Source organism: Benincasa hispida, chromosome 4 (genome assembly GCF_027475165.1).
Source record: "Benincasa hispida cultivar pf3 chromosome 4, pf3_genome.v1.1, whole genome shotgun sequence".
NCBI lineage: Eukaryota > Viridiplantae > Streptophyta > Magnoliopsida > Cucurbitales > Cucurbitaceae > Benincasa > Benincasa hispida.
The window spans coordinates 13,214,173-13,358,351 of NC_143481.1; the positions used below are offsets into that span (position 1 = coordinate 13,214,173).

The 144,179-nt window shown below is 34.5% G+C and overlaps 5 protein-coding genes, 2 long non-coding RNA genes, 1 other non-coding gene and 1 pseudogene across 21 annotated transcripts; 4 read left to right on the plus strand and 5 right to left on the minus strand.

The window, feature by feature from the left end:
* Window positions 1-1,553: 1,553 nt before the first annotated feature.
* On the minus strand, window positions 1,554-2,026 carry LOC120075288 (uncharacterized). The gene is made up of 3 exons (XR_016529005.1): window positions 1,889-2,026; window positions 1,741-1,814; window positions 1,554-1,658 (listed from the first exon to the last, which is right to left on the minus strand). It is a non-coding gene; the product is annotated as an uncharacterized LOC120075288 (long non-coding RNA).
* Window positions 2,027-6,538: 4,512 nt separating this feature from the next.
* On the minus strand, window positions 6,539-7,376 carry LOC150036499 (uncharacterized; annotated as a pseudogene).
* A 14,496-nt stretch (window positions 7,377-21,872) lies between these two features.
* On the plus strand, window positions 21,873-24,773 carry LOC150036500 (uncharacterized). 2 transcript variants are annotated; one of them, XR_016529060.1, is made up of 4 exons: window positions 21,873-22,273; window positions 22,551-22,753; window positions 24,085-24,470; window positions 24,563-24,773. It is a non-coding gene; the product is annotated as an uncharacterized LOC150036500 (long non-coding RNA). The 2 variants fall into 2 exon arrangements; XR_016529059.1 differs by having other exon boundaries at window positions 22,551-24,470.
* Window positions 24,774-51,830: 27,057 nt separating this feature from the next.
* On the plus strand, window positions 51,831-57,384 carry LOC120075667 (U-box domain-containing protein 45-like). 7 transcript variants are annotated; one of them, XM_039029262.2, is made up of 7 exons: window positions 51,835-52,113; window positions 52,287-52,389; window positions 52,994-53,090; window positions 53,926-54,111; window positions 54,311-54,418; window positions 54,512-55,683; window positions 56,385-57,384. In XM_039029262.2, the coding sequence occupies exons 3-7, from the start codon at window positions 53,040-53,042 to the stop codon at window positions 57,193-57,195; spliced, it is 2,328 nt and encodes a 775-aa protein (XP_038885190.2). In that variant the 5' UTR covers window positions 51,835-52,113; window positions 52,287-52,389; window positions 52,994-53,039; the 3' UTR covers window positions 57,196-57,384. The 7 variants fall into 7 exon arrangements, with proteins under 7 accessions (XP_038885191.2, XP_038885190.2, XP_038885195.2 ...); XM_039029265.2 differs by lacking the exon at window positions 52,287-52,389 and adding an exon at window positions 52,244-52,286 and having other exon boundaries at window positions 52,008-52,113; XM_039029263.2 differs by lacking the exon at window positions 52,287-52,389 and having other exon boundaries at window positions 51,831-52,113.
* Window positions 57,385-57,667: 283 nt separating this feature from the next.
* Window positions 57,668-57,740, plus strand: TRNAK-CUU (transfer RNA lysine (anticodon CUU)). Its single transcript has one exon. It is a non-coding gene; the product is annotated as a tRNA-Lys (tRNA).
* A 510-nt stretch (window positions 57,741-58,250) lies between these two features.
* Window positions 58,251-60,721, minus strand: LOC120074981 (uncharacterized). 2 transcript variants are annotated; one of them, XM_039028107.2, is made up of 3 exons: window positions 60,312-60,721; window positions 60,132-60,174; window positions 58,251-59,548 (listed from the first exon to the last, which is right to left on the minus strand). In XM_039028107.2, the coding sequence occupies exon 3, from the start codon at window positions 59,545-59,547 to the stop codon at window positions 58,483-58,485; it is 1,065 nt and encodes a 354-aa protein (XP_038884035.1). In that variant the 5' UTR covers window position 59,548; window positions 60,132-60,174; window positions 60,312-60,721; the 3' UTR covers window positions 58,251-58,482. The 2 variants fall into 2 exon arrangements, with proteins under 2 accessions (XP_038884035.1, XP_038884034.1); XM_039028106.2 differs by having other exon boundaries at window positions 60,132-60,219.
* Window positions 60,722-62,532: 1,811 nt separating this feature from the next.
* On the minus strand, window positions 62,533-66,083 carry LOC120075624 (nucleolar GTP-binding protein 1-like). Of its 2 annotated transcripts, none has more exons than XM_039029190.2 (4): window positions 65,976-66,083; window positions 65,775-65,837; window positions 63,172-65,220; window positions 62,533-62,799 (listed from the first exon to the last, which is right to left on the minus strand). In XM_039029190.2, exon 3 carries the CDS (start codon window positions 65,210-65,212, stop codon window positions 63,182-63,184), a length of 2,031 nt encoding a protein of 676 aa, XP_038885118.1. In that variant the 5' UTR covers window positions 65,213-65,220; window positions 65,775-65,837; window positions 65,976-66,083; the 3' UTR covers window positions 62,533-62,799; window positions 63,172-63,181. The 2 variants fall into 2 exon arrangements, with proteins under 2 accessions (XP_038885118.1, XP_090169051.1); XM_090312925.1 differs by having other exon boundaries at window positions 65,775-65,866; window positions 65,976-66,022.
* A 6,760-nt stretch (window positions 66,084-72,843) lies between these two features.
* Window positions 72,844-73,697, minus strand: LOC120076085 (uncharacterized). Its single transcript, XM_039029864.2, has 2 exons — window positions 73,619-73,697; window positions 72,844-73,514 (listed from the first exon to the last, which is right to left on the minus strand). The coding sequence occupies exons 1-2, from the start codon at window positions 73,695-73,697 to the stop codon at window positions 72,844-72,846; spliced, it is 750 nt and encodes a 249-aa protein (XP_038885792.2).
* A 2,254-nt stretch (window positions 73,698-75,951) lies between these two features.
* On the plus strand, window positions 75,952-109,852 carry LOC120075294 (RNA helicase family protein). 5 transcript variants are annotated; one of them, XM_039028528.2, is made up of 17 exons: window positions 75,988-76,346; window positions 76,530-76,622; window positions 76,727-76,831; window positions 77,012-77,229; window positions 77,498-77,550; window positions 77,784-77,900; window positions 85,381-85,472; window positions 85,557-85,643; window positions 86,785-86,999; window positions 87,076-87,168; window positions 87,562-87,685; window positions 99,292-99,439; window positions 101,312-101,381; window positions 102,821-102,981; window positions 108,832-109,007; window positions 109,109-109,301; window positions 109,708-109,852. In XM_039028528.2, exons 1-16 carry the CDS (start codon window positions 76,147-76,149, stop codon window positions 109,263-109,265), a joined length of 2,109 nt encoding a protein of 702 aa, XP_038884456.1. In that variant the 5' UTR covers window positions 75,988-76,146; the 3' UTR covers window positions 109,266-109,301; window positions 109,708-109,852. The 5 variants fall into 5 exon arrangements, with proteins under 5 accessions (XP_038884458.1, XP_038884456.1, XP_038884455.1 ...); XM_039028527.2 differs by lacking the exon at window positions 109,708-109,852 and adding an exon at window positions 109,539-109,686; XM_039028530.2 differs by lacking the exon at window positions 109,708-109,852 and having other exon boundaries at window positions 75,952-76,346; window positions 76,710-76,831; window positions 109,109-109,686.
* The last annotated feature ends 34,327 nt before the right edge of the window (window positions 109,853-144,179 follow it).

Genomic DNA, 144,179 nt, shown 5'->3' on the forward strand with positions numbered 1-144,179 from the left:
ACAAAATAAATGACTGCCTTCGTAGGCAGAAGTTCCCAATTCACTCAGGATTTAGGTCATGTCATCTATATGGTAAAATGTAAGTCTCTATTATAAACGTCGTTATATAAGGCTAGTCATTTTGTGGTCCGGTCTTATACAAACTCGTTTGCATAAAATACCCCTGCTTACATGTCTCCACATGAATGATAAGGATCAAATCATTTGTAGCACTTTACAACAATTGTAACATCTACAAAACAGATTGTACTCGTAGTGTTACCAGGATAAGGTATCCAATATTATCAATCTACTACAGACTAATTAGGTTACACTTAAACATGATCCACCTGTATGTTTTCACATACATGTTTAAGCTACAAATGATAATCTTGGATGTTAGTTTATTAGTTTGTGGGTTTAATGCTATTAAATATCAAATAAAATATCTCATATTTTATTAAATAAATAAAATATTTGTACAATACAATTAGAAGCTACAGGACTCTACGAGATTAGGACATCAACCCCAACAATTTTGTACAATACAATTAAAATTTAATATTGACTATGGTCATATGACCATGGTTTATTGGATAGACCACAATTTTGTGACCATGTTCTACTCCAGCATAGTTTATATTATAGACTATGGTTAATGTTAACTGTAGTTTATATTATAGACCACGTATAATGTCAGCCATGGTTTATATGACCATAAACCACGACCGACGTTAGACATGGTCTATAATATAGACCACAGTTAATGTTAACCGTAGTCTATATTACATACCACGCTGAATGTCAACATTAACCTATTTGGACATAGACAACGACTGATGTTAGTCGTAGTCTAGTACATACCACGGCTGGCATTAGACATGGTCTATATTATAGACCGCAGTTAACGTTAGTCATGGTCTATATTGTCATAGACTACGAAAAACGTTAAATGAGGTTTATATTATAGACCATAGTTAACCTTAGTCATGGTTTATAGTTGTATACGCCACGATTCACATCACTCATTTAACCATGATTTTTATTGATAAACCACACTTATATCAACCAATACCAGTATTATTCACCATGGTTAATGTAGATCGATAACATATGACATTTCATGTGGCTTTTTAACAATAGGCTTCACTTGAAGTATACTGTAGTTTATACAATAATGGACCACGATCACATTGTGAATATTTTTTTTATAAAATTACAATTAATTAAAATATTAATTAATCTAAAGCTTCCACTCATTCAAATATAGATTTTATAAACTACAAATCATCCATAAAAGATACATAAAAACATTAACGTTCAAATGTAATACAAATTAATTTAGTCACAAATTAAAATTACTGGACATCATTTTTGTACAACTATATATTGTTGTAGATGTTGTCCCCATTCATTGCGAACTTTATCAACCTCTTCTTGGGAATATGTCTTCTTTCTAATAAATTATAAAAAAAAAAAAGGAAAAAAATTATTCGTGTGTATGCATGATATAAAATTATATTCGTGTGTGTATGCATTATATACATAAACAAATGAGTATTAAACAACTCGTATCATACCAGCTCCTTAAGAGAATTGATTTGATGATCCATCATAATATCCCTTATATATTTCATTACATAATATTCACATTCTACAAATCGAGGTTGACAAGGGCTCTATATAAATAATAAGCATTAAAATCAAATATAGATTTATGACTTAATTGTATCAATATAATGAAAAAATTTTACTACTTACTTTAATAGAAGAATTCCAAATAATTCCTTTTCCTTCCTTTCAATTTCACTTCTGATCTAAATATCTTTATGGCCCTATATTAAAAATCAAACTGATTCACACATTATGGACCTATGTATATATAATAACAAAAAGTTAAACTACTTACATGTTTACAAGACTTTTAACTTCATCACGAGTAGCCTTTGGAATTGAGTCTAAGAAATATGTAGCATCCCCCTATAAATCTATCACAACAAGTATCAAATGATACCTACAATCAACAATATATATATACAAACTAAAAAGTTATTTATTATTATATAATATAAATGAAATGAATAAAATGATCTACATACCCAACATTTATTGGAATCATGGCCCATTGCTTAGATTTTACATCAAGTAACCTAGATGCTAATACACGAGCATGATTTTCTAATGTTCCAATGCTGCTACCAAGTAAGCTCGGGTTTACAAATATACTTTATATAAATACCTGCAGAAAAACATTCATATTAGTTAAAAAAAACATAAACTAATCTTTTAATCATACATTCATATAAATATATTCTCATTAATTAAAAAAGTTAAATTTACCCCATATAAAGTATGATGTTGCTAACTGCAATTTCGACCATCATGCAGAAATGAAAGATATCGTCATCCATAATGAAAAAATCCAGTCTCACTCCAAATACATCTTTTGACAATTGCACCTTTATTGAACCACCAGGAATCTCTAATTTTGCATACTTAAATAATGGTCTTAATGATTTCGGTAAGGTTGATAATTCAATGTCAAAAGATACACTTTTCTCTTTGGGATGAGACAACTATCACACAAAAAAGAAAAAAAAATCATATACGTAAAGTTACTTCTTCTAACATCAAAATAATTAAGTTTAAATATTTACCTTAACAGCCTTTGCATAGATAACAAACTCACGAGGCCATGCAACTTCGTATCCAACTACATCTTCGACTCCTACAACCTTGTCATCAATTGGATATGGTAACAAATGGTTTTTTGTCGTTGCCAATTCTATTCTAACTTTGACAATATCTCCTTCAGTTGGCATGTCATGTAGTATTTCATTTGGATCGTTTGTCTCATACACAAAAGTCGATGCTACTATCATCATGTCACTATTTACAGCTAAGTCACGTGGTTTTCTCTATACATGAAAAACATTCATTAGAAATATACATATAATATATTAAAATAATAATTTATAAAATACCTTTATCAAATGTCTTTTTTCTTGTGTTGCTTCTTTCTTATTGGTTGTGGGGAAATACATTTTCCAGATAGGGGGGTTTGTGTTGGACTTTTGATTATCTTTAAACATCTTGAGCTGGTCCTCTGCTATTCTTAATTTTGTTTCAAGGATTAAGTTCACTTATTTCAAACGATGACATGTTTTGTCGGCTTCAATCTTCTAAAAAACTAGACGTTGGTGTTCATCAAAACTTACATTATTGGTAGGATTTTGAAAATAAGCACATGGAAAACGTACTCCCCCAAAGCTCTCACTCGTCCACTATGTTCATCTGTCCCTAAAGCTTGAGTTAACACATCATTTGATGATGGAATTGCATTGGTTTTTGTAGAGGATTGCGAAAGTGTTTCCTACAAAAGGAAATAATATATATATATATATATATACTCAATATCTAATTATATCATTACGAACACAATAATATCAATACTTACAATTTTTTTTACCATTTCTACAATTTTATTATTTAAAAATTCTACTTTCTTGTTCTTTCGAACTAATATCCAGAAATCTGATCTATCCATGTTTTCTATATTTACTCATTCTCTTTTCTACAATAAATAACTAGCATTAGCTTATGTATGAACATATTAAAGGTAAAAAAATTATATCACTCTTACCAATTCTTTAGTCATATTTGCATAACCTTTACGCGACAGTCGATGGCTATAATCATATTTTGATATTTCACATTGTTTTTCACGTTCATCCTACAAATTCTCATATACTTGATAATATAAATAAAATCATCATAACTGGATGAAGTAAAACTCTATATATTGTCAAAAGAAAGAAAATTATACCTGAAACTCTTTGCTTAATCTGGAATCAACAAAACTGTCTTAATCATTTTTACGGATGAAGGAATAAAGTTTTGGTGGATGTTTAAGACATTCCAAGCTATTGATATTTGAATACATATAATTTCATGACAATTTATATTTGAATTGACACCATTTTTTAGATGCTGAAGTCAATTTTTTTTCCTTGAGATGCCATCCAAAACAAAAATCGCCTGCAAAAGATGAAATATATATATATATATATATAATATATTATACGCTAATTAAATAACTAATATTTATTTACCTTAATATGAAACTATATTACCTGAATCAACTCAAAAACTTTATTCTTTAGTTTAAGCGGAATGCAATGTCAATCTTTAAATGTAATAAGGATGTGATTATGTACAAAAGACCCTATTTGGCTTTGCATTTTCTCCAATGGGTTGTCCTTTAGCATTAGGCTGAACAACTAAACGTTCATCGGTTGAACGAATATGAATCAACTTGCACATAACAGTTGGTCCTCTCGTTTTTCTTTTTGAAGGCACATCATTAGACTGAGTTGATAAGAGAACTTTATCACTATCATCATTAGTTTGCGCTATGATGAACTACGAAATTATAAACATAAAAAAATGAAAAAAAAAAATCCATTAGTACAAATGAAAAAAAAAAATCCATTAGTACATTATACAATAATGCACAAGATATAATAAAATCAAGAAACTAATAGTTAAGTACCTTCATTTAAATCATTACTCATAATCCATATTCCATTACAATCAGTTTAAAGATATGACATCTCATCATCATCAACATCATCAAATGAATCAATAACAAAAGGCATAGAATTTGAAATTCATCTATAAGTAGTATTGTATCTCCTAATTCATCATTATCGTCAAAATTAGCATATTCCTTTGAAGAAGTTCTAAGTACTACAGACCATTCTGAATCAATAGAGTCTTCTACATAAAAAAACTTGTTTAGCTTGGGTAGTCATAACAAAAATATCACACTTATGACCAATTCAATTTAGATTAACCAAGATAAATTCAAGATTGTCGACTTTTACACTCTTTTTACTCTCAACTCAATCACATAAAAACACTAGAATAGAAATCATATTATAATTTAACTCCCAAATCTCCTTTATAATCTCATAAAATGACATATTAGTAGTAATCAGATTCTTATCTTTAGCACTGGAGATTTGCATTGTTCTAGCCACTAACATAACTCCTCTATTTTGAATAGAGCGCATACTTCTTTACTCTTTGTATGATAGCGAACTCCATCAATTGTATAGCTTTCATATGTAGTTACTTCAACATGAGGACCATGTACAAGCCACCTTACAACATTTGAAATGTGATGTTTATTACTTTCTAACTCAAAAGTAACCTGAAAGAATTACATATATGCAATATATTTTTAGTAGTGATTTAATTTTTAAAGTACAAAGGAGTTTTTGTTGTAATATATGCACAAATATCATCTCGTTTAACCATGTGATGAATGTTTTATGATGTTCTTCTTGGAGCCATTTGGAATTTTTGGCCTTTAATGAATTTTTGGTCTTCAATGTGAGCATCGACTGCAATAAAGTGTACATATTATCAATTGCTAAAGAAAAAGTATAGAATATTTAAAGTATAATATAATTTACTTACTCGATATAAGGTAATAGTCAAATGTATTTTTCAATACATAACGACGAGTCTACTCTTTTTCAGGATTAAGAAACGATCTACATCCTATTAGTTTTCCAACATTTGACATTTTATTTTGTTTGTATTCTCCAAAACAAATCAGTTCTACTCCTAATAAAAAATCGGCACAAAAATCTATATCTTCTTCCACAATATAGCTTTCAGTCATACACCCTTCAGGTCGATGTGTGTTTCTAACATATCCTTCAATACTTTCATATGACGTTCAAAAGGATACATCTTCATAAGTACACAAGCCCACATAATTTAACTTCTCTAACAAGATGAACTGTGAGATGAACCATTATTGTAAAAAATGATAGTGGAAAATATTTCTCCAACAAACATAATGTATTAACAATATCATTTTATAATGCATCCAACTGAGGTGCTGAGAAGAATTTGTAGCATATTTTGTTAAAAATAAACACAACCGAGTGATTGCATATCTCACGTGCTTTGACAGAACTAAATATATAGCAACAGGTATTAATTATTGCATGAGTACATGACAATCATGAGTTTTAAATCCCACGAGCTTCAAGTCTTTAACTGATACAAGATTTCTGATATTAGAAGAGCAACTTTCTGGAACTTTAACTTCACTTAGTGTTTTGCACACTAGACGTTTTTCCTCTCTTGATAATGTGTAACATGCAGGAGGAATGCAAGTGCTCTTTTGTCCAACTTTAGTGCTAGTTTTGGCCGAATACCTAAATCTCATCTTGTTGCTAATCCATCTTTTATTTTTCCAGGCATATCAAGGAGTGTGCCTATAATATTCATACACACATTTTTTCTAATATGCATAACATCTAAACAATGTCTGACATAAAGTTTTTTTACAATATTCAAGGTCAAAGAATATTGACCTTTTATTCCAACATGTTTTAGACATCTTAATTGAATTTCGTGGGACATTTTTCTTTCCATTTTGATATAAAACATCATGTGTTTTGCTAAAAATTTCTTCTCCATTATTTGGTTGAGGTGCAACACTAAATTCTTGAAATCCATTGAATGCCTTTTTTTGTTTTCAGTATGGATGATATCGATCTAAGAATTGTCGATGTCCAAGATAGAACATTTTTTTTTCATGCTTTAAATAAATTGAACATGTATTTTTTGCACATATCAGACATGCACAATAACCTTTTGTGCTACAACCACTCAAATTTCTATAAGCGAAAAAATCATTAATTGTCCACAATATTATTGCGTTTAAGATAAATACTTCATCACGATAAGAATCATAACATTCAACTCATTTTTTCCAAAGCAATTTCAAATCATCGATTAGTGGAGCCAAAAAGATATCAATGTCATTACCTGATTGATTTGGTCCAGAAATCAACATAGTTAACATCATAAACTTTCTTCTCACACATAACCATGGTGGGAGAATATTGTATATTACCACTATCACTGGCCAACAACTATACTTACTACTCATGTCTCTATGTGAATTTATCTCATTTGTTGATAAAGCAAGACAGAGGTTTCGTGATTCCTTACCAAAGTCAGGCCATAAATAATCAACTAATTTCCATGAAGGTGAATTGATTGGATGACGTAACAAATCATCATTTTCTTTTTCATTAGCATGCCAAGTTAATCTCTTAGCATATTCATAATTTCTAAACATTCTTTTGAAACAAGGAATTGGATGAAAGTAACATAGAACTTTGGCAGAAACCCTAATTTTCTCTTCATTTGAATTTTTACGTAGTTTCCATCTTGACTCTCCACACACTGGACATTTATTCATGTTTATATATTCTTTTCTATATAGACAGACAACAATCATTAGGGCATGCATGAATCTTCTCATATTTCATTCCTAATATACATAATATCTTCTTTGCTTCATACATTAATCGAGGAAGTACATTCTTCTCTGGTAACATCTCATTTCAAGACTTAACAAATCTGAGAAACTTAAGTTGTTCTACTCATACTTAACTTTTAAGTTGTACAACTTCACTAATGCTGATAATTTAATAAAGTTTTTACAACCATCATTAGCTTCTCGACATTGTTAAATAAAGTTTCAAAACTTTATGTGAAATTAGAAAAATCTTCTTGCCCTACTTGTACCATTTCAATTGTCTCATTAATTATAAATTCTTCATCTTTTTTTTAATGAGTTGAGATTCTTTGTGCTATCCTCATATGACTTCTAAGGAAGCACTTCACTATGCCAAAATCATGTAGAATAACTCAAATCCATTCCATTAACAATCAAATGATTTCTAATTTCTTTTCCATCATGCATATCAATATTTCCACATTTTAGACATGGGTAACGAATTTTAGATGAACCATCCGTATTACTTAAAGCAAATTCTACAAACTTTTGGGCAATGAATTTTAGATGAACCATCCATATTACTTAAAGCAAATTCTACAAACTTTTTCACACCTAAATCATATTCTTTTACCAATCTATTTTTTCTCATACATGATTTATCCGTGTTGAAAAAAATATGCGGTATCTACCAAAAAGTTATTATAAAATAATTCAAATATTTACATTGTTATAATTCTATCAAAATGTATATTCTAGTCATATCAGTCATAACCAAAGCTAAATAAAGAATTGATCAAATCAAACAGAGTCTTCATAATAATATGTTGAATAATGACATGGATTGTATATATATTCAAACATCATAGGTAAGAAAAATAGTTATTCATAATAATACAAAACTAAAGAAAATTAATGCACATTGTACCTAAATAGCATTTAACTAAATCACTCTGCAAATGAAGAACTAAATACATACTACCATGAAATAAGAAAGATTTATTTTACTAAAATATTTTCATATACTTCCTAAACTTTAAGTATAAAACATGAAAACCCACCATATAGCTTGACAGTCCCTCCTCCTTCAAACCAATTATAATATCTACTTCACTCCATGTATGCCACATTATTTATTCAAAGATTATACGGTTACATACATATCAATCAATATAATCCATTGAAGAAAAATGTTAAATATGATATAGACACCCACTTCCAGAAAAAAACATAAATGTTAGTTATTTAACAAAAGAATTGTTGGATTATATCAGCAGGTAGCGGAAGCAACAAAGATCAATAAACATTCTAATTCATCAATTTTGACTATAAATAAAACATGCTCGTACAATAATAAGAGAGTTTCAAGTCATACCTTTGTAGAATCTCTTGAAACTCGAATTCAGCTGCAAATATTCTCCAAATCTTCTTGTGAACCACCTTAAGACTTTTCCTACTATTCTTTTGGAGCCTTAGATTGATTTGTGGGACTCAAAATAAGCTTGAATGAAGGGAATTTGGAGAAGAAGCTCACTAATGCAACTTGAAGAACACCATCTTCAACCTCTCAAGTTTTCAGCAAAACTCCAGCAAGTTCATACAGTTTGCATACTCGATTCTCAACTCAATCTTTCCTATTTATTGCAAGACCATCATGCAAACAAGAAGGTTGCATGAAAAGCATCTCATGCTTGGAAGATCGAATCAAGAATAAGGTGGAAAATGAGTGAGCTCTATGATTGTGAGAAAGTGGAGTTCTCCCACTTTTTCCATTTTGTGTTTTTCAATCCTTTTCAATTTTGTTTTTATAAATTGATTTCCAAAACCAATTTTGTTTTCAAAATTGAAGACTTTATAAAATTAATTTTTTAATAAAATTAATAATTAATTAATTTAATTAAATATCAAATATTAAATTAATTTTATACAATCCACCATCATGAATCTCTATTCATGAATTTAATATTTAAATATTAATCAATTCCCCAATTTCGTTTAGTTCTAATTTAAACACGTAATTATATCACATATAATTACTAATTCCCTTAATTCTAATTTGAACGTTTCAAATTAACTTATACTAATCCATTTACGAGTTAGTAGGGGGACCTCGTGGACCTACCGATCATGGACTTCAATGATCCGGATTAATTGGCTAAACTCTTTACACCGAATTAACCCCCATTCGTTAACTAATGAGTCACTCCACTAAAACCCATAGTTGCATTCCTCTCACTGTAGATATATTATGTCCACCCAATATAACCCTGATTAGTACCCTTCACATGTTGTTCATAATAACAGTTGGGTTAGAAACTACCTCTTGTTCCTTAAGTCCCACTGATCTTCTAATGAACAATTGGTTTGTGATCCAATCAATGAACCAAGTCCCTCCCGGGCCAATGTTCAAGACCTAGAGTCAGCACTTAAGGAAACAACCTCTCTACTATCCCTGAAACTGAGTAGGAGTGAATTTCATCTTGCACCCTATGTTCCCAGCTGTTTATTGAGTCGGCGCTATTGAGCCAACCCTCACCTATGCAAATATAAGGATAATCTCGATTAAATAAGACTACATAGTTAGCTCGGGATTAAAGTCAAGTTACCTAGGTCATCGCTTTGAAATAGTCAGTTTTATACAGTAAACAACCTTATAAAATAAGAGTGACTAATTTCGTGGTTCGATCTTGTACAAATTCATTGCACAGGACGCCCCCACTCCTCATGTCATAACATGTATGAATTTATCATCTGTAGCACTTTACAACTCCTTGTAACAACTCCAGAGTGAGCCGCATCCAATAGTGTTACCAGAATAAGGTACCCAACCTTATTCATATATTATAGATCATTTTGACTATTTACTCGAACCTGATCCACTTTTATGTGTCCACAATAGTCATGGATCATTTAGCTTATTGGATTTATTTCTAAAATAAAATAAACAATTCATATATTCAACAACAACTTATTGAATTTTCAGAATAAGTTTTCTTATTTACAAACCACGAGTTTTAGGACATAAAACGTAAAAGAATAAATACCTCTCATATGTTGGGCAAGACAATGGCTAAGGCTAATTTTAGACCAACACGAAGACCCTATATAACATAGAGAAACTTGGTTGGTGTCAGCAATATAAGAAATATGTCTCAAAAGAACCAAAAATGAATAAATCACCCATGTTTCAAATACACATCTCCACGAAACCTTCCCAGTAAAATAATATTATATATTATAAAGAAAATTGTGGAAACTAGACTGAAACAATATTTTTTCTTCACATCCCAAACAGTCATCTAAAAGGCTAGTTGGAAAAGGAGGTAATGCTCTCTAATATACTGCTGAATCTTAATCAAACAATCAAAGTAGATTTATAAAACTATCACGTTACTACAATACCAATTCAACGGAACATAGCTCATTTGACTAAAAACACTTCCATATCAAAAAACATTATTAAATACATGATTTATCAATCTAAAAACAAACTAATTTTTATATTATATTTTCTAAAAAACATATGAAGAAAAAAAAGCATAACTATTACAAAAATTTAGTACTGATATACAAAACAGAAGACATGAAATAAGATCTTACATTTACCTTTCTCTCATAAATAGCAAAACAAAAAATATAACAAGGTGAAAGAGAATATAGAATAAAACTTGAGAAAATATTGAACAGAACTTCAAACTTTTCTACTTAATTAAATGAAAATCTAAAAAAATAAGTTACCAAGACAAGACAATTCCACTTGACATTCTAAAATATAACAAAAATTAGGAATTTAGTTCCATAATTAAACTCGAATTCCTAACTATCATATGTATTAGTGTTTTGATATTGGCTATATTTTTTAGAGCAAATGTCATCACACTAGTTAAAATTTAAAGATATAAACAACATATTGGTGCAATTAAAAGATCATTATAAAGGTAAATCCAAAAAAAAAAAAAAAAAAAGAGAGAGAGGAGACCTACTTAACATATACTAAGGCAACAACTAACGGCAACAACAAAACAAAAAACAATGGTGATTGCTTTTCCAAGATGAATGCAAATGAGTGGCTACATTACATGGATTTGATTTTTAATTTAGTTTTTGAAATATCTATTAGCTTTAATTTAATAGGAAATTCATTAGTCCTCAGATCTAATATGTTCTATTAAAAATGTTTAATATTGAGAATATGATAATTAGTTATGTATAAATTTTAACTTTTTGTATTTAATCCATGCACTTTAAAGATGTGTAAAATGGTTTTTAAACTTTCAGTTTTAATTATAATTTCAAGGATTTTTACATTTTAGGTTTACATCTAAAAATATCATCCCTTGATATAATTAACAATTTTTTTAAAATTTATGAACTTTAATTATAAATAAACGGAGATAATTTAAAGTTCTATCGATACAAAATTCAATTATAAATGTAATATGTTCATTATTATATTTTGAAAATACTCATGTTGTATATATTAGAGAACTATTAAATATGGTTCAGTTAAATAATTGACAACTTGACTTCTCTATAAATAGCTTATATGATTGAAGGTACATTATAATTTTATAATTCTTTTCATCTTTATTGTACTTTATTTTCTTGTGTCAAAATACATTGAAAATCATTTTCAATTGTTGAACTTTTTTTACTTATGTGGACAATATTGGTAAGTCAAATAATTTTGAACATTGTTTTGCAGCATCAATTTTGTTATTCATGAATTTTAATTTCTCCATATACTACCATTTAGATTTTATACTAGTCAATTTAAGTTTTAATAATAGTGGAATTCGGTTGTTGAAAAAAAAAAATTTTCCTATTTTAAAAGTCACTTTTGATTCTTGATTTTTCATAGAAGTAACCATTTAGTTCCTAAATTTTGATTTATAAACGATTTAGCCATATACGTTCAAATTTGTAACAATTTCATCTTTATCGTGAAAATTTTCATTTTAAGTGTAATTTTAAATGTATTTGACTCTTAAATCGTTACAAATTCTAAAGTATAATGATACTTACTAAAGTTTCATGACTAGATTACAACAAATTATTAGGAAGTATATGGACCAATAGTTACAAATCAAAGTGTAGAGACTATATATCAAATTTTTATTAGTTTAAGGACAAAAAGTGGTTCGTAACTTGTATTCTATTTTAATTATTACTATAGATTCTCTTTAAATGTTCATGTAGGAGTTGTTTTTATTTTATCCTATAGTGCTTCAAACTTGAATTAAATTCAAATGATGAATTATAACTTTTTATATATATATATATATATATATATATATATACACGTGAAAGTTGTTTTTCATTTATCCTATAATGCTTCAAACTTTGAGGTATGTAACCATTTATTTTTATTGTGTTCACTATTTTTTTAAATTATTTTGCTTATATTATTGATTCATTGTTATTCTAACAATAACAATAAAATTAGAATACAATCTATGAAATTATAATATATATATATAATATATTATATATATATAACTATATATATATATAATAAAATCTATCATACACAAGTAATACACATGTTCAATTTTATCTTTCTAAAGGAATATATAGATTTGATTAAACTAATTAAAATTATTTAATAAAAACTAAGTTGGTTAAGTTAGATTAAAATAATTAAGTAATGAATTATTTATTTTATAAATTTATTAATTGAATATGATTTTTAAAGTCCACAAGCTCAATTCACATCCCAAGATTTTCTTCAAAGATTTTGTCTATAGTTAATTTGGAGGATATAAAAAGATTAAATTAAGAGCCCCTCTCTTTCTCAACTTTCTTTGCAAATTCACGGCAAAAATTTGCAATAGCTCCACCCAACAAATTTTGATACTTTCTCCGAGAGATGCCCAATTTTCCTGTAGAAACGGTTCTACGGGTCAGGGCAGGAATTCTCTGATTACGTGGAGAATGGGAGAAAAACGGGAAATGCATTTTCCATCCCTGGCCTCGCCCCACTCCGATTAGTTTTTACATGTTTTTTTTTAATATCACCATTGTTCTCTATGTATTAAAATATAAATAATTTTTTTTTTCTCCATACCCTCTCTTTCTTCTTCTATTTTAGAAGCAACCACAATTTACCTACCTTCACACTTAACTAATAAGTGGAATCTGATAAGTAATCAAAGTGGTGGTGAAGTTCCAAAAATAGATTTCATCATCATCAAAGCGATGATACAAATTATTTGTTTCCAATCACAAGATTAGTTTCTATTCATCAACAACAACAACCCATTGCTCCTCTTCCTAATATAAATCTTGACTATTCTACTAACTTTGACCTTCAAGATAATTCCAATTGTTTGGAATCTTTAACCCTTTCAATGGGCAGTGACAAACTCAAGTCCATCCCTAATAATAATAATACCTCCAATAATAGGAATACCACCTTTGATGTCACCTTTCAACGAACTTTTGGCACTTTTAGCCAAAGAACTTTCATTTATCGCGGTGTCATCAGGTAATATATATTTCATTTTTCATTATAATCGTGTATTATTGTAGGCATAGATGGATAGGAAGATATGAAGCACATTTGTAGGATAATAGTTGCAAAAGGGAAGGGCAGTCTAGGAAGGGTCGACAAGGTGTAAATTTATTTTAATTTTTAATTTTGATTTTCTAGGGCTAGCTAGGATTTTAAAAAATAAAAAAAATTCTTAATTGGTTTGATTAATTTCAAGTGTATAGTTTTATAATTATTTTAAAAGTTTTAAAGCTGTAGTTAATTGACTTTGTTCGACTTTCTTACATATCAAGTTTTTGTCTCTAATATGATCTCTTGAACCGTCTATTTGGATGAGCATTACTTTTCTTAATATTTGGATATATAAATATGAAGGTTTTTTAAATGGATCTTTTGTTTATAAATGAGGATTAATGAAATTATTTGTTTGAAATGATGGGTATGATAAAGAAGAGAAAGCCGCTATGGCTTATGATCTTGCTGCATTGAAGTATTAGGGAACATCCACCGCCACTAATTTTTCCCGTATCAATTTGGGGAACTTCCATTCTTTTTTCTTTTCTTCCTTGCATTCCAAATTTCAAAGTTCCTAATACTTCATTAACTAATTACCTCTTTTGTGTGCCATGCTAATCTGCTGTGCAAATATGAATATAAACATGAATATAAAGATAATAAATAAATGTTTTTTTTTACCAATCATGAATATATATATATATATATATATATATATTCATTCAAATCTCTATGTGAAATATGAATGTATCAATCATTTTAAAGTTTTGTGAATATTTATTAGAAAATTAGTTAAGATGTGATTGTAAACTTATATGGGACTTTGAAGAAATCTACCTAGTTTCAAGTAATTTAACTTACTATGTAATATAAAGATAAATCTTGTTTACCATCTTGATTTGAATTATTTTTTTTTTCTTGTTTTTGAAGAGTACTCTTCCAATTTTGTTTCAAATCCATCCCTTTAGTTTTTAAAATTATACTTTTTATTCATATTATTATTATTATTATGGTCAAGAATTTGACATATTGTTATAGAATAAACTATATCCATGTAAATATTAATTACAAAATTATTATAAACTATTATAATTATCCACAAAAATATTTATAAAAAAACAAAAAATTTGATTTTGGACATATTCATCAAAGCTTAAAAAATAAATCAACTATAGACCTTAGTTAATGTTGGCTATGGTATAAATTCTATTTTTGTATTGAGTCTATATAGTTGGCTTTTAGACTATAGTCTTAATGGGCGAGAATGTCAGTTAACTTTTTCACCTTGATGTTTTTATTGACTATAACATGCTTTTAGACCATGATATTTATTCACCATGGTGCAAAATTAATTGAAATTTGAATTATTCATCAAAGCTTAAACAATAAATCAATTATAGACCATAGTTAATGATAGTTGTGGTCTATAGTTGGCCTTCAAAATACAATGTTAGTGGACGCTAATGTAAATTTAACTTTTTGACAATGATGTTATATACCTGTTGACTATAGTATTCTTTTAGACCATTATATTTATTCACCATGGTGCAAAGTTAATTTTATATCACGATATCAAAACATTATAGTCTATAGCACCAATTTCATTTATTAAAATACACTCTTTTAACCAAGTTAAAAAAGCATGGTCTATTTTAAAATAATAATGAACATATAGACCACAATTAACATCAGTTGTGGTATAAATTTTAATTTGAAGACCACCTTTTTTAATACAATAGTCTGTAGTTGGATTTTAGACCATAATTTTAATTGGTTATGGTGTAAATTTCATTTTTAGATCATTGTAGTATGATATATGATCACAATTTTCATTAACTATGGTGTAACGTAAATTTTTTGACTTTCAATCATGGTGCAAACAGACCGTGGTCTATAGTAAAATGATAATGTAACAATAAATCATAGTTGACGTTAGCCATGGTGAGTTAATGTTTAGACCATGGTTTTATATACACATGGTTTTTCTTGGGATCTTGGACCGTAGGTTTAATGACCGCGGCAAAAAGAAAATGTTGATACCATGGTTTGAAAAACCCATAGTCCATACCATGCTCACTATGGTTTCATATACATATAGCCTATACAAGGATCTTGGTCCATGGATTTTAATGATAGTGGTGTACTGATAATATTGTTACCACAATTTTTAAAATCCCTAGTCCAATATGCTTTTAGACCATGGTTTTATATATATGTGGTTTGTACTAGGATCTTAGACCATGAGTTTTAGTGATCATGGTGTAAAGATAATATTGATACTATAGTTTTTAAAACCCATAGTCCATACTATGCTTTTAAACCATGGTTTTTAAAACACATAGTCCATAATATGCTTTGAAACCATGGTTTTATATACATATAGTCTGTACTAGAATCTTGGACCATGGGTTTTATTTAAGGTGGTGTAAAGATAAAAGTTATATAGTTTTTAAAACTCATATCTTTTAAACCACGGCTATTAAAACCCGTAGTCTATAATATGCTTTTAGAACATGGATTTATATACATGTGGTTTGTACTAGGATCTTGGACCATGGATTTTTTTTACCATGGTATAAAGATAACATTGATACTATAGTTTTTAAAACTCGTAGTCCATACTGTGCTTTTAAACCATGGTTTTTAAAACACATAGTCCATAATATGCTTTGAGATCATGGTTTTATAAACATATGGTCTGTACTAGAATCCTGGACCATGGGTTTTATTTAAGGTGGTGTATATAGTTTCTAAAACTTATATCTTTTAGACCAGGACTATTAAAATCCATAGTCCATAATATGCTTTTAGACCATGGTTTTATATACATGTGGTCTATACTAGGATCTTGGACCATGGATTTTGTTGACCATCGTATAATGATCATATTGATACTATAGTTTTTAAAACTTGTAGTCCATACTATGCTTTTAAACCATGGTTTTTAGAACTTGTAGTCCATAATATGCTTTAAGACCATAATTTTATATACAAGTGGTATGTACTAGAATCTTGAACCATGAGTTTTATTTAATGTGGAGTATAGATAAAAGGTATACTATAGTTTTTAAATCCCATAGTCAACACTGTGTTTTAGACCACAAGTTTTAAAACCCATATTTCATAATATGCTTTTAGATCATAATTTTATATACATGTGGTCTGTAATAGGATCTTGGACCATGAGTTTTAGTGACTATTGTATAAAGATAACATTGATATTGTAGTTTTTAAAACCCGTAGTCCATACTCTACTTTTAGACCATGGTTTTAAAACCTATAGTTCATACCATGCTTTTAGACCATGGTTTTTATTAAACGTAGTCTCAAAATGGTTGTATTTATTTTAGACTACGATTAGTTAAATATATACAACATTAGACTATGATTTTTTTAAAAAAAAAACATGGTCTTATCTCTAAACAAGCTACAGGACCCTACGAGATTTAGGGTATCAACCCCAACAATAATATGTGGCTATAGATAAGAGCATTTTTATAGACTTAAGCATAACAACAGGGGGGGAAATTCCCTTAAAGTCAACCTCTTCTCTCTGGGTATAACCCTTTGCTACAAGTCTAGCTTTCAGCTATATCTCTCTTTCTTTTATAGATCCATTTGTACTCTATAGGTTTTACCCCTTCAGGTAGATCTACATAGGCTCCATTTCAAGGTTCATGGCTTTCACCCTTTGGTCATTGTCTACGTCATTCATTATTTGTTTATAGGACAATGGATCCTCAATACCATCATCTGGTATGACAACCCGAGTTTCAGTTAAACCCAAGTAGTGGTGACATTGTATCACAACCCTCCCATTGTGTACTCTCAATGATTGAGAAGGACGAGACTGACCTGAAATGTTGGCTTCTTCATTAACTCTTGATAAAGGATCAACCGCATCAATAACCCTTGTCAATTCTTCAGTAGTTTCACTTAATACTATTTTTCTTCGCAGTTTATGATCTCTCATATGGTTTTCCTCTAAAAATGTAATGTTTGTCGATACAAATACTTTATTTTCTTGAGGGTCATAAAACAAACCACATCTCATTTACTTAAGGTAACCAACAAATTGGCATAATCTTGAATGAGGTTCTATCTTCTTTGGATTTGTCACTGACACATGTGCAGGACAACCCCAGATTGTGAAGTAACGTAAACTCGGTTTACGCCCCCTTCATAACTCGAAAGGTGTTTCAAAAACACTCTTCGAGGGAACATTGTTCAAGATGTGACTGCAGTCTCTACTACATACCCCCAAAACGAGTTAGGCAATTGAGCATAGTTCATCATAGAATGAACCATATCTAATAAGGTTTTATTTCTCCTTTCTGATACATTGTTCTGCTGAGGTGTACCAGGTGCTGAGAGTTATGTTTGAATTCCATGTTTTATCATATAGTCATAGAATTCTAAATATTTTACCTAATAGGTTTTTAACTTCAATCTTATACTCTTTGAACTTTTCAAATGCTTCAGACTTATGGTCCATTAGGTATAAGTAACCATACCTTGAGTAATCATCTATGAAAGAGATGAAGTATTCGTACCCTTCTCTAGCCTTTACATTTATTGGACCACAAAGATCTGAATATATAAGCTCTAAAGGTTCTTTGGCTTTATAACCTTTTCCACTAAAAGATCTTTTAGTCATTTTTCCTTTGAGATATGATTCACATGGAGGTAATAAATCATCTTCTACCTTTCTTAGAAATCCATTCTTTACCAACCTCTCAATCCTATCGAGATTTATATGGCTTAATCTCAAATGTCAAAGATACGTATCATTGTTATTTCTGTCAAAGATACGTATCATTGTTATTTAGAGAAATTCTTCACCTTTTTGTTTGAGTATTAGTAGTTTTGGACATCTCATGATTTAAAAGTGTTTTTGATTCTGTTGGTCTTAACACATATAAATTGTCTTATAGTTTAGCTAAACAAATAGTCACACAATTTTTCATAATGAACGCTTCATTTGAATTAAAAGAACCATAGAACAATTGTTCAATTAAACAGGAAATAGAAACAAGGTTCCTCCTCATTTTGGGAACAATGTATAAGTTTTCTAAAAACATAAATTTACTTAAAAAAAAAAAACTTAGTAACTCCCATTGAACAAGCTGAAATGGCGTCTCCTGTTCAAACCTCGAACATCATTTCACACTCTTCAAGTTGCTGGAAGGAACTAATCCCCTATAAAGAAGAATAAACGTGATTAATTGTTGGGATTGATGCCCTAGATCTCGTGAGTCCTGTAGTTTGTAATTGTAGTGTACAAACGATTTATTTATTTAATAAAATATGAGGTATTTTATTTGACATTTAGTAGCCTTAATTCACAAACCAGTAAACTAACATCTGAGGTTATCTTTTATAGCTTAAACATGTATGTAAAGACATACATGTGGATCATGTTTAAGTGATAACCTAAATGGTCTATAGTAGATGGACAAGGTTGGTACCTTATCCTGGTGACACTGACCTGATTTTTAGATGTTACGATTGTTGTAAAGTGCTATAAATTATATGATCCTCATCATTCATGTAGAGACATGTGAGTGGGGGTGTTCTATACAAAGGAGTTTGTATAAGATCGATCACAAAATGATCAGTCTCATTATATATCGTTGTTAATAATAGAGACTTACATTTCACCAGGATGACCATAGGTGACATGACCTGAATTCTGAGTGAGTTGTGAACTCTTGCCTTGTTGGGGTTGATGCTCTAAATCTCGTAGGGTCCTATAATTTGTAAACATGGTTGAAAAAACTCATTATGTATTTAATAAAATATTTGATATTTTATTCATTGTCTATAAAATATATGATATTTTAGTTGCATTGACCACAAACCAATAAACTAATATCCAAGGTTATTTTTGTAACTTAAACATATATATGGAGACATACAGATGGATCATGTTTAAGTTATAACCTAAATGGTCTGTAGTAGATGGATAAGACTGGATACTTTATCCTGGTAACACTACGAGTATGGTCCGCTTTGTACATGTTACAATTGTCATAAAAGTGCTACAAATAATTTGATCTTGATCATTCATGTATAGACATGGGAGCGGGAATATTTTATACAAAGGAGTTTGTATAAAACCAGACCACGAAATGTTTAATCTCATTATATAACGCTATTCACAATAGAGACTTACATTTCACAAGGATGACCATAGGTAACATGACCTGAATCCTGAGAGAGTTGTGAACTCCTGCCTATGAGGGCGGTCCTTTGATTTATATTGGTAAGAGTAGTCAAATCTCCGACTTAACAAGCCTACCATTTTGGGAATTCGTCTGATTGAGGAGTTGGGAACAAAGCTACACAAAATGGAATTTACTCCTTCCCTGAGGCAAGGGTAAGCAGATAAATTACTCCCTTAAAGGTTAATTTTAGGTCTTAAACAATGTGGCGTCACATCCTCTCCTAGCCTGAGAGGGGTTTAGTCATAGTTGGACTATGATCTATTGTTCATTAGAGGGATAAGTGCTACTTAAGGAGTTAGATGTAACTACAGGGGGAAAACGGTAATTTGGCCTAGTTGTACTTACTAGCAATTTGTGAAGGATCATCGTACTGTTGATGGTTATATCCAGTGGACACAGAAATATATCTGTAGTGCGAAGAGTACAACTATCGGTCTTTAGTGGAGTGCCCGACAGTGAACGGATGGTGAATAATGTAATTAAAGAGTTTAATTAATTATTCATGTATCGTTAGAGCTTTAAGCTCTAGGTCCATGAGGTCCCCTTGGTAATAGGATGTAGTTGAGAATCAATTTTTGGATTAATTTGAATTGTTCAAATTAATAGAGAGATTTAATTATATATGATATAATCAAATTATTTCAATTATATATGATATAATTGTGATAATGTATTTGATACATTATAGCTTAATGGGAGGAAATGAATATTTGAATGAGATTCAAATGTAGTTTCTATGAATTGGATTCATAGTCGTTAAGTTTAACATAAATAAGATTTATATTAAATGTCATATAATAGAGAAAAGAAACTATAGTTTATATTGTATGTGATACAATATTAAAACTATAGGTTATATGTTATATTTGATGTAACATGTAATTTAATATATATATATATATATAATATGATAAGTTAGTTATCATATTTATATTTATATTATTATTATTATTATTTTAGTAATAAGGAAGGGAGTTACAACTCCTTTCCCTATCTTTTCTCTCCACTCAGGTGGTGGCTATTTTGGCAAGTAGAAAAATAATTTTTTTTCTTCTTATTCTAAAAAAGGGGTTGTTAAATGATCAAGATTGAGAAAAAGAAAAATACAAAAGAGTTCTATTCTTCGTCTTGAGTTTTGAAAGTTCTCAATCTCCTCTCCTACACATTAAGTTTTCCCTTTTAACCAAAATAGTCAGAGCCCACCACTGCTGGGTTCTCACCCTGAGAATATCAAGGTAATTTTGTGGTAGTGTCTGGATTTTGTTCGACGTTATTCTCGAAGAAGTTTGTGATCTATTCGAGGGAAAACGCAAAGAAAAGTCTTCAAATGTGAGGTTTCTTGAAACCCTTTCTTTTAAAGCATGTTGTAATTTAGAATTAAATATATATCTTGTTATTTTTTTATTGTAAACTTTGTATTCAATAAAAAATGAAGTTTGGTCGATCTGCTTCTGCTCAAGGTTCTCCCAGTTACAGTTCCTTCAATTGGTATTAGAGCCAGGTTATAGGTTTCTGATTCTAAATTTCATTCTTGTATTGAATCGTTTAACAATAATTGTGGGTTTTATAATCAACATTCTATATTATTAGGGGCGAGCATGGTAGGCTGATAAACCGACACAACCGGTCGAAACCGGCTGAAATAGAGTCGATCGATCGAAAATCCATCAAAAATCGAGCGGGGGTTGGGTTGGAAGAGAACCGCTGACTGTAGCTATCGGTCAGACTCCCAACGGGTCAGGTTTTGACCCGACCCGACCGACTTTATGAATTAAAAAAAATTATTTAATATATAAGCAGTTCGTTCAAGCTTCAGCACTGCCGCCTTCTTCACCTGGGGTTTATTTTTTCGCTCCTTACCTTCAGTTCACACTCGCAGTCACCCATAAAAATCGTTCCTTGCTCAGTCCACAAAAATCGTTCCCTACTCGAATCGCACCACAAAAATCCTTCTTTGCCTCCAGTCCACGACTCCAAGTCTCCAAGTCTCCACAGGTCTTCCGTTCCTCTTCGCTGCTCAGTGCTCCGGACCGCTCGTCTTCTTCCGTTCCAATTCGCAATTGCATCCACAGGCACGCCGTCCAGTCCACGACTCCAAGTCTCCACAGCTCGTCTTCTTCAATCTTCCGGACCGCTCGTTTCAGTATATAGTAAACAGTACACACTGTTTTCAAAATAGTGTTTTGTGCCTTCCTTACTCAGTTCCTCGTTTTCGATTTTCAACCCGAGGTCCATTTTCAATTTACAACTGAAAAAATTGTCAAAATTATATATCAAATTAGTGGATGTCAACCTGAACAAATCTAAATGTATGTATGTGCATGTGTGTGCAAATACATATTGCACTTCAATGATTAATTGTCCAATTAGCGCATCAAGTGCAGTGAGAATGATGATAATATATATATATATATATCTGGCATAGAACTGAACTGATACTGAAATTCTTTGAATTTTTTTGAATTGTGTGATACTGACGAGTGACGTTTGTCATGTTGTGGTTCAGTTACATGGCTTCAACGGATATGGAGTTTGATGGAACTGCAACTGATGCATCAAAAAATGAACGAGATGCAGAAGGAACGGATGCCAATACAAATATCATTAACGTTGATTCAGCAAATGAGACATCAGACGTTCCAAATCCACCGAAAAGAAGGAAGACATTGAAAAAATCCATGGTTTAGGATCATTTTGAGAAGTTAAAAGGTGATCCTAATGACCCTCATGCTTAATGTAAGTATTGTGGAGTTATCTATGCATGTCATACCAAAAGTAATGGTACTGGGACTATGAAGAATCATTTGGAAAATTGTAAAAAATACCCTTACCAGAAAAAAAGAGATCCAACCCAAATGACAATGTTGGGGATAATACGTCACAACTTGTATGTGAATCATATAGTTTAGAGAGTTGTCGGGAAGCGTTGGTGGTAATGGTAATTGTTGACAAATTGCCATTCAAGTTTGTGGAGGATAAAGTATTTAAGAAATTTGTCGATAGATTAACATATGCAAGTCAACCTAGATTGTTGTTCCGTCTTGGTTTAATGTGGCTAGAGATGTGCTTAAGTTGTATGTTAATGAGAAAAAGTGTTTGAAAGACATGTTTGTGAATAGGAAGTACAGAGTTTCTCTCACTATGGATTGTTGGACATCGGGACAAAATATAAATTACATGGTCCTAATTGTCCATTTCATAGATTCTGATTAGAGATTACATAAAAGAATACTTAGTTTTTGTCCAATTGAGAATCATAAAGGTGATACTATTGGTAAAACCATTAAAAAGAATTTTAAGGATTGGGGCATTGAAAGGGTAATGACTTTGACTGTTGATAATGCAAGCTCAAATGATACTGCTATTGCTTATCTTTTGAAAAGATTCAATAAGGGATTAATATTTGGTGGAGAATTTATGCATGTTTTTTGTTGTGCTCATATATTAAATCTCAAAGTATGTGATGCTTTTAAGGAACATAATGATTGCATTGAAAGGATTCAATATGCTGTACGGCTTATAAGATCTTCTCCTGCACGTTTTTTGAAATTTAAAAAGTGCATTGAAATTGAAAAAAAATCTTGTAAGAGTTATGTGTGTCTTAATGTTCCCATTAGATGGAACTCTACATATTTGATGCTTGACGCAACTGTGAAGTTTGAAAAGGCTTTTGATAGATTATAAGATGAAGATGCTTCTTATAGACACGATTTGTCACCAAATAAGGAAGATTGGACAAATGCTAAGATGTTGATTAGGTTTTTAAAGGTCTTTTATGATGTGACATTGAAAATTTCAGGGTCTTTGTACACCACTTCGAATATGATTTTTCATCAGATTACAGTGGTTCAGAATTGTATACGTTTGAATGCTAGTAGTGCAAATGCAATCCTAGTTGGAATGGCCAATAGCATGAAGGCCAAATTTGAGAAGTATTGGGGGAAAAATGAAAAAAATAATTTGTTGTTGTATGTTTCTATTGTGCTAGATCCTCGAAAAAAGTTAAGGTTTGATTCTTTTTGTCTTAAAAATTTTTTTAGGCCCGAGGTTGCCAAATCTATGGGAAATGTAGTGGAACAATGTTGTAGACGTCTCTTTCATGAGTACAGTATTCATACTTAGAGTAAGAGTGGGAATGGTAGTACTTCTATAAATACACCAATTGTCCCAGCCTCAGAGACGGATACCATGATTGATTGTGATCCAACTGAAAAGGTGGGTGAAGACTTTGTCTATGATACAATTGATCTTGATTTTGAAAGCGATGAGACTACACCTTTCGAACAGGTGTTCGAGATTGATATTTATTTGTTCATTGGCTCCAAAAACAGAGGAGGCTCTCATTTGTAATCAAAATTGGCTAAATTATGATCCAATAGATCTTGAAATTTAGACGACATGGAAGAAGCTTCATTATTTGAAAAAGGTATTTATTCATCATTTGTATTTTGTAGTTGTAACTTGTTAGATTAAAATCTTAATGAGGTTGTCTTTCTCTTCTTGATCTTAATTATATAGGATTCAGAGCGATTATGGACAATGAAAAAGACATTCAAGACCTTCCATATTTTGCAAAGTTGTCTGTTAACGATTAAGCATTTATCATTTGATTTTATTATAATTGGGTTGTATTGGACAATTGACTTTATGTTTTATTGTAATTGGCTTGTATTTGACAATTGACTTTATGTTGTAATTTCTATTTTCTAGTTTAATTATATTGTATGTGTCATGTGAGTGTGACTATGTGTCATGTTACATTTCTATTTGTGACATATGTATTAAAGGTTTGTTTTCAATTATATTAGTTTTGTTTTGTTTTGTTTTCAATTATATTGTATGTGAGTGTGACTATGTGTCATGTGACTCTCGATTCTCATATTAGTTTTGTTTTCAAATATATATGAAATATGTATTAAAGGTTCTATAAGCAATTAAGCGAAGCGAGCAGTAACACAATCTCAAACAATGTACATGTTAATTGTTAAATATTAAGAGTTGACAAATCAAATCATTCGCTCATATCTTATTTTTAATACCTCTAGACTAGCTCTATTCCATAAGTATTAAAAAAATAAAATGTGAAATAGTATCTTGAATTTTGACTCACAATCACAAATTAAACGAGAAAACTAAACATGATTGATAAGGAAGAAAACTAAACATTATGAACGATTTATAATTTATAATTGTAATTTTCATGTATAACTTCTTTTAAAGGAAGAAAAAAGGCAAAACCAAAAAAACGAGAAAAAAATCTGACCCGACAAAAATCGATCAACCGACTGACGGTTCGGTCAGTCATTTTTTAGCTCATTCGCCAGTCGGGGCCGATTTGGATATATTCCAAACCGATCTTGGTCGATTCGGGGTCGGTCCGGTCGAAAAACCGACCCCGACCGGCCGATGATCACCCCTACTATTTATGCGATGAATGGTTATGGATGGATTTGTTGATGGATGTTTCGGGATAGAACTCTCTATTTAAGGCTTTCTTAAATTACAAATTTTGGTTTGTAAAGACCCCTACATTTTTTGGCATTAATCTTGCAATCGAATCTGTATTTTGTAAATTTGAGTCACTCGTACTGTTTCGGGGAGGCTTGAAAGAAGGGTTGCAGAAGACAAAATAGATGTTCCAGATTGTGTAGCTACAGCTAAATGATCGTGTAGCTCTTGGTATGCGATCAGGTAGGTCTTGCTACATGATCGTGTAGCATTTGCTAAACGATCGTATAACTAATGCTACGCGACCACACGGTCTTTAGATGCTCATTGAATAGTTGCTTGTTGAATGATCGCACGGTTTTTAGATGCTCATCGCATAGTTGCTTGCTGAACGATCACACGGTCTTTAGATTCTCATCACATAGTTGCTTGCTACACGATTGCGCGGTCTTTAGATGCTCATCGCATGGTGGCTTATTACATGATTGCGTAGTCTTTTATGCTTATTGCATAGTTGTCTGCTACGTGATAATGCAATCTTTCCTTCAAGATCGCATAGTTATTCGACGCATAGTTCATTTGCTATACAATCATCTACAAGGTGGTTCTTTGAAGAGCAGTTCAGTTCGAGCGGTTCAAGACCCGATTTACCTGTTTCGAACCAGTTGACTCAAATTTTGTAACAGTTAGCCTTCTATTTTTTTTTTCTTTTGAAAGGTTCTATCTCAGTCCATCAACTATTAAAATAAATATACATGTGTATGTTTTATATTATATGTCATAATGTATGTCATATAGTTTTAAAACCCACCATAAGTTATGCATTTATATTCATGCATCATTTTATATTATAAGTTTTATAATATATGAATATGCATGATTTAAATTACACAAAGCATGCTCATCCATCATATAGTATAAATGTTATAGTATATGTATGCATGCATTATAGCATATCCATGCATCATTTATATTATAAGTGTTATAAAATATGGTTGAATGGATGTATGGATTATATGCTATAGCATGATTCATTACTTAGTTATATAATTGTTATATATTATTAATGAATGAATATTCATGAAGCATGACATTACCTTAGGTTAATTTATAAACGTTATAATTAACTAAAGTATGTATAGCACACAATGGTTGGTTTTTAATTATTTCATTTATTTATAATTGTTATCATTAAATGAAATTAGAATTAAAATCAATAATAAAGAGTTGCATGCAAACTTTAGGCTATAATTTTTTTTTTTTAATTTTTTAAAAACAAGATTGAGATAGACCTAAGATTACATTTCTAATAAGATTAGAAATCTAAGTTTAATCTTTTAATCAGTTTAGTAGGATTAGATTCTTAATCAAATATTAAATATATAACAAACGTATCTATAAAGGACAAAACCTTTTGTCTAAGGCGGGTTCTGGCTAGGCTAGGGTACTTAAGTCGATGGAAAAGTCGCACCCCTACCTAAGAACCTACTTGAAAAGGTGAATTAGATAGATTTGTTACATACATGGAAGTTTGATTAAAGTCTATTAAAGAGTTTAATGAGATTTCAATCAAAATTATTTAATCATTAAAGACAAGAATTATTTTTTAGTAAATTAAACAAACACTTAGGTAAAATAAATAGCCGGATTTTCCTAAGTTAATTGATCCTAGGTAGAACACTAAGTGGGAGGAAGAAAAGGGTATATGATACTTCATTTTTGCCTCTACATGTTTCTCCCTAAAAGTTCACATCGTGAGATCTACTCTCGACCTCGAGGCACCATGGATGTCCCCCTACGGGTGGCAATTGTGTAGGTCAATATCAAGGTGAATGGAGAGAGTGTTTATAGTAAGTGGGAGCGAGACGTTTGATAGCACATCCTTCGATCTCTCTCATTAGGTTAAATAAAGTTTCATGCATCGCCTCAAGACATCGTGGGTGTCCCCCTAAATGATGGTTGTATTGCATGACGCTTTATTTGATCTCCATAAATGGATAGGGTTGCTTTAGTTTCATGTCTCAATCGACTTTTTCCTACAGTTGGCTCATTGGGGCGGAACCCTAAAACCTAAAATGAGGGGTTACGCTTACACAGAATTGTCAAGGATGTTAACAAATTCTAGACTGAACAATGGTGACTATTAGTTACAGTGACAAGAAGTCGTTTCTAACTAATGGTTGAGAATGTCTCATTTCCATGAAGGGGCACTTGATCACCCTACGGTGACTTTTGTCCTGCCTCATGGAATTATCATTGCAAAATATATGTCATTTAGGGTACACTAGACTGTTTTGTTAAAAAATTATTGGTTTTCTTAAAGTGGTTAAATGCAAGTAGACTAAAATAGTTTGTTCTTTTTTAGCAATTTCATTATAATGGCTACCACTACTTTAAGTTTATTAGCCGCCAATAAGTTAACGGGAGAAAAATACGCTACTTGGAAAAACATAATCAATACTATTAAGATCATCGACGACCTTTGATTTGTCCTGATGCAGGATTGTTATCCTATTCCACCTGTCAATGCTCCTCGAAATGTTCGGGAAGCATATAAGCATTGGACAAGGGCAAACGAAAAGGCCCGAGCGTATATCTTGGAAAGCCTTAATAAAGTCTTGGCCAAGAAGCATGAGCCCATGCTCACGGCTCATGAGATCATGGAGTCCCTGATGGGAATGTTTGGACAACCGTTTGCACAGCTCAGGCATGACGCTCTCAAGTACATCTTCTATGCCCGTATGCAAGAGGGGCATCTGTTCGAGAATACATTCTCAACATGATGATCTACTTCAACGTGGCAAAGATGAACGGGTCAAGCATTCATCAGACCGGCCAGGTTAGCATAATACAAAAAACTTTACCTGAAAGTTTTCCGCATTTCTGTAGCAATGTTGTTTTGAATAGGATTGACTACAACCTGGCTACCCTGCTCAACGATCTACAAACTTTAAATCCTTGTTAAAAAGCAAGGAGAAGAAGGGTGAAGCAAATGTTGCTTCATTTTCTAAAAAGTTCCACAAAGGTTCAGCCTCTGGAAAGAAGTATGTACCTTCTTCCTCTAGCACCAAAAAGTGGAAGAAGAAGGATGGAAAGGGGAAGGTTGCTAACCCAGTAGTTGTTGCAAATAGGGGTAGACAACCCGTCAAGGCTGACAAAGGAAAATGTTTCAATTGTAACTAAGATGGGCACTGGAAAAGGAACTGTCCCAAATATTTGGCAGAAAATAAGAAGGTCAAACAAGGTAAATATGATTTACTTGTATTGAAAACTTGTGTTAGTGGAGAATGAAATTTTTGCCTAGATTATTGACTCTGGGGCCACTAACCATGTTTATTCTTCATATTAGGGAATTAGTTCCTGGCGGTAACTAGATGCTGGTGAAATGACAATGCGAGTTGGAACCGGACACGTCGTTTCAGCGGTGGCAGTGGGAGGTCTCCGGTTGACTTTACAGAACAAATTTCTTGTTTTGAAAGATGTATTTGTAATTCCTGAATTAAAAAGAAACTTAGTTCTGTAAAGTACTTATTAGAATAATGTTATCATATCAAATTTTCTTTTAATAAAGTGTTTATTACAAATAATGGTGTTGATATTCATTCTGCAAAACTGAAAATAATTTGTATGTGCTAAGGTTGTTAGAAACAAATGCCCTCTATAACACATAGATGTTTAAAACTGTTGTAACTCAACATAAAAGACTTAAAATTTCTCCTAAGGAAAATGTCCAACTTTGGCACCTAAAACTAGAACATATCTATCTAAATAGGATTAGGAGATTGGTGAAGAATGGACATCTAAGTGAGTCGGAAGAAAATTCTTTACCTGTGTGTGAGTCATACCTTGAAGACAAGATGACTAAGAGACCTTTTACTGGAAATGTCATAGGGCCAAAAAATCTTTAGAGCTAATACATTCAGACCTTTGTGGTTCGATAAATATAAAAGCTAAGGAAGGTTATGAATACTTTATCACTTTTACTGATGATTATTCAAGATACAAGTATGTTTATTTAATGCAACATAAGTCTGAATCTTTTGAAAAGTTAAAAGAATTAAAGGCTGAAGTTGAGAATGCATTAAATAGAACGATTAAAATATTTCGATCTGATCAAGGTGGAGAATTTATGGATTTAACATTCCAGAAATATATGTTTGATCATGGAATTATATCCTAACCCTCAACACCTGGTACACTCAGCAAAATGGTGTATCAAAAAGGAGAAATCAAACCCTGTTGAACATGGTTCGGTCTATGATGAGTTACGCTTCCTTACCTGATTTGTTACAGCATACATCTTGAACTGCGTTCCCTCCAAGAGTGTCGTCAGAACACCTTTGGAATTATGGAATGGTCGTAAAGCTAGTTTATGTTATTTCAAAATCTAGGGTTGCCCAGCACATGTGCTTGAGGCTAATCCTAAAAAATTGAAATCACGTTCAAGGTTGTGCCTATTTGTAGGCTACTCAAAAGGAACGAAAGGTGGTTATTTCTTTGATCCTAAAAACAACAAAGTATTTGTATCGACAAATGCTTTCTTGAGGAAGATCACATAAGGAAGCATAAACCCAAAAGTAAGATTTTGTTGAATGAGATTTCCAAAGAAACTACTGAATCTTCAACAAGAGTTCTTGAAGAACTTAGTACCTTTATAAGAGTTGTTGAAGTAGGTTCATCTAGTAGGTTAAATCCACCTCAAGTGTTGAGGGAGCCTCGACGTAGTGGGAGGGTTGCAAACCCATCTATTCGCTTATGGATTTAACTGAAATCCTGACTATGGTAGCTGATGGCAAAATTGAGGAACCATGTCTTACAAGAAGGCAATGGAAGATATTGGCAGAGATGAATGGATCAAAGACATGGATCTCGAAATGGAGTCTATGTATTTCAATTCCGTATAGGATCTTGTAGAATAACCTAATGAGATTAAACCTATAGGTTGTAAATAGATCTACAAGAGGAAACGAGATGTGATGGAAAGGTGCAAACCTTCAAGGGTAGACTTGTGGCAAAGGGTTATACCTAAATTGAAGGAGTTGACTATGAGGATACTTTCTCACCTATTGCCATGTTTAAGTCTATCTGAACCCTCTTATTTGTTGTCTCATATTATGACTATGAGATATGCCAAATAGATGTCAAGACTACATTTTTAAATGGCAATCTTGAGAAGACCATTTACATGGTGCAGTCCGAGGGATTCATAACCCAAGGTCAAGAGCAAAACGTTTTCAAGCTTAATCGGTCCATTTATGGACTGAAACAAGCTTCTCGATCTTGGAACATAAGGTTTGATATTGCGATCAAATCTTATGGCTTTAATCAAAACGTTGATGAGCCTTATGTATACAAGAAGATCACCAACATTTCAGTAGTTTTTCTGGTGTTGTATGTAAATGATATCCTACTCATTGGGAATGATGTAGGTTTGCTGACTATAGTTAATAACTGGCCGGCAACCCAATTCCAAATGAAATATTTGGGAGAAGCTCAGTTTGTTTTGGGTATTCAGATCTTACGAGATCGAAAGAACAAAATGCTAGCTGTGTCTCAGGCATCATAGATTGACAAGATGCTTGTCAAATATTCGATGCAGAACTTTAAGAGGACTTATTGCCTTTCAGGCATGGAGTTATATTATCTAAGGAACAATGTCCTAAGACACCTTAAGAGGTTGAGAAGATGAGACAGATTCCCTGTGCATCTGTTGTAGGCAACTTGATGTATGCGATGTTATGTACTAAACTTGACATCAACTATGTAGTAAGGATAGTCAGTAGATATCAATCTAATCTAGGATTAGATTACTGGACAGCCGTTCAAAAACATCCTCAAGTATCTACGGAGAAAAATGGACTACATGCTTGTATATGGTTCTAAGGATTTGATCTTTATGGGATACACAGACTCTGATTTTCAAACTGATAAGGATTCTAGGAAATCCACATCAAGATCAATGTTTACTCTTAATGGAGAGGCAATAGTATGGCGAAGCACCAAGCAATGGTGCATCGTTGACTCTACCATGGAGGCTGAGTATGTAGCGACTTGTGAAGTTGTTAAGGAAGTTGTTTAGCTTAGGAAATTCATGACTGATCTAGAAGTTGTTCCAGACATGTCAAAGCCCATCACACTTTATTGTGATAATGGTGGTGTTATAGCTAATTCTCGAGAGCTTAGGAGCCACAAGCATCGTAAGCATATAAAGCGAAAGCATCATCTCATTCAAGAGATTGTACATCAAGGGGACGTGATTGTCACGCAGATAGCTTCAGAGCACAACGTTGTTGATCCGTTTACAAAGGCCCTCACGGCTACGGTGTTTGAAGGTCACCTACAGAGTATGGGTATATGGGATAGACCACATCTATACTAGGGCAAGTTGGAGATATTGTAATGGCCGCGTGTTATGCCCTAGTTTATTATTTGTGTACTTTGTATTTTTATTATATTGCACACCCAACTAGCTTTAGGTCAAGTGGGAGATTATTGGGATTGATACCTTAAATCTCGTAGGGTCTTATAGTTTGTAAACATGGTTGAACAAACTCATTATGTATTTAATAAAATATTTGATATTTTATTCATTGTCTATAAAATATATGATATTTTAGTTGCATTAACCACAAACCAATAAACTAACATCCAAGGTTATCTTTGTAACTTAAACATGTATGTAGTGACATATAGGTGAATCATGTTTAAGTGATAACCTAAATGGTCTATAATAGATGGTTAAGTCTAGGTACCTTATCTTGGTGACACTATGAGTATGGCCCGCTTTATAGGTGTTACAATTGTTGTAGAGTACTACAAATGATCTGATCATGATCATTCATGTATAGACATGCGAGCAGAGATATTCTATACAAAGGAGTTTATATAAGACCGGACCACAAAATCTTTAGTCTCATTATATAACGCCATTCGTAATAGAGGCTTACATTTCACCAAGATGACCATAGGTAACATGACTTGAATACTAAGTGAGTTATGAACTCCTACCTATGAGAGCGGTCCTTTGATTTGTATGGGTGCGAATGGCCAAATCGTCGACTCAACAGGCCTACCATTTTGGGGATTCGTCTGATTGGGGAGCTAAGAACACAGTTACACGAGATGGAATTCACTCCTTCCCCGAGGTAGGGGTAAGTAGATAAATTGCTCCCCTAAGGGCTAATTCCAGGTCCTGAACAATATGGTGTCACACTCTCTCCTGACCCGAGAGGGGTTTAATCATAGTTGGACTATGATCTATTGTTCATTAGAGGGATCAGTGGTACTTAAGAAGTTAGATGTAACTACAGGTGCAAAATGGTAATTTGGCCTAGTTGTACTTACGAGCAATTTATGAAAGGTCATCGTACTGTTGATTGGTTATATCCAATGGACACAAAAATATATCTGTAGTGCGAAGAGTACAACTGTCGTTCTTTAGTGGAGTGTCTGACAGTTAACGGATGATGAATAATTAATTAAGCTCTTTAATTACATTATTCATCATCCGTTAACTGTCGAGCATGATGAATAATGTAATTAAAGAGTTTAATTAATTATTCATGTCCCGTTGAAGTTTCATGCTACAGGTCCATGTGGTCCCCTTGGTAACTCAATAGGATTTAGTTGAGAATCAGTTTTTGGATTAATTTGAATTGTTCAAATTAATAGAGAGGTTTAATTATATATGATATGAATAAATTGTTTCAATTATATATGATATAATTGTCATAATATATTTGATACATTATAGCTTAATGGAAGGAAATGATTATTTGAATGAGATTTAGATATAGTTTCTATGAACTAGATTCATAGTTGTTAAGTTTAATATAAATAAGATTAATATTAAATGTCATATAATAAAGAAAAAAAAATATAGTTTATATTATATGTGATACAATATTAAAACTATAGGTTATATGTTATATTTAACATATAATTTAATGTATAAATAATATGATAAGTTAGTTATCATATTTATATTTATATTATTATTATTATTTTAATAATAAAGAAAGTAGTTACAACTCCCTTCCCCATCTTTTCTCTCCACCCACATTAGTGGGTGTGGTTAATTTATGGCAAGTAGAAAAAAAAAATTCTTCTTCTTCTAAAAAAGGGATTGTTAAACAATCAAGATTGAGAAAAAGAAAAATATATAAGAGTTTTGTGTTTTGTCTTGAGTTTTGAAAGTTCTCAGTCTTCTCTCTCTTATACATTAAGTTTTCCCTCTTAACAAAAATAGTGAGAGCCTACCACTCTTAGATTCTCACCCTGAGAATACCAAGGTAATTTTGTGGTAGTGTCCGAGTTATGTTCGAGGTTATTCTTGAAGAAGGTCTTCAAGAAGTTCGTGATTTGTTCGAGGAAAAACACGAAGAAATGTCTTCAAATGTGAGGTTTCTTGAAACCGTTTCTTTTAAAGCATGTTATAATTTAGAATTAAGTGCATATCTTGTTGTTTGTTTACTGTAAACTTTGTATTCAATAAAAATGGAATTTGATCAATCCGCTTCTGCTCAAGGTTCTCCCTGTTAGAGTTCCTTCATATCTAAGAAGGGTTCTTTGATTTGTATGGGTGAGGGTGGCCAAATCTTGACTCAATAAGCCATTTTGGGGATTCGTCTAATTGGGGAACTGGGAAGATAACTACAAGATGGAATTCACTTCTTCTTTAATGTCGGGATAAGTAAATAAATTGCTCCTTTAAGGGTTAATTCCGGTGCTTGAACAATGTGGCGCCACACCCTCTCTTTGCCCAAAAGGGGTTTGGTCATGGTTGGAATAACTTATTATTCATTCGAGAGATCAGTGGTACTTAAAGAGTTATATGTAGCTATAGGGGCAAAACAGTAATTTTGATTCAACTGTACTTACGAGTAATTTCTGAAGGATCATCACACTGTTGACAGGTTATATCCAATGAACACATAAATATATATGTAATGCGAAGAGTGCAGCTGTCGATTTTTAGTGGAATGACCAGTAGTTAATACAAGTTAAATAATTTAATTAAAGGAGATTAATTAATTATTAAAGTACCATTGGAGCTTCAATCTACAGATCCATAAGATCCCCTCTATAGCTTTACTGCGATTATTGAGAATTAATTTTGGATTAATTTGAATGGTTCAAATTAATTGAGGGAATTAATTATGTATGATATATCTAATATAATGTATTTGATGTATTATAATATAAAGTTTATTCTTAGAGAAGATAAATATTTGAATATGATTCAAATATTAATTATATGGATTAGATTCATATAATAAAATTTAACATAAATTTGATTTATATTAAATATCGTAAATGATTAAGAGAATTCAAACTATAGATTATATTGTATTTGATACAATATAAATCTATAGGTTATGTGTTATATTCGATATAACATATAGTCGAATATATAATATATGATAAGTTGGTTATGATATATAAATAAAATTAATTAATTTAGGAGGGATTTATAACTCATTCCCCTTTTTTCTCTCATGATTGGTCGTGTGGAATAGGAGTTTTTACGATGGCCTCTTGGTCTGTTTCATAGAAGGTCTGTGAGAATTTTCCAACACGTTTCTCCCATAAAGAAAAATTCCTCTATTATAAAGTTCTTCTTTCCCTCTCTTCCAAAATTAAAAACACAGAGCCACGCACTCTTGTGATTCTTAACCCATAAAGAGAATACATGAGACTCTCTTATGGTGGTGTCCAAAGTTGGGTTGCAGTTTTTGTTCGAGTTTATTTGGAGAGTTCGTGACTAGTCAAGGAGGGAATTTGTTAAAATTTTGGCTTCAAGGGTAAGTTAATCCAAATTCTTAATTCTTCCTTGTAAAGCATGTTGTAAAATAGTCTCTGAGATATGCATAATTTATATTCTCTATATTTTTTAGTTTTCTGTAAAATTGGGAATTGGGAAGATACCGTTTCCACTACAGACCTCACGGTTTCTTAATTTTTCACTAAATATTTTTCTAGAACAAGTAAATCATATTTACCTTCTTTCTCTTTCTTTTTCTCAGCAAGTACTTGCAGCAATTTCATTTCCAGTAACCATCCACATTACAGTGGAAGCATTTGCCCTTATCAGCCTTAGCTTTGCCCATGCCTTTCTCAACAGTGGGAGTCTTCCCCTTCCCTCATTTCTTTTTCTGAATCTTTTTAGAACCAGAGGTCGAAGGAATAGACTTAATTCCAGAAGATGAACCCTTTTGGTTATTTTTGGAATAGGCAACATTTGCCTCTTCTTCTACTGGTCACTTACCATTCATAAGGGACTCAAAAGTTTGTAACTCGCTTAGAAGGGTAGTCAGCTTGTATTGTATTTTGTTCATAACCGCATTGCTGTGAAATTGAAGAAAACTCTTCGAAAGAGATTCTAAAATAAAGAGCACCTAACTCTACTCATCAATGATAGCATCATTAATTTCGACGACATTAAACTAGATCGTCAAGTCGAGAACATGTTCTCTCACTGATTGGCTTTCTTTCATGCGCACATTGTAAATGTACTTGAGGGCCTCATGCTGGATCTGAATGGACGATTGTCTAAACATTTCCTAGAGAGACTCTATGATCTAACGTGCAAACATCGTGGCCTCATGCTTCCTGGTAAGAACGTTAGACAGACTTGCCAAGATGTAGACTCAGGTCTTATCATTAGCCTTCGTCCAGCGACCATAAGCATCCTTTCAAGGATTAGGATGCATTTCGAGCGGAGACTGGAGGACATTCCTTTATCAAGACAAACCGTAGATCATCAATAACCAGAATCGTATTTAGGTAAGATTTTCATGTCGCATAGTTTTCGCCGATTAATTTCTCATTTTTAAACAAAGATATGATTGTGGAAGACATGTTGAAACATACAACAATCAATTGACCGTATTACTTATATTTGTCATAAATCATTACTTGATAATCCAATCAATTTAGCAAAAACATATGTAATCATAGAGCCTTAATTAAGTTGTTGCTTTTTGTTTTTGCAACGATACTTTAGAGGTTCAGAGCAACATCCACCGAAGGGTGATCGACTACTCCTCCTCTAAATCGAGACAATCTCAGTCAATCACTAACACCAGAATAACTCTTATTCCTTTAGTATTTAGCTATTGTTGTTTCAGTCAAGGATTAGTTAACTAACTTAATTCATCTCGTAAGTATGACCCTCCCATTTTCGGATTCCAAATGTATGTTTCAACAGGCTACCGAAGAGAAAGACAATTGTTGAAGATTAATCTAAGAAACTCTATCCATTGTTGAAGTTTGTGTTGTTTTGACCCCCATGATCAGACCTTACGAAAGTATAGTCGCTCGAGGATGACACGCAGGCAGACCATAGGAATCTCATGGTGCAACCTAATGAAGAATACCATAGGATATGTTGACACGTGTCCCTCTCCCACTTACCACGAACATTTTCTCTATTCACCTTGTTATTGACCCATGCAAACATTTTTCGAAGGGAGGTCGCGTCTAGGGCAACAAGAAGCCAAGCATGGATCTCCTAGTGTGAATTATTTGGGACGTGAGAGTTGAATTTTGATATATCACATATACCAACATCCTCCCACTAAAATATTCTAATATTTTTAGGATTTTATTATACTTAGTAACCTAACTAATGAATTTATCTAAGTCCTTTTAAATTTGCTCAATATAACATTTATATTGAATAATTTAACAATACTTGATTTCATTTATTAAACTCTATTGATAAAATCAATTATTTACTACATGCTTATAAAATATTTTCCAAATTCACCTTCCAGGTTGGTTCCCAGATGGAGATGTTCCATTTCCTTCAGCTTAAATACCTCATCCTAGACATATTTTTTTAGACAAAGGTCCCTTATGAGCAATTATTTTATAAATTTAATCTTTTAATTACATTCGTTTTAGTCCTAAATTAAAAAGATTAACCTATTCTTCATCACATTGGAAATAACATAAGTCTAGGTTGATCGATTTTAAACTATTTAAAATTAATTTGGACCTATGTTTGCATATTATCCTTATTATAGATTTTAATCTATCTCATTAAAACTATAACTCTTATATTTTAATGCTTTATTAAAACCTATAGATTTGCATCTAATGACATCGATTAAATACAACAATTATATTTATCTAAGTAATGTCATGCTCAATATAAATTCAATTTTCATTTGATAAATATAACACTTATATAAACCATTCATGAAAAACAAGCATTCACATACATCATTCTACTATTTATTATAATAATTTTAATATACAGTATGATGCATGGACATGCTTAGGTTAATCATACATCACTAACATAACACTTATATCATGATGCATGAGCATGCTAATTTAATCGTGCATCTATAAAATATAACCCTTTATATTTATTTATGATACATGTACATATTTTTCCTAAGGTGGGTAATTTTGAATCTATATGATATACAATATGCAATATGGATTCAAATATTAATTTAAACATTCATCCAATACATAAATTAATTTAACCAGCAAAATTGAACCAATTTTGGCACCCTAATACAAAATTAATTGATTAAATTATTATAATTATTATATTAATTTAATTAATTAAAAAAATACATAGGAAATTGAGGTAAACAGCTTCAGTCGAAGGGTTTCGCGCGTTGCTGGCAGTGTCGCGACGCTAAGCGGCAAAACACTCCTGTTCTGCACATTTTCAGCTCCAAACTTACCCCGAACACCTCCGTTTCTTCCCCATCTCCTCGAAACTATTGCTCTTTTGATCGACACGAACTTACAGACTCGAAGCAAGAATTAAATTGCCCAAAAAATACAACAAACCCTTACAATTTAATCAAATTAAAAGTAATCTAGTGTCAAAATCGAAAACATCCAATTTTGCAAACTGAGATTCAAACATTCTAAATGAAGAATATTAAACTCACCTCTAAACTGATGTTGTTTCGAAAAATACAAAGAACATAGATGAAAGAAATTGTCTCTTATACCAATTGAAGGGATCAAATCCCACAGCTGAAGCGTTGTGAACGTCTTGCATCCCATAATTCGATTTTTACATAAACAAATTCAATATATTAAAAGATATATATAAACATGTAATATAACACGCTTTAAAGAAAAAAAAATCAGAATCATCCTTACGTTTGTAGATTCTTAAGCTTCACAAACAATCCTCTTTAAGTTCCAACGAACGACTCCTCCAACAATCTTGATTACGAATGGTTTCTTGAAATATCTCGAACACTACCATGAGAGTAATCTCGTTATTCTTTAGGATTTCAATAGAAGGATAGGTGGTATCCAACTACTAGGAGAGGGAGAGGAGAAAAGAGTTTTGGATAGTATAAATGATTCTCTTTGTGGCTTAGGAAAAATTTTGCACAATAACACTTATGTGTTGTATATTATCAATGTCAGTGTCTGTCAAGAGACCATAGGGAGGTCTTTATATATAGAAGAGCCAAAGCCTTTTCCTAATCATTTTCATTTTCCTTTTCCACGATTTATTAATTAAATAGCACTTATTTGATTAATTAGTCCAATTAATTAAATAACACTTAATTTAATTTGCACATTTATTAAATAACTATTAAATCTAATTTAATGTATATATATTTAATTATCATAAACATCGTATGTATATGTGCAATACCTCTTTATGAATTAATTATTTGTGAATATAATTCACTTAAATTAATTAATTGAATCTTATTCAAATATTACTTTCCAATTTAATTTGAATTATAGATCATAATCATAATCAATTATATATTAATCACATTAATATAAGGTTTTCTCAAATTAATTTGAACAATTCAAATCATCCCTCTTAAATATCCTCTAGTAGCTAATGAGGGGACCTGGTGGACTTATAGATCAAAAGCTTCAACGATATGAGATTAATTGGCTAAACTCATTAACCAAGTTAATCAATATTCGTTAACTGTGGGTACACTCCACTAAAGACCCGCAGTTACACTCTTCTTACTACGGACATATTTCTGTGTCCACGGATATAGACTAATAACGATAAGTTAGTCCTTCACGAGTGTTCGTAACTCCAACTGAGTCAAAATACCATTTTACCCTCGAGTTACCTCTGACTCCTTAAGTACCAATGCTCCTCTAAAGAATAACTTGTTTATGGTCCAACTAAGAAACAAAAACCTCTCTCGAGCCAATGAGAAGGTAGTGCTCTTTGTTCAAGTTCCAGAGACACCATTTAAGGGAATACTCATCTACTTATCCTTAAGGCGGGAAAGAGTAAATTTCATCTTGTATTGTTATGTTCCCTGCTCCCCACTTGGTCTTGTCCCCAAAATGGTATACACATTGGGTCGGCGAACTAACCACCCTCACCCATACAAATCAAAGAACAATCATTTGTGAGTAGGAGTTCATAATATACTTAGGATTAAGACTAAGTTGCCTAAGTCATCATGTTGACTAGTTAACGGTGTTACATCTAGTCGTTACTATTTTGCGGTCCAGTCTTATGCAAACTCATGCATATGACCACTCGCATGTCAACTACACGAACGCGTTGGATCATTGCGTTTGTATCAAATACAAAGTGAATCGTATCCATAGTGTCACCAGGATAAGGTACCAAGCCTTATCCCTATACCATAGACTCTTTATGTTGTATCTTGAACATTGATCCTTGTATGTCTCCACATACAGTTTAATACTTATAAGGCAACCTTGGATGTTAGTTTATTGGATTTAGGGTTTTTAAGACAAAATAGACAAACAATACAAACAATAATATTTATTGAATTAACATCTATAACTCTTTATCGATGACCGTTAATTAATAACATTTATTGTAACATCCCAAAGTTGTTTTAAAAAAAGAAAGAAAAGAAAAGAAAAAGAAAAAAAGAGGGGAAAGATTGGTTATTTTTAGGAAGAGAAATAAGGTTTTCAAAAGGATTTGGGATGCATGCAAAAAAACAAAAACAAAAAAAAGGTTTCTTTTTTCTCTTTTCCTTCTTCTTCTTCCTCCAGCCGCCCCCTGCCACAGTCACCATTTCTCTGTCGTTTGTCCGCACCAGCGTCAGCTTCTCGTCGGTCGGTCTCTGTTCGTTGACAGGTTCTACGTTGTGTCGTCCGTTTCCGTTCATCGATAGGTTTCTATGTCGTACCGTCCGTTTCCATTCGTCGACAGGGTAGTCCCACCTGCGCAAGTCCCACCCGCGCCGAGCGCCTTTTTCGCCTCTGCTCGTCTGCTTGCACACCAGAACAATGTCGGTTTCTGTCGATTCGCGGTTGGTTTTCGCCTAATCTTACTATTCGGGGCAAGTTCCAGTTCCCTTTTAGCAGCTCACTGTCTTTTAGGATTCTTGGGCCTAATTTGTGATTGGTTTCAGGAACGTGTATCGGTGAAGGGAGTTCTCGAGCGGAGTCAGGTCTTGTTTTGGGACAGTGCGTTACCCCGAGGTAAGTGGTTTACTGCCGGTTGCCCTAGGATGTTGTTAGGCCGGTGTGAAATATTTTTGTTTCATATGTGAAACTGTGATGAATTCTGCTATGGATTTTGTGTTGAATTTGATGTGTTGGATTTGAAGTATTCTTACTATGATGAATTGGATGTAAGGATTAAAGGGATACTGGGATAAGGTTAAAGCATGGATATAATATATTAAGGTCTGATGTTTGAGTACTGATGTATGAGTATGAGTTATGAGTGAGTACGGATGTATGAGTTATGAGTAAGTACTGATGTATGAGTTATGAGTAGTTTATGAAATAGTTGATTGAAGTATGGGTAACGGTATTAAAGTTTGATGCTGAGTCATGGCCTTGATTGTATGCTTATGTTTAATTATGTACTGGATGTTTGTAAGTTCATGTCCATATGAGATTTTAGTGACTGTTAGTGTACCATTGGGCCATGCACATCGCATGTGTGAGCCTTCAGGCCCATACCCTATATTTATGTACAGTGTCCTTTTTGGGATCACCACTTGTATTTATGCTGTGACCTTTGTGTCACTACTTACGAAAGCGTGCCTTCAAGTTCGCCCCTTATGCCTATGTCTATTTATGATGCTCTTGTGCATTTTGGGTCCAATGGATAGACTAATAGGTCACTGAGTGGGCCCAGTAGTGGGCCACTTACTGAGTATATTTTTATACTCACCATTTTCTCTCCCTATTTTCCAGGTAAGAGTAATAACAGACTGGTGCATGACAAGAGAGATCCGTGACCTGGCCATTAGGACGATTCACTGCTTCCGCAAATAGCATTATGTTTTGAAACTTGGGTTAGGAGTTAGGCGTCTTTCACTATTATGCAAAATATATCAAATTTATTATTTGACTATTTAAGTTTAAACATTTGTTTTAGAAGAAATTAGGGGTACCCCGACTGGTAAATTATTTTATTTTATTTTGCTTTAGTTTATTTGTTATTATTTAATTATGTTTTCCCATTCTTGCTCGTTTGAGCATTATTAAATAAAATTTTTGGCTCTTTAATTTGATGATTTAAAAGAAATTGTACGATTCAGTCCATGCGTGCATGAAGTAGCGTCCTAGAATGTTGTAGGAAACTAGGGTCGTTACATTTACCATCTACAAGTTTTAAGGCATAAAATCCAACAAAATCATGTAAAAAATAGGAGGAAATAGGTTTAATTTTCAAAAATAAAAAAATGAAAAACGAAATGATTACCAAACGGGACCAAAATTTTTAGTTTTCAAATTTTTGCTTGATTTTAAAAACGTGTGTATAAAGTAGTAACAAAGCAAGAAATCTGGAGGTGTAATCGGTGTTTGTAGGCTTGATTTTGAAAAACTAAAAATCAAATGATTATCGAATGAAGTCTTATAAAAAAATTTAACTTAAAAAAATTAATTCGTTCTTTGTCATGGAGAATTAAAACTTCACATGATTTTATTTATTTATTATAATAATTATCTTTTTATTTTTACAAAAGTAATATTCTATACAGCAAAAAGCAAAGAAAATTTCACGGCGCATAGCCAAAACAAGGCCAGAGATAAAGAGTCATAGGACAACTGAGTAACTAGCGCACCAAATTAAACATAAATGATTATTCAACTTTCTATTTTAATACCCCAAACAATATCCAAATTATTTATTTATTTATTTCAAATAAATCATTAAAAGGGTACAACCTTAATTAATAAATGACAATTATCAACAATTAAAAATTAAACGCATTATTTAAATTAAACTAGTTTTGTACACTCCTGAAATTAAAGGGAAACCAAACATCCACATAAGGCTGCAGGCTGATTATTGTGGAATATTAATTGCTATGATATCGACCATGATAGCGACCAAATAATTTAAAATAATAGTCAAAATGGCCGTTGGAGGAGGCCACGTAATCATGATAACGACATCATTATGGAGTTTCTCCAAAATTAATTGACTAATCATATTTTAATTACACTGTTTTGGCATTTAATTATTTGTCATTTAACCTTTTTGACTCTATGACGTGACCCCTTCCTTTGGGGTTTAGTGCTCCCCAAACTAAGCCCATATTATTGTTATTATTATTATTAGGGTAAATATTAATTTATACTTTTTAAATTTTAGAAATTATGTCAATTTAAACCTTGATTTAATAATTATATCAATTAAAATTTTAAATTTTGATAGTTGTATCAATTTAAATCTTAAATTTTGAAATTTATATCAATTTAAATCTTAAACTTATAATTATATCAATTTAAACTCTGACCTTTCATAAATGTATCAATTTAAATTTTGAATTTTCATAAATATATCAATTTAAACCATGAGCATTCATAAGTGTATCCAAATAAAGCACAATAGAGGATTTAAGTTGATATAATCATGAAAATTCAGGGTTTAAATTGATACACTTATAAACGTTCAGAGCGTAAATTTATACAATTATTAATTTGGGATTTAAATGGATACAATCCCAAAATTCAGGTTTAAATTAATAAAATTATTAGTTCATGATTTAAATTGATATAAATTGATATTTGCCCTTATTATTATTATGAAAAACTATCTTTTTAGTCCCAAAATTTGAGTAATAGGCCCATGTAGCCCCTGAAGATTTAATTTGGCTATTTTAATCCCACACTTTTAAATAATAGGTTTAATTTTTAAAAGATCGTATCTTCATTTTCTACGTTAGTTAGGCATTTAAAAATTTATTATTATTATTATTATTTGTAAGTATTTTGTTTTAAAATATAAAAACCACCCTCATTTTTTTTATAAAAAAAATCTGTTTAAGTGGGCCCCTATTTTATTTGTGGTTGGATTGTGTTCTCAAACACCGAACCCTTGTTAATAAATAAATAAATAAATAATGAAAAAAAAAAAAAAAAAAAAAAAGTTTCCAAGCATCATCATGCTCATGTCTTTTGTTAGTTATTTGTGGGTCGAATTTTATTGGTTTCATACATATTTTAGTTTAAATACTTTTAGAAAATATTTTTCTTCCTTTTTTTGAAAAATAAAATAATTTTCTTTCTTAGAACACATCTTTAGGAGGATGATTCTAATTAAAATTCTCAGGTATTTTGTTTAGTTCCATTTTCTTAAAAGTGGTTTTTATAGTCAATAATGTGTTTTGTTGCACTATTTAAATGTGAACTTACAATTGTAAAATTAGTATAAAATTATTCTCATTCAGATTTATAAATAGTATACGAAGTTTCAGATTTTTAAAAAATTTCAAGTCTATTACACACATTATTCAAAGTTTTAGATTCATTTTGATATAAAATTTGAATAAATTTAGTAGATTGATAGTTTTTTTTTTTTTAAAGAAATTGTCAGAAACTTTTAGAACTTATAATTTGAAAGTTTAGAGATTTATTTAACAAAATAGAAAGTTTAAAACCCAAATAGACACAAAAGCGTAAAAGTCCATAGACTAGGTACCCTCTAACTTAATCAAATTTATTTTTCAACTAACTTAATTGTTTTTAAAGTAATTTGTGTTTGTTATTATCTTTCAAAATTTAGTTGTACTTCAATATATAAATAAATATGAAATAGACCCATCAATTAACAGGCATTTGGTGTTTTTTTTTTAAAAAAAAAAAAAAAAACTAATCTTATATAATAAGACTATGGTTGATAATTATTTATGCTTGATAATTATTTATTTATTTATGAAAATTAAGTATAGAAACACTTATTTTACTTTTTTTTTTTTTTTTTTGCTTTATTATCATGCTTTATAAACATATTTCCAAAATTTAATACAAATTTTGACAATTTTGAAAAAATGGTTTTTGAAATTTTGATCTTGAGTTTTAAAATCTAGTTGAGAATTCAAATGTATTTTTAAATAAATGTGAAAAGTTTACCAACAATATAATGAGAAAATAAACAAAAAAATTTAAAAACAGAAAATAAAAAACATATTGGCCAAAATGTTAATTGATTCTTGTGTTTAAATATTTTGTTTTAATAATTTAAAATTAATTTTGTAAGGCATAAACTTGACATGTGTAGCATTTAATAATTGAACTATATATTAAAAGTCTAGATACAGACTTAGGCAGAGACAAGATAAATGCTCAGTAGATTAAAATACAATATTTTAAACCTACAAGATTTGATATGTTTGTTTTCTAAACAACTTACTAGGACTATCTTATTATAATGATTTATAGTATTTTTTATATTAAAGGATTCATTGTTTTAGAATTGTGCAAGTGGGCATAAGATAATTGTACACATTGATTGTTGTTTTAAAAGACAGTCATCATTTGAAGCTTTCAATAGTTAGACTTTTGATCAAGTATTTCAACACTCAAAAGTCTATTTCATAAAAATTTTCTACCCATTCACTAATTTTAGAGGACAATTTGTGTGATTTTGTAACATATGATTGTTAAAAAAAACTTTAACCTCTAGTTGAAAATTAAACTCGATGATATTTAAAATCTAATAATTTACTAAAATTCATCTACTATATTTTTTGATTTAATAGTCATTAAACGCATATTTACCTGAGCAGTTTATTAACTTTTACAGTGTGGATTACGAGACTAACTGCATTCCTCATCTCAAACACCTTACAATTAGTTTGTGGTTTTTTTTATCTATCATTAAAACTCTAATTCCATTTTGAATTGTATGTTTTTTTAGTGTGATGTTTTATTTTCTTCATTGTTTATAAGTGACTACATCCTTAAAAGAATGAAAAATAAAATATTAAATGCAGTTGTCACTTAAATCTTAATAACAGTTACGTATAGATTCCAAATTTTAAATGTCTTATAATAAATATAAATTTGACTTTTTTTTTTAATATCTATTACGGGTTGTTCCATGCAAGGAGCCAAAGTTCATGGGTGGACTCAAGTGGAACAGAAGACTTCGAAAGGGAAAAGTCAGCCCATCGAATTTCGATCAACCATCCGAGCTACTACTTAACACCACTAGCATTACATGTAAACCCTGGGTATGTTCCAGAGGTTGAGCCATATAAAAGCTCAATTTCGATAACAAAGCAAGTGACAAACTCTAAAGGAGAAACTATTTTCGAGGTATTAAATAATTTATTTTATACTATTTTGCAGCTTTAATCTCGGTTATTATTTTGCTATAGTTTGGCTTTTTACTATTGTGACACGTGTTAGGGTTTTTCTTTCCTCTACTATTTATGTTATACTTTCATCCTTTATTGAACACAGTGAAGAATGAGGAATTACCGCAGGTTTTCTGTGGCAACAATATCTAATGATATAAAATTGTATCTTACATGGTCTCTCTCTCTTTATATATATATATATATATATTCGAATACAACGATTATGAGGTGGGGGATTGAACCTCCGATCTCTTGGATTAAAGTGCATGACAATATCAGTGGACTAAGCTCACTCTGACATTTGAAAAATGGTATATTCCGTCAAGGGTTACATTTAATCATATATTCGACAAAATAAGTAAAATATTTCTAAAACACACACAAAAAAAATGTATTTTAGAAATTTTATATCACGATTGAAAGTAGTTTCTTAGTGTTGGCAACGGGAGGGGCGGGGTTGTATTCCACATCCCCATCCCCGTGAGAATTTTATAATCCCTATTCCCGTCTCATTCTCCATTTTGAGGAGTTGGGATCAGGGTCGAAAAATTCTTGTTTGGGGATCGGATCTTCACGAGGAAAAATTTTACATTTATATTTATATTTGTAATTAATTATTTATTTAAAATTAATTAAAATTTGATATTTATATTGAAATTGTAAATATTTTAGACAACAAATTAGTATTATGGTTGTTTTATGTATTTAAATTAATAATTAAAAATATTTTATATTTTTTATTATAAATTTGATATAAAGTTAAAATTAATTATATTATGAAAAAAATTATAAAAAAAAACAAAAAACAAAAGAAATTAATAAAACACTGCTGGTATATAAAAATTTCCAATAACAGTAGCTAGCTACTGTTGTTATATATATATATAAGAAAAATTATATATAAAAGAATTAAATAATAAAAATATATATATCTAAGATGGGACGGGATGGGATATCCTTCCCATTTTCAATCGATGATCTGTTTTGTATTCTAATTTAATCCATTTTCGACCAAATTGGGGATTTTCTATCATGATCGGGACGGATGCCCGTGGAAGTTTTGCCAGTGCCATAGTATCTCGGCTACTCGAGGAAGCCAAGTGGGAAACGCGTTGATGAAAATCCTCGGAAAGAGTCAAAAGAAAATCATTGACCACAATATTGGACTTACGAGCTGACGTGGCGCAATAGGAGACAAATATTATTTTTTCTATTTTTCTATTTTTTTTTTTCGCGGTAAAAAGGGAAAGTTAAGAGAGGAAGCCGGAAGTGGAAACCGGCCTTAGCCGGTTGAAGTCACAGGTTAAAACATGACCACGTGGCTAGTTGGGAGCCCACACTTTTTTTTAATCACACGTAAATCTGCCCGTCTGTTATTCCCCACTCGGTCCGATCGGAGACACCAACTTTACTATAATACCCCCTTCCCATTTTTATTTAAATAAATAACTATGACCTATTTAGTAGAAAATCTGTCTGTGAAAACTGTTTTTGTATTACGTGATTAATAGTGGAAATTCTAACCATAACTTTTTTTTTTTTATCTTTTTATTGTATTTAGATTCTGAATTTTAAATCTTATAATGCATGATTATTTAAAATAAAGATAAAAACGATTAGACATACAATATGTCATATTTCTTTTAAGAAAAACGATATGTCATACTATAAACTCAATTCATTTTTTTAAAAAAATATAATATGAATTATGTAATGTATTGTAAATTCTATAATACTACAAAATAATGATTATATATATATTCTTTTAACATAAATCATATTCATGAAAAAATTAATAATAATTTATTGTCAATTAGATATTGATCGATAATTACAACTAGTTTTGTGATTTATAATTTAATATCAAACACACTTTAAAATTTTGTTTAAATTATAATCCAATTTTTTAATCTACTACCAAGCACATATCTAAAAATATGAAATGAGACTATATTTTCATTAAATTATTTGTTTTCAAATTATCTACCTAACGAGTCCTTAGCATCTCAATAAAACTTTTTAAACATCCATGTATAACATTTTTTTTAAGCAAACTATAAAGTAATCTTTTAACATCTATATCATTCCATTTTTTCCTAATGTTATCCCAAATCTTAATAAGAAAAAAAAATCCCAATTAATTTATCAATTTTTTATAAGTTAATTATTGCCGCTAAAACTTAATCACCTAAGAGATCTTAATGCAACATATGAAGATGTTAGGAGTCCATAGCCAAATAACGAAAGTCTATCCCTAACGTTCAGAGAAACACTCCAAGAAACAAAATTATATATTTAAATGATATTCAATAACTTCATATTATGACCCTAAATTGGCTATATATATAACCTAATAAATGAAAATATCTAACTAAATACTAATTGATCTAAATTTTCAATTAAACGAACATTAACTAGAAGTATACTAATTATCATATCCAAATTCAACAATATGAAATTGAATATTAAAATTTTTAAACTCGATAAATTGTTTTTTTTTTTTTTATGATAATTAAGAGTAGAAAGATTCGAATCACATATCTCGTGGAGAATAGTACACTTAAATGCCAATTAAGCAAATATTGCTTTGACACCATCTCAATTAACTAAACTATAATCAAGTTGGGATGTATATTCATCCAATTAAAATGTGATATATTTTCAAGTCAAATAATAAAATATGATTTTCAAGTCAAGTTAACATATAATTTATTGTCCATGTACTCTGGGATCTATTCATTTTTAGTCCACTTATTTTCAAATGTCCACATTTAGTCAATGTATTTTTAATAGATCTTAAATTTAGGGTCCATTTAGATTGATTTGAGGAAAAATATATATTTTTTCAATAAAGTCATTTTTATTTAAATATTTGTTATACAAATGGATTAAAATACATTTAAAAAGCTATTTTGAATTGTTGCCAAACACTCTAATATTTTTCAAAATGACTTATTTTTTTAATCAAACACTTGAAAATGTATTATAAACACACTCTTAGTCTATCAAAGTTAATTTTTATCGAAATTAATTAGATAATCATAATTAGTGTTATTTTTATGCAATAAATTACACCATGTGAATGTGTTTTTAAGGTTAATGGTAAAAATTCTAGTAGATAATTAAAGTTTTTTTTTTCTTTTTTTATAAAAAAACATCAACATAATAGTAATATGAGCTAAATTCAAGATTAATTAAAACTACATAGACTAAAATTAGACATTCAAAATTATAAAAATTAAAATCGAACAAATTTCAAATATAAAAATCAAAATGGTACTTAAACCTAAAATATATCTTGACACCATGTTATCAGTTCATCACTAATTTTATTAATCGACAATTGTTGTATGAAGTAAATATTAATTGAACTAAATATATATTTAGTTGCATGAATATAAAATCAAAGCTCGATATAAATTGAAAAGCAACATCAACGTTATAAACTCAAAGGGATGATTTTTTTTTTTAAAATAAATTTAGATTTATAGAGTGGCTCAAATAATTAATACTCCATAAACCTCTCAACATCATTTTTATCTTGAAACACATGGGTAAGTTGTCTCCATCATTGTTATTTCAATAATTCTCAATTAATTTATCACTAATTGAAACTATTATTGAATTGTTGAACATTACTTGTTTGAGTATCTTCTACCTTCACTTTTTATTTCTAAATACAAATATAAATATTTACTTAATTGAATTTAAGAATATCGAAAGTTATAATATCATTTTTGTCTCAATAATTTAAATATTATTTAATTTCAATTCATATATTTTTAGTTATCTAATTTTAGTCTCCGTATTTTCAATAAATGTAATAAAAATAACAATTTTTTAACAAATTATTAATAACTAATGTCCAATATGGTAACCAATTGGTTTTTTGTTTTTGTAAATTAAGTATATCTCATCCACATTTCTTCTAATAATTTACATATTTCTTAAGTATAGTGGTTGAATTTTTAGCCAAATTATAAATTCAAAAAACAACTTTTTGAAGCTATTTTCTCAGTTTTCAAAATTTAACTTGATTTTTTAAATCACCAATAAAAAGTAGATAACAAAAGAAGAAGTTTGGAGGTGAAAATAATGTTTAGAGACTTAATTGAAATAAAAAAAAACAAAATAGTTACTAAATGAGGTATAAAAAGTCACTCAAAAGGGACTAAATTTAAGATTAATTGACAATATAAAAATTAAAATTAGACAATTAAAAATATATGGACTAAAGTTGAACAAACTTTCAAAACTGTTGTAAGGAACAGATTGGTCAATTCGCCTCATTTATTACAGATCTGCTAACCGACAAACCAGATGGTCGGCAACGCAACTGTCGGCCTGTGAACAAAGGGAGACACGGTGGAGAAAATTTTCGTCCCGCTCTTTTCTTTTCTTTTTATTTTTTTCAGGACAAAATTTTTGTACATTTCTTAAGGGCACCCGACTTTTTGAATAATTAAAAAAGCCGTCTCATAAAACAAAAGTCCCGCTCTACAGATATTTGTTAATTTATTTTTGGCATCGATTGCTTCACTTTTTTTGTGTTTGCTACATTTATTTTATTAAATTTATGTTCATTTTTTTGTCGAGATAATTACTTGGGTTAGAGTTTTAAATATTCAAACTTTAGAAAGGACGAGTTATATTTTCAAACGAGTCATTTCATTTCAGTTTTTATTTTTAAAGCCAATTTTAGTTTCTTAGTTTTAGTTTTATTTTTTTTCTTAAATAAAACTATTTTCATTGTCCAAACATAGAAAATGGACCTTCCTTCTTTCGTTGATTTCACTCTCGACTTGAATTATATATCCAAAAAGATCCGAGCGAGAAGCAGCCAGATATAAGAGAAGGAGCAAAGCAACTCGACCGAGAGGGAGAACTTTTCCTCTTGTTTCCTTTTTATGTCATATTGGGAAGAAACGCCCTTGATCAAACAAACTTTGAAAAAGATAACCATCTTAATTTTATTGACTAAAAGAGATGACATTTTAGTTATTGTTATTATTTTGTTACCTAAAATTCATTTACTCATATATATTTCAATAACATAGTTAAAGTGAGTATGACTCACTTGACGTACTAATATGTTGGCGACCAAGAGATTAGTAATTTGAATTCTCATATTCTTATTATAATATTTTGATACAAATATTTAAAACCGTATTATTCACTTATCATTTTTTGAATTAACGTTATTCGTCTATTAAATAATTAATAACATGATACCATTAAAAAATAAAATGATAACTTCTAAAGGTTTTTTTTAAAAAAATAAAAGAAAAATAGCACATGACTCATGGTCAAGTTCAAGATTAAAAAAAAAAATTGAAAGGTATTAAATTAAATACATAGGTGGAGGAATCGAATCTTTAATTTTGATGGTACAAATATTATGTGAGTTGTACTATACTCACTTTGACATGTTTTTATTTAAAACTGAAAATTCAAATATCTACTATAAATTCTACAAAATCATGAAAGAAAAAACGTTAATTCCATATAATTAAAAATAGTAAACATGATCCTAACTCAAGAACTCCTAAATTTGAGGTTAGATCCCTTTGAGGTCATCTAAAAATAGATAATTTGGATTTGCGCTCCACAAGTTTGAACTTATAAAATATAAAATAATAACTGAAAAAAAAAAAAACCAATGACAAAAGTACACGAACTACTATTATTTTAAGCCAGTTCATGAAGCAAAATAGGGTATAATTATAAATGAAAAATATTATATTTTATTATTTTATTGTTGTTTTTGTTTTTTCAACCGTGTTTTGCCATTGGGAAGTAAAAGGCATAAATCCTCTTTTCCTTTCTCTTTCTCTCTCCGTTCCGAGAAATCTGCTTACCTATTTTAAACATTTTTTTTAATTTAAAAAAAAAAAGAAAAAAAAGAAAAAAAGTATTTGCTTGTATGTGAGGATGCGTATGATTAATGAAACGAAAATGTTTCGATCATAGGGAGCCTCCGATTCTGTTTGTTTCCTGAGAAAATTTGTGATTAATACTATTTTATGAAAGCCTCCGTGGTTGGTTCTGTTTTTTCTGGTACGTTTTTTTCTGTTTCAAATCTAGTTTTCTTTACTCTCCATCCCCTGATTTTCCCATTCTCTTACCTTCGATTCTTTATTATTTTCCATTTTCCCTTTTCCAATTCGTTTCATTCATTTTCGTTAAGATTTCTGGCTGATCGTTCTTTTCTACCGGTTCCTGTAATCCAGGTTTGAATTGGATTGTCTACTTCTTCGTTATTTTGAATGATTTTGTGCGATGGTTGTTGTTTCTGCTAAGATCTTCGTCGAGGAAGTCGTTTTCGGAATTCTTGTATGTACATATTTTTTTTTTTCTGATTCTGAAACTTTTACTGTTTTGGAATACGTTTCTGTGTAGATACCGTTTGCGAACCTTCAATTCGAGATGATTGAAAATATGTCTAAATCAGAATCTGTTTCGTCTATTATCGCGGTCTCGAGTTGTTTGTTAATTTATGTTTAATGTTTCCCTCTCAATTTTTTGTCTCGTTTAGAGTTCGATGAAATGTCTAAATCAATCAGTGTTTCCCTAATTATTCGTCATTAGAGAGATAATTGAGTAGCTATTTTATTATCCTGTTTCTTTTTAATTATTTACGTTCCATCTTCAGATGATGTTCTGTGCGTTTCGTTCATGCAACTTAGATAAAAAAAAATTGAGGTGTAGGACAATTTTTATGCGCCTTAGTATTTTGTGGCGTCTCAGTTTCAATTATTAGAAGGGTTTAGGTTGACTCATAGGCTCTCTAATTTGCTTGTGAATAAAAGTAAAGGAGGATTTTGTTAGCTAAATCAATAATGGTGTGCTTTTATTATAACTTTTTCTTTTGTGTCTGTAATCGTTGAAGAATTTCATTTGCCTTCTAAAATTGTTTTATAATTATCTCGCAATGCAGATGACATAGGCGTTCAGTATTGATTTTAAAACGTTGAGCTTGTACCATGGATATTAGTGAGGTTGAAGAAAATTTATTTGCTGCAAGTGATGCCAAGGTATGTAGAACGGAATAAACTTTAAGGTTGTATTGTGTTAAAAAATCTTCATTTCATTCAGCAAGAGAAAATAAGTTAATACGTCGTTGATTTTCTCTTTGTTCCCTTTCGCCCATGGTATTTTACTTCTGATAAGGTTTGCCTACTTTTCTTAAGCTACCTTTAAACACTCGAACCCTTCTACGTTCTGACTAGCGTGATTTTATCTTCTCTTCTGTTTTCATGAACCATCTATATCCTTTTGTTGATCCTGCAATTGTGCAGTTTATTGTTTATTTACCCCTATATTGTTCTGTTAATCTATGGTGGTTTCGCAAATACTCTTTTAGAGTGTGTTTGACCCAAGGAGTTACGAACTAGGAGTAGTGAAGTAGGAGTTTGTGAACTCCACTCCTTGTTTGGCCCAAGGAGTTGGTGGGTTCTACTACTAAAAAAACATCAATTTTATAGTGGGCCCCAAGAGTTCACAACTCCTTACTCCTTACTATTCCACTCCTTACCCCAAACACCCCTTAAGGAATCAAGAGCTGGTTGGAGTTGGTTGTGGTTGAATACGTATTTACATGTATCATTTGTTGTATGTGTTGGGTTCATGATGACCTGAAATTTCTTACACTGTTTTCTATGTTAACAACAAATCTCGCCTTCAAAAAGTGTGGTTGGACAACTGAGGGGTAAACGTTCAGTTTATTGTAGAATGATTTTTTATGTTGTTCCATGTGAATTGCCTGTGCAGACTTTTTTTTTTTTTTGGGTTGTTTTATTAGAAGTTAATACTTCAAAATATTGATAATATGGCACGAGGTAAGTAATCTAGTCTTGTCCTTTATTGTAGCTACATGGAGGAATGTGCAAGACTCTTTCTGCCATATATTGTAAAGTACTATCAATTTTCCCTTCATTGGAAGCTGCACGACCTCGGAGCAAATCTGGTATCCAGGCATTATGTTCATTGCATGTAGCACTAGAAAAAGCCAAGAGTACTCTCCAACATTGTACAGAGAGTAGTAAACTTTACTTGGTACGATGATTGTATCCCTTAAGTTTTCCTAGTCAGGATTGCTGTCTCTATGGTTGTTTAGAGCCGCTAATCTCATACAAAGCACTAACTTTCAACCCTATTGATGATGAAGTTGTTATGGTGCTTTTCTGTTACTACTTTATGATGCTGTTTAGCGCCTTAAAATTCTGGTTCTTAACATATCTTTTGTATGTTGTAGGCCATAACTGGGGACTCTGTCCTGTCAAAGTTTGAAAAGGTAAAAAAAGCTCTACAAGATAGCCTTAAACGTGTTGAAGATATCGTTCCACAGTCAATTGGATACCAGGTACCATAGCCTCGAGTTTTTCTGAGTAAATCTTATTAGGGAATATTGCTTGAATATTGTGCTTTGTCAACATCCTTCTAATTCGTGTGTCAGGTTCAGGAGATTATGAAGGAACTGGCCAGTACTCAATTTTTCCTGGATCCTTTAGAGAAGCAAGTTGGTGATGACATTATTTTATTGCTCCAACAGGGACGAACATTTAACAACACTGTTGACAACAATGAACTTGAGGCTTTTCACCAGGCTGCTATTAGACTTGGAATAAACTCCTCAAGAGCAGCTCTTGCAGAAAGAAGAGCACTAAAGAAACTAATTGACCGGTCTCGCACTGAAGAGGACAAGAGGAAGGAATCAATTGTAGCATATCTTTTGCATCTCATGAGGAAGTACTCCAAGTTATTTAGAAGCGAGGTACCAGATGATAACGATTCACAGGGTTCTGGACCTTGTTCACCCACTGTTCAGAGCTCTCTTGAGGACAGTGGAGCTGGTGGAAATGGTCAAGCCTTTGAAAGGCAGCTAACAAAGATTGGTTCTTTTACTTCGAAGCCAAAAAATCGCAGATTGGAGCAGATTCCCCTTCCACCTGATGAGTTGAGGTGTCCTATATCATTGCAGCTTATGTATGATCCGGTCATAATTGCTTCCGGGCAAACATATGAAAGGATTTGCATTGAGAAGTGGTTAAGTGACGGCCATAACACCTGCCCAAAAACTCAACAAAAACTCTCTCATCTTTCATTGACACCGAATTACTGTGTTAAGGGCCTGATTGCAAACTGGTGTGAACAGTATGGAGTTCCTGTTCCTGATGGGCCTCCAGATAGTCTTGACCTCAATTACTGGAGGCTCGCGTTATCTGAAGAGTCTCTAAATGTGTCGCCTGTGGACTCTGTTGGTTCGTGTAAGTTGAAAGATGTTAAAGTTGTTCCACTAGATGAAAATTGTGTAACTGAGGAGATCAAAGGAAATTTAGTGGATGACAAGTCTGCTGAAGACCAAGAGTCCAATATAAATATGCTTGCTAGGTATGAACAGTATTTGAAAGTCTTAAATGAGGAATCTGACTTCAAGAAAAAGTCGGAGGTTGTGGAGCAAATTAGACTGTTGCTCAAGGATGATGAAGAGGCGAGGATATATATGGGAGCTAATGGATTTGTCCAGGGACTTCTACGCTACTTAGAGATAGCTGTGCAAGAACAAAATACCAAGGCTCAGGAAAGTGGAGCAATGGCTCTTTTCAACCTTGCTGTCAACAACGATAGGTATGTAGCCTTCTTAATCCTTTTGTCTCAATTCTAGAGACCATGGACAATTTTTCATTGCTATTTTTATATATACTACACCTAGCATATCAGTAGTTTGCATGTATTGGAGTAGTACAATGATTTTCACTTATGCTTCTTTTTATTAGGTAATTACCTTTACTTTTTGTGCAGTGAAAATTCTTAATTAAACTATGCAAGCTATTAAAAATCATGCAGTTCAATTATTAAAGAAGTACGCCATTTTTATAGTTTCTTCATGAGCATAATCCTATATTGTTCCAAAGCCTTCCTCCACTTAGAAAATGTGTAAGACTAGATATATTTAACAGCGTTAACCAGTAATGATTGGAATGAAAGGAAAAGGATGGGGAACACAGAAATGCTTCAGATGGTTTTGGTCTTTAACTGTTCAGTTTATTTTAGCTTGGCTCTGTACTTTTTTGTACTTCCACAGTTTCACTATTGCTATTCAATAAATAGATATTGTCTTTTAGCATAGAAGGTTGACTAAGGAAAAAAATCCCTTTAATTAATTCAACAAAAGTAATGCTAATTATTGAAGCTGACCATTGTGCATTTTTACATGGACTTACTTTTTTGTGTAATACCGTCCTTTTTCTTAGCGAATGCAGTCCTCTTGATCTAAAATGATATTATGATGTATTATATATGTGATGTTTGGAAGTATATTTTCTCAGGAACAAGGAAATAATGCTGGCAGAACGGTTGATTTCATTGTTGGAGGAAATGATTATGAACCCAAATTCCCATGGATATGCAACGGCCCTCTATCTCAATGTCTCCTGTCTGGAAGAAGCAAAATCTATTATCGGCTCAAGTTGTGCGGTCCCATTCTTGACTCAACTCCTCCATGCCAATACCGAAACGCTATGCAAGCTTGATGCACTTCACACACTTTACAATCTCTCAACTGTGCCCTCCAATATTCCCAACCTGGTTTCTTCTGGAATCATCAAGGGACTTCAATCCCTTCTTGCATCCCGTCTCGATCGAACATGGACCGAAAAGTGCATAGCCATCTTGATAAATTTGGCTTCAAGTGAATCAGGTAGAGATCAAATGTCATCTGCTCCAGAACTTATCGGTGGGTTGGCTGCAATATTAGACAATGGCGAACCCATTGAGCAGGAACAAGCAGTGGCTTGTCTCTTGATTCTGTGCAGTGGCAATGAGAGGTGCAGTGAGATGGTCCTTCAGGAAGGCGTAATTCCTGGGTTGGTGTCAATGTCTGTGAACGGGACAGCAAGAGGTAAGGAGAAGGCTCAAAAGCTTCTGATGTTGTTTAGGGAGCAACGACAACGGGAGTCACCGCCACCGACACCGACACCGACACCAATACCGACACTGATCGAGCGATCAGAGAGTAGTGGGACATCTATGCCTGTGGCGGAATCAAAGCCACTGTGCAAGTCAATCTCAAGAAGAAAAACAGGAAAGGCTCTTAGCTTTTTATGGAAAAGCAAAAGCTATTCAGTGTACCAATGCTAAAAAAGCTCATTGGTGTTGTAAATTTAATTTTATTTTTCTTCATTTTTTTTTTTTTTGGGGGGGGGGGGGGGGTTTCGTTTAATCTGAAAGATGAGATGTACAGGCCAGGTGTAATTAATTCGTGGAGTTTTGGCTTCTAATTTCCAGAGTCATTTGGTGATAGAAATACAAGCACCCATTTATCTCAAATTTCAGCCCTCAATTAATGATTCCAAAATGAGAACAAATATCAAACACCAATACATTCACAGATTGAAACTGAATTAACACCATTTTCTTCATATCATTCTATTACTTTTTAATTCCTATAAGTTCGAGTTCAAAATCGTGAAATTGGTTAAAATATCTTTCAGAAAAAGGAATCTGGGTACCTTTTTTCACTTCCAAATCTTTTAGCTTAATGGATTGGGTCGGGATATTGGTTTTTAGTGTATTAACATTTTATTAATTTAAGAGTGATTTATCCCAATAAGCCCGTCTAGCTCAGTCGGTAGAGCGCAAGGCTCTTAACCTTGTGGTCGTGGGTTCGAACCCCACGGTGGGCGCTCTTTTTTTTTTTTTTTTTTCCCTCTCTCTTCCAATCTCCCTTATTTTATTATTTTATTGCTAATTGTTTTGAAACATGATTATTATTGTTATTTTTATCAAGTTTGGTAAAAAAAATTGGAAAAAAAAAACTTGGGTTGTTAAACATGTTTAAAACCACTTTTGGGGTTTTTTTTTGGGTTACATAGTCCCTGAAAATTAATTTACAACTAATTTAGTCATAGTCCCTGACATATATCTTTATTTTCCTCGCGTTTCAATTCTAGTTTACAAAATAATAATAATAATAATAATATTGATTGGGTGTCAAATGAGAAATATTTGTATATGTTTTCCGCTATGGAAGTTAGGTTCGAGGACACCTTCGACTCAAAAAAGAAAACAATACAATAGTTTTTCCAATCTTGATCATTTAAAATTCTCGATCTCGAACTCAAAAATGTTTTTAGAAATACCTATTATTCTCGATGATAACAAATAGAGCTGAACTGAATTGATCTTCTTCCAAGTTTAGAAGTAAACAGAAGGGCATCAAATCCTATTATTCTCAATGATAATGATAATGAAACAAAGGAATTAATTAAAATCTGTTATGATTCACAAACCTCAAAACTTTTGTAAAATTAAAAAGACCAAAAACAATTCCATTTATACAGCATCAAGATTCTATATACAAAATATACAACCTCCTTACAAAAACCCAGTTTTGCAAAGAACACAAACCTTCAAATGTTGAGAGTTTCAGAGAAATGAAGCTGAACGAGGCATCATGTTTCCTTGCCCCCTTATTGTTGGTTTCATCAGCCAAGCAGTCTCAAACAACTCCAAAATCTCCATGCTTCCGTTGCTTCCCTTTTCACTTTCATAATCCATTAGCCCTTCTTCTTCTTCTTCTTCTTCTTCTTCTTCCTTCTCCTCCTTCACTCTTGAATTCCCTTCATCTGGAATTTCTTCATTTCCTTCTGTTTTTTCAACAGATTCTTCCATTCTAATCATCTTGTTCTCATTATTCTCATCCTTTTTGCAGCTTTCATTGTCTTCCACTACTTCTATTCCCTTCTCCACTTCCTTAGAATTGCCCTTCTCATTGTTTTTGCAGTCTTCTTTATCATCCATTTCATTTCTTGTTCCCTTCTCCACTCCGTTAGTGCTCTTTTCATTCTCTTTGGAATCTTCATCCATTTTCAGAACTTCTTTACAAGTCCCCTTCACGGAGTTAGATTTCATTTTCTCATCCATGGCAGCTTCAGCTTGTTGTGTTTCAGATACAGATGAAACAATTCCTTCTGAGCAGCATTCAGATTTATCAGTTGATTCAGATTTACGACCCTCTTTGTAGTTCATATCAACCAAAATTTCCTTCTCTCTTGTTCCATCTCTCCCCCAGTTCATTAGTATGGTTATCATGAACTTGAGCAAAGAGATGGCGTGGGTCACTGTCCAATCTAGTAACAGAACCTGGTTGAAGCAGGGAATCTCGTCAACAGCATCGTCAAATTTTGATGGAAAAGTTTCGATCAGATGAAGAAGATGGTCAATCTTATCAAAAACGAGTTTGAATGGAGGAAAAATCTTCTCCAGAATGTTAGCGATTGCTAGTAAACGATCATCAATGAAGGAGAGGACCAATAAGCACTGATATTGCAGGACAAATATCAAAGGCTTCATAAGCTTGGCTATCCGGACCATCTTTCTTGTTATTGAACCCAACCGTCCATCAAGATTCTGAGCTCTCGAGCAGGTGCTGTGGGCTACGGCCAGAAATGAAACCACACAGGTTTGCAGTGGACGTCGTCTAGAACTCATCCTGTAGATTAAAGAAAAACACAAACAAAAGTTTTCCAAGCTCAAGAGAATAAATAGATAGAAATTAATGCCAAGTACTTTGTTGGAAAGCTATTCTCAAACTAATTTCACTCTCATCTATTTTTTCTTCGAGCAATAACAATCTGTTTGCGATGCGAAAAGAAACATAATGCTTAAGAAAGCAAATTCGAAGATAATTCCTGTAATTTCCTACCATCAGTTCATCGATCATTAAGTTCTTGTACTTAATTAATTAGACCGTACATCTGAAAGGCAGCAAAAAAATGTTTGACAGAAGAAAATAAACATGCTAATTTTGCTAATAAAAATCACCGTATAAGATGATTCGTTAGGTCAGCCTCAAAGTAGAAGACAAAGGAATTTTGTCGATTTAACCGATTCCGCGAAATTAAGTCAAATAACTTCCAAATTGTACTTGAAAGAAAACAAAACCTATTTGAATGCTCAAACAGGAGACGAGACTTTTTAATCGATTCAGTCAATTCAATTCTTCTCTTCATCACTTCAAAATAATCGACGAACAAGATCATCACCATTCGCGTTAGAGTTTGAAGGTTTCTTACCTTGTAAAAATCTCCGCGGAAATCCTCAATCACCTCAGAGAATCTCCAAATCGCAAAAACAGACCCGATCAAGATTTGCTTGAAATCACTTCGCATCAAATGAAGAGAGAGGAATTGAAACTCGAATTCTCAGAGGATTCATGTGGTTACCAAAAGAGTGTTTAATGGCAGGAGAGTTACCTCGATGGCGCGCCAACAGAGGAGAATTCAACGGATGGGAATGCGAGTTCATGGAACATGAATTTGCAACCAAGAACACCAAGAAACGCTTACCGCGACCAAATGAAATGGCGGATTCACCATTTAAGCGGAACAAACCGTCTCTGACCGAAATTCTCTCTTCTTCGTTGTTACCATTTCCCTCGCACTCTTCCCTATTCAATGTTTTTCTCTCACTTTCACTCTCTCTCTCTCTCTACTTTGCACAAAAAATTTAGGAAAATTACACAAAATAGCCCAAAACAAAAGTCTTTTCTATCAACGACCTCTTTCCAAAAACGTTCAGATGAAGATGAGAGACGAGGAGAGAAAACGGAAAAAACCTGAGAGCAAAATCGCACAATAAAAAAGGTAAATGAAAAGTGTGAAACATCCTTCGTAAAGGTGTCCGAAGAGTTTTTAAAATTGGGGGTAAAATTGGTATTTCACATGGCAAAAAGTTAGTCATAAATAAGTTTTTAGGAAGAGGCTATTCATTGAAAAAAAATTTGTTTTTGGGCCATTTAGTGAATTTTACCAAGAATTTATGATTATTTTTGCACAATTCATTATATGAGTTTGAAAATTATTAATTTATATTCTAAACTTCCGAATTTTTATTGGATTTTTATCAAAATAATAATGGTCAAATCCGTAATTTTAAAAAACCAAAACCAAAAATCCAAATACATATATAAAATAAAATCTACTTTTTGCTAGTTTTCAAAACTTACATAATTTTAACAAAATTAATCGAGAAATGAAGAAACTCGCGATATTGTATTTATAAGCTCAATGTTTAAAAGTCAAAAAGTGATCTAAGAAGACGTTAACTTTTGACATTGTGCCTATATTCGGTTTGTTAATAGTTTCTAATCATTTAATGTAATATTTTGTGTCTAAATATGTAAAAGTGGCTAATCATCGGCTCTTATTTAAAAGTGATTTAATTATCTATGGATTTTTTTCATATTTTTATTGTAGTGAAAACTTATGGCTAGAAATACAACCGTTATGATCAAAATAAGCATAACTCAATCGACATATAATATGTATTCTCAAACAAGTAGACCTACATTGTGATGATTTTATATTTTTTTTGTAAAAAGAAAATAAAAATTATTCACTAAGATCCTATGAGTAAAAGTATAAAGATAAAGTCAGAGTAAACTAAATGTGTTGAATTTTTTAAATTTTTTTAAAAAATGAAGATGAATTGAGACTTGACTTGAGTGACATTGGCATTTTACTTGTATATAGAAAGAAAAAGAAAATATTCTCCTTTCTCTTTCATATCATCCAATTCTGTTATTTTCAAACTACTAAAACAAATTTGTCAATCATTACATTACAACATACTTTTGTATTTCTTCCCTTAGTGCCATTTTCTCTTAGATGTCATTTTCATATTTGATCAAATGAATGTATTGACTACTAGGATCTCAAAGAAGTGGCAATTTTAAACAAGTTAATTTCCCAAATAGGTATTTTTGAAGTTCCATGTGTATTCTTCTTCTTGTAAAATATTTAGCCATTATTAATAATGCATACAAGGAATTGTTCGTTAAATATTAAGCAATTATTTGGTTCATAAATCATACATGTATTATCCATATTTAAAAAGAGAAAATATCAAACTTAATACATAAGTTTATTTAAGAGTTGTTTTTAAATATATGACAAAATTTTATAATTATCGATGATAAACGAAGTCTATCATCGTCTATATCATTGATAATTTTACAATTTTGCTATATATTATAAATATTTTCAATAATTTTATCATTTGAAATAATTTCCCTTTATTCAAAGATTTGAAAAAACAAACTTAAATTATTATTTCTTTATTTATGTAGTAAATAAAAATTGCATAAATATTTATTATTTATATTATATTTTCTACTAGTAACATTTTGTAGTTTGTCTTTATACGTTTCATGAATTTTACCTATAATATATTGAGAAAGTCAAATCCATAAAAATATGAAAATATAGATCTACCAATTAAAAAGATAATACCAATACTAGCAAGGAGGTTGGAAAATGACGGAAAAGCTACCATTTAAATACGGTCACTCAAACTTTGGAGTTTTATAATCATTGCTTAACTACAAACGAAGTTGCTTTAAAAAGAGAGATGGAAAATCTTTATACGAATAAAATGGTGTATTATTTTTAATATAATTACCATGAAAAGAAGGCAGAAGAAAATAGAATTTTAATACTCTGCGGTCAAAAAATTTCTGGTATCATGTGAAATACCCCACTAACAGTTTTGTAGCAAGATACAAGACACCCAAGAGTAAAACATCTCAAAGATTTGAAATATAACCCATCATTCCAAATGGCGAAAAGAAAAAAAGACTACAAAATAAGATAAACTCTGTTTCCCAAGGCAATGCAGCAATCTACATCTTCATCAGACCTTTTACAACAAGAAAACACCTAAAAGGTTGCAAACAAATGTATCCTGCAAAAAGAAAACAGACACTGAACTTAAGACTATATGCATGATAATATATATATACACATATATATAAAAATAAAATAAAATTGAAGAAGATGTGCACTTAGTAACCAGTAAGATAAGAAGAAGAAGAAGAAATGTCATCTAGTGAAAGAATTCGCTTTAGGAGTCTACCCTAACCATGGAGGATTAGAAGATTTTCTTTAAAGTCATATCCATGAACAATCACGAAGTGAGTTAAGTTGTTGCGTGATATAAGAGAAAATCCAGAATAAGAGTGATTCATGATCCAAAAAACGCAAATAGACCAATGTTGAGTCTTCAGATTCTAACAAACGCATACCAAATTAAAGCAAGCAAAGCATAAGGATTTACCTCAAACATTTCAACGCCTGTCAGTTTTTCCAGTAGAACGCTTTCCTGAAAACAAGTGTTTTGGTTTCAATGTTGGGATTACCCTATCAGCCTCACCACGACGAGCGTCCTTATTCCTCTTTTTCACAGATTTCTTCGCAATCTTCAATGCCTTGACCTTTTGGACTGAGTCCTTGAATCCATCCCCAGGGGTAACCTCACTTGGTGGCCGAGACCTAGACCTAGATCTTGACAAGGATCTAGACCTCATACGCAACTTCTTACTTGGTGTTTCATCATCCACGTCCATAGAATTGTCGCCAGTAGCATCTCCCCTGTCAGGAGATCTCTCCCTCTTGCGACCTCGTGACTTACTACGTGCTCGGTTAATTGCCAAACTAGGATCCAGACCCAAGACCGATAGCTGTCTCCCCATTCTTTTTGTTGTATATTCCCGGTCTTTATCAAATTTCCTTGGTACAATGGGTCGACTTTCTGCAGTGCTCTTCTTGATCCTATGTTGTTGAATAAGCACACTTTTCTTTCTCCTGATCGCAGCCAAAGCTTCTTGTTCCTCGGGAGTCAATTCAGCACCATCCATCTCAAAATCATCCTTGGCTTCCTCTGCTTGACGATACCCTTCTTCTCTTTCCAACTCTTCAAGTCTAAATAAAATATCAGGATCGATGAAGTCAGACACATTGTGTCCATCTAGAATTTCAGGCATAATGTCTTCTTTCCATTCATCATTGGCTAAGATATAATTCTTCTTTAAACTGGCAGAATAGACACCGGCACCACCATTCTCTTCTTCCAAATCCTTCTCAGTTTTCCTAATTTGCTTCTCTGCAGCTTGTTTTGCCCTAGCTTCCAACACTGCCTCAGGTATGCATGGTGGTCTTTCCTTCTGGTCCCGAGGCTTTGGCATTGCCACATGAAGCCGATTCAAGCAATCCTCCATCCTTTTGGATTTAATCTTCAATTCTACCCTCTGATTTAATAATCTCTCGCAGGCAGCATTCTTAACTGCAATAACACCTTCCTCTGTCAAAGTGCTCATAGTAAGCAACACCCCCTCTTCACCTGTAGCCTCACCTCCTTGACCCATTACAGTTTTCATAGCTTCAGCCTTCATGTCCTGGACCAATTTCATATCTTCCTCTGATATACTATCCAGCGGCTGCAAATCAGTTTTGTTGCAGACAATAATCAATGGTTTGTTCATAAACAGAGACTTTATACTGTGAAAGAGAGCCGCCTGCTGAGCAATTGTATAACCACAAGACCCGGATATGTCTAAGAAAAACAAAACGGCAGCTCTCAAATGAGCCAAAGCAGTAATACTACACATCTCAATGATGTTACGGTCTTCAAATGGCCTATCCAAAATTCCAGGTGTATCAATAACTTGGTACCTCAAGTACTTATAGTCAGTGTGACCCACAAAGAGTGACTTTGTTGTGAAAGCATAGGGCTGAACGTCGACATCGGCTCTAGTAATCTTGTTAATAAATGAGCTCTTACCAACATTAGGATACCCACAAATTAAGATTGTTCTAGTATTAGGATCAATTGATGGAAGTCTTGCCATATGCTGTCTAATCTGCTCTAAGTAAGCCAAACTAGGCCCAATTCTCTTTATCACAGTACACATCCTTCCAAGAGCAGCAACTTTCAAACACTTGCAGCGGTAGAGTGAATCACCATATTTCAACAATTTCACATAGTCCTTAGCAATCTTGCTAATGAGGTTCCTTGCAGTGTTAACCTGTCCAAGAGCAAGCTTATAATGATCTTTATTATACAGAACATGTAGGAGATCACCATAAAAGGGATGGATGTCATCCAGCCGAGGGAATTCATCGATGATAGTAGAGAGCTTTTCATGGAAGTTCGTCTGAGTATATTTTACTTTCCTCATATAAAACTGGCGCAAGCGAGAAATGGCATAACCCTTGTGGACAACTGTGGGGGTTTGTCGCTGAGTACGGGACAGAATAATATCAATAAAATCCTTTCCATTAGGTACCACTGTAATCTTCTTGAAGTTATACTGCACCATTTTTTACCCTGCAACAAGAATTCCAGTAGTTCACATAACATTCAGAAAATAGTTCCCGTGTATCTAAAAATAAATAAGAAATGTATCATTTAAAAGCATAATATATGATAAATAAATAAGCAAATACTGCCACACAAAAACTTATAGCCTCCAGAATTACAATTGAAAGAAACCGTCTAGAAACTATAAGAAATCATAAGGATGGTTTCTAATTTGGAGTCTGTTTAATGAGCATAGAAATCACGAAAGTAAGGTAAGATTGGCATACTGAGATTCCCGACCAGCAAGAAGTTTGTCAGATATATCCAACATGATCAAAAGTGCACAACGCAAAATAAAAAATAATAATAATTAAAAAAAAAAACTAAAGCCTGAAAATTCAGATTTATTACCCAACAGCAACAAAATCACCAAAATAAAAAGATTATATTCCCTACAAATAACGTAAAATTTGTCGGATTCCGAATGTTCCTAAACCCGCGAAAATTTTCCCAGAAAATTGATTTGTTAGCTATGGGCAACAGAGAAAAACAAAAATCATACTCCAAAAAACCCAACAAACCTTGTTTTCTTCCTTTACAATTGATAGGTCAGAAAACTCAAATGGTAGATTCGATATCCTTCCCTGCAAACACAACAAAACAGATACGAAAACTACTGAAAATTAGAGAAACACAGCCAGAGATCTAATGAGTAAGGAATTGCTTTGCTGAATTTTAGTCAGTTAAAAGAGATTTCTAGAGAGTGAAGAAGGGAAGAATACCTAGCCGTATTCACCCCCCCGACGAGCCCAGGGAAACTGAAAGATGACGGCTGATGTAGGGTTTTAGGTGCCCTTATATATACTTTTGCTAAAATACCCTAATTTGTTTAAATAAGTTGTTTTTCATGGATTGCAAAATTTAATAGGATTTTAGAATAATTGTCAAGATTATCTTTTTGGTCTTCATGTTAGGAAGAGTATGTGGGAAAATTTCACAAAATGACCTAAAATCCAAAAAAATTTTTACCAATGTCCTCTTCCTAAAAACTTTTCTATCGATCTTTTGTCCATGCGAAATTCCAAAATTACCCCTAGTTTTAAAAAAACCTTCAGGCCGTTTGGTGAACGTACATCTCTACGAATGCTTTATAACGATAAGGTCTCCCTCCATTTTCGTTCATTTTCTGCTCAAAGCATTTCTCTTCGAAGCGTTTTCTCTCGATTTTGCTCCCGTTTCTCTCCGAAGTCGAGCACTCCTCGCAGGTTTCTCGTCAATCGTCTCTACGCACTTGCCATCGTCGTCGTGATCTGAAAGGTATGAGAGTCTTTTCCTTGAAGAATGCATGTCGATATTTGAGGTTTAACTATCTTTTAGGGTTTAATCGTGTGTTCGTTCGTAATCGATCCTTGAGAGAATACTAACCGATCGAATAGAGAATACTAAGCGAGCATTTAGAGAATATTAAGAGAACGTTTAGATATTACTAAGCGATCATATAGATAATACTAAGCAATTGGATTGTTTAGGTTATATTGTGTGATTGTTTAGCTAACTGTTACATGATCATTTAGACATTTGTTATGCAATCGTTTAGCTAACTGTTACGCGGCCATTTAGATATTTGTTATGTGATCGTTTGGCTAACTATTATGTGGTCGTTTAGATATCTGTTACGCGATCGTTTAGATATCTATTATGCAGTCGTCTATTTTTTTTTTATACGATCGTTTAGGTTTTGTTATGCGATTGTTTAGTTTTCGTTATGCGATTCTTAATTTTTGTTATGCGATTGCTTACTAATTCTTGTAATGTACACGATTGTCGTATTGGTAAGATGGCCTTCTCTGCCGATAAATATTTTCCTGCTACAATCGCTTGCCAAGTCCACAAAATTGCCCCTGTCATTAAGAAGAAAAAAAATTGACAAAATAACATATGAAACTGTATAGGCAAATGACCTTTGGTCCTCTTTTGGATATAGATCTTGTTTTCAATGGACAACTTTTGCACTATTTTCTATTAAGGAAGGTAGCAGATGTGAACCCATACGTTATTTCATTCAACATTCTAGGGAAGACGGTAGCATTCTCCCAATAGGATTTTAACATGATAACTGGGTTGTGGCCGACTAAGGAAACAGTGGAAAGAGAAACGAGTGGTGAAAGGCTGCGATAACTCATTCTTGGACCCAAGGACCCAAATGGAAAGAATAGTTATTATAAGGATGTGGAGATCACCTTCGAGAATTTCAAAGTTACTAATGACGAAGATGCTCTCAAGGTTGCATTGGCACTGTTCATTGAAATAGTGATGATTGGAAAATACAAGAAAACCCAGTTCGATAGCAATATATTTATGAAACCCGGATTTCAATTTCCCTACTTAAGTAGGAAATTGAGGGAATTAACTAAGTGTAAGTTAAATCTTTTGTTAAAAAGAAGGAAATTCTAAGTGTTTAAATAGATTTGTTTAGTAGCTTTGAGATAAGTTTTAACTAGTGAAAAATTGATTAAGTATAAAGCCAAAAAGAACCATGCGTTGGAAGCTAAGAAAGAAATGGCTAAGTATTTGACAATGCGTTGGCCTTATGCTAAGCGTTGGTGTGATGTCATGCGTTGGCCATGAACATTTGAGAGGTTATTTGGGCGTTGAAAGAAGCTAAGGTATGGCCAAGAGAAAAGCTATGCGTAGGAAGGCATGCGGCAGCCAATGTCTTGAGAGGTTAACAAAGCATGCGACATCCTCAAGTGTGCACGTTCATGGGCACTGGGCATTGAAGGTGCGCGCATTGGACGATCGTATAGTAATGAGCGAACGTTGGACGATCGTGTAACAAATGAGTGCGCTGCACGATGAGGTAAGCAATCGTCTAGCAAATGTGCGGCGCTAAACAATGTGGTAGGTGATCGTGTAGCAAATGTGTGGAGCTAAGCGATGTGGTAGGCGATCGTGCGACACTAGACGATGCGGAGAGTCGTGCTATGCGATGGTCGATAGCGTTAAGTGATGAGGTGTTGGCACTGCACGATCAGCATCAGCGCTAGACGATGATGCTAGGTGATGGCGCTACGCGATGGACGTGGGCGCTAGACGATAGCAATGATGTGCTAGACGATGGGCATCAGCGAGATCTGCACGATGAACAAGAGCTGTGCGGTAGGCTATGTGCTATGCGATAGGCCCAGATGCTATGCGATGGGCTGTGCATTAGATGCTGAGCGGCGGCATTACTAGATGATGAGCTAGGCGATAGGACAAGCCATGGAGGACACATGGTGAAATGTCTTTGGGTCACTAAGGCTGGCGGTACATAAGGCTTAAGAGGTTAGTGTGCGTTGGTCTTGAGCAAGAGACTAAGGACATTGACGAGCAACAAGGGCATACTAGCATTGGTCATAGGGGATGCATTAGCAAGAGGCTAGACGATGGTAAGCTATACCATGAGGCATTGAGTTGAGACCTAACTTGACTCAAGGGTTGTTATGCATTGTAATGTTCTATGTGCCAAGGACATCCGAGGGCATGTGGCCGCATAGGATAAGTTTTGTGCAAATAATATACGTTGGAAGAGTGTTGGTCATAATCCTAGTTGACCGCATGAGCCAAGAGTAAGCCATGCGAGAAAGGAGGATACGCGACCAAGGACTTGCAATGTCTTGAGTTTAGTATGGCTCAAGTGATGTGTTGATAAGGAAGCCATGGGCTGGTGATGGTTAACCAAGAAAAGGTTAAGTTTAAGTTAGTAGGAGGTGGACTTCATGTAAAGGAAGTATGCATGAGGAAGACAACTCGAAGTAGAAGGTGGATGCACCAAGGAGCTTGCAAATCGAATTAGGTTGAGCTGGATGAAGGAGAAGCTAACACTTCAAGCTAGTTGTGGCAAGGAGCTGCATTGGCAAAAGGAAGAAGGGACGCTTGGACATACAACCAAGTAGGAGGTGTCGGTCTTGGAGAGACTTTGGACGCCTAGAAATAGAGCCAAGGACTTCTTTTCAGATCATAACTCAAATTCTCTTCAAATAACGTTAGGAAGAGTGTATGAAGGCTGATTTGGAGGAGACTATGTGTTGATGAAGGAATGCATGCATTGGTAGCAAGACCATGTGTTGGTCAAAAGGTTCCAAGAGGAAGAGATGTTGTCAAACAGGAAGGTCTATAAGTAACATCAACTTGGGATGAAGAGTTCTCCCAAATTACTTGTGCGTTTGGAGTGATTTCAAAGCCACTTAAAAGCTCTGAGAATCTAGTTTTCATGGTAGGCCTTCTAGAGAAAAAGCTTTGAGGAATTGGGCTGGAGAGTGAGGAAAGGACAAAAGGTTCGAGTTGGCGGGTAAGCTTGAGCCAGTCTTGAGGACTTAAGGATCTCAACCAAACCACGAGGAGTGCTGAGCTAAGATTTTAAAGAAAGCTTCATGAGAAATTCTATAGCGTGTTTGCAGAAGGAAGTATCTTGGAATGAGGAATAGAACTATGAGTAATCTAAGCTTTAAGTTCAATCTGGATCTTAGGGTTCAAAAGGGAGCCCGAGGTGATCAAGGAACTTCAAGAAAGAAAGGTTCCTAAACGACCAAGGTGAGTGACTAAATATTTACAATGTTTTAAAGAAACCATATTCTAAAGAAAGATATTTTAAATAAAGACAGTTCTATGTTTTTTAAAGAAAGTTGTTGTATGACTAGTTTTACTTGAAACTCGATACCGAGGGACATTTGAGAAGGTATTCGAGCAGCTCGATACTGAAGGTCAAGTTTTGAGAAGGTATCTGAGCAAAAGCACCTAAGGCATGACGACACTTCTTTTGCATAAGAATCAGTTTTCTTGTTTTTAAGTCACTTATCGGGCTAGCAAGCTCACCCCGTTTTCAAATGTTTTCCTTTTCTCTAGGTAGTGAAAGGTGAGAAGTTTCAGGGTGCTGCTAAGGTCAAGGTCTACCACAAGCCACAGTTACACTTCCGGAGGGTTTTAAGAGTGGTTATTGTAAACTTTGTAGTTAAGTCTTGGAGTTGTATAAACATTACGTTGTTGTAATAAAATGGACCTACTTAATCAGTTATTGTTATCTCTTTGACTTAAAGTTTAATAAGTGAAGTAAAGAGGTTCAGATGGGCAGTAGGTATCACAAAATGGTGGTATCTACAGTCCCTCACGCCTCTCCTCGGGCTCAGGAGGCAGGCTCGGGGCAGGGTATGACAATATTTGGAATTGTCGACGACCACGACGTCTTTGTACATTATGACTGATCTTCCCTCTTCTATGGACGTACATTGAATAGCATGGAAACTACCATACGTGGGAAGGAGGAGGCATACGATTCAAAGAAAGCAAAATGTGATCACCATGCCTCACATTACTGTATAAATGGACTCGTACTTGCTTTCCAAGTATGTACTTTTGTTTTTTATTCACTTAAATATGCATTGAACCTCTATATTATGTACGTGTAATAAAGTTTCCACATCGTAGATTTGGGCTTATGAAATTTTATCCACATAAAGTAAGTTCATAGCCACCAAAGTCAACAAGGATGGAATTTCTAGAATTCTTAGATGGACTCGTTCTCGTGCTCCATCTTATAAATCACTGAGCAATAAAGTTTTCCACCCAAAAAAAGTAAGTAACTGATCACTTATGACTTGCTCATTTGTTTATAGTTTCGTGCATTATGACTTTCTCATTTGTTTACGTACAAACTATTATTATGTCGAGACTTGTACCTAGCACAGAGGAGTTGAGGTACAAGGAGTACCGACTTGAAGGACTTAACATGATTCCTGTTGTTGGAGAAATGAGGATTAAAGGGGTTGAACACTCCATCGGCACTCGCGAGTCCTTTGGGGGACACGAGGAGCATGAACTCCATGTAGAGAGCTTTGTAAATGTGCAACGTATAGAGCCAAAACCACATATGCCGGTCAGACTAGCCAAACAGAGCCAAAACCACGTAAGCAATAAAAGTCCTCCAGACATTGTCATTCCAAAACGTACGAGATTCTTAGGGATGAAATAAAAGAAGTTCTGAAATATTTAGCGAACTTGACTACCATGGTCCATCAGATGAGAGATACATTTACTGTCAACATCATCTGATGGGCTAACAACTGAACGAGATAAAGATGATGGGCCATCGTTTTTGTGAGGTATGTATTTTTTAGAGATCGTATAGATTGTCTAAACAATAGTTTATATTTTCTATACGATCGTATAGATTGTTTAAATGATTGTATATATTGTCTAAATGATCGTTTATATTTTTTAGACGATCATCCATATTGTTTACACGATCGTTTACATTTTCTAGACGATTGTTTATATTTTTTAGACGATCATTCATATTGTCTAGATGATCGTTTACATTTTCTAGACGATCATTTAGATTTTCTAGACGATCATATAGAGTTTCTAAACGATTTTTACATATTCTTAGATGATCGATTACTTTCCCTGACAGAATAGTTCGTTTGATTTGTTCAGGATAGTAATAATACAATGGCTCGTCATGATGAGGGACCTCGTGACGATAATAATGGTGATGGTAACAATAATCAAGAACCTCATACTGATGATGCTCCCTCCATTTTGTTCATTTTATGATCGTTGAGAGAATACTGAGCGAGCGTTTAGATATTACTAAGCGATCAGATAGAGATTATAAGCGATCGTATAGAGAATACTAAGTGATCGTTTAGCTAACTGTTACACGATCGTTTGGATATCAATTATGCGATCATTTGGCTAACTGTTACGCGATTGTTTAGTTTTTGTTATACGATCGTTTAGATATCTGTTATGCGATCGTTTAGTTTTTGTTATACGATTGTTTGGCTAACTGTTACGTAATTGTTTAAATATATGTTTGTGTGATAGTTTAGTTTTTGTTACGCGATCATTTAGATGTCTGTTATGTGATCGTTTAGATATATGTTATGCAATTGTTTAGATTTTGTTATGTGATTGTTTAGTTTTTGTTATGCGATCGTTTAGATAAATTTGTGCTAAATTTATAGAATACAATTGGTGTTGTACATTTAACTATGCAAATAAATAACTAAGCGGTCGTTTAGATAAATTTGTGTTAAAATTACATATTGTACAGTATAATTGATGCTAAAATTACATATTATACAGTATAATTAGTGTTGTACAGAAAAAACGAAGTGAAAATTACATATGTTTAGTCTAGATGGATCAATGTCAGGTGTTATCAAAGTTTGTCTGCACGTTTTCTTGTTATGTCCTCTCTGGCCACATCGTGTACACCTGTGTATTTTTCGTGGCTCCTTTCCATTTGAAGGTATCCTGATGGTTTGACGTCGACCTACACTTGCTACTTCTTGCGGTGGTAGAATTGGTTCAAAATCTCCAACATTTCCAACATATGGTATTCAAACCCATTATTGACTGTGTCCGACTGGGAAGATTTGTTTGGTGTAAGCAGCAAGCATACACTCAACTGTAAACTATTTTACACATGATGTTTGAACATTCATGTTTCTTAGGGTCGCTACAGATATTGCATGGGAGCACGGGATCTCGAGGCAATTAAACTCTATACACGTACATGTTCGTGAACGAAGATCAACCAACCCCCTCAAATATCCATCGTCCACATTAAATTGTATGCATATCCACTAGAGAAACACGATATGTTCAATATATCAATTCTAATTCCTTAAGAATACTCATTGCGTAATCAATTACGATGTTTGTGCATGCCATTGCATGTGTACATCGGATATAGGACCAACCTTGTAACCACTCGCGAATATGCTCTAATAGCTTTGTGATTGATAGTTCTCGAGCATCTTTCAACACTCCATTGAGGCATCCTACTATATTTGTCATCATCTTGTCATATCTACGATGGACTTGATAAACCCTTGCCCACCGTTGTAATTCAACCTCCTCGAGGTAGGTCGTCACACCAGGATATAGATGGAGCTTAGCCCAATACATATGAAAGTCAGACATTCTATAAGCTTTCACCGCTAGGTAGAAGTGTGGGATTATGTTTTTATTATTGAATTTGTCAATCAAATTGTTCTGATTATGGTATATACACAGGGCATGAAATGCATCAGGGAATATACTTGCAGCAGCCTTTGCGGTTGAGATGTGACGATCTAATATAATCACTAAATTGAGAACGTCTCCCATCGAAGCCTTCAAACGAGTCATGAACCAAGTCCATGATGCATTGTTCTCACCATCTACGATACTAAAGATGATAGGATATATGTTGTTATTTCCATCGATGCATGTTGCTATTAACAATATACCTTTGTATTTCTCATGCAAATGGGTCCTATCAACAACGATCACTGAGCAGATGCAGTTTAGAAAACCTTTGATACACGGACCAAGTGCCATGAAGACGTACTTAAAAAGTATTGTCCGTTCTCTACTTCAACCTTAGATATCGTACCTGGATTTGCAAGCTTAAGTGCCTCACCATGTGCCCTAACAATAGCATATGATCCTTCTGGCGACCTTCGTGCATACATTAATCCGTACTATCTAGCGCGATAAGCCCGTCTGTAACTTATGTTCATTCCATAATCTCATCGGACGTCCTCAATTATATCCATTGGGTGGTAGGTTCAACCAACTTGTTCATATTTGGACTTGATCAAATGTCCAATAACCCAACTTTTTGCTTGTCGATGATTACCGGTTCTTATTTCAAAAGAACACGTATGTTCACTGGGATATTTCGTCATTTTGAATGAATCAATTTCTTTCCTTTTTTTTTTTTTTGCACGGACCCTCCACTTGCATTTCTCCACCGAACACCGGGTAGTTAGCAAGATCTTTGTTGACTTTTTTACACAGTAGTCAAAGTTCTTTCTTGTTGCAAATATAAATAATTTAATTAACAATTCATATTTCGAAAAGAAAATTTGACCGAACTTTATATCCTCGTCATTCAGACAGTCATGAGGTATTGTGATAAGGGTGTCATACGATGGGCTCTTTGATGGTATGGGTATATCAACAAATGGTTCGGTTGAAATGGTGGAATGGATTAAAACCGAAGACATCACAACTGGTGGAATGGGAGCAAGTGGGGTTGGAACATGGATGTTAGGTGTTTGAGAAGTTTGTAGTCCTGAAGATTGTCCATATCCATGTTTAGTATCGAATTGTGAAGTATATCTGGGTTCACTATTTCGACCAAACCAAGCTTCACTTCAGTCATCTCCCAAGTTACATGGCTCAATATGATAATTAAGTGAAGACATGGCATGAATTGGATTGGGTTGATCAGTTGGATTGCAGTGTTGGTACATATTGTTCGTGTGTACTCCATGACTTTCACAAGGTGTAATTGATACAAATAACGACATATGGGATATATCATTGCCTTCCAAAAAGAAGCTAAGATCTTCATTGTCGACTATGTCAATTGGAGGAGCCGGGACCAATAGATTGTAGCAACATTTGATGTGTATATCAAACATATCCGGATCGATATTTAGTCGTTGGTGCATCATACTTACCAATTCACTGACTGTTATATCATTTCCGACTTTCAGACATTTCATATGACCACCAACATGATTTCTTTTAGACTCATCCCAATCCCCACCAAATTGTACAAAGATGCAAAGTAGCGTTATTGATCTACAATGGGATAAACAAATCATTGATAAGTGAACGATCATTCATACATTACTATGCAATCGTGTATAAATTACTATGCGATCATGTATAAATTACTATACGATCGTTTATAATTTACTATACAAACGTATAGTAAACGATTGCATAGTAATGTATAAACGATCGATAGTAATGTAAAAACGATCGTATTGTAATTTAATGCTAAACGACACTTATATTGTAATGAACGCTTGTGTATATATTACTAAACAATTTGTTTATAATTTACTAAACGATCATGTATAAATTACTATACAATCGTATTGTAATTTATGAACGATCGTGTAATAATTTATTCACGATTGCATAGTAATGTATAAACGATTGCATAGTAATGTATAAATGATCATATTATAATTTAATGCTAAATGACACTTATATTGTAATGAACGGTTGTGTATATATTACTACACGATCATTTATAATTTACTAAAATTGTATAAAAATTACTATACGATCATTTATAATTTACTATACGACCGTATTTTAATTTATGAACGATCGTAGTAATTTATATACGATCGCATAGTAAACGATTGCATAGTAATGTATAAATGATCGCATAGTAATGTATAAACGATCGTATTGTAATTTAATGCTAAACGACACTTATTATGAAAGCGATTTGGGGAAAGAAATCGTAGATTGAATGAAGGGCTGAAGAAACCATTAAAAGAAGAAGAAATGTGGACTGAATCTGACGATGAAAGCGATCAACGAAGATGTTGGGCTAAAAATCTGAGAAAAAGCTGCGAGAGAATAGTGAGAGAACTTCGTGGGGAGTTCGACGACAGAAAGTGAATAATGAGAGTGACGTTTCATCCTCTTCAATGCTATTGGAAGAATATTAGTTGGGAATAAATGTTTTGGTGGAATGTCGGTGGTGTATTGAATGCACATTGTACGAATGATCGGAGAAATCGTTGAAGGAAGAAGAAATATAGTGCTCAATTGACATATTGTTCATATTATCAACCTCGTGGTTTTAGGTTCAATTCTTTCCCCACATTTTAATTACAATACCTTAAAAAAAAAAAAGAAATGTTGTATGTTCCGAAATCTTTTTAAAAATTAAGGGTAATTTTGAAATTTTGCATTGACAAAAAATCAAGGTAGAAATTTTTTTAGAAAAGGTCTTGGAAAAGTTTCTGGGTTTCGGTCGTGAAATTTTCCCAGTACTGTGATCCAAGAATAGAGGTAGCAGAAACTCGAATTCGTAATCTGGTGCCGCTTTCTTGCGATTTTACAAGTGTATACAAAGTTGAGGAGAGTACCCGAGTAGACTCAACAATGGCGCAGCTCCCAATTCTCCAATTCGAGGAGAAAATCATCGAAACAGTGGAGCAGAATCAAGTGATAGTCATAATTGGAGAGACAGGCTCAGGGAAGAGCACTCAGCTCTCTCAAATGCTCCACCGGAGAGGATACACAAAGTCCGGTATTATCGGGGTCACTCAGCCTCGCCGAGTTGCCGCCGTTTCTGTTGCTCGGTACATTCCTAATCTGTTTACTTTCTTGCAAACCGCGTCGCCTTTTGTTATAGGACTCGGAATCGTGTTGCTGTGAATGATGCAACTAGTTGTGTTTTATGAGGAAGTAATGGAGAGCATGTGTATGGAAATCCTGAATAAAAGTGATCAAATAGTTAATTTGTGGACTTCCTAAACTGGCAGACGAGTTGCAGAGGAGCTAGGCGTTCATCTTGGCGAGGAAGTAGGATACGCCATTCGTTTTGAGGACAGAACCTCAGAAAGAACTCAAATCAAGTAAGTGAAATATACTTTTGTGCGTTGAAGTTAGTGAAGTACTCTGTTGTTTTGTTTGATTCCAAGTTTTCTTGCAACTGACTGTAGGATTATAAACTGATCAGATACCTCACTGATGGAGTCCTCCTTCGCGAAAGTCTTTCTGATCCCGAGCTTGGTCAATATTCAGTCATCATATTGGATGAGGCTCATGAGAGAAGCTTAAATACGTGAGTTGCATCTCGTGAATACCAGTGCCTAGTCCCATCCTTACCTTGTTATTTGGCATTTCCTTCTCGTTGGTCCAACAGAGTTGTTTTCATGTTCTTTTGCTGTTTCTGGCACTCGCTCATTAGTTCTCCCATACTTGTACCTAAACAATGATTGCAACCTTTTTCTGATTTTTTCAGAGACACATTGATGGGGCTGATGAAACGTTTAATTAGAATGCGTAATTCCAACTTGAAGGTTCTTATCACTTCAGCGACCCTTGAGGGGGACAAAGTATCAAAATTCTTTTTCGATTGCCCTGTGCTGACAGTTCCTGGAAAGTTGTATCCTGTTGAGATACTGTATAGCAATGAACGTCCAAAGAGCTATATTGAATCATGTCTAAAAACGGCTATTGGTATGATCTCAATTTTCATCTACTTTATATCGTGATTTTAAATCTTATCCACGAAAGGGGTTGGTTTCTTACAATAATCATCCAGGCTTATTGTGGTCTAATTATTTTTTACATCCCCTGTAGAGTCTTTTTTTCTCCTCGATGTAATTGCTTCCTTAATGAAAAGCTCTAAAAGGGCTGTAGGTTAATTCCCATATATCACTCCTTTGTATCCACTTTCAGACTTTCTTAATTAAATACTGAAGAAGTTGCATTGACTACGTGCTAGATATACACACCAAAGAACCAGAAGGGGATGTTCTCATTTTCATGACTGGACAGGTACTTTTGTTTTCATTATTTGTTATATATATATATATAAATAACCAAGCTTTCATTGAGGGGGAAAAAAGAAGAAAAAGAGCATACAAGAAAGAGGGTCCACAAAAGATAGAGGCAACCTGAAGGAAAGGCCTCCAATTGAGCAAGATGAAACTAATTTCCATTCTTGAAACTCTATCGGGCATTTATTTTCAGCTAATTGTTTCTTTTATTAAAATAATTCATTTTTTAAGGATGATATAGAGAAGTTAGTATCAAAGTTGGAGGAAAAAGTTTATAATCTGGAAGAAGGATCTTGCATGGATGCTGTAATTCTTCCCCTTCATGGTTCATTGCCACCAGAGCTGCAGGCAAGTAAACTATTTTATTTCACTTAGAAATTGATTGAGGCAAGGTTGAATTCTTTATTTATCATTGGTCTAAAAACATAAAATATTTTGGGCTATTGTAGAGTTGTTCTCAAAACTTGTACTTTTATTTTATTTTATTTTATTTTTTTTAAAAAAATAAAACTTCACCACAAACAGTTTTCTTTAGTTATTTGTTAAAAGTTACAATTATAGTTGTTTGATGATTATTAGTGATTGGAAGACCCTCCTGTATAGCTCCCTTTGGGGGCAGCTTCAACCCCACCCCTAGGGTATTGTTTCTTATCATTTTTTAATAATAATAATAATTATTATTATTTTTATCAGAAAGTGCTAGGTAGATCCACCTTTTTTTTGTGGGGGGAGGGGAGGAAACGAGTCTCTTTATTGATAGAATAGTGAGACAAAAGCTCAAGGTACAAGAGTATTATACAATGAGCAATAAGGCTAAGGATCAACGGGCGCATCCGGACATCTCAACTAGATTGACACCCCCATAGCGCCATCATCATATCCAAAAAACAAAACACAAAACGGACTAGATTGCGGTTGGAACTCAACTATTACATCAGAAACAACTTAACCAGACCAAACCGTACAAGAATTAGAAACAAGAAAGAACAAAAAGTGAAAAGAATCAAGAAACAAAAAACAGCAGCTGAAACGAAAGGCATAAAGTCTGCAATTAAGGTGGAAAGATAAAAGCTCTCCAATTCAGGTTGAGCTCTTGGATACCGTAACTTTCAAAATGTTTGGAGAGGATGCACCAAGATGAAGCATTGCGACGGGCAGTTTCAAAACGATCCAAAAAACCAATTGATTTGCCATTGAACATCCTTTGATTTTTTCCAAACCATAATTCTGCCAGTAATGGGTGGGGAGATTAGATAGGATAGAATTGCATAAGGTAGCTTTTCCTCCTCTTGAAAGATTAAATCTTTTCCATTTATCTAGTTTTGCATGAACTTTATCTGCCACCGGTTGCGTAAAAGAGGATTGATAGAATAGTGAGACAAAAGCTCAAGGAACAAGAGTATTATACAATGTGCAATAAGGCTAAGGATCAGCGGACGCATCCGGACATCTCAACTAGGTTGACACCCCTATAGCGCCATCATCATATCCAAAAAACAAAACACAAAACGGACTAGATTGCAGCTGGAACTCAACTATTACATCAGAAACAGCTTAACCAGACCAAACCGTACAAGAATTAGAAACAAGAAAGAAAAAAAAGTGAAAAGAATCAAGAAACAAAAAATAGCGGCTGAAATGAAGGGCATAAAGTCCGCAATTAAGGTGGAAAGATAAAAGCTCTCCAATTCAGGTTGAACTCTTGGATACCGTAACTTTCAAAATGTTTGGAGAGGATGCACCAAGATGAAGCATTGCGACGGGCAGTTTCAAAATGATCCAAAAAACCAAGTGATTTGCCATTGAACATCCTTTGATTTTTTCCAAACCATAATTCTGCCAGTAATGGGTGGGGAGATTAGATAGGATAGAATTGCATAAGGTAGCTTTTCCTCCTCTTGAAAGATTAAATCTTTTCCATTTATCTAGTTTTGCATGAACTTTATTTGCCACCGGTTGCGTAAAAGAGGATTGATAGAATAGTGAGACAAAAGCTCAAGGAACAAGAGTATTATACAATGAGCAATAAGGCTAAGGATCAGCGGGTGCATCCGGACATCTCAACTAGTTGACACCCCCATAGCACCATTATCATATCCAAAAAACAAAACACAAAACGGACTAGATTGCGGCTGGAACTCAACTATTACATCAGAAACAACTTAACCAGACGAAACTGTACAAGAATTAGAAACAAGAAAGAACAAAAAGTGAAAAGAATCAAGAAACAAAACATAGCAGCTGAAACGAAGGGCATAAAGTCTGCAATTAAGGTGGAAAGATAAAATCTCTCCAATTCAGGTTGAACTCTTGGATACCGTAACTTTCAAAATGTTTGGAGAGGACGCACCAAGATGAAGCATTGCGACGGGCAGTTTCAAAACGATCCAAAAAACCAAGTGATTTGCCATTGAACATCCTTTGATTTTTTCCAAACCATAATTCTGCCAGTAATGGGTGGGGAGATTAGATAGGATAGAATTGCATAAGGTAGCTCTTCCTCCTCTTGAAAGATTAAATCTTTTCCATTTATCTAGTTTTGCATGAACTTTATCTGCCACCGGTTCCGTAAAAGAGGATTGCTTTGGGTACCCACCCAACGGTAAGCCAAGATAAAATAAGGGGAGATGTTCAGCCTTACAATTCAGATTTGCAGCCATGGTTAACGACTCGTTCTCATCCACATTAATACCATGTAAGGTCAATTTGTGCCAATTTACTTTTTGACTAAAACACCATTAAGAAAACTCTACTTCTTGCTTTAGCTTGGCAAGCATAATGCTGTCATACTTGCAAAATAATAAAGTATCATTCGCGAATTGGAGAATGGAAACGTGAATCTTTTCTTTTCCCACCATGAAGCCTTCAATTATACCAGATTGAATGAGTCTGTTCACTAAAGCGCTCAACACTTCACTAACAAGGAGGAATAGAAAAGGTGAAAGGGGGTCACCCTATCTAATTCTCCTTGTAGCAACCACTCTCCCCCTTGGTCTTCCATTGATGAAGACTGAATATCTAGGGTTTTTGACTCAACCCATTATCCATTCAATCCATTTCTGACCAAACTTCTTATTTCTCAATACTTTTTCTAAGAAATCCCAATCAACATAGTTGAAGGCCTTCTCTAGATCTAACTTAAGGATCCACCCTTTCTTCTTTTTGGCCTGATAATCCTCCACCAATTCATTAGCTATAAAATTGGGTCAAATATTTGTCTTCCTTCAATGAATGCACTTTGGGATGGAGCAATGACATCACTTTTTTTAGCCTCTCGGCCAACACCTTAACAATGACTTTATAAGTCAAATTAGTTAAATTGATTGGCTTGAAGTCCTTAAGAGCAACAACTATTTCCTTTTTTTTTTTTTTTTTTCTTTTTCTTTAGGCAGGTGTTTTCCTGAACAAATGCATTAATTCTTCCATTTTTGTAGAATTCCTCAAATATGGAATGGAAACTCGACTTTACTAAGTCCCGAAATTTCAAAAGAAACTCAGCTGTGAATCCATCAAGACTAGGAGCTTTGCGTTTTCTGAGATTCTTGACGGCTACCTTGATTTCTGATTCTGAAAATTTGGTTGTAAGCAACAAATTCTGGTTAGAGGTGATACAAGGCCAATCAAAGTTCAAAGGAATGTGCTCCAACCCGGGCTTCTAAGGTATAGATTTTCGTAAAAATCCAGAATTAAGCTTTCAATTTCTCTAAATGATTTAGTTGGCACCCCTTGATCGTTTACCAATTCAGTAATTAAATTTCTTCTTTTCCATGCTGCAAGGAATCTGTGAAAGAAGCTCGTGTTTTCATCTCCCAATCTTAACCAATTCAACTTACTTTTTTGAATTAAGTTAATTTCCTCCATCCTATACAGTGATATCAATTCGGCTTTCAAGGAGGATCTAAGGTCATTTTCAGTGTCTGAGAGAAGAATCGATTCAGCAAGAGCATCCCATTTTTCAATTTCTTTTAATAGCCCCTCTTCTTTTCTTCTTTGTTTATCTTGAAAGTCAGTATGTCATGCCTTAACTGCTGTTTTCACCTTTCTCAATTTGACACTAAGAGCAAAACCAACCCATCCACCAGAATCACAACTCATCCATGCTCTTTCAATGATTTTACTACATTCCTTGTTAAGCAACCAACTATTGTAGAATCTAAAAGGGGAGGGACCCCAACTGAAGGAGCCGGCCTTAAGTAATAGAGGAAAGTGATCAGAAAAAATTCGGGCTTGCCTATTAACTTTCGAGCTTTTGAACTCCTCATCCCAAGCTTTAGTGATGAAAAACCGGTCAATTAAAGATCTTGCAACACAATTTCCTTCTCGAGACCAAGTGAACCTGTTGTTGCAAAAAGGGACCTCCAAGAGTTTAGCTTGATCAATAAAATCATTAAACCTTCTCATACCTTTAGTGTTTATGCCAACTGGGAACCGTTCATGAGCCCATCTTGTGATATTGAAGTCCCCACTGATGCACCAAGCTTCCATACAATAATCTGAAAGGGAAAGGAGCTCGGGCCAAACAAATTTCCTCTCCTTATAATCATTAGGACCATACACGTTTGTGATCCAACAAGTTCTTTTACATAAAGTAATACACTTAACTGATAGCGAATGCCCACCCTTCAACGTTTCAACTACCATTATCTTACTCATATCCCACATTGTCAATATACCACCTGACGTGCCAAAAGATTCCACAAATTCCCAGCCTATATCCTTTGGGATTTGATGAAATTACATCGAAGTTTTCTTTCTTTGACTCTTGAATTAGCACTAAAATAGGATTATGCTTTTTCAAGAATCTTTTGAGAGGCAATCTCTTGTTTGCATCTTTTAATCCTCTCGTATTCCATGACACAATTTTCATTATTATTCAGAAAATTTATAGAACTCTGCCTCCATTGTCGATATTCAATCCGAGACAAGTCTGCAATCGGTGACTACGGACTTCAAATGAGCTGGAATTTCAAAGGATTGAACTAATGAGGGGCTGTCAGAAGCTTTTTTATCAGTTAATTTTTCTTCCTTCGTCTGAAACAGGGCATTGAGGTTTGTCTCTAATGGCCCCTCTTGTCTCAGCTCCTCTGGACCTTCATTTTTATCAATTCGACCGGCTTCTTCACTACTTACGCTGAAAGGAAATTCAAGGAATGCTTCACCCTTTCTTTTTGAAGAAAAAACTGAAGTGTGGCTTGGAGTACCTCTAAAAAATTTTACCCTTCAAGTTAGGCAAGGAAAAAGTAGTGTTTAAATTGTAGAGGATGAGAGGATTGAGAATCTGACCTGTTAACTTGAGTGGGGACTTGAACACAACTTGCTTCCAACAGATCCAAATTTTGCTCTAGTAATAGCTTGGCTTTGGAAAATTTCTTCTTAGAAGACTCCTTCGAACGCTTTCTTCTGACAAAGTGCTTAGGAAATGATTTGAAAGGGTACAAGGAACACCTTACTTTTGAATGACATTTAGCCTTTGTTCGGGTCGTTCTAGACACTGCCTTGATCGAAGAGGAGATAGCTAAAGAGGAATTCACTTAAGAAAATGAGGAGCTACTTGAACTCTTTTCGAAGGACGCTTTGTTAGGTACTTAAATGGCAATAGAAAGAGGTGCCAACGGTTATGATATAACAGGGGATGAAGTCTTGCTATTGGAGGAGCTTGGAATGACTAGAGTGGGGCTGAGTGTCGATTGGACTCCTGTTTTGGGTATGTCAACCGATTTGGCCCGCAATGGGTCTAATTTTTTATTTGCTACATCATTTAAACTTGGATTCTCATTGGACATAAAAAATGGTTCAGCCGTAAACTTCTCTTTCCTCTGTAAATGAGGCGCTTCGACTTCCTTTGATGAGTTCACACCGCACTTGGATCCCATCATCGAAACTTTTGTAGTGGGAAGAGAGCTCTAATGAGAAGAAGGTGGTTCTCCGACCATCTTCCGGTGATCTTCCTTCGACCTCATAGCTGCAAAAGGATTTCTTGAGAATCCTGGCTTCGGTTGAACTGAAGTTAGGAAGGCCCATTCTGGTTCCAAGATGTTTAAATCAACCCCTTCATCCTTTAAAACTTGATTTAATCTTGCTAAATCTATCGGGTTTGAAAAATCTTTAATGAATAAATCTCCTTGGACAAATTTAGGTTCTTCAATAGCTTCAATATCACTGAAATTAAGGAAGAAATTACCACGGTTTTCATCTCTCAATTCAATTGTTGCCGGCATTTAACCGCGTAAATTTGGTTTAACTTTAACCTTTGCTTCCGAGCAGTTGATCAAGTTCAACGTATCTAAAGAAATGCTTTCAAGCCCTCCAAAATAAGCTCCCATTGCGTTAAAAATGTTATTGTTCCAGCAATCGAGAGGCAGATTTTTTATGGAGTTCCAACCACCAAAACCTTTTACTACTTCTGGTCTATTATGCTCGAGGCTGCTCCATTTTTCAAGTAGAAGATGGAAAGGCCTGAACTTCTGCCACTTACCTGGGTTCTCAACCAACTCGTCCAGATTTCCTGAAGAGATTCTAATAATTGGCTTATCTACGATCAGAGGATTAATGAAAACCTTAGTCTGAAAGTAGTCCTCCAACAATTTTGCAATGTCCTTCCAATCATTAAACACAAACAGCCTTGATACCCATAGACTACTGAAATCTTCCTTGATCACAATCTTATTTTTATGAACCCAAATTGAGGAAATGCTTTGTTTTGTTAGAAATGGAGTGCTATGTTTTGCTGGTACAGAAATAGGGGCTCGCTGCTCTTCAGAAATTTGGTGGTTATTTTGGGGAAAAACAATCTTGTCCATGTTCAGCTGTTCTACCACATTCCCTATAGTGTTTTTTGGAAGCAATACTGGTAACTCAACCAACCCCACCCTTGACGGCAACACAACCTTTTCTCTTCTGTCCTGGTTAGAAAGCTTTTCAGCATACCAGAGAATGACCTCCAACCCTGAAACTGCGGACCCATCGACACATGAATGAATGAACGACCACCGGAAGCAGGCCAAACAACACATCTTCCACGAAGAATTTTTCTTCTTCGAACCATATGCAGAAGAAAGAACCATTCACTTTGCAGCTTTGAGTTTCCATTTTACGAATTGATATAGGAACAGTGGAGCATGGAAAACAATTCTGGCCGAAATTGCTGTTGGAGAAGAGAAGGTGATCGGAGGAGGGAAGAAGGGAGAGGAGAGAGGAGAGAGCAAACCTTAGATTCAACCTTCTTTAAAATGTTCTTAAATAAAAATGTAAAATAATTTGAAGAAAATCTCCCAAACATGCCCAAATTTTGGTACTTTGTTTTGGGCAGTTACTTTGTAATTTTAATTTTCATGGAGGATTTTGTTTTCTCTTGCATTGTTGCGAATATCCATTAACTGATATAATACTTTATTTTATATCCTTAACCTTGCTTTAGGGACAAGAGTAGGAGATTAATAAGCCCACGTGCCTTCATTTTCTTGACCTTAGTTTATCACGTATGATTGTGCCTCCAATGATAGCATTTACCTCCAATCATTCTTGGATTTCTAATTATTCTCCTCCCTGGGGTTTACTTGATAGTTGGATCCTATAACATTTTGATATTACGTCATACTTTTTCATGCAGTGCAGGCTTACATTTTGATATCACATCATACTTTTTCATGCAGTGCATGCTTAAATTTGAAAAACAGAAGATTAAAAACAAAATCGTTACCAAACTTGGTCTTAATGATTCTTATTTAAAAGTTAGAGAAGCATAAGAAGAAATGATGTAGATGTTACATGTAGGAGCGATTCAGTTTTCACGATACTTTATGTCTGACGCATCGTCTTTACCGCCCAGGTGCGTGTATTCAGTCGTCCACCTCCAAATTGTAGGAGATTTATTGCAGCAACCAATATTGCTGAAACTTCTTTGACTGTTGATGGTGTTGTGTAAGTAAATTAGGTAAATCTCTTTGGAAGTTCTTTATTTTTAATTCATATTAAACTGCATCCCAACGATGAGCATGTACATAGGTATGTCATCGATTCTGGTTATGTCAAGCAAAGGCAATACAACCCATCAACTGGCATGTACTCCCTCGATGTTGTACAAATTAGCAAGTATGTACTCTACTTCACTGACTATTATTAAGTTCTCTCGTTGGAATGTTTTAAAGCTAGCTCTTAATGAAAGTTATGTTTCTTATTAAAAAAAGAAAAGATGGTTGTCATTGTCTTTTGCCTCTCTATACTCTTTGCTGACTGTGTTCGATGCTAGAATTTGGCCGAATAAATGATCATCCTGGAATTATCCTTTAAAATTCCCTCATATTGATTTGTTTATATATTATAAGACTGGTGGCAAAGTTTGGTGCCTCTTTGTCTTTGGGCAATTGGTTTCCAAAGACCTCTGGGAAATCTCTTGTAACTATGAGCATATTTTGCCATCTGGCGTCAAGATCATGATGGGGAAGGGTGAAAATACCAAATTATGGATCCCTTTCTTCTGCTTTCCCTGACCTGATCTCAATGCAATATCCAACAGAAAAGGTCTAAAGATCGGCCAAGTGTGAAATCCCCGACTCCCTCCAACTATTCTCTTATGGCCACCTTTGGATTTCTCCAAGACCTCTCTTGCAGGTTAACGCCTGTGGAAAATAAATGAAGTTGGAATTGTGACACCTCTAGTTCCTTATGTTTCAAGTTTATTTTTGAAGACATCAATGACAATGACAATGACATATCTTTGCAAATGGGTGTGAAAGGACAAACATCCCATTGCATTTCTACACACTTCTGATATATATGCAAGCGTAAACTTGATCTTATCTATTTTTAGCTGCCCCTGGCCCTCAACTTCGAGATTTTCCTTCTGGATGATTTTGGTTGTTTTGCTTCTGTTCCCAATAACATTCCAACCTAGTCGGCCTCTCTCTTAAGAGGACAGACATTCTTTCTGGATAGAGCTAAGTTATATATATATAGACAGCAAAGCTTTTCCTTATGTGGAAAACTCCTGTCTCTCTGTTTTTTTTTTTGGCAGTAGTAACTGATTTTGTAGCTGCTTGGTGTAGGCTCAACAATTCCTTTTCTGGAACTATATACCGTATATTCACTTTGGTCTGGTTGGAACTTTCTTGTATTTTCCCCAACTTGAGATGAGGGTTGCCAGTGGTAGACTTTGTACAATCTGTATTTGCTGAATTCACGTACACGATCATGTACTGGTTTCCTCATCTTGAAATTTATGTCTTGGGCATAGAGTGCAAGCTAATCAACGTGCTGGGCGAGCTGGAAGAACACGTCCAGGGAAGTGCTATAGGATGTACACTTCCATGGATTATCAAGAGGAGTTATTGGATGTAACAGTTCCTGAAATACAACGATCTTCTCTTGCTGGCAGTGTCCTTTATTTGAAATCATTGGACCTTCCAGATATTGATATTCTGAGATTTGATTTTCTTGATCCACCTACCTGTAAGTATCAATTGAGTTCTACAATCTTTCTTGAGTGCAGCTGAATATGATAACTAAATCTAACTGGTTTTGGCAGCCGAATCTTTAGAAGATGCATTGAAGCAACTATATCTTATTGATGCTATTGATGAAAATGGATCTATCACTAGAATTGGGCAAACAATGGCTGGTACTACTCTCAATAACTACCGCTATCTAATTACTTCATTTTGTGCTTATGGAGTTCATAAACGGTACATTCTTATTCATGATTATGATTGCGGCAGAATCACAATCCTGCAATTTAGGTGTGGGTGTTTTGTCAAAAAGGATGACATTGTATTCATATTGTATCTATTTCTATCATTGCTGAATTAAGATTCTGTTCAAGCTTCAATGCTTTATGTTGGTTTTTTGGTGTACAAGTTCTTTTTGTTTGATAACTGATAGATGTACGGGATAAAAGAAAAAACGACAGTTATACTGCAATTATTTCTCCTTCTTATTAACTCTTTTTGCATATCTAATTGTAGGTCAAACAATTAATCAGTTTTGGTGCTACTTTTTATGATCTCTTGTGCAGAGCTTCCATTAGAACCTTCACTCTCACGAACATTGATAGAGGCAAATGAGTATGGCTGTATATCCCAGGCTTTGACTGTTGCTGCAATGTTATCTGCAGAGACGACCTTGCTTCCTGGTCACAGGTATATTGCCATTACAAAATTCATTTGAATTCTGTCCGTCTGTAGACTTATTACCATAGACTATGCACTGCCAGTTTATCTGATTTTCTTTGAAGTCCCCAACTTCTTTGATGTAATTCATATGTTATTTCAGTCTATTTAGGAGCAAATTTGTGTCCTGCATATTTTTATTTTTTCATTCCACCTAATTTTAACTTTTTTTCGTTCTCAATTTGATGAAATCTAGTGAGCCATTTCTATACAAATTAGTTTGTAGTGTCAACGAAATGATCATACAACCTCAGAATTTATCTCATGGCCATTGCATCACAACTTAGAACAATAACTATCATTGTATGGAACTACATATGTTGATGTACACCGCTCAGTTTCCGATTGTACTGTTTGGCCAATAAAATCTGAACTGTCTCACTTGTTATGGAGGCTTCATCGTTGTTTTCCGTTGAAAATAGGGTTATTAACCTAGGAGCATTTATATAATTGTGTAGACCCCTAGGGTTTTCTACTGTCTATTTATACAGTGTGTCCCTATGTATTCAGTGTGTTAAATAATAAGAAAAGTCTTTATATCGTGGTTTTTCTCCCTGTACTAGAGTTTCCACGTAATCTTGTTGTTCCTCTCTTCCCTATTCTTTATTTTTAACATGGTATTAGAGCCTAGGTGATAAAACCCTAGCCGTTATGGAAGAGAATCAACCCCAATCTTCTTCTGCTGATCGGTCTTCGAGTTTTGACATGAAAACGGCTATCCGAGCAGCTGTAAAAGAATGTTTTCAGGATGCCCTACCGGAGTTACTTTCTGCTGTCCAGTTGCAATCATCGGAAAGTCGCCATTAGTGGGAGCCATCACATCAGATCACGCCGATTGGGTCTCTCCACGCAGAAATGAGCCGAACTCAGGAATCGCAGGTGGATCGTTCGGTTGCGATCGAAGCAGGCCGAGAAGAACAGACAAACAACGGTCTGGGAAGAATCGACCAACGGGTGGAGTATCAGGTCACGACCGGAGCTGGCCGCGAAGAACAGACGACCTATGATCGGAGCCATCACGAACAGGGCAGAATCGACAGCCTCGGACGCGAAGAGTAGGCTTATCGGTCCGATTTGAGTAGGGTTGGTACCGGTCTAGAGTAGACCGGGCCGTTCCGGGTTGAACCAGGGCAGACTAGCGATGGGCGGACCCGATTTTTTGATTCCCGCTCCGACCTGATGGTGTTTGCGCCGGCCGATCTTTCCTCCTTCACAGCCCGACCTGATGGTTCTTCCACGTTCACAGCCCGAGGTTTTGTGCCGGTCGATCCTTCTTCCTTCACAGCCCGACCCGATGGTCCTTCCACGTTCAACGCCCAAAGTCTTGAACAGCCCGGCCGACCAGCACCTATTCCAACCACTTGTAGTTCAACCCGTTACCCAGACGATGTGAGACAATGGTTGGCTTACCTACAACAACAGATTTCTGATTTGGATACAATGTTCGGTGCAAATCCTCAACCGGTTTATTAGGAAAATCCGATAAACTCATTACCTATTGTGCTTAATGTTTCTTACTTATTTGGTTCGATGGATAATTCTGCAGGATTTATCGTAGGGGAAAAATTAAATGGCCAGAACTATTTCTCCTGGTTCCAATTAATTCGGATGGCCTTGGAAGGGCGTCACAAGTTTGGATATTTGACAGAGAAAATTCCAAAGCCGGCCCCAGGTGATCCACAAGAACGAATTTAGAAAGGAGAAGATTCGTTGTTATGGTATGTGTTGGTGAATAGTATGGAACCCCTGATAGGAAGACCACTACTATATGCTGCAACAACCAAAGATATTTGGGAGGCAGTGCAAGATATATACTCTAAAAGACAGAATGTCTCTCGGCTATATACACTCCACAAACAAGTCCATGAATGCAAACAAGGGTCCATGGATGTTACTTCTTATTTTAACAAACTGTTAATGCTGTGGCAGGAGATGGACTTGTGTAGAGAGATTGTCTGGAATTGTCCACAGGATGAGGCCCAATATTTGAAGATTGAGGAAGCAGATCGTGTTTATGTGTTTTTGGCTGGATTAAACCCAAAATTTGATGGTGTCCGTAGTCGGATATTGGGCCAGTGCCCGACTCCTTCACTTAGAGAAGTTTGCTCTGAAATACGAGAAGAGGATTGGTCGTGTGCCATGAATAATACCATTCCTACTACTGATGCAGCTGCCTTCGTCGCCAAGCCGTCCGATACTGATGGTGATAAAAAACCTCCACCTGTTTGTGAACATTGTAAGAAGCTTTGGCATACAAAGGACCAATGTTAGAAATTATACGGGAAGCCCCCAAACAGCAGACGACGATAGTCTCATGACAAATCTAATACTAGTCGTGCCCTGGTAAGTGACTCAGTAGATGAACAAACTCAAAAGCAATCTTCTGGTGATAGTAAACACAACTTGAGTACGGTTGGGATGAGTGCAATTGCATAGTCTGGTAATTTCCCTTCTTTTGGCCTGATTAGTATAAATGGTAAAAAACCATGGATTGTGGATTCAAGGGCCATTGATCATCTTACGAGTTCCTCAGAGTTATTTATGTCATATAATCCAAGTGCTGGTAATGAGCGTATTCGAATTACAAATGGGTCTTTTGCCCCTGTTGCGGGAAAGGGCAATATCTCTCCGTTTAATGGTTTAATCCTACGTGATACCTTACATGTGCCTAAATTATTGTATAATTTGTTATCTGTCAGTAAAATGACAAGAGATTTGAAGTGTAAGGTGATTTTCTCACCAGATTCCGTTTTGTTTCAGGATCTGAAATCGGGGATGACGATTGGCACTACCCGGCACGATAGGGGACTATACTTCCTTTCTGACAAAGCTTCCTCTAGGAATGATCACCAAATTGGGTTTATGTCTTTAAACTTCTCTGTTTCTAAACATGATGTTATGTTATGGCATTTCCGCTTAGGACATCCGAATTTTCAATATATGAAGTATTTATTTCCTCATTTATTTCGTAATGTTAGTACTTTTTCTTTTAATTGTGATGTGTGTATTCGTGCCAAGCAATATCGTGTTTCTTTCCGTTCTCAGCCTTACAAACCCTCGAGTCCGTTTTCTCTTGTTCATAGTGATGTATGGGGTCCCTTACCGGTTACTACTTCCACTGGAAAACGGTGGTTTGTCACATTTATAGATGATCACACCCGTCTCACCTGGATTTACCTTCTTACTGATAAATCTGAAGTGTCCTCTGTTTTCCAATAGTTTTACACAACTGTCGAAACTCAATTTAAAATAAAGATTGAGATTTTAAGAAGTGATAATGGGCGAGAATTTTTTAATGCCTTATTCAAGGATTTCCTTGTTTCTAAGGGTATTGTCCACCAGAGCTCGTGTGCTTGCACTCCGTAACAAAATGGAGTAGCTGAGCGTAAAAATCGGCACCTGGTTGAAGTAGTCCGGTCTCTTATATTATCCGCCACTCTTCCGTCGTACCTCTGGGGAGATGCAGTTCTCACTGCTGCCCACCTCATTAATCGGATGCCCTCTCGTATCCTTAATCTTTATACTCCTTTAGAATTGTTTAAAGAGTTCTTTCCAACTACTCGATTGATTCTGATGTTTCTCTTCGGGTTTTTGGTCGTGTTGCTTTGTTCACTCCCATGGTCTAAATTGCACGAAATTTACTCCCCGTGTTCAAAAGTGTGTCTTTGTTGGATATCCACTCCATCAATGTGGATATAAGTGTTATCACCTGTCATCTCGGAAATACTATGTCTCCATGGATGTTACCTTTCTCGGGGATCAGTCGTTTTTCCCTGTTAGTCATCTTCGGGGGGGGGAGAACATAAATGAAGAGACTAACTGGTCATCTTATGCTATTCCTTTAGAGTCAACGTCCATTCAAACCTTGTCTAACCCTAGTGCTAAGCATGATAGTCTGGTCCTTCCTACCAATCAAGTTCCTTGGAAAACTTACTACAAGAAGAATCTCAGGAAGGAAGCAGTATCACCTGTTGAACCGGAACTGCCGGCTCCAGTGCAGGAGTCAGACCCGCCATCAGGTCTAGGTACGTATATTCCTAATGATGTTGATATATGTATGGAGACTGATAAAGGTAGGCAAGACAAGGGGGAAGGTAGCAGTAATACTAAAAGAGTGATATAAGGGAAAACTGTAGAAGATGAAATGATTGAAACTGCAGAGAATGAAATGATCCTTGCTAATGATGATGTGGAAGATACTACTGAAGTTTCTGATACACAGAAAGTCAATCATGGTGAGGAGCCTGGAGAGGCGAAAGAACGTGATGCATCACTTGATCTTCCTATAGCCTTGAGGAAAGGTACTCGTTCATGTACTAAATACCCTATGCATAGTAATCTGGTATCCGAGTTCAAAGCATTTACTACTAGCTTGGACACTGAGGGGTTCCAGATAACATAAGTGTTGCAATGAAAAAACCAGAATGGCGGTCTGCTGTTATGGAAGAAATAAGAGCTCTGAAAAAGAATAGAACCTGGGAACCAGTAACTTTGCCTGAAGGGCACAAGACAGTTGGATGTAAATGGGTGTTTACTATAAAGTCCAAGTCAAATTGGACAATTGACTGGTACAAGACTAGACTCGTTGCAAGAAGCTTTACTCAAACCTATGGAGTAGATTATTCTGAAACTTTTTCACCTGTGGCTAAACTTAACACGATCCGAGTGCTTTTGTTAGTTGCTGTGAATAAAGATTGACCTCTACACCAACTTGATGTTAAAAATGCGTTTTTGAATGGGGAACTTGAGGAGGAAGTCTATATGAGTCCCCCTCTCGGGTTCGAGAGTCAATTAAAAAATAAGGTGTGTAGATTGAGGAAATCACTATATGGATTGAAACAGTCTTTGAGGGCCTGGTTTGACAGGTTCACAACTTTTGTGAAAACACAGGAGTATGGTCAAGGGCATTCCGATCACACTCTTTTTATAAAAAGATCAACATCTGGGAAGATAGTTGTTCTTATTGTCTACGTTGATGACATTGTTTTATCTGGGGATGATGATGTAGAGATCACGAGGCTAAAAACAGAGATGACCAGAGAGTTTGAAATTAAAGACCTCGGGAAACTAAGATACTTTCTGGAAATGGAAGTGCTCGCTCAAAAGAGGGTATATCAGTTTCTCAACGAAAATATACTCTTGACTTGCTAAAAGAAACAGGTATGACTGGGTGTAAACCTGTTGACACACTAGTAGAATACAATGCAAAACTTGATGATAAGAATGATAGAATTCCTGTTAATAAGAACGGTATTAGCGGTTAGTTGGGAAGTTGATATACTTGTCTCACACAAGACCAAATATTTCTTATGCAGTAAGTGTTGTGAGTCAGTTTATGCAAGTTCCTTGTGAGGATCATATGACAGCAGTTGAACGTATTCTTCGGTATCTGAAAGGAACTCCTGGTAAAGGCCTAATGTTCAGGAAAACCGATAAACGATCTGTTGAAGCCTACACTCGTTCTGACTGGGCAGGGCCTGTTATTGATAGAAAATCGATGTCTGGGTATTGTACGTTTGTCTGGGGAAATCTAGTCACTTGGAGAAGAAAGAAACAAGGAGTTGTTGCTAGAAGTAGTGATGAGGTTGAGTATCGGGCCACGAGTCTAGGGATTTGTGAAGAAATCTGGTTGAAGAAAGTATTATCAGATCTCCAGCAAGATAATGAGCTTCCAATGAAATTGTTTTGTGATAATAAAGCTGCCATCGGTATTGCAAACAACCCAGTTCAACATGAGAGAACTAAACACGTAGAGATAGACAGACACTACATGAAGGAGAGGTTAGACAGTGGAAACATATGCATCTCTTATATTCCTTCAAACCAACAAGTTGCTGATGTACTTACAAAAGGGTTACTGAGACAAAATTTTAATTATTGTGTAAACAAGTTGGGTCTTGTTGATATCTATGCTCCAACTTGAGGGGGAGTGTTGAAAATAGTGTTATTAACCTAGGAGCATTTATGTAATTGTGTAGACCCCTAGGGTTTTCTACTGTCTATTTATACAGTGTGTCCCTGTGTATTCAGTGTGTTAGATAATAAGAAAAGTCTTTATATCGTGGTTTTTCTCCCTGTACTAGGGTTTCCATGTAATCTTGTTGTTCCTCTCTTCCCTATTCTTTATTTTTAACATTTTCAAGTGCCATTATTTGAGAACTTCCTCTGTTGTATCAGTTTATAGTACATTAGTTTGTTTTCAGTTTGTTTTTACACTTTTGTTAAAGTCCTTCATTTTGGGAATAATACGAGATCAATTAAGTTTCTACAATTGGTTCACACCAAATTTGGTATCAGAGATGGAAGAACCTGGATCTGATGGCAGGCAAGAAGCCAACCAACAGCAACAACCCCGATGTTGTGGACAAAGAAGCAACTTCATCTGCTGCCTTGTCACCAAGGGCCTTGACGCGATGCATGTAGTCCGTTGAGGAAGCCATTGATGGTATTCACTGAATGTGGGAGAGAATGACCTTACGTTTGGATCAAATAGCGGGCAACTTCAACAACTTAAATCCTGAGCCGTAAATCCAAGAAAATCAACCAAGAAACATTTTGCCACCCCAAGAAAGATAGAACCCGATTGCGCCACAACAAATTCAGCCAAGAAACGATCAAGAATTGGCGTTTTTGTTCCAAGAACGACCAAGACGACAAGTTTACCCGAGGAGGAATAATGAGGATAGAGATTCTTCTAGCGAGGATGAAAGAAGGATGATAGGATGTCTTGGACGGTGGAGAGCTAGAGCATTCAATCAGTACCAGCCAGGCGAACAAAGCGAATATAAGGTAGACATACCTTCAGTGGCAAGAGGGACATCGAAGCTTCTTGGAATGGGTTTAAAAATGTAGAAGGGTTCTTCCAATATGCCAATACTTCGGACCACAAGAAGGTGCAATTGGTAGCCTTAAAATTCCGTGGGGGAGCATCGGCCTGGTGGGAGCAAGTGGAAGTTAATAGGTTCCGAAGTGGGAAAAATCCTATCACAAATTGGGAGAGATTAAAGTGGATGATGAAAGATAGGTTCTTGCCAACAAACTATGAGCAAATATTATACAACCAATATCAGAATTTGCGCCAAGGGACAAGAGCTGTTGCTAAATATACTAAAGACTTTTATCGCTTGGGAGCTCGAGTGAATTTACCTGAGAATGAAAACCACTTGATAGCAAGATTTGTGGGGGCTCACGAACAGATATCAAGGAGAAAGTAAAGTTACAATCTTTAGATTTTTTCACTGATGCCATTTCCTTGGCAGAAACCGTCGAAGAAATGAATGAAACCCAAATAAGAAGATATTCACGGAGAAACCAATGGGAAGCCTCTTCTAGCGGACTAAAGAAAAATACAACTCCACAGAAGGGACCATCAGGATCCAATGATGAGGGACTGCCCAAAAACAGAGAAGAAATTCCTATAACCCAAAAAGAAACAACCTTTGAAACTACCAAGAAGAGTACCAATACCTATGCAAGGACAACACTGGGAAAATGCTTTCGCTGTGGCAAGAATGGACATTTGTCCAACAATTGTCTTGACAGAAGAACAGTGGCTATAGTCGAAGATGAAATTGCTTAGATGAGGGAATAGATCTTCTAGCACCAAACGAGGGTAACAATGTATGATGTGTGCTCCAACGGGTACTTTTAACTCCGAAAATTGAAACTCACCTGCAACGGCACTCATTGTTCAAAATGAGGTGTACGGTGAAGGGGAAGGTTTGTAACATCATCATCGACAGTGGGAGTTCCGAGCATATAGTTTCTAAAAGGTTAGTCAACACTTTTAATTTGAAAATGGAACCTCATCCACATTCATACAAAGTAGGGTGGATAAAAAAGGGTGGTGAAGCTTAGGTAAACAATGTGTGCTCGGTGCAATTCTCCATCGGAAGTAACTACAAGGACCAGATTGTATGTGATGTCTTAGATCTGGACGTTTGCCATATTCTCCTAGGCCGTCCATGGCAATATGATCGACAGGCTACTCATAAAGGAAGGGAGGATACGTATGAATTTATGTGGCATGATCGAAAAATTGTTCCTCTACCATTACATAAGACAGACATTATTCAGTGTCCTCATGGGGAAGCAATTCATCATAGAACATGAAGATGTGATGTGGGGAGTAATTGTTAAAAAGAGATATAGATCAAAGGAATAACGAAAAATTTCCAGAACAAGTTCTGGAGTTGCTCAAAGAATTTCCCAGCATTGTGAACCCACCTTTAGGCCTTCCACCATTGCGTGATATACAACATCAAATAGATTTTGTTCCAGGGGCTTCACTCCCTAACCTTCCGCATTACAAGATGAGCCCGAGTGAGTATAACATTTTACATGAGCAAGTTTAGGAGCTGTTAGAAAAGGGATGTATTCAGCCAAGCATCAGTCCATGTGCCGTACCAACTCTCCTTGCCCCAAAGAAAGATGGTAGATGGCGTATGTGCATGGACAGCCGAGCTATAAACAGAATTACTATAAAATATAGATTTCCTATACCACGAATTGGTGATCTGTTGGACCAACTAGGTGGTGCTTACATTTTTTCCAAGCTCGACCTCTGAAGTGGATATCATCAAATCAGAATAAGACCAATGAAAGGTTGTTCGAATGACTAGTTATGCCATTTGGCTTTTCCAATACTCCAAGCACATTCATGAGGTTAATGAATAAGGTTTTTCTTCCATTCCTTAATAAATTTGTAGTAATATACTACTTGTATTCAGCAATACTTTACAAGAACATTTACAGCATGTACACACTGTCTTCTCAACTTTATCATCACATCAGTTGCACATAGACACCAAAAAATGTGTGTTTTTTACTACAGAAATTTCATTTTTAGGATTTATTATTGGACATAATGAACTTAAAGTTGATCCTAGAAAGATTGAAGCCATTTCGGATTGGCCAAAACCATCTACTATAAAACAAATTCAATCTTTTCTAGGCCCAACATCATTTCATAGGAAATTCATTCGAAATTTCAGCACCGTAGCTGCTTCTCTAACTGATTGTCTTTGAAAAAATAGCTTCCAATGGGGTAAGGAACAGGAAGACAGTTTTTCAAAACTTAAACAATACCTTTGTAACAGCCCTGTTCTCGAACTTCCAGATTTTACTATCCCTTTCCAAGTGGCTGTGGATGCTAGTGGGGTAGGCATAGGGGCAGTCCTATCCCAAAATAACCATCCTATCGAATACTTTAGTGAAAAATTGATCATGGCACATCAAAATTGGAGTACTTACGAGCAAGAATTCTATGCATTAGTTAGAGCCTTGAAACAGTGCCTTGAAACAGTGGGAACACTACTTGTTGCATAAAGAGTTTATTCTCCTAATTGATCATTTTTCCTTGAAGTATTTGCTAGAAACAGGTTAGTAGAATGCACACCTGATGGTTATCTTTCTTACAAAGATTTGACTTTGTCATCCGACATCAGGCGGGAAAAGATAATAAAGTTGCAGATGCTTTAAGTAGAAAAAAGGAATTACTAACTGTTTTAGCAGGGGAAATCACAGCTTTTCATCACCTACCTGAGTTATACCCCACGGACATCGACTTTGGAACAATTTGGTCCAACTGTTCCAATCACATTAATTCGGGTGATCACCACATATTTGATAACTTTTTATTTAAAGGAGACTGCCTATGTATTCCTCACACATCTCTCTGTTAAACATTGATCAAAGACCTACACTCGGGAGGTCTAGCTGGACACTTTGATATCTCCAAAACACTGAACCTAGTTTCTGCACATGTCTTCTGGCCCCAAATTCGAAGAGATGTCCAAAACTTTGTAAAGCGTTGCTACATCTGCCAAACAGCAAAGGGAACTTCAACAAATGTTGGAGTCTATACCCTTCTTCCCACCCCAACTTCAATATGGGAAGACCTTTCCATGGACTTCGTTCTTGGCCTACCAAAAACACGAGCACATGATTCAGTGATGGTAGTGGTTGACAGGTTTAGTAAAATGGTACATTTCCTACCTTGTAAAAAATCACATGATGCTATCTATATTACTAATCTTTTTTAGAGAAGTAGTTCGCTTACATGGCATTCCAAAAACTATTGTATCGGATAGAGAGATTAAGTTTCTTAGCCATTTATGGAAGACACTTTGGCGGAAATTCAACAACTCACTCAAATATAGCACAAGAAGTCACCCCCAAACCGATGGACAAACAGAGGTTACTAATAGAACGTTGGGCAACTTAATTCGATGTTTATGTGGGGATCATCCCAAACAGTGGGATCTTGTTCTTGCTCAAGTAGAGTTCGCCTTTTAACTTCATGAAAAACTGATGAACAAAGAAGTGTCCCTTTGAAATCGTGTATACCAAACTTATTTAAATGTTGACCTTGCTAAACTTCCATCTTCCATTGTTCTTAGCAGCGAAGGTGAAGAAATGGCAGAGAAAATTGTTCGTTTACACCAAGAAGTTCAAGCCAACATTGAACAAGCTAATTCCTCCTATAAAAAGGCAGATGACCAGCATAGACGTCTTCAAACGTTTCGTGAGGGAGATTTGGTAATGGTACATTTAAGGAAGAGCAGATTCCCAGCGGGTACATACAACAAGCTTAAGAACAGAAAGCTAGGCCCTTTTTAAGTTCTTAAGGATTTTGGCTCCAATGCCTATCGTTTGGATTTACCGTCAGATCTACACATCAATCCTATTTTTAATATAGCAGATTTACATCCGTATCATGTTCCGGATGACTTTCAATTAGCTACTTGACTGCTTGGATATGATGAGGGTGCTATGGGGTGTCAGATGTCCTGGTGCACCTACTAATCCTTTAGTATTTTTTCCTTTTGTATTATCTTATTATTTCGAGCCTTTATCATTTGAACTCGAAGATGAGTTCATTTTAGGAAGGGAGGAATTGATGTATTAGATTATAGTACATTAGTTTGTTTTCAGTTTGTTTTTACACTTCTGTTACTAATCAGTACCTAAATCAGTTTGTAAGTCAGTTTGTAACTAACTCTAGCCTATAAATAAGGGCTAAGTCCTTCATTTTGGGAATAATACAAGATCAATTAAGTTTCTACAATTGGTTTACACCATCCTCATAAAATTATGAGGACTATTAACTTTTCAATTTTCTTGAAGTGTCATTGACTCAATGGTGTATAAACCAAAGGAGTTTTATGAATCAATTCTGAAAATCTTATTCAAATGAAAGGTTCAGCCCTTATTTATAGGTAAGGGTTACAACTTATTCTAACTAATTAATTTTGATTGGTCATCAACTAATCTCGATTAGTTGTCAACTAATCTTGACCAAATAAACAAGTAACCGGTTTAATTAAATCTTAAAATCCCTAACTACAAGTGATACATCAATCATTCTTAATATTAAGATAGGTGCTGATCCGTACATCTTTTATGGTTTATCCATTGAATATATAGAATAGAACCTACACATTGACAATAGAATGTGTGAGTTTGTATTCAGCCTCACATCATATTCTTATGATCGTTGGTTACACGACATTAATGAAGTGAGCATGTCTGGTCTTTGATCCTCTCAGTGATGATATTCCTGCTTTTTCCTATAGAAAGAATGCTGATAAGAAGAGGAAGCACAGGTCCTTGGACCTTCCTGATGGCTCAGGCTGGGGTGACCACATCCAGTTGCTACAAAGCTTTGAGCTCTGGGATCAAAAGAATTATGATATTAACTGGTGCAAAGAGCACGATTTGCAGGCAAGTTCAAATATTCTGATTCTGAAATCATATTCATGCTAGGCGTTAACTGTAAGATAGAAATTAGTAACCAAACTATATGGCCTGTACATGCTATGGGAGAATTTTTAAGGAATATACAATTGGGTGAAATTTTTGAATTAGATCGTACTACTTTGAATTCCCATGAGGTTTTTCGTAGCAGTCCAAGAGGGCTGGTTTACTTTTGGGCATGCTTTGTTTGCCTGTAAAACTAGGATAGATAAAACTTATCCCATTTTTATAATTTGATGGTTGGCTGTTTCCTCACTTTCCAGTGGTCATCTAATAGAAAAGAAAATGGGGAAAAAAAAAGAGAGAATTCAGAATTTTATTGATGAGCTCCATAGGCACTTCTTTGAAAAGTTTGGTAAGAAAGAAATAGGATAAATTTCGACTGAAGAGAAAAGGATTTTTGTGATTTTTCTGTTAAAAGAAAAGAATTTGCCAAAGAAATTTGTTAGGGTAAAAAATGGTACTTTTTTCCTCTTCTAATGCTCAAGATCCGTCTATTGAATTTTATGGATAAGCTAGTAATTCCCGTAACCTATGAAGCACGGATGTGGACTCAAATATGCCCATACATCAATTTCTGTGAAACTTGGACGCAATATGTTGGGTACACATTTTTTTTTTGTATGTGTGTACTTTTTTTCGTTGAAAAATTATATATTGATCTTTTTAGTACTTCCCAATCATAGTATATAAAAGATATAAAGTTAACCTAAGAAAAAAATGTAGTTAAAAAAAACATAAAACGTAAAATGTCAAGTCAAATGACAATAGTACAAAATCCATAATTCCACGTTTAGCAAAACAAAGCACCATAAACTAGAGTAGGGTCTAAAGACTTTTAGATTAGAGAATAAATTGAGGGAGGCTGGAAATTTGCAAACTATGGTGAAGTGTCTTTTGGCGACGATGAGGGAAAGTGGAGACTGGAGAGTGAATGTACTAATGCATGTCTGACTTTTCTACTTCGTCCTATTTTCTTTGAACATTTTATATTCTAATCTTAGGACTTTTCATTTAACTTGATTGTGTCTTAGCACGTTGGAAATTTAAAATAATAATAATTAAAAAAGATTCGTATTTTTGCACGTTCATCACGTCTGACACATGTTTAACATAGACATTACCCCTAGTGTTTGTGCTTTATAGGTCATAGCAGTAGTGGGTTCTTTCATGTACCTTGTAAAACTGCCCATCACACTATGGAGTTGCTGAAAGCAGTGCTAGATTTAAGTCAATACAGGGTAGCTAATATCTCTAAACCAAAAACATTTTGTGAATGCCCACCATAGGACATGTGAGCATCCTACAATAATCAGAACACAGAAATTTTATTTTTGGCTATTCTAAAATGTTTCTCAATATACAAATTCACAGAAAAAAAAAATGAGAAGGAAAAAAAACCAATTAATTTATTAAGGAGAGTAAGGTGAATGAGGTGAATGAGGAAGTCATTTTATAAAGGGAACAGGGAGGCTTCTCTCCCTAATCATCCTGTGTGCTTTCATATCAAAACCTAAGAACCATGAGTGGAATTCACATGGGTTTGATCTAAACCCAAGATTGATGAGTGGACAACAGAATACCCACATGGATTTGGCAATTAACTAGGACTTCTTATTTGGAGCGCTTACCTTCTATTTGGAAAATAAGAAACATGAGCGCTTACCTTCCTTCTTTAATGTCTTCTCTTACTAATGATTTTCATGTTCCCTATGAATAAAACAGAACAAAACAAAGCAGAATGAAAGTAAATAAATAATTAGGAATCAACCTCTTTTCCTTTGAAACTAAGTAAATAATTAATGGTGGGAAATTAACTGTCAGAGCTTACTATTGCAGGTAAGAGGGATGTTGTTTGTCAAAGACGTACGAAAACAGCTGTGTCAAATAATGCAGAAAATAGCCAAAGGTTGGTATTATTTCTGGTTTCACGTTTAAAAAATTAATGTGAAAATATTGACTCCTAGTTTCTGGTTTAGGAAAGATGACACAAAGGATGGTATGAAATATGACTCCTTATAGTTTGTTTAGAAAACGAATTTTTATTTGTTTTTAATAATTGGAAACCACTAGTTTTGTGTTCAGCAATCATAGTGATGGATGTCCCGGTTGGCTACTTGAAATATCAAATTTAATGTATTACAGAGTTTAATCAAGAAATCCTTTGGTAAATACTGTAAAGACGATCATGAAGGCTGCAGATCATGTTTTTATGTGTTCTGTAGCTATCTAACTGTTGAAGAAGATTCTCAACTTTTTCAAGCTACAGATTATCCCTGGGACTTGGGAATATGAAGGACCGTTTTTATGCTAATGCCAACAGCTAAGAGGCCATCTTTTAGGGAAGAGCCAAGATCTTATGGCTGAATTGGTTAGAGGGAAATTATCGAGCTTTTCACTATGAAGAAACAGAAAATTTCAATTAGTAAAGTGTGTTTGTATGCGTTTGTGTCTTTTTTATTTAAAGAAACAAAAAAAAAATAAAAAAAAAATCTTCATGAAATAAAAAATTACAAATAAGTAACGAGAGTTTGCATGGAAAAAAGACCAGGAAGCAACATGAAACGAACAGTAAACCAAGAAGATCCAAAAGCAACTAAACAGACCATTTACCCAAACAACTAGATTTAAAGACCCTCCTATGTCCTTAGCAAAACAATCCAAAACAGCAATTATATCATCTAACAATTTGTGAAGTGTGTTTGTAACTCCTTTTTCTTGGGTTTTTTAGTGACACATTTTGTTTCCTGTTTATTTTTTTTGAAAAGGAAACAATTCATTGATTTAAGAGAATATCGAGCAAAAGCTCAAAGTACTAGAGGATTATACAATGAGCTAAATAACAATCGAATACCAAACATATTTTGTTTCCTGTTTATATCTGACAAACATTTATGCTATCTTTTAGTCTTTGGCCTTTTCTTTTCCTCCAATATTATAAGCACCCCACCACCTTTCCAAGTTCACGAAGCTTGAAATGAGGGATTACTGTATATCAGTCAAGAAACTTGTTGCCTTTGCCTTGGCCATTATCTTAGAAAAGTTGGATTTTCTAATGTCTCAAGTAGTTGGTTCAACCTAATTGGCTCTGAACTGAATATTATCATCTTCAATTCTAGGGTGCATACCTCAATTTCCAAAGCATGGGAACCAGCCAAACTTGAGCCTCAGGTTAACGTATTGAAATTCTATTTAGTGTCCCCCCAGGATTTTGGTGGCTGTTTAAGGATATCTGAAATTGGCATGTTATCTTGTTTATTATTTTGTTTAGTTATTATTTTTCTTTTCTTCCAGAGGTATGATTAAGATTATTCCCTCTAGTTTCCTAATTATTCTAGTGAAACACAGGATCATTGGACGTATGGTCATACAGAAACCAAAAGGAGAGTCGAGCAGAGTACTGGAATTTGAGGAAGGCTTTATGTGTAGGTTATGCCAATCAACTTGCAGAGAGAATGGTTCATCACAATGGCTATCGAACTCTTAGTTTTAAGCCCCAAGTCGTTCAGGTATGTACAGTATATGTTTTTGTTGGAAATAGGGTTTTTTACTCTAGGGGTATTTTTGTAATTGTCTCACCCTAGGGCTCTCTACTGTCTATTTATTCACCCTGTTCTCTTGTATTCAGTAGATCAATTAAAAATAATAAGAAAATATCTGTATCGTGGTTATTCTCCCTATTTTAGGGTTTCCACGTAAACTGTGTGTTGGTTTCTCTCCTTTATTATTTTCATCATGGTATCAGAGCAAGGGGACGAAACCCTAGCCATTATGGAAGAGAACCATCCACAGTCGCCTTCAGCTGGTGGATCTTCGAGTTTTGATATGAAAACTGCTATTCGGGCCGCGGTAAAGGAGTGTTTTCAAGCTGCCTTACCGGAATTAATTTCTGCCGTCCAGTTGCAGTCAACAGAGAGCCGCGGTCAATGGGGAGCCGCACACGGACAGATCTGAAGAATACGCAAACAGAGCCGATCTGCCTCGTCTCGCGCCGCTGTCGACTGATCCGGCTCAGATCAGGTACAACCGCAGCAACCCCTCAGACCCACTGCGAGGCGGATCAGATCTGGCTCCGATCGGGGACGTCCGCATCTACAGCAACCCTTCGGCAGACAGAGTCTCTTCGATAGCTCCCGATCGCGCCTTCGACCTGCAGATACTTGACGAACAGGCTGGGCTTCCGATCGCGTCTAGGGCTTCAGACCTTCGACAGCTTCCGATCGTGCCTAGGGCTTCGGCTTCGACCTACAAAAACTTGACCGCGCCAGCGTACCCTAGGGTTTTCGCGTCAGATCTGGCGAACCCACTCGTTTGGCAAGGAGAACAGGACCTCTCTGATTCTGCCCTAGGCGCATTCGACCAGCGGCAGCCCGACAGCCACCTCGAGCAGCACAACCGGCCGGGATCCTCTTAGCCGGCGACCATCTTCCCGCCGGCGACATGTAGTCAGTCAGCCATGGCAGCCCAGTTTCCAGTTGCTTGTAGTTCGGTTCATTACTCCGACGATCTGAGAAAATGGTTGGCCTCTCTGCACCAGCAGATTTCAGATCTCGATACAATGCTTGGCACAAATCCCCAATAACCTATTTGTCCAGAGAATCCGGTAAACTCGTTCTCTATTTTGTCCAATACAACTTACTTAACTGGTTCAATGGGCAATTCTACAGGAATTCTGGTCGGAGAAAAACTAAATGGGGAGAATTATTTCTCATGGTCCTAGTCGATTAGAATGGCCCTAGAAGGAAGGCACAAATTCGGGTATCTGACAGGAGAAATTCCGCAACCTATCTCAGGTGATCCTCAAGAAAGAATCTGGAAAGGGGAGGATTCTCTGTTACGATCTGTTCTTATCAACAGTATGGAGCCCCAGATTGGCCGACCTTTACTGCATGCAACAACTGCCAGAGATATCTGGGAGGCAGTCAGGGACCTGTACTCGAAACGACAGAACGCATCCCGGTTGTACACGTTACACAAACAGGTCCATGAATGCAAGCAAGGGACCATGGACATTACTTCCTACTTCAATAAACTATCAGTGTTTTGGCAAGAGATGGATTTGTGTCAGGAGATTGTCTGGAACTGCGCACAAGATATGGCGCAATATTTGAAACTTGAAGAGGCAGATCGGGTTTATGTGTTTTTGGCTGGATTGAACCCAAAATTTGACAGTGTTCGGATTTGCATATTGGGTCAACGACCTACCCCGTCTCTCAGAGAGGTGTGTTCAGAGATTCGACTAGAAGAAGACTGATTACAGGCTATGAACAATCCTGTGATAGCCTCTATTGATGCATCAGCCTTTGTTTCAAAGGCGTCCAATTCCGACAGTGATAAAAAGCCCACACCTGTCTGTGAGCATTGTAAGAAGCCGTGGCATATGAAGGACCAATGTTGGAAGCTGCACGACAGGCCCCCAAACAGTAAGAAACGACAGTCACATGACAGATCAAACTTCGGGCGTGCTCTTGTAAGTGATTCTGTTACTGAGAATACACAGCATCAGTCCTCAGCCGATAGTAAGACCAATTTGAATGCTGTCGGGGTGAGTGCCATTGCTCAATCAGGTACATTCCCATCTTTTTGGCCTTATTAGCATTAATGGCAAGAAACCCTGGATCGTAGATTCAGGGGCCACAGATCATCTCACTAGTTCTTCAGAGTTGTTTGTTTCTTAGTGTCCGAGTGTGGGGAATGAACGTCTCAGAATTGCAGACGGGTCTTTTGCCCCGGTTGCAGGGAAAGGGAATACCTCCCCGTTTGATGGTTTTGTATTACGTGATACACTTCATGTGCCTAAAATCTCATATAATCTTTTATCGGTCAGTAAAATTACAAGAGATCTAAACTGTAAGGCTATTTTCTCATCAGATTTTGTTGTGTTTCAGGATTAGAAGTCGGGGATGATGATTGGTACTGCCCGGCACGATAGGGGGCTCTACTTCCTTTCTGACGATGCTTCTTCTAGGAAGGATCACAACATTGGTTTTATGTCTTTAAAGTTTTCTACTTCTGAAAATGACTTTATGTTATGACATTATCGTTTAGGATATCCGAACTTTCAGTATATGAAATATTTATTTCCGCATTTATTCCGCAATATTAATATAGCGTCTCTAAATTTTGATGCATGCATTTGTGCCAAACAAAGTCATATTCCATTTCGTTCTCAACCTTATAAGCCGTCCAGTCCCTTCTCCCTCATTCATAGTGATGTCTGGGGACCGTCATCAACTACTACCTCTACTGGTAAACGTTGGTTCGTCACCTTCATAGACGACCATACACGCCTTACTTGAGTGTTCTTACTCGCCGATAAGCCAGAGGTGTTTTCTACCTTTAAACAATTTTATACCATGGTTGAAACCCAATTCCATGCCAAAATTGGGATTTTGAGGAGTGATAATGGACGAGAGTTCTTTAACACCTCTTTCCATGACTTTCTTGTGTCTAAGGGAATTGTCCACCAGAGCTCGTGTGCTTATACTCCCCAACAAAATGGAGTAGCCGAGCGTAAAAATCGCCATCTGGTGGAGGTTGCCCGGTCTTTAATGTTGTCTGCCACTCTTCCGTCCTACCTATGGGGGGATGCCATTCTTATAGCGGCTCACCTCATCAACCGTATGCCTTCTCGTGTTCTTGACTTTCATAATCCCTTGGACCTTTTCAAAGAATCCTTTCAGACTACTCGCCTGATTTCTGATGTACCCTTCCGTTTCGGCTGTGTCGCGTTTGTCCATTCCCATGGCCCAAATCGTACCAAATTCCACTCTCGTGCTCAAAAATGTGTTTTTGTTGGGTACCCTCTTTACCAACGTGGGTATAAATGCTATCATCCGTTCTCTCGAAAATACTTTGTCTCCATAGACATTACTTTCATTGAAGACCAACCTTTCTTCCCCGTTAGTCATCTTCAGGGGGAGAGCCTAAGTGAAGAGCCTAACTGGTCCACCTATGATATTCTCTTAGGGGATTCCACCCTGATTCCTTCTACTAGTTCTGAACAAGCCTGTCCTGTCCTCCCTACCAACCAGATTCCTTGGATAACCTACTATAGGAAGAATCGTAGAAAGGAAGAATTGTCACCTGTTGATCAGCCGGCTCCGGTCCAGGAATCAGACCCTGCATCTGATTCAGGTACGTGTATTCCTGAAACTAATGATGTTGATATATGTATGGAGACTGCTAAGTGCAGGGAAGAAAAGGATGAAGGAGGTGGAGGTGGCAATACTGAATATGTGACAGATGAAGAAACAGTTGAGAGTGATAATAGTAAAGGAAAAAGTCCTGTTGTTGACAAGGAAGTGGAAGATACTACTGAAAGTCTTGATTTACAAGTGACCAGTCATGCTGAGAAACCAAGAAAGGTGGAAAATCATGATGCCTCTCTCGATCTTCCAATAGCACTAAGGAAAGGTACTCGTTCATGCGCAAGGTATTCTATGCACAGCTACATGATATATAATAATTTGTCTCCCGAATTTAAAGCTTTTACAATCAGCTTGGACACTATCATGGTCCCAAGCAGTATTCGTGAAGCAATGGAGAACTCTGAATGGAAAATGGCTGTTATGGAAGAAATGAGGGTGCTTGAGAAAAATGGCACATGGGAACAGGTGCCTTTACCTGAAGGGCACAAGACAGTTGGATGCAAATGGGTATTCACCGTAAAATACAAATCAGATGGGATGATTGATCGATATAAGACCAGACTTGTTGCTAAAGGTTTTACCTAGACTTACGGAGTTGATTACTCTGAAACGTTCTCTCCCGTAGCCAAACTCAATACTATTCGGGTTTTATTGTCAATTGCTGTAAACAAAGATTGGCCACTGCATCAGTTGGACGTTAAAAATGCGTTCCTTAATGGAGAACTTGAAGAGGAAGTCTATATGAGCCCGCCTCCAGGCTTCGAGAGTCAGTTCAAGCACAGAGTTTGCAGACTGAAAAAATCTTGAAACAGTCCCCAAGGGTTTGGTTTGATAGGTTCACCACATTTGTTAAAGCACAGGGGTACAACCAAGGGCACTCAGATCATACACTATTTACGAAACGGTCTGACTCCGGGAAGATTGCCGTCCTCATAGTGTATGTTGATGATATTGTTCTGTCCGACGATGATGAGAATTAAATTTTGAGGCTTAAAACGAGAATGGCTAGAGAATTTGAAATTAAAGACCTTGGTAAGTTGAGATACTTTCTGGGAATGGAGGTGGCTCAATCAAGAGAAGGTATTTCAATGTCGCAAAGGAAATATACACTTGACTTGCTAAAAAAAATAGGCATGACTGGTTGTAAACCTGTTGACACACCTGTGGAGTATAATGCAAAACTTGGTGTTACAAACAACGGAGTTCCTGTTTGCAAGGAAAGGTACTAGAGGTTGGTTGGGAAGTTGATCTACCTATCCCATACAAGACCAGATATTTCATATGCATTAAGTGTGGTAAGCCAGTTTATGCAAGCTCCTTATGAGGAACATATGAATGCGGTTGAACGTATTCTTCAGTACTTGAAGGGGACCCCCGGTAAGGGTCTAATATTCAGGAAGTCTGGGAAAAGGACTATTGAAGCCTACACAGATTCTGATTGGGCAGGCTCTGTCATTGATAGAATTCGACCTCTGGATATTGCACCTTTGTCTAGGGTAACCTTGTCACCTGGCGAAGTAAGAAACAGGGAGTGGTGGCTAGGAGTAGTGCTGAAGTTGAGTACAGGGCAATGAGTTTAGGGATATGTGAAGAAATCTGGTTAAATAAGGTGCTGACTGATCTTTACCAAAATAGGGATTTTCCAATGAAGTTGTTTTGTGATAATAAAGCTGCAATAAGCATCGCAAACAACCCAGTTCGGCATGACAGAACCAAACATGTAGAGATCGATAGACACTTCATTAAAGAAAGACTGGATAATGGGAGCATTTGTATCCCCTATATCCCTTCTAATCATCAAGTGGCAGATGTTCTCACCAAGGGGCTACTGAGACCTAATTTTGACTGTTGTCTTAGCAAGTTGGGTCTTATTGATTTATGCACCAACTTGAGGGGGAGTGTTGAAAATAGGGTTTTTTACCCTAGGGGTATTTTCTGTCTATTTATTTACCCTGTTCTCTTGTATTTAGTGGATCAATTAAAAATAATAAGAAAAGATCTGTATCGTGGTTTTTCTCCCTGTTCTAGGGTTTCCACGTAAACTGTGTGTTGGTTTCTCTCCTTTATTATTTTCATTAGTTTTCTTAACTAGGCTAGGCATCAAGAGGTAAATTCTTTATGTGGTTCAAGTTTTCTTCTTTGCTGAATGCTCAACCAATTCCAGCTTCATTGGTTGAAAGTTATCTAAACTGAAGGTTTCTATTGTAGGTACATCCCTCGTCTGTTATGAAGCCAGATGAAGAGGGGAAATTTGCCGACTATGTCGTGTACCATGAGCTCATTACAACGTCACGACCCTATATGCGCAATGTCTGTGCAGTACAGGTTGATTGGGTTATGCCAATTTTAAACAAGGTTAAGAATCTAAATGTAAACAAATTAAGGTAAGCCGGTTTCACTTGATACCCTCTTTTGTCGAGCAATCGGTTTTTTACAAATTGAAGTTTGTTCATGGACCAGCTCAGTAGTTTTCTTCCATTCACAGTGGTGGCAGTGCTGATCTTACAAGTGGGACAATAGAGGGCAATGTTAAAAACTCTCCGAAGAAAAGGGATGCTAGCACTACGTCCACTCTCGATGGCCATGAAAACAAAGTTCAGGCTGCTCGAGAACGGTTTCTTGCACGGAAAGGGAAAAAGTGATGATATGTGGTCAAACAGCAGGATTGATACATGCTGGTGAGTTATTTCTTAAACATCATGGAACCTGGGAAACATGTGCAAATTGACTACATTTGTGGATGCTTGTTGCCCCCTTTTCGGGTCCACGGTCTTCCATAGTTTGATCAAAGCATGTGGGAGACAGGTAGTCCCCCCAACATTTTTTTGGGGGAAGTTCTTGCTGATGTTTCCCTGCCCTGCAAAGCCTTTAGCTGCAATCGACGATAATAGACATTTTTTTTTTTGGTTCAGCAGATTGGAAGGTGTTTCACCTGTGGTATTTAATGTCTAATGGTCTTGCAGATTGGAAGTATTTTGCCTCTGGATTAGTACAAAATAGAATGGAAATGGGATTTGGTCATAATGCTGATTATCATAGAAAGCTACGCTTTCTTATTCTCCATTTTTGTTTGTTTGCCAGCAGCTTTATTGGCTGAAAATTATAAATTTGCAGCACCGCAAAGTGGTAGATACGAATCTTGAAGCCTTACCAGGCTACAGAGGTAAAACTATGTATGGATCGATATTAACTTCTAACACCACATTAGTAACTGTTGCATCTTCGAGAATAGCGTGCTATATATACATACATATACACACACATATAGATATATATACATATATACATATATATACACATCTATACATATACATATATACATATATACATATATATACACATCTATACATATATATACACAGATATACATATACATATATACATATATACAGATATACATATACATATACACATCTATACAGATATACATATACATATACACATCTATACAGATATACATATACATATACACATCTATACAGATATACATATACATATACACATATATACATATACACATATACATATATACATATACACATATACACATATACACATATATACATATATACATATACACATATATACATATATACATATACACATATATACATATATACATATACACATATATACATATATACATATACACATATATACATATATACATATACACATATACATATATACATATATACATATATACATATATACATATATATATATATATACACACACACATATATATATATATATATATATATAACATTTTCTCAAACGATGTTTGCTTTTCATTTTAAGGAGTAGCTATGAAATGTAGTCACCGGAAGGAAGTGGTCGAGCATCAAACAAAGATTTCAATTGGATGTGTTAATTTAAAAGAAAACGAGAGGAATGCTATTCATTTTTCCATTTGGGCAAATTACAAAAACTATCGTTGAGTGAGGTATAGTGGTAGTTGCAGTTATACTCTCAAACTTTTAATTATAAAAGTTAGCGATCAAATTTATAAAGTGTTAAAATTAGACTCTCAAACTTACAATAATGGTAGAAATTTAACTCCAAAATGATAAAAATTGAACCATCAAACTTATGTAATTGTTACAATTTCTATAATTATGTAAGTTTGAGGATTTAATTGTAACACTGATATAAGTTTAATTTGTCCGTTTTATTGATATCAATTTAAAATTTGAAAATCAATTCCTATTTCACACATGGTTAAAGTCCTCTCTATTGTGGATTTGATTTGAAGTTAGTTACAGTGACCATAGGACCATTACCAAATTTACTTTCTGTCTTTGCAGTGCCTTTTAAGCTAGATCTTGTTGCATAAAAAATAATAATTATTATAATATTAATAATTTCCTAGATCTTATTGGTGACAAGATATGAGAAAATAAATCGGGTTTCGAACACATATAGCTTTAATTATAATTCAATATTACACTTTTGCCAGGAATTTTCCATTTTTTTCATAAATATGAGCTTCATATTTTCAAGAAAGTAAGTGGTATTTTACTATTAAACTCTCCCAAAATTAAAAGAAAATAAAAAATACAAAAGAGGAAAAACTTTTTATATCTCACCCATGCTTCATTAATGATTTCTTTTTAATACTTTCATTTTTCTCTCTCATCTTTTCATATCCAACCCACATTTTATCTTTTTCAATTTCTCTCTCAAAACCTTCCCTCTCAAAACTCTCTCTCTCATCTTTCCGTCGCCACCTCCCTCCCTCCGTCCACTGTTGACAACGTGTCTGCCAAGATCCAGTCACCGCCTCCCTTCGTTTGGGCCACTAACCAGTTGTCGTCGCCTTCTTCCTCAGATCCGACGTGTGGAACGAATCTTTCGACACGGGGTGAGTATATTTGGTGCATCTTTCGGCATGTGGCGAGCAGATATGGCGCTAGGCGCTTTTTCCATCGTCGGGCTAGGAGATCCTGCGTGGGGTGATTTTTCCGGCGTAGGCAAATAGATCGAGTGTAGAGTTATTTTTTCGGGGTGGGGCGAGTTGATCCAATGCGGGATGATATGTCTGCATGGGAGTCTGGATGATGACAGTCGAATGATATATAGGGTTGTTATATATATATATATATATATATATATATATATATATATATACTATGATATATATTGTCATATGGAAATTTTTTTGATACATACAGTCGTATGGTGATTTTTCGTTTTCGATATATAGGGTGTTTTATATATATATTGTGATATATGTATATATTATTTTTTCGATATATAAGGTGATTTTTTGATATATATTGTGATATATATCTTTGATTTTTTGTTGAGAATCTTACTAGTATATTTCATATATTGTTTATAATATCTGCAAACATCTAAGGCAAATGTTCTAACGTATATTTAAAAATAACCATGAATCTAAACTATGGTGTATATATATATATATATATAATTTTACTAGTATATTTAAAAATACGTTGGAATATTTAAAAATGTTTTACTATTTTACTAGTATATTTCATATATTGGTTTGAATATTTGCAAACATCTAAAATAATGTTTCAAGGTATAGAGATATACATCTCAAAATAACGAAATATCAATACCTAATTAGAAGTACATATATATCATAATACTTGAGATATATACATCAAATAAACATTGAAATATATTAACATACATATCAAAACATATTTGAGTTCTAAGGTATATTAAAAAATAATCATCAATATTTGAGTAGATATCAAATATGTATATCTGTATATTTCATATATTTTTTAGAATGTTTCCAAATAAGCAATGAAATATATTACATGCATAAGTGAACAAACAATAAAATATTTCACATAATATAAAAAATCAACATGAAAAACGAAATGGTGATTTATGTCACTGAATCAATCTCTAATTTATATCTTGTGGTATATTTCATATATTTGTTAGAATATTTTCAAATATCTAATAAAATGTTATGAAGTATATTGTAAATAATCATGAATCCGAAAAAAAAAAAATACCTAAAACCAATGAAAGTAGAAAATAAAATTTAATTAATGCATTTTCTCTCTCTAATTAAATTAAATAAAGGGAAAATTCTCAGATTTTCTCCCTCCATTTGAAAATGTTAAAAAATCATATTAAATGTATTTTCTCCCTCCATAATAAATGCAATTTCTCTCTCCATCATTAAAAAAACTTCGTAAATAGGAATATATATATATATAAATAAATAATAAATAAAAACAATAAAAAGGGTAAATTTGTCAAAAAATAATACTAAAAGTTTTTTTTTTTGAAAAAATTCAGACTTAAAAACATTTTTGAAAAATATGACCTAAAAAGGATGTTTTATATAAAAATCCCAAAATAAATTGAAGAAAGAGAGGTTGAACATTTATGCCCCGTTTGGTTCATGGAAATAAGAGATGGGAATGAGAAATGATATTCTATCACCGTGTTTGGTATACGTTTTTAATCTTGGAAATGAGAATATCTTATTATAAAACATTTCATATTCCCATCCATGGAGGTTTTTCATAACCACCCAAATAAATAAGTTTTCTCAATTTCTAATGGTTTCTTTCTCTCTTATTTGTTAGCTTTTTATTTTATTTGTTTTTCTTCTCTGTTGATCTTGGTTAATTTATTTAATTTTTATAAATATGTTTAAATTAAATTTATAATTGACATATATGATTATTTTTATTAATAATAATACTAATATAATAATTTATTCTATTATTATGAATTAATATGAAAAACCATCATCTTTAAAAAAATATGATTAATCATAATTATATTTTCTTAATTTTTTTTATTAGTAGTATATATTAACATCATAAATGATCTATTAAATAAGTTATTTTTTTTAATTAAACAATTTTGTACAGTTATACTTCTAGTTTTAATCTATAATCATAGTTATTCTTTTAAACTTGAAAACATTGTTTGATGATTTAAAATCAATTAGTTTATATCAACTTCTTTTGTATATATATAAGGCTTATAATTGACATAATTAGTTAATTAACTCTTTAATTAACAAAGTTATATTAAAAAAAGAAAGAAAGAAAGAAGATATTTAAATTAATTACTAATATTTCTTAATAAAAATTGATAACATAAATGTGCAGCGTAAAAAATTTAATTGATAATAAATATATTAAAATGGAGGGTGAGTGTGTAAATTTAGTTTAATTTTAATGGCTTAAAATTGATTTAATAACTTAATGTAATAAAAATAAATTAACAAACAAAAATTAATTATTATTAATTTTATACTTTATAATTACATAAAAAGTATAACACATTTCTAGACATCCTATTCTCATTCTCATATATAACAAAACAGAGTAATTTTTTATTCCCAAACATCTTATTTCTAGATATCTTAGTCTCCGACATCCTTTATTTCTATACATCTATAAAATTTTAATCCAAATGATCCCAAAGTGAGTGTGTCAAAAATTATATCAGGAAGAGAATCTCTTTGTATTACTTTAATTTATTTTAGTCATTCATGTGATTTTTATTTGTTATTATTTGTTTGTTTATTTTTATTTTTTTATTTTTTTGAAGTTTAATCGAGTGGCAGATGAAACCTTTGATCTAAACAATATTTTTGTTTGTTTGTTTTTTGGGTTAAGAACACCTAATTTAAAATTAAAGCATACAAATCAATTAACTGAATATCTTTAACATTGAACTTATTAAATATCAATTATAATTGGTCAGGCTGTAACCCTTCGAGTTGATATTTCTTAAAATTTTTGTTTAATATATAAAAAATAATAATGGTTCTGACAAATATGCAACACTTATTTGAAATAATTGAATCAACAATCAAGTGAGCAGTTGCAAGGACACGATCCTTAATAATATTGAGATTAATTTATGCACCTAAACTTTAGGAGTTGTAATAATTTAAATATCAAATTAATAATTATATTAATTTAAATTTTAAACTAATAGTTATATCAATTTAAATTTTAAATTTTTATAAAAATATATCAATTTAAATTTGAACTTAATAAGTGTATCAATTTAAATTCTGAATTTTGATAAGTATATCCAAATAAAATATAATGTAGAGTTTAAATTGATATAATTATTAATTTAAAATTTAAATTTATATATTTATGAAAATTAAAGAAAGTTCAGGAATATAAATTGATATTTTTCATAACATTCCATTATTATTATTATTTGTTTTGAAGAGATCGTTATTAAATATTCATTTAAATAGTGCAATAAAAAATTTCACGATGAAGGTGAGTGCCGTGGCGGTAATGTAGCATGTACATTTTTTTTATAAAAAAAAATCTTTTCAATAATAATAATAATAATAATAATAATAATAATAATAATTATTATTATTATTATTATTATTATTATTTTGTTAGTAATGTAGCATGGGTTTTTGGGTATTTGTCAGACGACCACTGGAGCTTATTTTATTTTATTTTATTTTTATTTTGAAGATGCTTGTTGGTGGAGTAATTTTAGAATGACAATAAGTGGTAAGAAAGAAAAGAACAAAGAAAAACAAAAAAATTAGTCATATGTGCTTCAAATTAGATGAGAATTGGAGTTTTTACTTATAGTTTAGAGGGAAACCAACTTACTTTGAGATTTGCATTATTCAAAATAAAGGAGAGATTGATATACTCGACAAGATTTAATGAGATAGTATATAAAAAAAAAGTAACATTAAATACCATTTTAATTCTTATATTTTGAAATTTGTTCAATTTTAGTTCACGTACTTTCAAATGTCCCATCTCAATCATATACTTGCAATAGATCTAATTTAGTCTCTAGACCCCTTACTACTAGTTTAATGTTATTTTTCAAAATCTTTTTATTATCTATTAATTTTAACTATAAATTTTGGAAACATGTTTGTATTATATATTTTCTTGTATGACAATTATTATTATTATTATTATTTAATCAATTTCGATAAAAACCAACTTTAAATATGTCACATTTAAAATTTATTGAAAGTACATTATTTAAAAATATTTAAATTAAAATTGAACAAATTTAAAAAAGGATAACTAAAATGATCTTTGAATCGAAAGGTCAAAGATGGAAAGTTGGAAAAAAGAAAAAATAAAACAAAAAAATTAACAAAATAAATTACTGAGTCTTCACGTGACGGAGTAAAGGGAGTTGGATGAAAAGCGATATTCTTTTTCTGGAAACATCACGTGAGGGTGGTAGTTTGAATGAAAGATTATTTTACAAATTATCTATTTACGAGGGGTAGCGAAAACGAATAATAATAACAATAATAAAAACTATTTAATAGGAGGAGAGGACAAAAAATGTGTAGCATTCGAGAGTCAAATTTCAAAAGACGTACCATTAATCAATGTATTAAAAATTCGAATTTTGAAATTTCTATATATTTTTGAACTGCAAAAACCTAAATTTTTTTTATTATTTACTTTATGAAAATAATTCATAATTTATGATATTGTTATAAGTCGTTCTATTTGGTAAGAAATTGAAATATTATGTGAATGGTTTATTTTAAGAAATATTTTATTGTCTAGCTAACTAGTATTACAATTTCAAGAAATTTATAATTATCTATGAATTTAGAGTTAATTATTATAGAAATTTAAGTAATTGTCATGAACTTTTAATAATTTACGATGCCAGATGAAATTATTGTTTTAGAAATATTTTAAACATTTTATAATTATTTGAAAATTTAGAAGTGTTTTATATCTTTTGAAAAATGTTTGTGAAGGCTATGAAATGTGTTGCTTTAAAGAAAATATAATTTTTAGAATGGTCTGAGAACTTATAGGTTTTAGGATAATTTTTTTTTTGATTTCATCCAAGTTTAGCTAATTAAATTCTACCACTTATTTTTTTGTGTATGTATATGGACATTAAATTCTTTGTAAATGGTGTAATTAGCCTCATTTTATTGAGTTGTAGGTGTAAAATGATGGTATAATATGTGCTCTTACCTTCCGAGTTATGCCTATAAGTTGAGTTTGATTATAAATTCAAATATTTTACAACAAATTTGGTGGATTGACCAAGCGAATGTACCACATTTTGTGGCTACCTCATTTTGTTGGGTGGTGTAATCCACAACCATTTCAATGCTTAAATCAGAAGGTTGGAAGGAGAAGAGAATATTTCATCTTGGTTGGAGAACTTACTTCGTTTGTGCTCTACACTGTCTTATTTATGAAGGAAATCTAAACAGAGATCTCCAAGAGTGGAAGCAAAATCTTTCCAAGCTCATTGTGCAAGAATAAATGCATTAACAAACATACATAACAATTATACATCTTCAAGAAAATTATAGCATGCTTTCTTAATCAAATACAAAAGAAATTGAGAGACATACCTTTGAAGAACTCTTCTTTTGGAAATCTCTCGCTCTCGTGAACAATTGCAAAGAAATATCTCGCTCTCGCTGCAATCGTCTAGCAAGCAATCTCTCGCTGTCACTATAATCACGAACATACTGCTCCTCGAACAGTAACCCTTTGATACTTTCACTCAGCAACCTTGGTATTCTCAGAGTGAGAATCCATGAGGTGTGGGCTCTGTGTGAATTTGGTAGAGGGAAAGAGGAAGAAAATGATCGAACTACACGATCAAGTAAGTGGGAGAAAGGTTATGTCTATCGCATAGATTGAGAGTACTTGATCGTTTAGTAAATCTCGCTCTCATGAGAATCGTCTAGCCAATCGTTTAGTCTCTCGTTCAATCATTTACATGATCGTTTAGCAAATCTCGCTCGATCGCTTAGTATCTCGCTCAATCGCTTGGTCTCTTGCTAGATCGTTTACACGATTGTTTAGTCTCTTGCTAGAGGGCTATCGTGTAATCTCTCATCAGTAAACGATTAGCAATTCACTAAAGCAAGTGATCGTTTTATAAAATGAAAACACTTTTCATTTTATTTTTCAGTAATTAAAAACTGAATATAACCTCCCACTTGCACGGTTAAAGGAGAAAATTAATAACCAACAACAACAATTATTTCATAATTGTTTTTATTATAAATAAACATAATAACTAACTTATCATATTATATTTATAACCTATAGTTTTAATATCACATCATATGTAATATTTAAACTATAGCTCTTTTCTCCTTTCTTTAATATAAATCATATTTATATCAATTCCTCCAATCAATGTATCTAATACATTAAATCAATTATATCACATATAATTGAACAATTCCCTCTTGTTAATTTGAACACTTCAAACTAACCCAAAAACTGATTCTCAACTTGAATCCATTGAGCTATCAAGGGAACCTTATGGATCTGTAGCTTGAAGCTCTAACGATACGTGAATAACTAACTAAACTCTTTAATCACGAAATCTACCATTTGTTAACTACCGGACACTCTACTAAAGACCGACAATTGCATTCTTTTTACTACAAATATATTTCGGTGTCCATATAACCAATCAACAATGCGATGACCCTTCACAAATTGTTCGTAAATACAGCTGGGACAATTTACCGTTTTGCCCCTGTAGTTACATCTAACTCCTTAAGTACCACTGATTCCTCTAATGAACAATAAGTTATAGACTGAGTTCTCTCTTCCAAAGAGAGGGTCTGACCACTATGTTCAAGACCCGAAATCAACCCTTAAGAGAGCAATCTATCTATTTACCCCTGCTTCGGGGAAGGAGTGAATTTCGCCTTGTGTAGCTGAGTTCCCAGCTCCCCAATCAGACGAATACCCAAAAGGTAGGCTTGTTGAATTGGCAATCTGGCTACTCTCACTCATACTAATCAAAGGAATGCCCTCATAGGCAGGAGTTCCCAACTCACTTAGGATTAAGGTCATGTTACCTATGGTCATTTTAGTGAAATGTAAGTCTTAATTATCAATGACGTTATATAAAGAGACTAATCATCCCGTGGTCCGATCTTATACGAACTTTTTGTATAGGATACCCCTGCTCACATGTCTTCACATGAATGGTTAGGATCAGACCATTTGTAGCACTTTACAACACTTGTAACATCAACAAAGCGGGTCGTATCTGTAGTATCACTAGGATAAGGTATCCCTCCTTTATCCTTATACTACAGACTATTTAGGTTATTACTTAAGCCATGATCCACTTGTATGCTCACATACATGCTTAAGTTACATGAAATAACCACGGATCTTAGTTTATTGGATTTGAGTAAATGCATATAAAATAACATTTATTTTATTAATAACAATGTGTACAAAATGTTTACAAACTACGAGACCACCAGGAGAATTAGGACACCAATCCCAACAATTTATGGGTTTTGGCCTTCTCCTTATTCCTTATCCGATTAGGGCTTCTGACTGGGCTATCTGTTTGGGAAATCCTTTTGGGCCAAGGTCAACCAACCCACATCCTTACCCAACACTTTTAGGGTTTTATCCCTTCCCGGCTAAGCCTATGTTGGGCCGAACCAACCTTGGGCCCTCATTGATAGGGTTGGCCTCGATGCCGAGATCGATCGAGCTTACTTTTTTTTTTTTTTTACTCTTCTTCATTTGTTGTTTGTTGTCCATTTTACTCTTGATTCCATAATCCACCCACAACATTAGCCCCCACTCCCAAGGGTTCGTGGTTTCCTAGAATTTTTTTTCGTGGATTTTATTTCTTGGAACCTATCTTGGGAATATAATCGCCCCTTTAAACTCCACACCACCTTGCCACGAAGCTCAATTCAGACTTGCTATGTTAGGCCTATCAAGCCAAACCTTTTTAAGGTTCAACTGATTTTCTAATGCGCTTCTCCATCTCATGACGAAGTTATCTACCAAATTTTGCCAGACCTATCCTTGGATAAGCTCTGATAATAGGTTATTGCTCCACTAGTCTTAGATTTATTCTGAACTAGGAGTCAGCCTTGAATATTGTCCAGTTAGATCCTGGCTTCCACACATTTTTTCTTTCTCTGGTTGTAGTTTGTTATTTGTCCCTTTTTCTGGCTTGTTGTCACTTCTTGCCTCGATCTGGGGTGTAGTTTGTCATCTGTCGTAGCTTGCTATCTATCACTTCCATTCCACTTAGTTAGGATTGTTTGACCCATTCTTCTCGAAGCCCCTCTGCGTAAAGCCCCTGTGATGTTCATTTATGGGCTTCCTTTAGTTGGCCTTTGGGCCGAGGTCACATAAGTTACTAATTTCTTGGGCTTCTTCATTTTGTGAGTTTTTCTTGTTTTGTTGCTTCTCTCATTTTCCCTATCACCTTATTGATGTGCCTATTCCTTCATTTTTTCCCTTATTCTAATTGTTATTGTTTGATCAAAGTTCTCTCTTATGCCAACTTTTCCTATAGCTTCATGTCTTTAAGTGTCGCTTGGTTCGTCTACACTCATCATGTAGCTTCCAGTTGCCACTCTTCTATGGTTGTTCTCGATCGAGGCCAAGGTTAAGGACGATCATGTTTTTTCTCTTTTGGGCTTAAAACATCAAATTAGGAATTTTCTAGGGCTCAATCTTGACCTATAACAATTTGACCAATAGTCTTTTTATTTACTCTTGTAGACATCTTTAACGATAATAAATTTTTAGATGCTCGGTGTTCCATGGGTGTGAGAGAGTCTTTCCGTCCTGATCTGCCAATGTGTATGTGTCGAGTCTAACTACTTTGATTACTTGATATGATACTCCCATGTTGGCCTAAGTGCTCACACATTTGAGTCTTGAATTTTTTGCATCACTTTCCTTAATACTAAATTTCCTTCTTTAAAGCTTTGCACTCTCATTGTTGTGTTGTAGTACTTAACGATCCTATTCTTGTATTCTACTACACGTAAACATGTTGTCTCACGGTGCTCCTCCAATAGGTCTAAGCTTAACCTCATTGAAGTTTCATTTCCTTGAGGATCAAACTACTCTACCCTTGGTGATGGTATTTCAATTTCTACTGATATTACTGCTTGAACCCCGAAAGAAAGAGAAAATGGGGTTTCTCCTGTAAAAGTTATTGTCGTCGTTTGATATGCCCACAATAAGCTTGGTAGTTCTTCTGCCCATAATCCTTTGAATCCTTCAAGTTGTCTTAAAATTTTGTTTAATGGTTTTATTTACCACTTCTACTTGTCCATTTGCTTGGGGGTGAGCTGGGGAGGAGCATCGATGTGTGATATTGAGATATGAGCAAAATCTTCTAAATGTCGAATTATCAAATTGTTTTTCGTTGTCCGTTATAATTATGTTAGGGATCCCAAATCGGCACACAAGGTTTCTCCAAATAAAGTTTGTAACATTCTTTTTTGTTATAGTTGCAAGTGCTTCAGCCTCGACCCACTTCATAAAGTAATCCATTACTACCGTGGCAAAACTTTGTTTGCCCTTTGCTTTGAGGAAGTGGCCCAATAAGCTCTATTCCCCATCATACAAAAGGTCAAGGACTTACAATATTGGTTAATGGTTCAAGTGGTTGCCTTGGGATTGGTGCGTATTGTTGGCATTGGTCACATGTTCTCATAAAGTCCCACACATCTCGAAGCATTATTGGCCAAAGATATCCCTACCTAATAATTTTGTGGCATAAAGACCTTGCTCCAGAATGATTTCCACACATCCCTTTGTGTATTTCTCTCATCATGTATTTTACCTCACTAGATGTGAGGCATTTTAGCATGGGCAATGAATAACCTCGTTTATAAAGCTTGTTTTCCCTTAGAACGTAAGATGATGCTCACCTCTACAATAGTTTGGCCTTTGTTTTGTTCTGAAGGCAACTCTCTGTTTTTCAAATATCTGATTATCAAATCCATCCAAGTTAAACTTCTTGTGATTTTATCATCATCTCTTTCTTCAACCCCAACCTCGGGCTCGTCTTTAGAAGGATCAGTGTAAACCCTAGAACTTATTTTCTTAACTAGTTATGCTGGGAAGTTTATGTTATTGTATGTTGCCTTAAAGAATACTTGATAAAGTTAGTTTTTATTGTTTAATTTCAAGTTAATAGGCTAGTTAAGGAAAAAGAATTTTTCTAAGTGTAAAAGCCTTAAAAGTGAAGGTTCTAAGTATTTGATTGAAAAATATTCTAAGTGTGAAAGAAGGAGCTCTCGGGTGGAAATAAGAGTTTTCAACACTTAGTGAAATTTTGAGGAATGTTTGAAGTATTGGGGTTGATGTCCTAAATCTCGTAGGGTCCTATAATTTGTAATTGTAATGTACAAACTTCTTATTTATTTAATAAAATATATGATGTTTTATTTTAAGTTTTTAGTTTCATTATCCACAAACCAACAAACTATGATGTTTTATTTCAGTTTTTTAGATGCATTAACTACAAACCAATAAACTAACATCCAAGGTTATCTTGTAGCTTAAACATGTATGTAGAGACATATAGGTGGATTATGTTTTAAGTGATAACCTAAATGGTTAGTAGTAAATGGATAAGGCTAGATACCTTATCCTGGTGACACTACGAGTATGACCCACTTTATAGATGTTACAATTATTGTAAAGTACGACAAATTATCTGATCCTGATCATTCATGTGGAGACATATGAGCGGGGGACATTTTATACAAAGGAGTTTGTATAAGACTGGACCACAAATTTTTTAGTCGCATTATATAACGCCGTTCATAATAGAGACTTACATTTCATCAGGATGACCATAGGTAACATGACCTGAATCCTGAGTGAGTTATGAACTCCTACCTATGAAGGCAGCCATTTGATTTGTATGGGTGAGGTGGCCAGATCGCCGACTCAATAAGCACACATTTTGGGGATTCGTTTGATTGGGGAGTTGGGAACACAGTTACACAAGAAGGAATTCACTCCTTCGCCAACGTCAGGGTAAGTAGATAAAATGCTCTCTTAAGGACTGATTTTGGGGCTTGAACAAAGTGGCACCACACCCTCTCCTGACCCGAGAGGGGATTTTTCATAGTTGAACTATGATTTATTGTTCACTAGAGGGATTAGCGGTACTTAAGGAGTTAGATGTAACTACAGGGACAAAACGGTAATTTTGACCTTGTTGTACTTACGAGCAATTTGTGAAGGGTCATAGTACTGTTAACTGGTTATATCCAATGGACATAGAAATATATATGTAGCACGACGAGTGCAGGTGTCGGTCTTTAGTGGAATGCTCAATAGTTAACGGATGGTGAATAATTTAATTAATTATTCACATATCGTTAGAGCTTAAAACTATAGGTCCATAAGCTCCCTTCGGTAGCTCAATGGGAATTAATGAGAACAAGTTTTTGGATTAACTTGAATTTTTCAAATTAATTGAGGGAATTAATTAATTATATGTGATATATTTAAGTTAATATAATTATATGTTATATAATTACTATAATGTATTTGATACATTATAATATTAAGTATTTATGAAAGGAATAAATATTTGAATATGATTCAAATATTAATTATATGAATTGGATTCATATAATTATATTTAATACAAATGAGATTTATATTAAATGTCATTAGTGAGAGAATATAAACTATAGGCTATAAAATATTTAATATAACATATAGTTTAATGTATATATTATATGATAAGGTAGTTATCATATAAATTTATATATTAAATGATTTATTAAACAAATTAATTATTTAATTTATTTAAAATCATTTTATGGGAGGGAGTTGTTACCCCTCCCCATTTTTCTTTTCAGTACGTGTTAGTAGGAGTTGTAGTTATCATCTCCTCCCTTTGGTTTGTACAGAAACGATATACATAGAAGAGAATACATAAGAGTTCTGGGTTTTTCCTTCTCAATCATCTCTTCTCATCTTTCTTAAATTCCCAACCAAAATAGCCAGAGTATAACTCCTGGATTCTCATCCTGAGAATACAGAGAAAATCTAGTGGTGGTGTCAATTGTGGATTTCGTTCTGTTCGTGATCGTTCTTGGAAGGGAATTACATGAAGCTTTAATTCTTCAAAGGTAAGAATTCCAAAACCTATCTTCCTCTTTTGTTTTGTTTAGAGCATGCTGTATTTTTAGTTTTAAATGCATAATTCTTCTTCTTCTCCGTAAAATTATTGTTCTTTGAAAAATTGGGAAATTGGGAGGATCCGCTTCCGCTCAAGGATCCCTATCTAAAGGTTCTTCAATTGGTATTGGAGCCACATGTTTTGATCCCAATTTTCCCTAATTTTTCAAAATGATTTTTGCAGTGTTAGTGGGTGATAGCTTGTAGAAATATAAGCTATTGCATCCTTTTACTTAGAATTATGAGGGTTTATGGGCAAAATATGCGTTAAAATGACTAAAGATTCATGTGGAAAAATGAGCTTGCATCGATCAGAACTAAAAATCCCCGCTAACCTTACATCATGCGTTATTTTATGTCAAATTGTTTATTTTGTAGTTTTCACAGGAATCGATCGCATGCATTGATCCCAAGCCATCACAAAGTTGATCGCATGCATTGATCTTAATGCAGACAAGTTGGTCGCATGAAATGCCGCAACTACAGAGTCATAGCCATGATAGGAGGATGATCGCAAAGTGGGTGGAATGCGTTGATACTTAAAAAGAAACAATCATGAATGCTTGCATTGGAAGTATCAAAGAGATAAGATCATGATGACATTTCACCAACCGCGACAGGAATGACAGTGACTTAGAGTGGGATTACCAATGCTGTCGGTGTTTGAGCTCTATAAATAGAGCCTTGAAACCCACATTCAAAGCATCCGGGACTCTGTATTAGGTAGATTCTTGTGATCACAAACAAGAGTATGAGCAGACGATCTTTGAGAGTTTTTCATTCCCACAACCCTTTCCGATTAATGACTGGAGCTTCGCCAGAGATAGAGCTCGAGAGAGACCACTCTACCACCCATCAATGGCATCATCGACAGCCTTGATACACATCTGATGGAAGCAAGAGATTGCCTACATCTAGCCCTCTACCTCTCTTCTTACCTTTGTATTGTATTACATTTTGGCTTAAGACATTAATACATTTTGTAATCAATGCATCTCTTTAGTTCCTTCAACATCATCTTCTACTTTACCATCTTTTACTTTCATCGCAATGAATTAAGTGCAGATTGCAAGAGTTATTGCATACTCAATCATGCGGCATAGAGATATGGCGCATGTAGCAAACCACTGAGAGGTGTGTGCTACACAAGTATAATAAGTCAATCCTATTTGCTTAGTGTGAGGTTATCCCAATGCTTGTATATGAGTAGAGTAGCTATAACCAACTACCCGAGAGGGTAATAGTGGAACTCACTAAGCAAAGTAAGCAGTGTTCCTAGAGATAGGAATAATCTTGTGCTCAATGCAACCATGAGTTATAGAGATATAAGCATGTGGTTGACCACCGAAAGGTGTGTGATGCGTTAGTGTGGCGAGCTAAGATTACCCTTGCGACCAAACTTAATGACTTGGTGAAATTTTCCCTCAACTCTACTTCTCCATGCATCTCATTATGCGTTCAGTGTTGCTGCATCTCTACCAATTCTCATAGTCAAACTTCAATTACTCAATCTGTTTAGCTAGGAGTAGGAGTAGCACATAGCAATCAACTTCATTCTTTTTATTTTTATTCGTCGCCTCAAACACATTACTTTACATTCATCTCTTAGTTGCAAGTCTCCGTGTTTGACCTCAGATCATCCCAAAAAACTTACATTCTCGTTATACTTGGCGAGAGAGTAAGAAAACTTGTGACAGGAATGCATGGTCATCACATACACGATTAATGCATATTGCATATTCTTCAGATTATCGTATGATCATCATATACACCATTAAGGCATATTCATCAGATTAAGGCATGATTAAAACATGACCATCAACGCATATCAACAACAACAAATAAATATTTCCTGCATCAGTGGGTAAATCATTATGTTTATTCATATGATGAATTTTGTGTTGAATGGTTTGCGTTAATGGATATTTCGGGATTAGCTGCATAGATTTTTTGCATTGTTTTTTAAAACTTGGTTTTGTAAGGGCCCATATTTTTTAGGAAATTTTTTTTCCAGTCGAGTCTATATTTTTGTTTGTTGAATTGTTTGTGATGTTCCCAGCCAAATTCTGGAGAAAACGAGGCGAATTTCCATGGCATTTCGAAGAAGTTCAAAGCAGTATAGTGGGCAATTGTGCCCACTTTACTGGAGTGTTGCAACGCTGTGCCCTAGTGTTGTGACGCTGCGATGCGGTGAATGAAGAAAATCTTTGTATCGTCGCGACACTCCGAGATGGAGATTTCATGCGGTTAAACTCCCGTTCGCGCGTGGTTCATGGTCTACTGGTCCGGTCCGGTTCGTGGGTTCTCTGGTTCGAGCTATTTGGATTCATCTGGATCGGTTTCTAGTTTAGTTCGAGCGGTTCAAGGCCCAGTTAACCTGTTTTGAACTGGATGGATAATTATCTTGTAATAGTTAGTTTTTTTTTATAGGTGTCCAATCCCGATCCATTAATTGCTTTTATATTATGCATGTGATGTACGATTAAATTTTATTATTATATGCCATAATGTATGCTATAAAGTATAAAATGCCACCATAGGTTATGCATTTAATTTCATGCATCATATTATAAATGTTATAATTTTAGATGTGCATGATTTAATTTTATAGCATGCTCATGCATCATATAATATAAATGTTATAATATATGCATGCATGCATGCATTAATAGCATATCCATACATTATTTATATTATAGTTGTTATAATATATGGTTCAATGTATATATGGATGTATGCTATAGTATGTTTCATTACCTGATTATATAAATGTTATATATGTTAGTAATGAAATGAAATTGCATGAAATATGACACTATCTTAGATAATTTATAAATGTTATAATTTACTAAAATATGTCGAAACATGTAATGTATATTTTAATTTGTTTCATTTGTTTATAATGGTTATAACTAAATGAAATTAGAAATCAAAATCGATAATTCAGAATTGCATGCAAATATTAGGTCTATCTAAATCATGTTTTAAAATATTTTAAAAAGATGATTTTAACCTAAGATCACTTTTCTAATGAGATTCGAATTTTAAGTTTAATATTTTATTGGTTTAATAGGATTAAATTGATTCTTAATTAAAAGATTAATATTGTAACAAATGTATCTATAAGGGACCTTTTGTCTAAGACTAGTTATGTCTCGGCTGGGGTATTTAAGTTGATAAAAACGTAATACCCCTACTTGGAAACTTACTTGCAAAGGTGAATCAGATAGAATTGTTACAAGCATGCAATGTTTGATTAATATTTGTTCAAGTGTTTAATAGACCTTAATCAAAATTATTTAACTATTGATAGCATTGAAAATGTGCTATTTTTATCTTCTTAATTCTAGATCGTTACTATGTTTAATGTGTTTATTTAGTGATTTTACAGGTATTAAGCATCTTGGAGGTAGAATTCGTCATTACAAGTTGTTCAGAGTTAAGTTTGAACAATTAGAAGCTAATTTGAGCAACCGAACTTCAATAAGATGTGGACGAGTAAAAATGCCCCTGAACGGAGTGTTGCAACGCCCAAACGAGCGTTGCGCAACGTTACAAGGTAGTAGCTGATTGTTGCTAGAGTGCAGAGTAGCGTCGCTACAGGCAGCGTCACAATGCTCTGGATTATGACTGATGGATGCACACATGCGAGGTTCGCAGTGTCGCGACGCTGCTGCAATGACTGCTATATATTTTTGTCTTCGATTTAGGGCAAAAGGATCGACCCCCTATCGGCTCTTAAGCCAATTTTCTCCCTTTCTCACCTCTCCACTTGTATTTTTCTCCCTTTTTCTTACCATCTCATGTAACTAATAGAATGATATCGGGATTTGCCTTCTCCAACTCCATGGAAAGGTAAGTTCTAGCTATTTTCTAGTTTAGGGGATTTTGGAACAATGTAGTTCTTGGGAGTTTTGTTTGAATGTAATCTTTTTATTCTTGTCTATGGGTTTCAATATGAAATTTGTGTTTATGAATTGCATGATTTAATTATTGGCTGACAACCAATGATTTTGTTGTGTGATTCTAATGCTTGGAGATTGGCTTGTAATATATGACATGAAGTTATAGGTTAACCCCATTGGAAGCAATAGGTTAGTTAGGCTTGCGATTCTTTAGGCCCGAGATATGTTGCCTAAAAAGAATAGTATTGCTCCTATCAAAGTAGAGAGAAATCGTATTGAATGTTTGGTTAGACGTTGGAAGTCGAACACTCATCCTAGCGTTATCACTAGAACTTAATGCAATTCGTTAATTTGTATGGAGCGGATTCGTTTTCTATGCATGTTGATTAATTAGGTAATTAGGACCATTGATTGGGGTTCCAATCAATTGGGCTAGACATAATCAAGAAACTAAAATTGCATTTAAACAACTCGATGAACAATAATTACATTGGTCAATTCTAATTTCCTTAAGCTAGATCGTTTCCTTTAATTGCATTTCTATCTTTTATTTTCTCGTATTCTACTTTCATGCACTTTCAATTATCAATCCACACCAAACCCCCCACCTCCCCCATTTATCACTTTAACTAAAAACGTGCCTCGATGAACTAATCTTCCACGCTTCGCTGAGATTCGACCCCATACTTGCCGCTTGTACTGCCAGTTAGTATAAGTAATTCGTTTGGTGATTTGTAAATTTTGTTTGTGTAGCAAATGTTTATGGGTGACGATAAACTTTGATCTTACCAAATTGGTGTCATTGCTGGGGAAGCCAATTAGTTCTTCTTAGTTAGTTTTCAGTTAAAGTTTCTTTTGATTTGATTTATTTTCTTTTTGTGTCAGTTAAGCATGACAGGATTTCTGAATCAATCTTGCATGCAACGGAAGCAACAAGGATCAATAAGCACTCTAATTCATTAATTTTGGCAGTAACTAAAGCATACTCATCAATCACAAGAGGGTTTGAAGCTTTACCTTCGTAGAACTCCTTGAAATCTTGATTCTCAACTGTAATCTTCTCCGGAACTTGCTGTGAACCACCTCAAGATCTTCCTCACTATTCTCTTAGACTTTAGGATGAGTTATGGAACTCACAATTAACTTGAATGAAAGTAAACTTGGAGGAGAACCTACTGCTACAACCCACTTGAAGAACTTCTTCTTTAGCCCGAATTTTTCACCAAAAACTCTTTAGATGCATGCCTCAATTCCACTTAAATCTTCTTTATTTATTGCTAGTCTTACATGCAAAGAAGATGACTGCATAAGATGCAGCTTATGCTTGAAGTTATTGAAGCCAAAATAAGTGGGTTTGGTGTAAGCTAATTGAAGGTTTAATGGAAAAAAACCATATTTCCATTTTGTGTTGTTTTTCCAAATTTTCAATTTTTTTTTTATCAAATGATTTCAAAAATCAATTTGATTTTATAAAATTAATTTCATAAATTAATTTTCTAATAAAATTAATAAATAATTATTTAAATAATTCAATTAATTCTAGTTAATTTAATATCAAATATTAAATTAATTTTACACAAATCCACCTTCATATATTTAAATCATATTTAAATATAAATTCTCCTATTCCGTTTAATTCTAATTTGAATGTTTCAAATTAACTTATCATATTACTCTAAAGCTAATCCATTTACGAGCTAGTAGGGGGACCTCGCAGACCTACAGATCATGGGCTCCAACGATTCGAGATTAATTGGCTAAACTCATTACACCGAATTAACCCTCATTCGTTAACTAATGGGCCATTCCCCTAAAGCCCATAGTTGAACTCCCCTCACTGTAGATATATTATGTGCACTTGATATAACCATGATTAGTAAGTAGATCCTTCGTAGGTCGTTCGTAATCACAGCTGGGTTAAGATCACCGTTTTACCCCTGTGAATACATCTCGTTCCTTAAGTTCCCACTGACTCTCTAATGAACAATTCGATTCATAATACTTATGAATCAAGTTCTTTCTTTATCATGAGAAGGTGGGGCCCCGATTGTCCAAGACCTGGAATCAGTACTTAAGAGAACAACCTATCTGCTAACCCTAAATCGGGTTAGAGTGAATTCTATCTTGTAGAGTTATGTCCCCAACTATTCATCCGATCTTATCCCCCAAATGGAAGGCTTATTGAGCAATGCTTGTTGGACTACTCTCACCCATGCAGATCAAAGGATAATCCCGAACAAACAGAAGTTCATAGCTAGCTTAGGAATAAGACTGAGTTATTCTAGGTTACTTAAAATGAAATAGTCAGTTTTAACAGTAAACAGTCGTTATAAAGAAAAGTGACTATTTTGTGGTCTAGTCTATATGCAAACTCATTGCATAGGATGCCCCCACTCACATGTCTCTACATGAATGATCTATGGATCATATCATTTGTATTACCTACAAAATGGGCCGCATCCAATAATGTTACCAGGATCAGATACCCAATTTCATCCATATACTTTTTAGATCATTTAGGCTATATACTGTTAACTTGATCCTGTTTATGTCAACTCATAAAGTTAAAGCATTCACACGATAGCCATGGATATGTTTATTGGATTTTCATAATAGAATGCAAAATCAACAACTTTATTGAATAAATTATTCAATAATATTTTATTGATAAATAGATGTTTATCACGAGCTGTGAGTTCTAGAACATTCCCAACAATCTCCAACTTGGACTAAAACTCTAGTGAGAACAAATATATACAATACAATGTTGAGAAACATAAAGGAAAAATACAATAAACTAGGACATCTTTAATACCATTATTCTCCCACTTGCCCTAGATTACATCGCTTGGAGTGCTAGTCTAACCAGGTAGCCCTCGAACATTTTAGCCTAGAGGGCCTTTGTAAATGGATCAGCAAGGTTTTCTTTAGAGGTTATCTTTGTGACAATCACATCTCCTCGGTGTACTATCTCTCTGATGAGATGGTACTTTCTCTCGATATGTTTTCCATGTTTGTGACTCCTTGGTTCTTTCAAGTTGGCAACAACACCACTATTGTCACAATACAGTGTGATAGATAGGTGCATATCTGAAACTACTTCCAAATCAGCCAAGAATTTGCGTAGCCATATTGCTTCTTTAGTAGCTTCACATGCAACCATGTATTCTGCTTCTATTGTGGAGTCAACGATACAACTTTGCTTAATGCTTCTCCAAACTATATCTCTTCCATTGAGAGTGAAAACTGATCCTAAAGTAGATTTCCTTGAATCTACGTCAGTCTGAAAATCAGAATCAGTGTATCCTGTAAGGATCAAATCCTTAAGTCCATACACAAGCATATAATCCCTCGTTCTCCTTAGATACTTGAGGATGCTTTTGATAGCAGTCCAATGATTGTGTCCTGGATTGGATTGGAACCTGTTGATGATTCCAATAACAAAGCATATGTCAGGGCATATACATAACATTGCGTACATTAAACTCCCAACTGCAGATGCGTATGGAATTCTTGTCATTTCCTCAATATCTTGAGGTGTCTTAGGACACTGTTCCTTTGACAAATAAATTCCATGTCTAAAAGGTAACATACTTTTTTTGGAATTTTGCATATTATATTTTGACAACATCTTGTCAATATAAGATGCCTGAGATAGTGCTAGAGTTCTATTCTTTCGATTTCGAAAGATCTTTATTCCTAGAATGTATTGAGCATCACCCAAATCTTTCATTTGGAATTGTGTTGCTAACCATCTCTTTACATCAGCAAGGAAGGTTGTCTCATTCCCAATGAGCAAGATATCATCAACATAAAAAACTAAGAATGATACAGTCTTGTTGGCTATCTTCTTGTATACACAAGGTTCGTCAACATTATGTTCAAAGCCATAAGATTTGATCGCAATATTAAACCTTATATTCCAAGATCTTGATGCTTGTTTCAATCCATAAATGGATCGTTTAAGCTTACAGACTTTCTATTCTTGTCCCCTTTCGATGAACCCTTCTGGTTGAGACATAAAGATACTTTCATCAAGATAGCCGTTTAGAAAAGCTGTCTTGACATTTATTTGCCATATTTCATAGTCATACTATGTGGCAATGGAAAGAAGTATTCTAATTGACTTTATCATGGCAACAGGAGAAAAATTTTCTTCATAATCAACCCCTTCTCTTTGGGTAAAATCTTTTGCCACAAGTCTGGATTTATAGATTTGCACCTTGCCAGTTTGGTCTCGTTTCCTCTTGTAGATTCATTTGCAACCTATAGATTTAACCCCATGTGGTTGATCTACAAGTTTCCAGACAGAGTTTAATTACATAGACTTCATTTCAACGTCCATGGCCTTTATCCACTGTTTCCTGTCAACATCTTTTATTGCTTGTTTAAAGGTTAATGAATCCTCTAAACCATCATCCTGTATGATGTTTTGAGTTTCTGTTAAACCCATATAGCGTTCAAGTAATTGAATAAGCCTCCCACTACGCCGAGGCATACTCAACTCTTGGGATGGACGTGATGGGACAACAACAGTTGTTGATGGACCAACTTGATCAACATCTTTTGTTGATATTTTTGTAGCATCTTTGGTCATTTCTTGCAATATTAGTTTACTGCGAGGTAGATGATTTTTAATACGATCTTCTTCCAAGAATGTAGCATTTGTCGATACAAATACTTTGTCTTTTTGGGGACCATAAAAAAATCCTCCTTTTGTTTTTTTGGGGTATTCTACAAAAAGGCATAATTTCGAACGTGTTTCCAATTTCTTAGGATTTTGTACCAACACATGTGCTGGACAACCCCAAATACGAAAATGACATAAACTAGTTTTGCGTCCTTTCCATAATTCATATGGTGTTTTTGAAACACTTTTTGAAGGAACAATGTTTAGAATAAATAAATACTGCAGTATGTATTGCATTGCCCCAAAAGGATTAAGGTAACTGAGCATAACTCATCATTGATTGGACCATGTCTAACAAGGTTCGATTTCTCTTTTCTGCAACACCATTTTGTTGTGTTGTTCAAGGTGTTGTGAGCTGGGATTGAATTCCATGATCTACTAGATAGTTCTGGAATTATAAATCCATATACTCACCACCTCGATCAAATCGAAGTGTTTAAATTTCTTTTACTTAACAAATTTTCTGTCCCAGTCTTAAATTCTTTGAACTTTTCAAGAGTTTCAAACTTATGACCGATTAAGTAAATGTAGTCATATCTAGAGTAATCATCAATAAAACTGACAAAATACTGATAGCCTCCTCATGCTTTTATATTCATCGAACCACATAGGTCTAAATGTATAAGTTCGAGAGGCTCTTTGGCACGAAGACCTTTGTCAGAAAAAGATATTTTAGTCATTTTTCCATAAAGACACGATTCACATGGAGGTAAAGAGCTATCTTCTAACTGATTTAGATGACCATTTTTTACTAATCTCTCAATCATGTAGAGATTAATGTGACCAAGTCTGAGGTACCAAAGATAGGCATTAGGAGATATTTTTCGTTTTCTATTTTAAGTCTTAGCCGTTTTAAACATCTCTATATTTAGAATGGCCTTTGCTTTAATTGGTTTTAATATGTACAAGTTATTTTCGAGTCTTGCAGAACAATTATGAATACCTCTTGAAAAAACAAACACTTCATTAGATTCAAAAGATATTCTATACATATTTTCTAGCAGATAGGAAATGGAGATTAAATTTCTTTTCATCTTAGGTACGTAATATACATTCCTAAGTAAGATAAAAGACTCTCCAAAAAATAGCTAGACATCTCCCACTATATGAACTGAAATGACTTCACCCGTTCCCACCTTGAAGTCATTTCTTGTTTAGAAATTTCTCTCCAAGAACTAGTTTCCTGTAGAAAAGTGCAAACATGATTAGTAGCGCTTAAATCCAAAATCCAGGTAAGGTGAGTATTCTCCATTAGACATGTTTCAACTACTAGTAAATCTGATTTACCTTGTTTTGCCTTTTCTGCTTTCTTTTTAGCCAAATACTTTGGGCATTTATGCTTCCAGTGCCTATCTTATCCGCAATGGAAATATTTTCCTTTGGGAGTTTTGTTTTTGTTTTTCTTAGCAGTGATTTTCTTATTCCCTTTATCCTTTTTCTTCATTTGTACGGATTTGTCTTTCAAAGAAGAAGGAACAAACTTCTTGTTATCAGTGGGTCTTGTTCCAGACATTGACCCCTTAAAAAAATTCTTGGGATTAGAAATAACATTTATTTCTTTCTCCTTAAGTTTCATCATAAACTGATATGTCTATAACTCATTCAACAACGTGGTTAGATTATAAGTAATTTTGTTCATAACAACATTGGTTCTGAATGGCAGATAACTCTCCAGGAGAGATTTAAATATCATACTTACTTGACTTGTTTCATCTATCATCGCCACATAAGCCTCGACAACATTAAAATGGACCATCATATCGAGAACATATTCTCTAACATTGGTTCCATCTTTCATGTGAGTAATGTAGACATATTTAATGGCTTCATGTCTAACAGAGGATGACGGTTGCCCGAACATCTCCTGAAGCGACGCCATTATCTCACGGGCGGTAGGCATTACCTCATGTTTCTTATTAAGTACATCAGATATACTTGCTAAGATGTAGGCCTGGGCTTTCTTATTAGCTCTTACCCACCGATCATAGATGTCCCGAACATTTTGGTTCGTTGTTGTACTGGGAACCAGAAGACATTCATCCGTCAACACAAACCTCAAATCATCCACAACTAATATTGTATTGATGTTGAATTTCCAGTTTGAATATCCTTCACCATTAAATTTATCGAAAGCTAGCAATTGTATGATTGAATTCGACATTGCTGAAACAATTTAAACAAATTCTATTAAACATGTATGCATCTAAATCCAATTTTAGCAAAATAATAAAGTACCCAATAAATATTTATCTATTTGTAACAATACTTTAGTGATTTAGAACAATTACTATCGAGGGCAGTCAAGAATTCCTTCACTGAAGTAAGACAATTCTTGACCAATTACTGTATCAGAATAACTCTTTACTTCTATAGTTCTTTTGGTTATCGTTTTTAGTCAAGATCTTTACTAACAATTAGTAATTCTTGTAAATGTGACCCACCATTTTTAGATCTTATAGAACGGTATGAATATGCCCCCGAAATAGAAGACAATACCCAAGATGAAACTATAAGACCTTATTCATTTATTGAAGCTTGGGTTGTTTCGAATCCTATGTTATAACCCTCAAAGGGGATCACCGTGGTGAACGACTAGCTAGTGTCGCTTAAAAACACAGTAGATGCAATATAGGAATCTCACGGTTCAAACTAATGGAGGAGACCATAGGACAATGTTGACACATTTCCTTCACCCACTTACTATGAACTACTTCCCTCATTCACCTTGTTATTGACCCATGCAAACACTTTCCGAATGTAGTAGTCACGGTAAAAGCAACACGAAGCCGAGCATGGATCTCATGATGTGAACTCTTGAGAACGTGAGAGCTAATAACTATATATCAAATATATTGTTAATCTCCCACTGAAGTGTTCTATATATTTGGGTATCTTTTTACTTAGGTACAAAACGACTAAATTTTAACAACCTAAGTCTATATCATTTTTATCCAAGTATAACAATTATATTTGGATATAACCCTACGATATCTAAGTGTTTAAACCAGTTTTAAACCTCACACCCCTCACGCAGGCTCATAAAATCAGTTAACAATGCTCAATTTTTTGGTCATAAACCCCAGGTAGGAGGTGTTCCATAAACCGTCAACTTAAGTACCCCCAGCTTTAGACAGGTTTATGAACCGATTTGAGTTTGTAACAAAATTTTATAAGGTAACAATCTAGTTTAATGGTTAAAACTAGTTGTTAACCTAAGTGAGCATGTTGTGTCTCTTTGTTATGGATTTTAAAATCTAATTCAATTTTATAACAGCTTACAAAACTTTAGACGTGCTAAACATCCACAACATACATCAAAGGCATTTAATATTTAATATAACAATTATATTAAATAAAAGAAACCCTAATATGCATACTATATATTATAACATTTTATAACGTATTTTCAATGCATATAACATGCTTCCTATGGTGGGGTTTTAAATCTACATGACATACTGTATGCATATACAAGATTTATTTAATTATTACATACATCACATGCATAAACAATTAAACACAAACTGATATGGTTTTAGTTTTGGTATAAACGAGCAAACAAAAGCCTAATTATTATAAAACAACAAGAAATAGCTTCAAAACCGCTCCAAACCGAACCCAAACAACTTGAACCAAACCAGGATAGTTTGAACCGGACCAACCAAAAGAGCTTTAACCGGACAAAACCTCAAGAAAACCGGTCAAACCGGTTGCTCTCGTTAGCTCTAGTGTCGCTTGGTTCATCGTGTAGTATTGACGTCCATCGTCTAGTGCGATCATCTAGTGTCTACCTGATCGTGTAGCGCCATCGACTTGTGTCTACCAACTATCGTGTAGTGCCATCGTCTAGCATTGGACAAAGCCACACAATTGTGTAGTGCTGTCGATAGTGCCTCTTCACATCGTTGAGCACTCGCACAATACTACACGATCGGTGTAGTGCTATCATATAGCGCCTTTTCACATCGTTGAGCGCCCACACAATGCTACACGATCGGTGTAGTGCTATCATATAACGCCTTTTCACATCGTTGAGCGCCCGCACAATGCTACACGATTGTGTAGTGCTATCGTATAGTGCCTCTTCACATCGTTGAGCGCCTGCACAATGCTACACGATCGTGTAGTGCTATCGTCTAGCATCTGTAGCCACACGATCGTTTAGTGTCTAGCATTTCAACAACGAGATTTGAGCAGAGGCTGAAGAACTGGAATCTGCAGCTTGGCCTTCTTCACTTGTTTCTTCAATTACATATTAATTTAAACTCTAATGATTTCAAATAAATTACAGACTCTTGAGAACACATATAAGCTCATGGATCAAAAGCCAATTATAAATTTAATTAAGAAAGTAGAGAGAAATTAAATGCCAAATCTCAAAAAACCATATCAGTGCATCATGTTCATATAACTCATGAAAAGCACCCACCACACCAAAATTAAACCAAATTGAGTGCTTAAATGATGCTCTGATACAATTTGTTAGAGTATATCAGCATGCAATGGAAGCAACAAGGATCGATAAGTACTCTAATTTATTAATTTTGGTAGTAACTAAAGCATGCTCATCAATCACAAGAGGGTTTGAAGCTATACCTTTGCAGAATTCCTTGAAATCTTGATTTTCAACTGTAATCTTCTCCGGAACTTATTGTGAACCATTTCAAGATCTTCCCCACTATTCTCTTGGAGCTTTAGAATGAGTTGTAGAACTCAAAATCAGCTTGAATGAAAGGAAACTTGGAGGAGAACTCACTGCTACAACCCACTTGAAGAACTTCTTCTTTAGCTCGAATTTTTTACCAAAAACTCTTTAGATGCATGCCTCAATTCCACTCTAATCTTCTTTATTTATTGCAGGTCTTTCATGCAAAGAAGATGGTTGCATGAGATGCAGCTAATGCTTGGAGTTATTGAAGCCAAAATAAATGGGTTTGGTGTGAGCTAGTTGAAAGTTTAATGGAAAAAATCATATTTCCATTTTGTGTTGTTTTTCTAATTTTCCGATTTTTTTTACCAAATGATTTCAAAAATCAATTTGATTTTAAAAATGGAAAATATTATTAATTTTGTAAAATTAATTTCATAAATTAATTTTCTAATAAATAATTATTTAAATAATTCAATTAATTTTAGTTAATTTAATATCAAATATTAAATTAATTTTACACAAATCCACCTTCATATATTTAAATCATATTTAAATATAAATTCTCCTATTCTGTTTAATTCTAATTTGAACATTTCAAATTAACTTATCATGTTACTCTAAAGCTAATCCATTTACGAGCTAGTAGGGGGACCTTGCGGATCTACAGATCATGGGCTCCAACGATTCGAGATTAATTGGCTAAACTCATTACACTGAATTAACCCTCATTCGTTAACTAATGGGCCACTCCTCTAAAGCCCATAGTTGAACTCCCCTCACTGTAGATAAATTATGTCCACTTGATATAATACTTATGAATCAAGTTTTTTCTCTATCACGAGAAGGCGGGACCCCGATTATTCAAGACTTGAAATCAGTACTTAAGGGAACAACCTATCTACTAACCCTAAATCGGGTAGGAGCGAATTTCATCTTGCAGAGTTATGTCCCCAACTATTCATCTAGTCTTATCCCAAAAATGGAAGGCTTATTAAGCAGTGTTTGTTGGACTACTCTCACCCATTCAGATCAAAGGATAATCCCGAACAAACAGGAGTTCATAGCTAGCTCAAGATTAAGATCGAATTATCCTAGGTTACTTAAAATGAAATAGTCAGTTTTAACAGTAAATGGTCGTTATAAAGAAAAGTGACTATTTTGTGGTCCAGTCTATATGCAAACTCATTGCATAGGATGCCCCCACTCACAGTCTTTACATGAGTGATCTGTGGATTACATCATTTGTATTACCTACAAAATGGGCCGCATCTAATAGTGTTACTAGGATGAGATACCCAATGTCATTCATATACTTATTAGACCATTTAGATTATATACTATTAACTTGATCCTATTTATGTCACCACATAAAGTTAAAGTATTCACACTATAGCCATGGATATGTTTATTGGATTTTCATAATAGAATACAAAATAAACAACGTTATTGAATAAATTACTCAATAATATTTTATTGATAAATAGAATGTTTAACATGAACTGCGAGTTCTAGGATATTCCCAACATCTTGGACATCTGAAAGTCAAGTTATAGATTTTGACGACGAGGTAAGTGGCTTTCGACGCCACATTGCCAGTTGACTTCCTTAGTTGGCCACTTGGTGGAAAGGAGTTCACAGCAGGTAGAGATGTGCGGGAGTTGCCTATTTGAGGGGTATCCGACGGAAGCATGCCCAGGGTTGTAGTGGATGCTAGCACCGTATGGATTCGCCGATGAGGGGTATTATGGTTCTTGGGACTACGAGTCTCACCATTCTTGGTGGGAGGAGTCTTTTGGGAGGCCAAATGAGCCGTCACCAGACCATTCCTTTGATTTTTCAAAGACCCAGATGTATGAGGTAGTCCATGTCGACGCGGTGTAGGAGCAATAACCATTTCCTGAAGATTCATGCCCAGGTATGACTTTGCAGTTTTTAATTTATGAACTTGCTAATAACTTTCTTTAGTTTCAGCGGAGGTTCAAGTTCAGCTGCAAGGCATTATCGCCCATGTTGCCCAGCTGACAAAGGTCATGCAGAGACTGAGGAGCATGCCAGAGCAGCGCTTTGTCTGTACCTTAGAGGCAGAGTCCCTTGTGGAGTGCTCCTACTCTAGTGATGAAGAGGACATCACTCCATGCTTTCCAGTTTGTGAGGTTAAGGAGGATTCTAAGCCTGAATCCGATGAGATCTAGGTGCTAGAGTTAAAGGTCAAACAACCTCACCCTGTTCTGACTGCTGGTATTTCGTATATATTCGAGTTTTGTTCCCCTAGTCCGTACGAGTCCGTTGCGTCTTTTCTTTCTTTGGACTCTTTAGAGTCACTTGAATCTTTTGATTCTTTCTTTTTAACTTTTTTTTCCATATTCTAAGAAACCCAAATTCGACCTGTCTGGTTCTTTTCAGAAGATGAGAAGCCTTATAGCCTTATCGGGCTATATTGACTCATCCAAGAAAGGACCAGAGAAATACAAGAATTTCTTTGTGAAGGAACTCTTATAAAAAAGTACCTTTGAGAGGAAGCAAGATCGTTCAAAACTCATTGTGATAGAATTACTGCATTCACAATCTAACAGACTCGATATGCATTAACAACAAATTACAGGCATACTTTGAAACTTTAAACAACACGAAAACGAAATACATACTAGTTGAAGGACCCTTCTTCAGCAAAATCTTGCTCTCGTCAACGGACTGCTCCTCTCGCTCTCGCTGAGAATGTCCAAACAATCATTCACCAAATCATGATCATTTACCCATGAACAGACTCCACACGAACTTGGTAGCAAGGAAGACACCACCACTCGGAACCCTTGGCATTCTCAATGTGAGAATCTAGGAGGTGTGAGCTCTGTTGGATTTGGTAGAGGGAAGGAGGAAAAACCAATCATATACCACGACCAAGCAAGTGGGAGAAGTGGGTGTCTATCGTATAGATGATGCTTGATCGTTTAGGTAGAGGTACACAATCGTTTAGTAAAAAGGCCGTGATCGTATAGACGATTGTTTAGTAAACACTCGAGCACGCGATCGTTTAGGAAAAAAAGCTAGACGATCGTTTAGCAAATCCTATGCCGTTTAGTAAACTGCGCGCATGTATACGATCGTATAGAAACGTTGAGCTATCATGTAGGCTCTCGGTTTGCTATGCGATAGGTGATGACATGTCATCTTAGGCCTTTTACTTAGAATTATGAAGGCTGTTAAGCAGAATATGTATCAATTGTGCTAGGAATTCATGAGAAAATGAGTTTGCGTCGATCAGCATGATGAATCTCGACTAACCCATTATTATACGTTATTATGCGTTCAATGTTCTATTTTTGTAGCTAATATAGGAAGTGGACACAAACGCAGAAACCGAACCATCGCATAGACGACCGCATGCGGAGAAACTCTCCATCGCAAAGGCAAATGCGTCGATCAATGCATGGATGTTGCGGTAATCAGCCGTATGCGTCCATCGCATGGGAGTTGCGCTTGTCAAGCGATCGCGGTCATCGTGTAGAGTTGCGGTATTAAACGAATGCGGTCATTGAATGATTGCGGCTATGCGTTAACGCATACTAATGGGATCAACACAAGGTTGATGGAATGAACGCATCAACGCATCTACCTCGAGAAGATCATGAGCTGATGCTAACATTTCACCTACCACGCCGTTGGCAGCAGAGGTTCAGAAAAGGACTAATGCGCCGAATGTCAGACTCAAAGTAGTCCATTAATGTAGTCGACGATCCAAGCTCTATAAATAGAAGCCGATGAGCAGAAATTCAAGTAATTCAGGGTTTTCGTCCAAGGTTTAATCGAAGGTTTTCACCTGAGGTTCGCCTAGGGCGGATCCTTGTGATCCAGACAAAATGCGTGAGAAGATGCTTGAGAGTTTTTCACCTCCTTCATCCATCCGAGTGACGACCGGAGTCTTCGACCTGAGCTAGATCTCGAGAGAGTCAGCTCCACTGCCCATCCATGGCACCACCGACAACCTTGACACACATCCGCTGGAAGCGAGTCTTTGCTTCCAGCCGGTCATTTCATTTTCTTTTCTTTTCTTATATTGTATTGTATAACATTTTGTGATTAAGGAATTAATACAATTTGTTTTCAATGCATGTCTTTGTTTCCTTCGACTCCATCTCCATCTTCTCTGCTTAGCACCTTTACTTTCATTGCAACACTTATTGAGATTGCTTGGGTATTGCATACTTAGTAACGTGGATTAGGAATATGAAGCATGCAGCAACCTACCGAGAGGTGTGCGTTCCATGAGTATGTGCGTAACCTTATTTGCTTAGTGTGAAGCCGCGGCAATGCCTATCTATGGGCTAACGCATTGTTTGTCTATGAGTAAAGTCAGCAACAACCAACTGCCCGAGAGGGTAAGTGGTTGGTCACATTAAGCAATGTATGCATTGTTCACTAGAGATAGGAATAATCTTACGTCAACCAAGTTGATGTGATTGTCTTGTTTTATGGTGTGCCCAACACCCCTTTAGAGCTACTCGAGAGAGAGTCTAAAGAAAGAACCTAATGACTCGAGAGAGCTAGGTTAGAATCTAAACTCGAGAGAGCGAGATTAGAACTGATAAACAAGAGATAGGGACTTAAAGATAAGCTCTGTTTGTCAACCTGCATCGCATGCATCCTAGAAATAGGAATGATATTATGTGGTTGCATATTTGTGTGGATGTCATTTTGTCATCGCATAAATAGGAATAGAGGCTTATGTGTAGGCCCTGTAGACTTATCGCATATATCGCATGCGTTCTAGCATTAGAAGCTGTAGCATTCGCACTGAGAGGTGGTTTACTATTGTATGTGTGTTGCATGATTGCATGGCTTGTGTTGACTAAGGTTGCCCTTGCGGTCACTCTTAAGTATTGCAATGAAAACATCTCCGCATTTTATCTATTTTTCCCATTCATTTATTTGATGTCAAGAGTTGTCGTGTCTCTACCTCTCATGCATATTCTCATTGCGTTGTCTGTTAGATAGGAGTAGGAGTAGGGTTAACTTAGCAATTTCCCTTCCATTCTTTTATTTAAACCACCACATGCATATTACCGAATTCATTTTGCTACAAGTCCCTGAGTTCGACCTTGGATCACCCGAGAAACTCGCGTTCGTGTTATACTTGGCGTGAACGCAAGAAAACTTGTGACAGGACGCATGGTCATCGCATACATTCGTTAAAACATTATCATTCCAACGCATGACCATCGACGCATGACTATCAACGCATATCTTAAGAACATGCATCGCATACCGCGTCCAAGGGATTTTAGTTTTCGAGTAAATTGACTTCTAATTTCCCGTCATCAAGTTTTTGGTACCGTTGCTGGGGACTTGGCAGCTAATTGTTTGTGAAGTTTTGTGTCTCTACAAGCAAACTTTTTATCTTGGGAGTATTGCAGCTTGTGCGACCAGGTTGCAAACAATATTGAAGTGTAGGTGATGCGCTGAAAGCCATTATTGACCCCAAGGTAGAAGGGCAATCAGTCGCAAAAGAGCTGAAGGCAGTTCTAAGCATATGACGGCCGCATGCGCCCAACAATTGCCGGAAGTTCCAATGGTCAAGGCAACTTGACCCAAGCAGTTGAGAATCATCTCCTGCATGGAAGACTCCTTGCAGTGACAACATTCCTACTTTTCCAGGGACATCTTCTACTCTATCTTTAACTTGCTTTCTTAGATTAGGTTATTTTTATTTTTATGTTTATTGTTATTTTGGATATATGGTTGCTCCCTTGGTTGTGGTGCGATTGTTCCTTACAGGTGCAACAATAAGTCTCCTCGGTTCATAGTTCAATGGAAGAATTCCTTTCACTCTTCAACGCATGGCTTCAATCGCGTGGATTCCAACGAATGATCGCATGCATTGTTTAGCCTAAGGTCTTTTCCTGTTATCTTGTATGCCTTATACTTTTGAAATTCTTTGTTTCTCGATTGCGTTGTTTTGCAATGTTTCTATGATGGTATTTATAGTTCACCGCATCTTCTAACTAATCAACGCAAGGCGTTCTTTACTTTTATTAGCTTCTTCAAATTTTGAAAGTCTTAAGTTTTATTTCATGCAAACCTTTGTTTAAACATTTATTATCGCATTCTTGTAATTTTGTTTTTAGCTTTACGGTGAGAACGCTGCTAACCTCTAAGTTTGGGGGTGGTAGTGGTCTCGGAGAAGTTCGTTCATTATATTGCGATCATTTGAATTAAAAAAAGCGAGTTTTTGAGAAGAATAACTCCACTATCAATGCAATGAGGAAACCCATGTTGATAAGAGTTAAGCTATGAAAGACACTTGCTCGAAGTTAGATGTCCGCATGACACACATGGGGGTAAGCTAAAATGAAGGCAAGCCGCCAGGATCAGTGCATTAGTGCAACTCCTCTGTCGGGCGCAAGCCCAATCAAACAAGACAAGAGTTGAGTTGAATATGGAGTGCAACCGAAGTTGGATGCCTGCATGACACACGTGGGGGTAAGCCAAAACGAAGAGCATATCTAGGTTTAACGCTGCATTTGAATAAGTCATCGCAAAGTTTTGAATTATTTTGACGAACGCATTCTCAAAAGCTAAACACAAAATTGCGGTGAATGAATAAAAAGTTTTTGAGCGAAGGCTTACCGGATTTAAACTTAGAAAAGATCCTTTTGAAGAAGTAGCTAAGTGGAGGAGAGCATAGTGGTGATGGTCAGAGGCGTGTGTAAATTATATTCTGAGAAGCTGGTCATCGCAAAGAAAAGCATGAAGGTGAGTTAGAATTTCTTGAGTATAACTCATGCTTGAGGAAAATCATGATTTTAAGTTTGGGGGTGTGATGACATGCAGAAATACATGTCATTTTAGGCTTTTTACTTAGAATTATGAAGGTTGTTAAGCAGAATATGCAGCAATTGTGCTAGGAATTCATGAGAAAATGAGTTTGCGTCGATCAGCATGATGAATCTTGACTAACCCGTTATTATACGTTATTATGCGTTCAATGTTCTATTTTTGTAGCTAATATAGGAAGTGGACGCAAACGCGGAAATCGAACCATCACATAGACGACCGCATGCGGAGAAACTCTCCATCGCAAAGGCAAACGCGTCGATCAACGCATGGATGTTGCGATAATCAGCCGTATGCGTCCATCGCATGGGAGTTGCGCTTGTCAAGCGATCGCGGTCATCGTGTAGAGTTGCGGTATTAAGCGAATGCGGTCATTGAATGATTGCGGCAATGCGTTAACGCATACTAATGGGATCAACGCAAGGTTGATGGAATGAACGCATCAACGCATCTACCTCGAGAAGATCATAAGCTGATGCTGACATTTCACCTACCACACCGTTGGCAGCAGAGGTCCAGAA

Bases quoted from the DNA above. Each gene is read 5' to 3' on its own strand.
- LOC120075667 (XM_039029263.2), top strand. From the start codon at position 53,040: ATGGATATTAGTGAGGTTGAAGAAAATTTATTTGCTGCAAGTGATGCC. The intron at 53,091-53,925 runs GTATGTAGAACG...CCTTTATTGTAG, and splicing joins TTGCTGCAAGTGATGCCAAG to CTACATGGAGGAATGTGCAA. The intron at 54,112-54,310 runs GTACGATGATTG...TGTATGTTGTAG, and splicing joins AGAGTAGTAAACTTTACTTG to GCCATAACTGGGGACTCTGT.
- LOC120076085 (XM_039029864.2), bottom strand. From the start codon at position 73,697: ATGTATGCACGAAGGTCGCCAGAAGGATCATATGCTATTGTTAGGGCA. The intron at 73,515-73,618 runs GTACGATATCTA...GCATCTGCTCAG, and splicing joins ACTTAAGCTTGCAAATCCAG to TGATCGTTGTTGATAGGACC.
- LOC120075294 (XM_039028528.2), top strand. From the start codon at position 76,147: ATGGCGCAGCTCCCAATTCTCCAATTCGAGGAGAAAATCATCGAAACA. The intron at 76,347-76,529 runs GTACATTCCTAA...CTAAACTGGCAG, and splicing joins GCCGCCGTTTCTGTTGCTCG to ACGAGTTGCAGAGGAGCTAG. The intron at 77,901-85,380 runs GCAAGTAAACTA...TTTACCGCCCAG, and splicing joins CATTGCCACCAGAGCTGCAG to GTGCGTGTATTCAGTCGTCC.
- LOC120074981 (XM_039028107.2), bottom strand. From the start codon at position 59,547: ATGAGTTCTAGACGACGTCCACTGCAAACCTGTGTGGTTTCATTTCTG.
- LOC120075624 (XM_039029190.2), bottom strand. From the start codon at position 65,212: ATGGTGCAGTATAACTTCAAGAAGATTACAGTGGTACCTAATGGAAAG.